Source organism: Pseudopipra pipra, chromosome 15, assembly GCF_036250125.1.
Source record: "Pseudopipra pipra isolate bDixPip1 chromosome 15, bDixPip1.hap1, whole genome shotgun sequence".
Lineage (NCBI taxonomy): Eukaryota > Metazoa > Chordata > Aves > Passeriformes > Pipridae > Pseudopipra > Pseudopipra pipra.
In genome coordinates, this window is record NC_087563.1 from 2,620,029 (window position 1) to 2,733,018 (window position 112,990).

Here is a 112,990-nt window from a genome sequence, read left to right on the forward strand (position 1 = left end):
TTACACTGGGGATTGTGCCAACCCTGGAGCAGGACCCTGCCCTTGTTGACCTTCAGGAGGTTTGCAGGGCCCTCTCCTCCAGCTCTGCAGGTCCCTCTGGATGTGACCAGGCACAGTCCCACCATCTGAGGTCACTGGTGATGACATAAAACAGGGAAGGTCCCAGTGTGGACCCCTGAGGGACCCACGTTACTGGTTTCCATTTGGACCTTGAACCACTGCCTGTAACTCTCTGGATCCACCATCCAGCCAATTCCTTACCCATCTAGTGAGATCAGCTACACAAGACAGTGATTCCAGAGCTCCACTAGGCCAGATCCAGAGAGTATTTAGCTCCTGGCACATGGATATGGAGACACAATTAACAGACAGTGGGATTTTATTCACCCAGCTGGGGGTCAGGGCCCTGGGCACCTTGTGTGGACCCAAATCAAAGCTTCTCTTGAGACTGAAACTTTGGGGTTTCCTGACAGCGCCGCAGAACAGTCACAAAATTCCTATTCCTGGTTCTCTGCCCCCTCCAGGTGCTCACAGATGCATTTACAACATCCCTATGTGCTCCTTGCATGCCCTCAGATTCCCAGGGTGCTGTGGCATTCTCTTGCTCATGGATATCTTTCTGCAGGGATTGCTGGCACAAGTGTCTCCTCTAGCCAGTACCTCCTTCCCTTTTCCATGTCCATCCCAGTGCCTCCAGCTCTGTCACCCCTCTCTGGTGAGGCAGAGGCCTTTGGAATTCTGAGGCTGTAGCTCCTCTGTTCCTGTTGTGCCAACATGGGCTGAGAAGCAGCAGCAAACAGGGACAGAAACTTCTCTCTTCCTCTGTTGCTCAGGAATATCCTGGGACAAAATGCAGAAATCTGCCCACAAACCAGGGAGCTGGTAAATCAAAAAGTTTTTGCTGAAGAGAAGGAGTAAGGGGAGCTCACCAGGGTCCTTCCAGGACAGTTCACATTCAAGGCTCCTTTGGAAGTCTCAGGTTCATCCTCCTGCTCCAAGTAAGGCTAATCCAAAAGTTAGGGATTGCTCAGGGCATTTTGGAGGATTTTCAATGACAGGAATTTCCCTGGCCCTCTTGATGTAACTGTGGTCCCTTCTCTGGTGTTTAACCACCCTGGTGAAATATTCTCCTTAAGTAAGTCAGGATTCCCCTGGTTGGAGCTGGTGGCTGTTATCCCTTCACCTGCTCTTGCTTCCTCATTTCTCCTGGAGTGGTGTTGAACACACACTAACAGCATCAGAGGGCTTTGACAGGGCTCTGGGAGGGGTGCTGGTGAGAAAATGAACATTCCCTTGTTTGGAGGCCTGTTTGGAGAACTTTCTCCCTAGATCTTGTGTTTCATCTCTGCAGGACACGTGGGGTACCCACCCCCTGTGTCATGCCCTGGGAGAGGGTTTTGAGCCTGTTCCCTGGAGTTCCTGGAAACTGGAGTCGCTCCTCACCTCACCTGTGCAGTCTGTAAGTACAGGTGGAGTGTTGGCTGGTCTGGGAGGTGCTTGTCCACTCCCCCTTTTATTCCCACCTGTGGATCAGAGCCTGGAGAGAAGAACCTCCCCCCTCATAAACTTTCTGTAGCCCAGCTGTGGTTTTTAGCAGCTGTTTTCACCTCACAACAGGTGATGGTGTTGCCTGTGTGTTTTGGACTGACCTTCCCTGACGTTTTAGGGCAAGCAGCACTTTTCCTGCCATTTCAGTGCCACCCCTGGGGCACCTGGCCTGGTCCAGCTGCAGCAGCCACCCTGGTCCGGGTGTTTTCCTGGGTGGAAGTGGCAATTTTAAGAGAGGCCATGTGCAAAAGTCAGTGGGAGCGAGGTCAGGCTGTGTCCCAGGGCTGGATCTTTGGGAGTGAGGAGCTGCTGCTGTCCCCATCACTACTGGCACCGTGGTGGCATCACCTGGTGACAGTCACCTGCCACCCCTCGCTTTTGGGGGAGCTGCAGGTGCCACGTGCCCCCAGCTCTGGGGTGCAGCTCCTGCCCATCCCAGGGTGCTGCCACTGCGAGGAGCACTTGGGGTGTCACTGGTGGGCTGCCCGCCGGCGTGTGGTGTTACTGGGAGGCACTGGGAGCCGGGCAGTGCCCACCACACTCCCCCATCACATTCACAGGGGGCACCAGCGCTGGGGACGGGTTTTATTTGCACTGTGAGCTTTGAGACGCCCCTGCTTGCGCCCCAAGTTAGGGCAAGGGGTTCCCTAAGGGGTTTTTCACTTTACGTGGGTGTCGGGGGAATTGTGGCGGTGGAAGCGGGGGGTTTTCCCCGGTGCCCCCCTCTCGGTGTGCGGGTGTCCGCAGGTCCCCGCAGTACCGATTCCATGCGCCAGGTGTGCGCAGTTGAGCCGCGCTGGCTCCGTTCCCAGGGATGAGCTCAGAGCATCGGGATTGGGAGCCGGGATCAGCTGCTCTCCTGACGCGCTGCTGACGCGGCTCCGCATCCTCCCCTGCATCCCCCGACCCCCCTCACGTCCCCCCTCCCCGTGACCTCCTTTTCCAAGACAAAGACGGGAAGTGCTGGCTGCGCACGCATCCTGCCCATCCAGCCCCCCCTCCCTCCATCCCCTGCTCTGAACCTGGAAAAAACAGCTCAGCTTCTATTTCAAGGAGCCTTTGTCCTCCCAAACAGCTTTCTTTGGGACATTTGTCTTTCTTTATTCTGCCTGTGACAAGAACATAATTGGGAGTGGGTCTCCATCTGCTGCTGGGGGGAAAAGGGGGGGCCCAGGGAGAAATCCCCTGTCCTGGCACACAAAGGCAGCACTTGCCCCCCTCAGCTGGCATCACCAGGCTTTTGGGTGCTTAGTTATCAGGCATTTTGAGAGCAGGAACAGGGATTAGCAGTGTTTTGTACTATTAAATGAAACAGGGATTAAATGAAACATTGTGCAAGCCCCTCTCTCTGTTGGGGGGCTCCCGGTGCATCTCTCCAGTGCCCCCCACTCTGCCCGGTGCTCTCAGCCCCTTCCTGAGGCTGGTGTAGTGCTCCCCTGCTCCTGTCCCCCCCAGACCTCCTTCCCTGCTGGAGTTGCAGCCCCAGCAGTGCCGGTGTACCCCGATCCCGGGCTCCCACAGACCCCGTTGCTCCTGCCCAGGCTGGGTCCACCCTGCTGTGTCACTGTGCTTTCCCAGCGCTCCCATGCTGAGTCACTCAGGGAGTGCTGGGAATACCCCCGGCTTCAGGAGCCCCAGAGCCATGTTTTGCAAGCTTTTCAGTCCCCATTGCTCACAGGATGAGGTGTCCTGGCACCTCAGCTTTTGATGCCCCTTTTTATGCAGCAACACTGCAAAAATACCCCCTCCTCAGGTGCCCCTGCCCTGCCAAGCTCCTGCTGTCCCAGTGCCACCCTCACTTGTCCCCTGCCATGCAGAGGGCTGTGCCCACAGTATTTATATCTATATAAATGACAGGAATACAGCTGAGCCTCTCTGGGTGTCCCATCCTGGGTGTTCCCTGCTCCATCCACACCCAGCCATCCTGCAATAGCAGGAGCAGCACCTCAGGGCTCCAGCTCTGGCTCAGCCTCGCCCTGATCCCACAAAAAGGGGTTCTTCTCTCCCAGGAAAAGCCCTCAGAGATATTTTTGCAGTTTGTTATATAACCAGTGAGACTTTCTGTGCAGTTTTGGGGATGTGAGTGCTAGTACCTCACACCTGGCACTGTGCTGGGCAACCCATTCCTGCCTGAATCCAACCCTTCATTTTACCTGCCATCATCTTTATGGGTGCTTTTTCTCTGTCTTTTCCTTTTCTAAAGCTCCTTGGTTTTTTTTTTTGTCATCCTCCTCAGTGTTTAAATTAACTCAAAAGTCTCAGGATCCTGGATCAGTTTGTGTTCCTCACCTCCCACCTGAGTGATGCCTTTTGGCCCTTTTTGAACTGATCTTGGGAAAACATTTTGCAATATTCACTTGGGAATTTTAGCCTCAGATTCATCTGCATTCGGATCCACACTGACAAACTCCTGGCTTAAAAGTTGGATACTCAGAGAGCAGGTTTGGCACGAACCCTTTTACCCCTAAACCCTTCCTAGGGACAAAAAATCTGGTCACCCCATTTCAGGTGGGAGCTGATTCTCCCCTCATATCAATCTTCAGCCCTTTCTCCCCTCCCACAAGAGGTAACACCAAATTTTGGGTGCTCATCCTGATGTGAAACTTAATGCAGATTAAATATAGTGGTGTTTCTCAAAGCTGGGAAAAATTACAAATGTGCAAGGCTGTGGCATCAGTTTTTAGGAGTTGTGTGTGTAACATATGCTGGTTTTAATATAAAATACTGTCCCTTTCCATTGGATTTTGAATGTAAAATTTGAGGAAAATACAAGCATAAAAGTGGAGGTAGATTCAACCAGGAGAGCTCAGGAGGTGACAAGGCTGCTGAAGCACTTTAAGCAAATAGAATTTTAGCCTCAGATCCAACTGGATTTGGCCCTACATGGACAAACTCCTGGCTTGAAAGTTGGATACTCAGGGAGCAGGTTTTGCATGTACCCTTCCAGCCCTAAACCTTTCCTAGGGACAATATCTGGTCACCTCATTCCGGGTGGGGGCTGGTTCTCCCCTCATGTCCATCTTCAGCCCTCTTTCCCATCCCAAAAAGTTTTGGATGCTCATCCTGATGGGCAACTTAATACAAATGAAATTTAATATTTTTTTCTCAAACCTGGAAAATTATACAAGTGTGCAGGGCTGTGGCATTAACTTTTGGGAGTTGTGTGTGTAAAATATGCTGGGTTTAATACAAAATACTGTCCTTTTCCTAAGGATTTTGAACATAACACAGCAAGGAAATTATAAGTAAAAAAGGGGGGGTAGATTCAACCAGGAGAGCTCAGGAGGTGACAAGGCTGCTGAAACTTTTTAAGCAAAAAGAATTTTAGCCTCAGATCCAGCTGGATTTGGCCCTACATGGACAAACTCCTGGCCCTAAAGTTGGATACTCAGGGGGAAGCTTAAAGGATTTCCCACGTACCTTTTCATCTCTAAACCTTTCCTAGGGACAATATCTGGCCACAGGTAGGGGCTGGTTCTCCCCTCGTGTCTATATTCAACCCTTTTTCCCATCCCACAAGAAATAACACAAAGTTTTGGATGCTCATCCTGATGGGCAACTTAATACAAATGAAATTTAATATTTTTTTCTCAAACCTGGAAAATTATACAAGTGTGCAGGGCTGTGGCATTAACTTTTAGGAGCTGTGTGTGTAAAATATGCTGGTTTTAATACAAAATACTGTCCTTTTCCTAAGGATTTTGAACATAACACAGCAAGGAAAATATAAGTAAAAATGAGGTGGCAGGGAGAGGCAACCAGGAGAGCTCAGGAGGTGAAAAGGCTGCTGAAGATTTTTAAACAAATATTTTGGCTATTAGAAGAATTTTAATGACCCAGAAAGGACTGGTTGGGGGTTCTTTTCCTGCCTGGAGCCTGTGGGGCTGGAGCAGGGCTGGGGAGCTGGTTTGCCCCCCCCAGGCTCATCCAACAGCAGAGGGTGCTCGTGCACTGCCGTGCAAATCCTTCTCCTCCCTCAGCCATCTTAGGAGGAATGTTTTCCATCCCTGCAGTCTCCATTTTATGGTTCTGACGCAGAAAATAAGCAGGTCAGCCCAGGGAGGAGGGAGGATGGGCTGGGGGGGGATGTGGGATGCGCTGAAGCAGAGCTTGGCGGTGGTTTCCTGGGAGCCAGGGCGGGATGTGGGGCTGGAGGGGCGAGGCAGTGAGGGACTGGTACCCAGGGGGATGCAGGGTGAGAGGATGGAGGGCAGGGATGCCAGGACTGGGGAGGGGGGGTGCAGAGAGAGGTGGCATTTCAGCTGCAATGCTGCTTGGAGCCCCCCTGGCAGCCCCCAGGGCTGGGGGGTGCCCCCCTCCTCCCTCCATCCCTCTCTCCATCCCTCCCTCCCTTCATCCCTCCCTTCCACAGGATGCTCCAGCTGCAACAGTGCTTTTTTTAACCCCCTCTCCACAGGAGGCTGAGCAGACCCCCCCAGACTGCCTGGAAGCAGGATGGAGCTCAGGTTTCAGCCCTTGTCCGGGTTCCCCAGCCGAGAGGGACTTTCCTGTTTTCATTGTTCGGGACGCTGAGATCTGTCCTTGTTCTTTCTTTCCTTCCTGCCCGTGCATGTCTGGGGGGGGGGGGGGGGAGGTTGTTGCCTCTGCTCTGTCACCAACAAATCCTGGCAACAGCACCTTTCCCAGCTGTGTGGAGAGTCCCAGGAGAGCTGCCAGCCTGTGGTATTGAGCAACTCTTGTCATCATCTCTATTTGGAGGAACTTTTTCTGTGTTATTCATCACTGCATCCTTCATGTTGTGCAGTGCTGTGGCGTGAGCAGGCGTTTCCCAATCCAGAATATGAAGCAAGCCAGTGATCCAAACTGCTGGAGGCTTCTTCCACTTCACTGAACCAACCAAAAAAAAGTGCTGGGGGCTCAGAGCTAGACTGAGGGATCTGTGGTGCCTTCCTGGTCCCTGCATCTCTGCAGGCTCTTGCTCTGCACGGCACATCTCTCCCTTCTGTGAGAGGTCTGTGAACTTCCATAGGGCTCCTGGGATTGTCTGTGGGTTTTCCAGGCTCAGGAGTGCAGTTCAAGGGCTTTGGGGGTTTTTTTTTTGTGGCATCTCAAAGCTGAGAACCAAACTGCAGGGCCCTCCCCCTTACAGGTACGTGCACAGAGATAGCAGCTGGTGTCAATGCAACCAACTTCACCCAGCTCCAGAACCTGCCTGAGGTGTGGATTAAATACTTTGAAATTTGGGCCAAGTCCATCAGCAAACCTGAACAAAAGGTTCCCTGGGAAAGCTGACTTGTTTCCAGCCCGTTTAGATGAGTCTGCACAGGCAGCTCATCCATCAGTGTCAGGGAGATGGGGGATGTCCTGCAGGACCGCTCCTTCTTACTCAGCTCTGTTCCCTCCACGTAGTGAGTCCTGGTTCCCCCTGTGTTTATCAAGTCCTAAGCCCGGTTTACTCCCAAATTCTCACATCCCTTTTGTTGCTTTCCTTAAAAACTGTGATTTTGCAGCTCAGTGGAGCTCTTTGATTTGTTTTTGCCTTTCCCAGAACCCCACACCAAGATGCTGCTCGGGAAGAAAACAAACGTCACGAGAGCCACTGTGGTTCCTGGGGGTAGTTCAGATGAGTATCTTTTCCTTTAAATATCCTAAGCTAAAGCTGCCTTTGTCTGTGATCCTGTGCATGCCTGCATATACGAAAATAGGTCAGTGACTCCGTGCTGGCCCCAGGCGCCAGCCCGGCTGCGGCAGAGGCACCACGGAGAAGCAGCACAGCCATAGGTCAGCTCTGAGGGAGGGATGCTCATCCTCCCTGCCCTGTTACTGGGCAGCTTCCTGCTCCAGGGAATGCTGATGGGCTGGGGGACAGTGCTGGGGGTGCAGCACCCCCGTGTTGAAGTGGGATTGCCCGGCACAGTTGGGGTTCTGAGCTTTTGTGGTCACCCTGGGATGGGCACAGACCCCCCCTGCTTATCCCAGCCCATGGAGAAGCAGTGAGTTTCTGGGCACTGAGCAGTGGGATGCCCCAGTCACCCCTCCCGTGGTGTGGAGCTGATGGAGTCACAGGAAGGGTGCAGAGCTTTTCCACGAGTGAGTCCCAGGAATGCTGGTGGGATTCCTGGAGAAGGGATGTCTGTGGCAGCCTGATTCCACTGCAACACAGAGGAGAGGGCATTAACAAGGGGTGGGGCAGTGTAGGGATTGTGATGTTGTTGGGTATCTTTCTGTCATCCTTCCAGCCCCAAACCTGCAAACAGATCTCCAGAAACACTTCCCCCTGTGCCACTCCATAAATCCTTTGGAGTTCAGTGGCTTGCACCGAGCTTTGATGTGTGGGTGGATATTGTGGAGATCATCTCTGCATTCATTTAAGGCAATAGATGTCTTTAATGAGGTTACCTTGCTAAAGACTTCTGTGGATGGAGCACTTCTGTGAGGGAAGGCTAAGAGAATTGGGATTGTTCAGCCTGGAGAAGAAAAGGCTCCAGGGAGACCTGAGAGCCCCTTCCAGGGCCTAAAGGGGCTCCAGGAGAGCTGGAGAGGGATTTTGGACAAGAGTCTGGAGGGACAGGACAAGGGGGAATGGCTTCCCACTGCCAGAGGGCAGGGTTAGATGGGATATTGGGAAGGAATCATTCCCTGTGAGGGTGGGGAGGCCCTGGCACAGGTTGCCCAGAGAAGCTGTGGCTGCCCCATCCCTGGAAGTGTCCAAGGCCAGGTTGGACAGGGCTTGGAGCAACCTGGGCTAGTGGGAGGTGTCCCTGCCCATGGCAGGGGTGGGACCAAGATGATCTTTAAGGTCCCTTCCACCCTAAGCCACTCTGGGATTTTGAGTGACTTTTCCTCTAAGCAGAGATCAGCATCTTCCCCTAGGAAAAACTTGCATTTATCATTGCTTTGTTCCTTGTGTGATTCCACCTCCATGCTCCCTGCAGAGTTTTCCCTGTCTGGTGTTGCACAAAAGGTGACCAGACAGGCTCACACACACCAGATTTATCCTCAGAACCTGGTGCCAGAGCTAAACATCAACTACAGCAGTAAAAGTTCCTTTCTGGGGTGTGGGGAGGGGGATTTAACAGGAGAAAAGAGAGAAAAGGGAAAGGGAAAACTCCCCAGTGGCCACCTGGGATGAGACCACAGGGGGAGTCTCCCCCAACAAGCACTTTCTCCAGTGCAGCAGGGACTCCCCCAGGCACTTTTCCTACTCCTTGAACCTTCCCATTGTCAATCCTGACGCTGGGGGTGTTGACTGGAGGCAGCTTTGATTAGGGGCAGATGCTAATTGCCCGTTAAGCTCAGCTCTGCCCAGCCCCGCTGATGTTTAGTGGATGTTTTAACGACCCTTGTCCCCTTTTGTTGTCCCGGGAGGGTCCTGGAGCGAGGTCACGGCAGGAAGAAAGGGCAGGAAAAGGGAGATCGGCATTCCCAGCAGTTGTAATTAACTCTTCTATTGTAATTGCTTCTAATTACCACACAGCACAACAGTGCTGGGCTCATTTAGGGAGATAAGGGAGAGGACTTAGGGGTCTGCAGGTTAGGCCACTGTGTGGGCTCAGGGTTAGTCTGGATTTGTCAGCTCTCACAAGGAAAAGGACGCTGGAAAACCTCTTCTCCCTGCTCTGTCTGCTCCACACCCTGTCTGACAGTAGGGACTTTTTTCCATAGTCTCCTTTTCTTCCTTATCCTGCTTCCTGGGAATGATTTTTAGCATCCTAATGACCAGCCAGCCATGGGTTTAAATTCTGTGTTTAATTTCTAGAGAAAACCCAAACATGCTACCAGTGTCTTTTACCTCCTTGGACAACAGTTATTCCCCTAGACCTGCTAAATTCCAGCTTTATTCCCTAAGGTTCTGGGTAAACTGCCCCCATTCCTGTATGGGAGGCAGCTTTGTCATCTCATTTTGATTTAGGGAGAATCTACATAAGGAAAGTTTGGACTTGATGGATCTTTAAGATCCAAACAATGTTTTTCTTTATATATATGTTCTAGAAAATCTGTGCTCCTTGTCCTTGTTCCCATTCATAAATGTGGTTGCTTGGCTTCACACCCCCATCCTGCTTTTTTTAAAGGCAGGAAAAAAAAAAGAAGAGTTAAGAACTCCCCATTTGTCTTCCCAAAATACCCTGAGCAGGTCTCAGTTGCCCTGGTTTTTTAAGGCAGGGAATTCTGGGTTGTCCATACAGGAGAAATCTGATGTTTGAAATGCATCTGGTAAAACTCCAGTGGAAAAAGTCATTTTCTCCGGACACGTTTAATTCCAAGTTAATAAAATTTTGGCTGTGCAATGTCAGTAGGAAAATCTCATCCCGATCTTTTTTTTTCCTTTCTTCAGTTCCAGAAGTCAGATCTAAATGCTCAGATCTAAAAGGCCTCCTGCAGCAGAACTGTTAAGTTTTCCCAGTCCTGTTTAGCCTTGCTGTGGGATAATGGGGAGGAAGGGAGTGAGGGAGGAATTGGGAGAGCAGCACCCCGTGTCTGAACTGTGAACCAGGGAGGATGAGCTCCCTAAAGCCACCACCTCAAATGAGAAACAGGGGAGTGGAAAATAAATCTGATGTTGTTCCTAACGCTGGAACCTTTACAAAGTTTGAAAATACAGGATGGATGGAATAGCTCAGGAATGCCTGTTCCTGTAATTTTTTTTTTCCTTTTATTGATCAGAGCACTATTTTTATATTTCAGATGCATTTGGGGCTTAGAGGACTCTCTCTGGAAGGGATGCTGACTCTGCCCTTGCTGATGATCCTTCTGGAAGCATCTCCTGCTCCCAGGTGTGTGTAACCTGAGATTCTCCTTCCTCCTCCTCAACTCCTGGATAACCTCATAAGCCCATTCCTGGCCCTGAAAACGTACACTTGGTCTGAGGGCTTCTAAAGAGGGCAGGGTTAGATGGAATATTGGGAAGGAATTCTTTCCTGTGAGGGTGGGGAGGCCCTGGCACAGGTTGCCCAGAGAAGCTGTGGCTGCCCCATCCCTGGAAGTGTCCAAGGCCAGGTTGGACAGGGCTTGGAGCAATGTGGGATAGTGGAAGGTGTCCCTGCCCATGGCAGGGGGTGGAACAAGTTGATCCTTAAGATCCCTTCCAATCCAAACCATTCTGTGATTCTTCTTCCTGCGAGCTGGCCCAAGGATGGCGTCTGAAGGCAAAACTGCTCTGAAGGCAGAACCTGTTCAGAAAATAGTTCTGGTTGCTGTAACAAATTGGGAAGCAGCATGAGAGCAGTTGTTTCTCAGTAACTGCCTGTTTTCTGCCATGTGGGAGCCCAAAAAGCAGAATGTCCTGCCCAATGAGCTGCTCCAGCCGTGCCTGTGCTGCTGCAGGACCCCGTGGCACAGCTGTGCTCAGTGATGCTCGTCTCAGGAAGCATCTCTTGATCTCTGCTCAGACACATTTCTCTGCCTCATCCTCCTGCTGATTTCTGTGCTTGTCACCCTGCTGGACTCTGCCTCAGGTCAGCAGGAGACAAGTCTTTGATAGCTCTGAAGCCTGGGGGTTTCAGGCATCATTTAATGCTTTCAGCCTCTGATCATACAAGTGAGGGCTGATGATGGCAGAGGGAAGATCTCTACCTGCCAGTGCCCAGTGCCTGCACACCCCCTGCACCTACTGCAGGCTCACAGAAGGGTTTGAGTTGGAAGAGAACTTTAAAGGCTTCTAGTCCAACCCCTTGCCATGGGCAGGGACACCTTCCACCAGCCCAGGTTGCTCCAAGCCCCGTCCAACCTGGCCTTGGACACTGCCAGGGATCCAGGGGCAACCACAGCTTCTCTGGGCAACCTGTGCCAGGGCCTCCCCACCTTCCCAGGGAGGAATTTCTCCCCAATATCCCATCTAACCCTGCCCTCTGGCAGTGTGGAGCCATTCCCCCTTGTCCTGTCCCTCCATCCCTTGTCCCCAGTCCCTCTCCAGCTCTCCTGGAGCCCTTTTAGGTCCTGGAAGGAGCTCTCAGGTCTCCCTGGAGCCTTCTCTTCTTCAGGTGAACCCCCCCAGCTCTCCACAGCAGAGGAGCTCCAGCCCTTGGAGGACCTCCATGGCATCCTCTGGACTCCCTCCAACAGCTCCACATCCTTCTGCTGCTGTGGGCCCCAGGACTGGATGCAGTGCTGTAGGTGGGTCCCAAACACCTGCTGCCTCTGTCACTAAAAATAATCCTCATTTTGTTGCTTGGCAGAGTGGCCTGAGTATGATCCTGTGTGTGAGCTCCATCTCCTTGGCTCAAAGCAGGTCCTAACGTGTGGGTGTCCTCAGGGGGATGGCTCTAGCCTGGAGAGTCTGGAGCAGAGATGCACAGAACTAGAGAATTCATCTCTCTGCAAGGTGAGTCTTTGTCTCTGGGCAGCTCAGGGAAGCAGTTGGTGCCCTCTAGGTTTTTTTCCCAGCACGTGGGTGGCAAGGAAGTACATCCAGAGGATTTCCAGCACCTGGAAATACCTGCTGACAAGGCTTTCAATACTTCTTGTGAGCTCTTTTTTCCTGACCAGAATTTTTCCTGAGCAGATTTTCTCATGTCCAGCTCCAAGACACACAGTCCTGGGCTCAGAAGTTATCCCAGAGATGGAGAGGTGTTTGCTGTGGCTCAGGAACAGGGGGTGTTTTGGATCTCAGCAGCTCTGAGCAAAGACAGTTTTGGCTCATTGCTGTGTCTGCAAAGCCTGAGGCTGCTTCCTAAAGATGCTTTATTTGTGTGGTTGCAGTGGAAGCCTTTTCCTTTTAAAGCTGTGGCTGTGCTGGACTGCAGAGGGAAAGAATTATTGATGAATCGAGCGGATGTGATGGCTGGGAGGAAGGATACCTATTGTTTTGACCTGTGGTAAAAGGCTGGAGGTGCTGAGTCAGTGTCCAGGGAGGAAGGAAAGCAGGAGGCAGGATATGGAGTGCAGATGCATCCGTCCCTGAGAGCATGAAAACTTGCTGAACAACTGACTGTGCCCCCCCTCAAGCTCTGCTCCAGTCTAATATTTATATTTATATTTATATTTATATTTATATTTATATTTATATTTATATTTATATTTATATTTATATTTATATTTATATTTATATTTATATTTATATTTATATTTATATTTATATTTATATATTTGTTGTTATTGTTAAATTTATATTATCCATCTATGTCTTACCTGGTCTAATATTGATATTCAGCTATAAACCCTCTTCTAACATACAGTAACCCCCCAGTATAACCCAGTGCCCTCCAGCTGCACTGGAGCTGGGCAGTCACTTCTCAGGGTCTTTTCACTGTTCAAGCTGCCAGTCCTGAAAGAGCTGGAAAAAATAAATCCAACGAAATCCACTTTTTTCCCCTCACTTTGGAGACTGTTAAAGCTTGGAGACCTTCCCTGGGGTGTGTGTCCCATACCAAAATAATGTAAAAAAAAGAGGGGGCAGAGTTTTTTTTCAGCTTTCATGTGTATTTATGCTGCAGAGCTCTCAGATCTGCCTGGAAAATGCACATGAGCATCTGTGTGATGAGCTTTGCCCTGGCTCTGAGCACACACACACCAGCCAGGGGCAGGAAGGACCATGTTTCCTGGCAGATCTGCTCCTGAGGGAGCACTGAGCTATTGCCTGAAGCAGTTAATTATGGTTTTGGGGGGTTATTTGCCTGGATCTCTGCAGGGGGGATGAGCCACACTCCCAGCAGTGAGGTCAAAGGGATTTTCAGTGGGTACAACTGGAGACAGTTGCAGGATAGAAACTGTTCCTGCTTAAAGCAAATATTTTAGGAATGTCCTTCTCTATTTTTATGTCTTTTTTTTTTTTTCAGTGTCTGCTGAGAACTTGAGGACAGGCTTAAACAGGACAAAAGGACAGATTTTTAATGTGCAGTGGAATATTCTGAACTTCCCAGCTGACACAGTTAAGATAAGAGTGACAAATCTGTGGGGGAAAATTGACAATATCCTTCTGCTTTTAGGAAAAAAAAATATTTCAAAGTGGATGTGAGCTGTGGCAGAAGGGATCCATGGGTCTCAGTAAAGTTTGGAGAGAGAGTAGAAGGGTCTGTTATGTGGGAAAAGACATTTCTGGTGTGGTACAGACCATAGAATCTTCCTCTGCAGCTGGGGGGGGATCTCAAAGTGCTGCAGAGATGCTGTTTGCCATCCACAGGGAATTCTGTCATTCTGAGCCTCTTTGACATCTTTGTGCAAATGGATCACTGCTCTGTTTAGTTGCCATCTAAAAATGAGTTGCCTGACTGCATTCCTGGAGTTTCTGGACTGCCTGGAGCCTGGTGGTTTGCTGGCAGTGCTGTGGCATTGCCAAGGGCTGCTCTGGGTGCCTGGGTGTTCCAGTGTTCTGGTGGACTTGGAGCAGTCAGGGCTGGACCACGGAATCTTGGAATCCCGGAATCACTGAGGCTGGAAAAGCCCTCCCAGCCCGTGGATTCCCCCTGTGCCCCATCCCCACCTTGTCCCCAGCCCAGAGCACTCAGTGCCACAGCCAGGCCTTCCTGGGACACCTCCAGGGGTGGGCACTCCAAACCTCCCTGGGCAGCCCCTGCCAGTGCCTGAACACCCTTTCCAGGCAGAAATTCCTCCTGATGTCCAACCTGACCCTCCCCTGGCACAGCTTGAGGCTGTTTCCCCTTGTCCACCCTTGACACTGGAGGTGTAAGTGTCCCCCAGGCACTGAGCAGGTTGGGCTGGGTCCATCTCAGCATCATGGTCTGCTGAAACCTCTGAGTGGGGAGGAACCATGGGTGGGGTGCAATGTTGCAGTCTGACGTTCCTCTGGGGTTTTCCACTTCATGTTTGGGTTATGGTCCTTGACTTCTGGGTTTTACAGCTTTAAGGATGCCAAGATACAGCGTGAGAAACTGCAAAGGATGTGCTCAAACCAGAGCATCTTTGCACAGTCCTGAAGCAAAAGCTTCCTGTTGGCTCCCCAGAAGGTGAGTTGGTAGCAACTACACAGAGTTTAACAACTTGAGAAAGAGGTTTCTGGTGAGTAAAATGACTTTTCCTCTCAACTCTGAAAAACTTTATTGCCCAGATCATAGAAAATCACAGAATGGTTTGGGTTGAAAGGGACTTCAAAAATCATCCAGTCCCACCCCCTGCCATGAGCAGGGACACCTTCCACCATCCCAGGTTTCTCCAAGCCCTGTCCAACCTGGCCTTGGACACTTCCAGGGATCCAGGGGCAGCCACAGCTTCTCTGGGCAACCTGTACCAGGGCCTCACCACCCTCACAGGGAGGAATTGCCTCCTAATACCACCTTCCAACCCCCCTGCAATGAACAGGGACATCTTCAACTACACCAGAGCCCCTTTGCTCAGCTCTGCCCTGCTCCTCACGCTCCCCCTTCCAAGGGAGGATTTTAACTACTTTTGTGTGTTTTTTCCCCCCTCCCTCCCCTCCTGCAGCCCCACAGCAGCTGTGTCTCCTGTGCTGCAGAAGCTGCCATGGAGAATCAGGAGCAGCATGAAACATGATCTGCTGTTTGAAGCTGGTGAGGGAGGAGGCAGAGGAGAAGCCCCAGGAGTGAGAGCAGCAGGGAACAGGCACAAACGCAGGTATGGGATGAAATGGGTGTTTGGGGCAGCAGAAGTTTTGGTCTGGATGCAAAGCCCTACAAGTAGCATGTGTAGAGAGCTACAGATGAAAGAAAAATGCTCTGGAGCTGGATTCCCAGGGATGGAAACTTGGGACAGCACAAGTGGTGTTGCAATTTACTGAGAACACGAGTCCTGAGAGCAGCAATTTGCAGGTTTGCCTGAGGAGTTTTACATGTGGCTGAGGGACACCTCACAGCACAGCCACCTTCAGCGATGTGCAAAGCCTGCTTGGGTACAGAGAACCTTCTTAAACCTGAGGGTCTTCCTGAGAGGCTTTTTGGCTGTATAAAATGCAGCAATTTGCATGACACACCAAAGCCTGTGCACCCATTCAGCCCTGTATTCCTGTGCTCCATCCCTTCCCCTGATTTCTTGGGAGGCTCAGTGGGTTGTTGGCACCAGAGCTCTTCTCCCCCTTCCCAAGCCATGGTGCTGTTCCAGACTCCTCTGTTCCAACCACATACGTTTCAGATTTCTTTGCAAATGTGTTTGAAAAGGGAGGAGGGGGGGAGGCCATAAATATTTTTATGAGCTTTCCCAGCTCTGGAGCCTGAACCTGGGAATACCTAAATGAGGGGAATGGCCTCTGTGGGATTGGCTCTGTGGGACAGCCTTGTGATGACTGTGCAGCCCCAGGTTCCTCATTCATCCCCCTGACTGTGCCCTCACCTCTGAGTCCATCCTGCATCAGCAGGTACTCCTGCACCAGAGCTGTGCTGCTTTTGGGGAGCAGAAGGACCTGATATCCCTCTTGCCCATGTTTTCATGTTGTCCACTTTCCTTCCCAGCTCCAGACATGCTCAGGGACATGGATGTAGAACAAACCCTGTCACTTTGTGATAGAACAGCCATTTCCTTCACCTTTTTGCAACTTTACCCATTAAATTAAAGATATTAATGAGTTTAAGTTTGGAAGCCTCCTGAGCCTGTAGCTACTACAGGCACAGACCTGCAACAAGAGACCAGTGACCCCTCCCAGCAGTTGTGGTTGGTCTGAATTCAACCTTCTGCTTGGTCCAGGAGGTTAATGTGACTCTGCATGTCCTGTGCTGTCCCCACAGCATGAGCCTTCTCCCTTTGCCTGCTCCCTGCTACCAGATGCATTCTTTGCTCCCAACATATGGACTCAATTACTGTCCCTCTCCCTTGATTTCCTGCCTCTCTGGGTTTCCTGAAATGCATCCCCTCCTCCTGGCAGCTCACACTCCCGCAGTGAGATGCTTTGCAAGCTCTCACATTCCTCCCTCCCTCCCTCCCTCCCTCCTGCTGCTCTGCTGCCTCTGACAAGGGGGTCCTGCTCCAGAGCACGCACAGATAAGGCTGCAGACCCCCACGTTGCTGTTCCTGAGCCCAGGAACCCCGAGGGCTTGGCTCTCCACAGCAAAATTAATGCCTGCCCAGTGTCTGGCAGGGCTGTGTCCCAGCTCCCCTGGACAGAGGTCCCCACCCTGCTCAGCATCCATCCTACATCACCCTGTAGCTCTCAGCCAACTGCTTTAGTTGCAAGACACAGGCTTCTTTTTTTTCCCATTCCCTTCTGAGGCTGGGGGCTTTCCAAGGCTCTGTGCTTTGAAAGGAGCATCAAACCACTCTGCATTTCCCCTGGGTGCTGGTTGGCATCTTTCCTGGGCATCTACCCCTGCAGAAAAGCCCTGTGCCCATGGCTTTGGCCTTTAAAAGCTTTGGAGGAGGGGACAGGGAGCCCTGTCTTCTCCATCAGGGGTTCTCTCAGGCCCTTCCTGCTGGGGGGGAGCCCCAGGCACTGCAGCATCGGGGGGCTGGAAACCCTAAGGAATCTGAGCTTTTTCAGGGGGCAGGAGGAGATGGAAATGGTTAAATCACACAAAGGAGCCAGTTAATGATTCCCATCCCCTTGCTGGCATGTTTCAGGATTTGGAAGGGGGTCTGGCCAGCAGCTGTGCCAGCATTTGTAGCTCAAAAAGAGCATTTTCTTTCTGTGTCAGCTTTCATCCGTGGCCCCTTTGGATTCCCCTGGATCCTGCAGATGCCAGAGCTTTTCCAGGGCTCCTGCTGCTGCAGGTCCCTGTGACTTTTCCCTCCCATACCCAGGGATGGAGTTAGATGGGGAGGGGGGTGAAGAAGGCACTGCTTCCTCCCTGCTTGTTTCCTGTCCTATCCTTCCCCAAGCAGAGGAGAGGCTTTTTCCCAGGACCCAAATGACTTGGCAGCGCTTGTGAATGGAAGGAACAGCTGAAAAGCTGCACTTCTGAACCCAGGATTGCAGGGGAGCAATTTGGGATTCATCTGAGCAGTCCCACAGTCAGGTTCAGCTGCAGGAGCCTCATTGTATGATAAGGTTTATATGTTGTATATGTGTGACTTTTATAGATATTATATATTGTGTAATAAGCTGTATTATAATAAGCCTGGACACGGTGTCCAGGTTCTCTCTCTAAGGTCACTGAGCCCCAGGACCAGTCACACAGGAATGGGTTGTCCCTGTGCTGTTGTCTGAGCTTCCCTCAAGGATGGTGCCTGTTCTCTCCTGGATTTCTTCCCCCCTGGAATTAGAACAGGCAGCCCAGGGAAGTGGTGGAGTCACCACCCCTGGGAGTGTTCACAGAGTGTGGATGTGGCACCTGAGAACATGTTTTAGTGGTGAACACGGTGGTGCTGGGTTGATGAGCTTAAAAGTCTTTTCAAACCTCAATGATTCTGTGATCACCTTAAATGTGGCACCTCCCCAGCTTCCTCCTCTCCTTCTCCTGATGCCTTTTTCTTATTGCAGGCAGTGGTGGAAGCAAGGAGAGGGAAAAGCCCAAATTTCTCAAATCAAATATAAAGGCTGTTTAAAAATCCTTGATTTTTAAATCAATCAGTAAAGCTGGAGAGGAGCGAATGAAGCATGGAGGTGAGGCAGGAACCCTAATTATCCTGGTCACAGCATCCTTCCTCAGCTTCCACACACCTTCTCTGGCTTGGGATGAGTTCAACCTAAAGTCCCCTTTGGGCCACTGGCCTGTCTCATCCTCAGAGACCCTTCACAGCCCCCCAGGCCCTCCACAAGCAGAGGGGTCGGTGTAAAACCCTCAAAAGCCCTACTAGATTGCAGTGGCTCACTGCTGTCACTCAAACCTACCCCCAAAACTTTGAGCCCCCCTCTGTGAGTGACTGTGGACTGGTTTGCTCCAAGAGGAGCATCCCTGCCAGCCAAGCCCATGGTGATGGGTGTTGTGTCCCTCCCAGGAGCCCCCCAAGGCTCTGGGGACTGGGGTGGGTGTACCCCTGCACCCTCAATCCTTGCAGCCTCCCTTCGCTAGCCCAACAGCCGGGTCTGGTAGCCAGGTTTCGTGCCCCACCCCAGCGTGCTGGGGCTGTCCCTGCTCCCCCGAGCCGTGTTTTTGGGGTGCCGTGGGGCCGGGCTGGGGGTGCCGGCAGGTGGCAGCCTGGGCAGGCAGCACGGGCAGCCTCTCGCAGATGTTTAATGGGATTTTAGAGCTCTGGGATTCATCGGGAGCTGTTGTCACGGAAACGGAGATCTGCGAGAGCCCGGGGGCTCGGCGTTAACCCCCTCGGTGCCGGGGAGGATCCACAGAGAGGGGAGCGATTGGTGCCAGGAGCTCCCAAACTCCGCCTGGCTTGGTAGGGGCAGCGGGAAGGTGCTGGTTTATTTGGGATTGGAGTTTTAATTGCCTCATAGAATCTGCCTCTGTGCTGTTGGAGCACAAGGCTGAGCCCCGGTGCTCCAAGGGGGATGCTCCATATCCTGCCTGGGTGTCCTGATTCTCTCGTTTTCAAGCTTGGGAGACTCCCACACGAACAAGAGGGGCCAGATGGGTGCAGGTCTCCCGGATTCCCAGCTTGTGGGAGGCAAATATCCTACTAATGCCTGATCCCAGCACATCCCATCCTACCCGGCACCTCCTCTGGGGTTGGGGCTGGACAGGAGGGGGCACCAGAGCTGCGCTGCCACCCGGGTGGTGGTGGCACATGTGTCACCCCCGCACGTGGCTCCCCCCGGGGGGACACCCCTGTTGCCGGGGAGGACGAGCAGCTGTGACCGGGATAATCTCCTTAGTGGCCTGAGCACCAGCACGGGAGTGAAAGGGAGATTAGAGGGCAGGGGGGCATTAGCAGCCCGGGATGCTCAGGGGAGAGGCACGAGGAGACAACTGGGCCAAGCAGAGAGGGAGAAGAGCCCGGGGGAGATCAGTGGAGCAGCCAGAGAGGCCTCCACGGGCAGCAAATAACCCAACAGCTGGGGGCTCTGAGGAAGTGAAAGGCTTTAGACAACGTGCCCAGAAACCCTTGTGGAGCTGTCCCCCCTCCTCCTCCCCAGGAGGAAGGCGTTGCCAGGCAGTCTGCATCCTAATTCAGTTCCTCCCATCCAGAGCGGGGGAGGTGGAAGCCTTCCCACCCCCCATCATACCCACAGGGCATGAAAACATTCCCTCAAAGCATATTTAGAGTGCAGACCCACTGGATCCTACCCTGTGGAGGACCAGGACATGGAATATTTATTGTCCTTTTCCATGATACAATCGAGAAAAGATGCTGTTTTCTGGAGCAGAGCAGGGTGTGAGGCTGTTACAAAGTCCAGATACTGGGCTTTGTTCCCTGTTCCTGCCACATCAGTGTCACGGGGTCCTGTGTTTTCCTTGCTGGTGGGTAACAGGGCTGGAATGGTGGATATCTTACAGGAAGCTTTGCAGTCCTGCAGCGTGTCCTGCCAGAGCAGGGGAGCATGGCAGGGTAGTGCTGCTCACCGAGCTGTGCCTCCTCTCTGCTGCTTCCCACAGGGAGCTCCAGGGCTGGGAAGGGGTGGAAAAAACAGTACCTACTATTACTCTTTGCTGTTTGTTCCTTCCTCTCAGCTGTCAAGGAAACCATGGCACGGTCCACATACCCAGCTGGTATTGCTGTGGTTGCTGACGTGGACTGTCCTTTTAATCCATATCCAAAATAGCTTCTCCACCCCTCCATTTGTGCTGGCTCACAGAGCAACTTCCACCGTGCCATGGTCTGTTCTCCTGCCCAGGGATGTGGTTCAGAATGGCAAACTTCTTCTTAGAACCATAAAATCACAAAGTAGTTTGGAGTAAAAGGGACCTTTAAAGGTCATCTTGTTCCACCCCCTGCCATGGGCAGGGACACCTTCCACCAGCCCAGGTTGCTCCAAACCCTGTCCAACCTGGCCTTGGACACTTCCAGGGATCCAGGGGCAGCCACAGCTTCTCTGGGCAACCCGTGCCAGGGCCTCCCCACACACCCTCAGAGCCAAGAATTTCTTCCCTATATCTAGTCTGAATCTCCCCTCTTAGTTTAAAACCATTCCCCCTTGTCCTGTTACTACAGGTCCTACTAAAAAGTCTTCCAGGCTAAGGAAGCAGAATCCCAGTGTGAAGAGATGTTAAAGCAGCTCTTGTGCTGCTGAAAGTGGTCCCTGCATGGGAGATTCTGAGTAGAGGGATTGTGATGTGCTCAGGGTGGAAAAGAAAGCAGAAAAAAGCAGAACCCAAAGTGGGAGTGAGGAAAGGCGGTGCCAGATCTGTGCCACACAAGTGACCACAAGCGGGTGACCAGGGCAGAAGAGGAGGGGAGGAAGATTTCTGAGCCAAGTATTTGGAAAAAGAAAACCAGAGTAGAGATGTAGAAGAGGTGAAGGTACAACTTTTCTCTCTCCCATACAGGAGGAGGGATGGGAGAAGCATGGAGAGAAATCTCCAGCTGATTTCACACAGCCTTCAGTGGCACTGGGGTGTTTGGTCATCTTTTACTTGCAGAAAAAGGCAGGGATTTAAAGTAACACTGGGGGGCTGGAGCTTGTCCAGAGAAGGGAACAGAGCTTGGGAAGGGTCTGGAGTGCAAGTCTGATGAGAAGCAGCTGAGGGAGCTGGGGGGGCTCAGCCTGCAGAAAAGGAGGCTCAGGGGGGACCTTTTCACTCTCTACAGCTCCCTGACAGGAGGGGGGGGCTGGGGGGGGATCAGGCTCTGCTCCCAGAGAACAAGGGACAGGACAAGAGGAAACGGCTGCAAGTTGTGCCAGGGCAGGCTCAGGTTGGATATTAGGGAAATTTCTGTACTGAAAGGGTAGTTAAGCTCTGGCACAGGAGTCACCATCCCTGGAAGTGTTAAAAAGTCATGTGGGTGTGGCACCTGGGGACATGGTTTAGTGGTGGCCTTGGCAGTGCTGGGTTAATGGTTGGACTCGATGATCTCAGAGGGTTTTTCCAACCTAAACAATTCTGTGACTGTAACAGGCTGTTCTGCCTTTTGGCCTCAGCAGGGTCCAAGGCTAGTCCCTGGCTACCACAGCCTTGCTGCACCCTCACCAGCCTGGGCTCTGTGTGGCAGACGTGTCTTGGTGCTGTGACATCCGGGGTGTCCGTGTCCCCCTCCGGTGTCGGGCTGGGTGTCCGTGAGCAGCACCAGCCCAAACCCTGTGTGTATGAGCCTGGCTCCTGTACAGCACCTCCTCTGTTGGTGACAGCGTGCCCTGTGCCCCATTGACATCTCCCCCACTTGGTTTCACCCTCCAGCCCTTTCCCAGAGGAGCTCTGTGTGCTCTGACCACGGGAAGCTCTCCTGCTGTAATCCAAACCCTGGGGGGACACTCACTCCCGTCAGAGCCATCCCAGACCCAACTTCCCTTGGAAGAGGAGGAGGATTTCCCCTTCCACACCTGCAAAAACAAGGGGCCCTGACTCACTGCCTACAGGGTGCAAGGGCCACGAGGGCTCCACTTACACCTTGCTCATGGAGGTAGGAGTTGGGGCAGGGGGTACCAGGCACTCTGCCCATCCCTGTGGGATTTCCCTCCCCTGCCCTGTGGGTTTCCCCCTTTTTTGCTCCATTCAGAAGGTGATTTCAGTGCAGTGCACTGTGGTCCTGTCATGGTTGAACCCTGGCGAGCAGCTAAACACCACCAGCTGCTCCATGACTGAACACCTGCCTGCCGAGGGGAAGTGACAAATGAATTCCTTGTTTGCTTTGTTTGCATGCTCAGCTGTTGCTTCACCTATTAAACCACCTTTATCTCAACCCTCCCCCTTCCAGTTCTGCCCCCATCCCTCTGTGAGGACTGAGGGGCTGTGTGGGGCAGAGCTGCCCCCCGGGATTAACCCACACCAGGTCCCAAACCCATAGTGGTTTGCTGCATGTGTTTGCAGAGGATCCTGCAGGACCCAGTTCTTCCCTGAGTCCTCCTCCCCATGAACCTCCTGTGTGATGTTCTGTGGTCTCCAGGAGCTCTCCCGGTGGGATGTATTGTCTTCCTCCATCCCCAGTTGTCAGGACATTTCTCCATCCCCTGTCACGGCTCCCGAGGAAATCGAGAGCTCAGCCTGTGAGCCCTGCCAGCTCTGATCTCTGATTCCCATCCTGCCCAGGCAGCTGAGTCTATTCAGCCACGAGCAGCTCCGTCCCTAGACTGTGAAGGAACGGGAAAAGCCGCCGGGCTTCTCCTTAAAGGAGCCGTTGTCGGGAAATGAGGTCAGGGAAAGGGGAATGCTGAGCAGCTCATTGAGGGACCACGGCAGGGCACTCGCACAATAGCTCAGTGTCCTCCCCCGGTCCGGCTCAGCTCTTGTCCCACCCTCAGAGCTTCAGCCGGATCATTCGGAGCTGGTTTGTGGTTGGAGTGACTCAACCAGTGTCCTTTTGTGTCACCTCGATGTCACAGCTTTGCCATTTGCTCCCCGGCACACGGGGAAGTGAAGGCAGGAAATCAATCCCAAATCCATCACCGCTGGCCCGGGCAGCCACAGGAGAGAGCCAGGCCTGGGCTGGAGGGGGGACTTTCTGGTGCACAGAGCAGACACATCCCCCTTGTCCCAGTGCTCAGGCTGTTCCCTGGATGTGGGAGAGGAGATGATGATGCTCATCTCTAACCCAGGTTAGAGGTGGAGCCAGCTTTCATCTTTGCCGGTGGGCAAAACCACACTGGGACAAAAATCCACGTATTGTGGGTAAAAGGCAGCAATTTACAAATCTTCCTGAAATATTTTGTCAGTCCTGTACAAAGGCACTGAAATCTCAAAGCAGATCTGCTGGGGATGACCAAAAATAGCATCTTTGGGCAGGGGGTTCCAGCCCAACAATCCCTTGGTCAAGGCATAAATACTCTTTGCCCAAAATGCTATTAATGATCAATAATTTTGGTGTTTTCCTGTCCTCCTGCTGCAGCTGGCATATTGATAAAGCCCACCTGGATTTCCAAAGGGGTCTCTTGCAATCTCCTAAAGAAGCTGAGCTCCCGTGGGAGGAGAGGGAGGTTTCTACGTGGCTGCAACCCGGTATTTAACTGGCTAAAAAGCAGGAAACAAAACACAACAGGAAGGCTGAGAATAGTAGGAATATTTCTGACAGTATTTCAGTAGGAAAAAACAAATGTGACTGTGAAGGGATGCAGAAGGTCCTCACCTGGATGCTTGGTGGCTTATAGGGCCACAAAGATGCTCTAAGGGCTGGAGCCCCTCTGCTCTGGAGCCAGGCTGGGAGAGCTGGGGGTGTTCACCTGGAGAAGAGAAGATCCCAGGGAGACCTGAGAGCCCCTTCCAGGGCCTAAAGGGATTTGAGGAGAGCTGGAGAGAGACTTGGAGGGACAGGACAAGGGGAATGGCTCCACACTGCCAGAGGGCAGGGTTAGATGGGATATTGGGAAGGAATTGTTCCCTGTGAGGATGGGGAGGCCCTGGCACAGGTTGCCCAGAGAAGCTGTGGCTGCCCCTGGATCCCTGGGAGTGTCCAAGGCCAGGTTGGACGGGGCTTGGAGCAACCTGGGCTAGTGGGAGGTGTCCCTGCCCATGGCAGGGGGTGGAACTGGAAGGTTTTTAAGGTCCCTTCCAACCCAAACCATTCTGTGATTTTATGATCTTGAAGGGTTTGTTCTGCCCTCTCTGCTTTTCCCTTTTAATTCTGTGAACACAGGGATGCTCCAAGCTGAGCATTTCCACTTGGAGCAGAGCATGGGGTGTGTGGGGTGTCAGTGCAATGTCAGCCAATTGCTCTGCAGCAGTTTAAACCCCAAATTTCCTCTGAGATCTAGAAATCCCTGGGAAAGGAAGAAGAGAAAAAAGAAACCACAGCAGTGGCTTTCTTTTTGTTTGAAACACATTGAGCTGCCTGCAGCTCTGGTTCCCCTGCCTGAGGAGGGACCTCGTGAGCTAAATCAGCTGCAGGCTTAACTCAGAAAAGGGATGTGGAGGATTCACATGAAAAGATAAACTGGAGATGTTTTCCCCCATTGTAAGAGCTTGAATGGAGCTGGGAGGGGCAGCCTTAAATGCCAAGCTGTCATTTCACAGCCCTCCCTTTCACAGGATGTTGCTTATGGTTTACCCAGGTTAAAAAAAGCCACGGAATACATTCATGGAATAAAAAGGTGGGAGGATGTGAGAAAATTCACTGGTGAGAAAGATGAGAGAGTGTCGGTGGGGGCGTGAGGGAGCAATTAGGAGCTGCACGGAGCGGAGGGGAAGGGAGGGAGGGAGGGAAGGAGGGAGGAAGCAGTCTGCCGGGTTCATGCTGTGTTGGGAAGGGGCTTGGCGGGGGGGGCTGGGGGGAGAGACGGGCTATGGGAGGAGGATGACTCTGCCCAGAGGAGCAAGAAGCTGCTGCTGCAATTTGGGGCTCAGGAGAGGAATAGGGAGTGTGGGAGAGCCTGGGTGCAGAGCAGGCCCTGAGGGGAGAAGAGGCTGCTGGATCAAGAGGAGGGTTTGCAGAGGGAGGAGGACAAGCAGTGCATTGAGTACAGGCTCCCGCTTCCTTTCAGCCCTGTCTAGCTTTGCTACAGCCCAGCTGGCAGCTGGGGGGACACCCCCACCCCCTCCTTCCTGCTGCAGCCCCGAGGGGATCCGTGCACAAAGCCTGGCAGCTCTGAATGCTCCCTGTGTTGTCTGCGCTCACCAAATGCTTCATCTCTGCTCAGTGCCAGACCCCCGAGGGGCTGTGACACAGCAGCAGCACCCACGCAGGGCCCACATACTGAGGTCCAGCTCCAAAAAAATGCCCACCCTGAGCAAGGGACATCTTGCCAGCAGACCTGGAAGGGGAGGGGAGATGGTGGGTGTCCAGGTTTGGAGGCTGTCGGTCCCTTCCCAGCCGGGCTGTGTGTGTGAGCTGTGTGTGTCAGACCCGCTGTGCACAGGGAACAAGTGCTGTCTGAGCCATCCCCTCTGCACAGCCCACGTTTCTCTTGCTTTGCTGGTTTTTGGGGGAGAGGACAGACCCATATGTGACATCTCCTGCCCACTGTGCCACAACTCCATGTGGGGCTGCAGCTGGGAGCAGGACCCCAAGGAGGGGTGAGGGGGAGTTTCAGGGGTGGAGGGTAAGAGAGGGGTGCTGGGTTTGTGGTCGTTATTTAGCAGAGTCTCCAAAAAGCTCTTAAATCCTGTACCTTGTCTCTGCACAATTTCGTGTGCCTGCCTTTGGTATTTCAGGAGCTGGGGATGACAGCACGGAAGGTTTGCAGCCCCGAAACAGTTAATCCATCACTCCTGCAGCGCCTGGGCAGTAACTGGGATGCTGCTTCATATTCCTGAGCCGCTCCCCTCCCTTCTGCCGTCTCCTCCCAGCCGTAAAAATACATCTTCCGAGGCACTGCAGGCAGGAGCGGGGCCGTCCCGGTGCTGGCCCCGTGGCCGTGCCAGGGCTCAGCCCCCACGCTCACCCCGTGCCCTCGTCCCCCGGGTGTCCCGGTGCCGGTTGTCGCCCGGCGCTGCTCTGATTCGGGGTTAGCGCCTGGAGCGCGGCGTCGTGAGCTGGATGAGCTCAGGCTTTAAGCCGCGAAGGCTTCTTAAGGGTAGACACTGTCCGTGTCTCGTTACTGGGGCACCAGCACCGGGAGGCTTAAATGGATAAGGCTGAAGTGTGGAGCATGGGGGGGGCTCGAGGGCGGGGGGCTGGGGGCTGTAATCACTGCCAGCACAGCCCTGTGAGAGCCTGGGGGCAGCATCCTCCATCACAGTGCCTGTCCTCTCCCGTGGGATGCACGGGGGAGGCATGGGAGGCACAACCTGACCTCTGGAGTCCCATTTGGGTCACAGTGTTGCCCATCAGGTGCTACTGTCAGAACTGCACCTTGTCTCTTGGGTTGGGGTGAAAGCAGGTGGATGCCTGATCCCTTAATGGGATGCATTTTGCAGCCTTGATCCCGTGGTGAGAATGTCTCAGCCCCCCCAGTGTCCTGAGCTCCCGTGGCTCCTCCAGCCCAGTCGGCTGCGGCCCCTGAGGAAGGTGGTCTGTGCCAGAGCTGGCCTGGAGGAGCTTCAACCCCTGTTCTCAACATTCCCTTCTTTTCAGAACCAAGCAAGACCAGCAAAGCCAGCAGGGTGACAAGAGATGGAGGAGCATCCCTGTGGAGACCATCAGCTGCTCAAGCTGGACATTCCTCCTGGACAAAGGCAGAACGCTGCTCGACCTGTGAGAGATTTCAGTAAGTAAAATACAGTTTCACTCTGGGATCTGTGCATGATATAGAGGATAATTTATCTTCCTTCTTCCTCCTGGGACTGCTAGTGGCAGTTTTTACATCATTTTAGCTCTCCTGACCCATCTTTGGTCCGTCCCTGTAGACAGTTGAAGGGTCAAGGGCTTCAGCCAAGGGAAGGAACATCATCTGTGGTTCTCATGGTGGAGCAGATTGGGCAGAAAGGCAGGGACAGAACAGCCCCACCTACACATAGCTCAGTGCTGGGGTGACAGTCAGGGACCCCAGGTCTGGTCTTGCAGGGTGCTGGATCCTGGTGGAGTTTGCAGTGGGAACAGCTCTGCCCCCAGCTTGTGGCTTCCAAGTGCTGAATTGTTTTCTTGTTCTAATTTAACACATTCATAACACTGAAGTAATAGAGTGATCCATAAGAGCCCAGCATCATCTGGGACTGACACACAGCCTGGCTGTCACACATCCCTGAGGGAGGAGACAGGCTGATCCCAGCCCAGGTAAGAGCTGGGGTGTCAGGAAGGGGGAGAAGGAAATAGGGTGGCTGGGAACGCTCTGTGAGAGAAGGCAGGTTGGCACCTTCCAGTCTGGGAGAGCCACCCAGGGAGGGCTGAGCCAGCACAGGTGTTGCAGCAGGGTCTGGGGGGCATTGCTGGGGTCACCCAGCACAGGGCTCTTCCCTATGGGAACCTGTGTGTGCCAGGGCACTGCTGGGAGCACTGCTCCCTCCTGGAGTCCCACTTCGCAGCTTTTAGTTTTAATGCACTTTTCACAGAATCTCAGAATGGTTTGGGTGGGAAAGGACCTTAAAAACCACCTCTTCCCAACCCTCTGCCATGGGCAGGGACACCTTCCACTAAACCAGGTTGCTCAGAGCCGTTACATTCAATAACAATACTTGTTCAATAGTAATAATAATTCCATTTCTCATAGCATTTTGGGTGTTCCCGGGGTTTGTTATCACACCCCGGGGCTGGAAGCACTAACAGAAAGCCGAGTGAGCTGAGCAGAGCGTGCCCCCTGTGCCAGGTCAGCCCAGCAGCCCCTCCCGGCACGTGGCACGGCCACCACTCCCCCCCCGGCAGCGGCTGCGCCCGGGGAGGCTCTTTGTGCTGGGCACGGTGCCTGCTCCCTGCTCCAGAGGCACCTCGTGGCTGTTATCCCGCTCCATCCCAGGTGCTGGGCTGTGCAAACCCAGCGGAGCGTGAACCCTGGGGAAGAACCGCAGAGGAGCCCTTGGGATGAGGTGGGTGCTGCCTGTGCACAGGAGCTTCGTGCTGGACAGAGAAAAGGGGGAGAAATGCTGCTCTGACAGGGGAGGAGTGTTGAAGTGTTGCTGTTTCAGCCTCACAGTCCAGGGACTGCCCACCCTCCAACGCGGGTGAGCTGTGGTTCTGTTGCTGCAGCAAGTGTGGGATGGAGCCCTAGACACAAGGCTTGACCCCTTCCCACCCCCCGGGAAAGAATGAGGGAGTCAACAAGGGCAGGCAGGATAATTAAAGCATCAGTCTCTGCTCTCCCAGGGCCTGGGGCATCAGAGGGCTCCCTGTGGGGCTGTGCCACCCTCATTTCGGGGTGCTGGAGGGCTCTGCCAGGCTGATCAGGGCAGGCAGGAGCTGCCAAATGTCCGGAAATCTGCAAATTGAGGGAGAAACTGGGATACGTGAGCTGCATCTGGGCCAGCCTGGAGCCTTGTCTGGGAGCTCTGTATTTTCTTGTACCAGTTCCTTTCATCTAAAGCCTTTTTTCATGGCTTTGCAGCTGTGGGAAAGGGGTGCTCTTGGAGCGCTGTTTGAGAGCTTGTGTGTACAAAAGATGGAGAAATAAACACGATTTTTGGTACAAAAATGTGATTTTTGCCTCCATATGATAACTTTGCTGGTGCAGAGGTGAACCTGGAGCCTTGTGGCACTGAACTGCAGGGATCTCATCTGGGCTGGAGCAGCTGCCTGTGGTGCTACCCCACATCTCAGGAGAAGGCTGGAAATCCTGTTCCCTGCACCAAAAATCCACCTTGGAACACCTGGTGTGGTGTCTGAGGGTCCAGATATAAAGTGGGCTCTGGTGGATGGGGGTGTCCCCCCTGCCCAAATGTCACCCAATTGCCAGGCAGGTGGGAAAGGGGGAGTACAGGAGCTGCCCTCACTGCCCAAATACTTGCCATGAGGGATATCCCCCAGGGATAAACCAACAAGGAGAGCCCTGGTCACACTGCTTGAGCTTTCTTGTCCCCAGAAGTGTACCTGCCTGTGTGGCAGCTCTGTGACAGCTGTGTCCCTCCTGGGGCCCCACAGAGGGTTCTCCTTTGCTGTCACAGAAGCAGCACCAGCCCAGCCGCCGGCTGAGCTTAGAGGTCACACCAGCCAGAACTGGGCCAGGCTGCAGCTCCCTGCTGCTCTGCTGGGATGAAGGACACCTTCTCCCAGATGGCCACTTTGGAGGGACAAATGTTCATCCACGTGGCCCTGGCTTGGTGGCACAGGAGGAGCTTGTCCTTGGGACTGGTCCTGTGTGGGAGGCTGGAGCCAAGGGGGAAAGGCTGCGTCCTTGGTGCACGGACAGCTGAGCCTGGGCTGTGTTCCTGCTCCTGGGGACAAGTGCACATTGCAGAGGCTGTTTTGGTACCAAAGTCCTGCTGGCATCTCATGGTAGGTACCCCAAGGTGTGTCCAAACCCCATCAGTGGCCATCCCTGTCCCCCTTCTGCTGAGGCAGCGCTGCCTTTACCCCCTGCCCGTGGTGGGGAGCAGCCCCTGCTCCTGTCCCTGCCTCCACAGTGGGGGTAGCACATCAGCAAGAGAGGTCCTGATGTCCCTTGGAGCTGTTCCAGCCCCTCCTCATCATCCTCAGTCAACTTCTGTGCCTTCCCCATCCCCCCACAGGCAGTCTGGGGGGGTATGGCCACCAGCCAGGCCTGTGTCCCAAAATGTCCCTGCCTCTTCCCCACTCCCCTTTTCTCTTTGAGGTGTCCCCCAGCAGGTGTGGGGTGGGGCCAGCCAAGCAGCACTGGCTCCATGGGGCTTTTGGGAGCAGGTCCCCACCACCATGGACACACAGGGGACTGCTGGGATAATTTAAAAACGAGGGCAGAGACCTGATTATTGCCCTAGTTTGTGTCAAGTCTCAGTTTGGGTTTTTTTAGCAGCCTTTTGATGAGCTTGTCAATGACAAGCTGCTAATTGGGGAGTGGGAGGCCCGTGCTGTCCTGTGAAAACAGGGGGAAAAAAGAGCCAGGATAAAATAATTGTTTAAACACTGGCACTGGGCCTGGCCAGAGGGACCCGGAGGATGGAGAGAGGCCAGGCTGGGGTGGCCTCAGAGGGGCCGTGGGGCTGGTGCTCACTGAGGGGGTGGGGACACCCCAAATCTCTGCAGGGGTTGCTAGAGACCCCCTGAGCTTCAGCAGGGGGATGTGTCCCATCGCCCTGGGGTGCTGAGCAGTGGGGGAGGACACTTGGGTTCTAACAACATGAAGCACCCACCAACCACCGTGTGGAGCTCCGGGCTCCACATTTTCTTATTCCACCCTCCCCAGTGTATTTATTGATTTACAAATTCCCTACACGCACTGCTGGGCAAGGAGTACATTGCAGAGCACAAACTAAAACACAAATTATAAAAGGAAGGGGTAGACACGGGAAAAAAACAGTATTTTTAAAGTATTTTTGAAGGTTTTAGCAGTACAAAACCCGTTTTGTTCCTGCACCCCAGTGGACTATTTCATGCACCCCTCTGTGGGGACCACGGGGTTGGAGGGAGACAGCCCGGCCCCCTCCCTACCTGGCACCCATGAGCCCCTTCCCCATTCCCCCTCTTTGCCCCCACCGGATGCTGCCCTGCACAAAGGAGCCTTGTCTGCCTCTTCCTCTCCTCTCCCCCCATCTGGCCGCTCTCCCTCCCTGGCGCCCGTCCCGTCTCTCTCTGCAGAGCAAAGACCCTCCTTCTCATTCATCTCTGGGGGGGTCCAAGCCCCCACGTTGCCCTTGCAGCTCGCAGGGACCCCCCTGGCTGTGCCCTGCTCTGGGGGTGATGGGGAGGGTGGCAGGGTCCCCACCCCCGACCTGGCACCCACCCACATCCTGGGGACCGCTCGTGCAGCTGCCACTGGAGGGAGCGGTGGGCACTGCTCCCCAAAGCCCTCCGCTGTCACAGGGGTGTCCTTGCCCTCTGGCACCACTCGGCTTCACTGGCTGCCTTTCCGGGCTGTGTCACTTGGGGTTCACCGGGGAGGGCTCCCCTCAAATCCCGAATCAAATCCTGATGTGTCATGAACCGTGTGGGAGAGGAGGGGAGTTCCCCCGGCTGTGTCTCTGCTCCCCAGCGATTTCCAAACCTTGGCCAGCGGGATGGGCACTGTGACATCCACACTCCTGTCCCCCGCGAGGGGAAACATGCCCCAGCACAGCGATTCCATTCCTTTTCCTTCTTCCAAATGCTCTGGCAAAGCTCTGGGTAGTGTTCACATGGAGAGGGGGTCCAAAATCGCCTCCCTAAACTGGGCATGGCCACTTTTGGCACGTGCTGAAGGGACAAGGACTGGGCAGGCAGAGCTGGGCATGGGCAGCCCCTGAGCACTGCCCAGGGAACATTTTGGCCACGAGTGGCTTTTCTTGGCTTTTTTTTTTTTTTTTTTTTTTTTTGGCTGGGGTTTTTCCTAAGCTCTGCCTCTGCCCCAGCTCCCTGGGACTAATGAGGGCTGAGGGCATCCCTTTTGGGAATTAGCCCTGCCTGGCTCTGTGCTTCCAGGGACTCCCCAGGGATGGGTTTGGGGAGGCCAGCACTGGGTTCTGGGGGACAGAGGCAGTGTCAGACACAGAGACCAAGCCATGGGCTGGCTCTGCCACCAGCAGCTCGGTGACAGTGACCGTGGCAAGTCCCACCCACAGCACCACAGGGGCTACAAAAAGTTCCAGGAGGGCAGGAGAGCACCGGGGTGGACACACAGCAGTGTCCCCTTGGAGCTGAGCCCCTCCAGCCACACCGTGTCCCAACAGCACTGCCTGTGGAGTGTCTGCCTGGTTTGACTTCACCCCTCCTGGCATCGCTCTCCTTCCCTGCCCTCTCCCAGCTCCATGACTTCAGGTCCTGGCTGGCTCCCCGGCACTGATCTCCTCCGGCACCCTGCCACCAGCACGGCTGGGAGGAGGGCTGTGCCCTGCGGGAAGGACAGACAGACAGACAGAGTGTTCTCCCAGCAGCTCCTGCCGCCGCACAGCAGAGGCCACTGCGAGGTCACACAGGCTGCGAAAGGGCAAAATCCCACCACATCCTATTTTGTCCGGTCTCCCACAGCCTGGAGAGCGCTGAGGGCCGGTCCTGCTCCTCCACGGGATGGATGAGGTCTTGGCAGCCCCCGAGTCCGGACGGGGCCGGCCAAGGGCAGGCAGTGCCCGCCCTCCGCCCTCTCCTTCACCGCGGTCACGAGGTTTCAGTCAGCAAAAAGCAGATTTTATTCCGTCTACGCACACGCTTTATTATGATTATAAATAATAATAAATCAAAGCGTCAGGAAGTGGATTTATCGAGCAGGAAGGGATGTGGAGCATGGTGAGACACCTCTCTCTCTGACCCAGGAATGTGAGGTGTGAGAGGAGCCAGCTGCGTCAGGGGAAAATAAAATCCCGGGGGATGTGATGGGGGGGCTGGAGGAGAGCAGGGCAGAGGGGCTGTGGGAACTTTCCCACAAACATCCCAGCTACAGACACCCACTCTCCTTGCCTGGCTTTTTGCACCCGCTGCCCCAGTGAGTCCCTTTAGGACCTTTTGTATCCCAAGTACTGAGATTTCCAATTGCTTTTTGACTGCATCTGCTGCCCTCCCTTCTGAGGCGTTTATAGGAGGACAAGCCCCCCACTGTCACTGGCTCCCAGGATTTTCTTCTGCTTGGGGCAGGCTCCAACTCCCAGTGTCTGTGTCGAACCTCCTGGCTGCCTTTGGGGACCCCAAAGGAACGGGTGAGAGAGACTTATATGAAAATTCAGCTTTTTTGGTGATTTTCCCCATTTTGTGCTTTGCTGGCTGAAGTCATGGCTGGAGGAGCTGCCTGATGGGACTCATCCCGTGACCACAGCCTGCTGCAGGATGTGGCCAAGTGACAGGTCAGCTCAGCTCAGCTCACAGATCCAATGGGAAACTGGGTTGGCTCAGTTCCTTTTTTTTTTTTCCTGTTGTTGTTTTGGTTTGATTTTCAAGGTCAATTGGTCCCAAAAAATGACTGCTGTGAACAAGGGCCCTACAAGCTGGTGACACGGGGCCATCACTGCCTTTGGCATCTGGATGCTCCAGCCCTGCCAGGAGCAGGAGGTGAGCTGGGGACAATCCCCAGTGGAAGGACAAGGGGCATCTCCACCACTGTGGGACCTGTTCCTGGACCAGCAAGAGCTTCCAGCTCTGCTGCCTGTGGAGCAGCCTGGGGTTCCCTTGGTCCCATGCCATGGTTGTCACCTGAGAGGGTGACAAGGGACAGCAGGGAGGGGGAGAAAAGGTGCTGAGCTGATCCCAGAGTGGGGGAAAGAAGGAGATGGAGGAGGGGGAGAAGCAGGAGGGCAATGGGATGGAGGACACGAGCCCCTTCTGGCTGTTGAGGCTTGTTCAGAGTATTCTAGGATGGATATCCTTGCCCAGATACAAGGTCCCCCTCTGCTTGGTGACTGGGCCACCTCAGAGTTTGCTGGTACACCCACCCACCCACCCACATACACACACACATACACACACACACCCCCCAGGCACGCCTGGTCTGAGGGAGATACAGCCCCTCACACCCCACACCAGGGGCTGTAACCATGGCCCCACACCAGTTAAGAGAGTCCCTCAGTCCTTCCAATGGCTGGAGGTGAAAGACCCCCCCCCCCACTTCCCACTCATTCCCATCCCGCATCCATGACCGTCCCCTCCTTTCCAAGGCCCGGGGGCGATGCCTCTAATGCCCTGATGGTGTCTCAGCCCCAGCAGCTGCCGGGGGCTCCGTTTTGCCACCCTATTTGCATCCTTTTCATCAGGGCTGTGATCGGGGCTGTGTTTCTGCCGGCCTCCCTTGTCTCGGCACCTCAGCTCGGCAACTCCTCCCTCTGCTCGCTGGGCTGGAATGAGCGTGTTCCTGCTGCCGCGCGTCCCCGTTAATTAGCACGGCTGACCGGCTTTCCTTCATCAGCGCTAATTGGCCAGGTCTGTGGCTGTGCCTTTCCCTTCCCGGCTCTCGCACTGCCCTTGGGTGATTTTAGTGCGAGAGAGAAAGGAAACGGAACTCAGCGTGCCTCCTCTGCACACATCCTTCCACCACACCCGCAGCTGGGGACACGGGCACACCGTGGGGCTCAGGGCACTGGTGAGGCTGCCACTCCTCAAACCACAGCTCTGCAAAGCCTCTGTTCCCCACCAGTGGTGACCATCCTCTCCTCCCTTACCCACAGCCCCCACCACCAGGCTCTAGGTGCCCAGTGGCATCACCAGCAAAGAGGGCAGCGATGCCCAGTGCCCTGGGACGGGCAGGTAGTGGGGACAGCCCGCAGGTGGCACCTGGAAGTGCTCAGCCCTGCTCCCCATCAGCTGCGGGTCACTGTGATTGATCCCCACCATCACCCTCCTGGAGCTGCCCCTACTGTGCTCCAGGTGATCCTGTGTGGAAGGGACAGCAGCTCCTGGGCTGGGGGCAGAGGGCACGATGTCACGGGGGCCCCACAGCACCAGGTCTGTGCCCTGTCGCCACCCTGCCCCCCGTGGCCTCCCCTGTGGTCTGGGACCACCTACCCCAAAGGAGGATGCTCTGGTTGGAACCCCCTCCCACGGGGGTGCACACGTGTGTGTGACCAGGACTGTCCCCATGTGCACGGGGAGGAGAGGAGGGCTGGGTCTGAGGGGTGCAAGGGAATCTGGGGAGGGGGGTGTCCATCTGAGAGGTGCACGGGGATTTCCGGGGGTCTCCGTGGAAGTGCAGCAGGATGGGGGGAGTGGGGTCTCTGTGGGGTGCAGGGGGATTTGGGGAATGTCTGTCAGTCAGCAAGGGAGGTTCGGGGGACGCTCTCTGTATGTGAGGGCAGGCTCGGGGATTGCTGGGGGGCAGCGGGTGGAGGCCACAGAGCTGCACCTGGATGGAGACATGGGTAGGGAGGGATGGCAGTACAGGAAGGGGGAGCTGTTCCCTGCTCAGCTGGAGCCTCCTGTGCTCTGCTGACAGCAGGGACCAGCCCCAGCCGCCTCCCGCCCCCATCCCCGGCTCGGTCTGTCTGTCTCTCGGGGCTGCTCTGCCCCCGCCTCCTCCACCCTCCCCCTCACATCTGGCCAGCAGCAGCTTATTTTTCCCTCCACAGTTACGACACCCAGAGCCACGGGATGTTTTTCTTCAGCGTGTGTTGGACCCCCCACAGGGAGAGGGTGGGGGGGATCTCCTTGGCCGGGGAGCTCTGGTCACAACTCCTGACCCTCCTCCCATCCACCCTCCCCAAGAACAGAGAGGGGAGCCCGGGCTCCACGAACAGGGAATCATCCCGGGCTTGGGGAAGGGAGAGTGGATCTCTGCTGGTGATGGGGAAGGTGATGGGATGGATCCCCACTGGGTTTGGAGAGGCGTGATCAGATCCCCCCAGGACTGGGGAACAGTGATCAGATCCCTGCCAGTGATGGAGAGGGGCAGTTGGATCCCCTTGGGTGTGGGGAAGGGGCTGTAGCTATGGACACCACCATCTCCTCAGTCATGACCCACAGCCATGTCACCCTCCACTCAAAGGCCTGGAGGACCAGAGGATGGGGGTGCCCCAAAAGCAGCCCTAGGGGACATAAGATTTGGGGTGCCCCAAGACCATCCCCACTGCTGGAGCCAGGCTGGGGTTGATCCCTCCCACCCCCACCAGAAGCAGCAGAAATGGGATGGACAGGCCCCATCCGTGCCTCCCTCCTCCCACTGGAATAAACACCACTTATTCAGAAGAAACCATTTTATTATTTTTTTTTCCCAAAGAAAAAAAGCAATATAAATATTAGAGTATAAAACTTGCGTGTAACACATCGACATTGGTCTATATGGGTATAAGAAGGATATAAGCATATATATAATATATAAGTATAATTCAATATTAGACACATTGAAAGGGCAAATGTGTTTTCATTTCACGTACACTCGGAGCACAGACCACATGGAAAGAAGATACAGAGAAAATTGAAAATACTGATGTCCACAAGTTAGTTACTGCAATTAAAAATAACACGCCACTAAATACACAACACTCACTACGCTACCTCAGATTGCAGATTAAAAAGAAAATATAAAGACTACGATTCAGCTACAGCATTTCTAGAGGGAAGGGGGGGCAGGTGGCAGCTGCAGGGGACAGGGTGGGAACCGCTCCCAGTGCAGCCAGAGCTGGAGGTGGCTGGATCCGGATGAGACACGGAGGATGCTCCTGCTGCCCTGGGTTTGGGGAGGGGGCTGGGGTAGGGTGAGCCTGGCTGAGAGGGCTGGATCTGCTCGGGTGAGTTACGTGTTAGTGATTAAAAAAGGAAAAAAACAACACACACCCCCTGGGAAACTCGGTGCGGCCCCTTCCTGGCCACCCCACAGCCCCTCTCCTCACTCTGGCTACACAAAGCCCCCCTCTGCCTCCCTGGAGGGCTCAGAGCTGCTTTGCTATGGGAAGCTGGCCTGGTGCAAGGATGATGGGCGTGTGGAGAAACTTTATTCCTCATCCTTTGATTCTCTCCATGGGGTGGAAAGCCCAAAGCCAGCGGGAGCATCACTTATTCCAGGCTGGCCCTACACGGTCCCATTTGACACTCCCTCAGTTATTGCCCCCAGTTTTGCAGCATCACCCCCTGCTTTTGGGTCCCTTCTCTGAATCTGGTCCCCAAACGCCACCAAAACAACCATCACTTACTCAATCACCAACTCTGCACCAAAGCCATGCACGGGCAGCTCTGCGGATCCCGCCCCTTCGGGCGAGACCCCCCGAAACAACCGCCTTATAAAAAACTGCCTTATTACCCCAAATTACCTTCTGGGGCCCAAACAAGAAGCAAGGAGTTTCCCCACCCCGCCTGACCCACCCCACCCCCTCCCACCCCTTCCCCCCGAGGCAGCCCCGGCGCGGGGGCTCGGGCGGCTGCCGGCGCGTTCACACCACGCTGCGTGGGCATGCGAGGACTCCTCCGGGTCCGTGTGGAGCTACTGCGCTAGTGCAGGTGGGAGGTGAGGGACGTGCATGCAGACACTGTGCAGAGACGGGAAGCGTCGTCCCCGGGTGTCCCCTGGGGCGGGGGACCCGGCCGGGCACCCGCCCGGCCGCAGGGGAGCGAGGCTCTCTTAGCCTTAATTCCATAAGAACATCGACTGTACATATAAATATTTACTGCAAAGAAGGTTTGAGATGTGTCTGCTCTTCGGAGACCCCTAGAACCGCCGGGGCAGCTGCCGCACACCTCGGCAACGCTCCTTATCCAATTCCCTGCCTCTCAGACATCGGGAGGGCTTTTTACTTTCTCATATTTCAGGCCATTAGTGGTTACACTTTAAAAAAAACCCCAAATAAACAAAAAAAATGTTTAGGATGCAGCTTTGCCATATTCCCTTTGATTCATGCAATATAAACACTTGGTTTTTTTTTTTTTTCTGGGTGACAGGTAAGCAGGAACTGAAGCACTCCCTACCAACTTCCAAATTCCAAAATCCATCACTATCATTATCTGGGGCAGGGCGGGGGGGGTGAATTTTATGAATGGAAAATTTGAGAGCGAAGAACTGGAGCGTGGGCTCTAAGCTAAGAACTTCCTTTTCCATTCCAAACAAAAAAATGATTGAAGGGCTACATAAATTAAAAGATCCACGTTAAAATTATTTACATTGGGCAAAGCCGAGCACAAAGCCTCGGACTACCTGGGAGCAAATCGGATCCAAAGACGTGGCAAAAGACCTTCCGCCCTTGCATATTCTAACACCCGAGGGATCGTATAAAACATTATTCACAGGGCACTTGTTTGTGTTCGGTTGAGCTTCCAGATTGGTTTCCATCACGAGGTCTAAGAGCAGCGAGTCCCTGCTCCCAGACCTGATGATGACGAGATACATTCGCAGCATTTCCTACTTTTGCATCACAAAAAAAAAAATAATAAAAAAAAAAATAAAAAATTCACATTCGTCCTCCGGCCTGGGCTGTGGGGTTTTTTTTGGGGGGGAGTGCTGGAGCCGGCTGCCCTGTAGCTCTAAGGTCTCCTTCTTCTTCTTCTTTTCTACTTCTTCTCCTTCTTCCCGGATTTCTTCTTGTTGCCCGCGGCGGGGGCGGCGTTCTTGGCGTCGCGCTTGCCGGCGGCGTTGGTGAGGGTGGCGTTACTGCCCGGGATGTAAACGTTCTGCCGGTAGTCGGGGACGTGCTGCAGGGTGAACTGGGGGCCGTAGCGGGCGCTCAGCCCCATCGTGCCATTCCCGCCGCCCAGGGTCGAGTTGCCATCAGCAGCTTCTGTGGGGAACGCCAGAGGGAGGGGGCAAAGAGGAGGGCACGTTGTTAAAGCCGGTCGGAGCCCACCCCGAGCCCCGGCAGCCCCCCCGGGGCATCAAAGTGCCAAACCCACACCTGGGTGCCTCCAACCATCGCACCGTGCGTGCCGGGGAGCGCGGCACAGACACCCCCCGCCCCCCCGAAAGCGCCCAGGCATGTTGTGCAGCCGCAATCGGTGGTAATGCATTAAGGGAAATCCGATATTTATTTATTTTTCCGCCGCGTTTAAAGCCCTGCCCCCGGTGTTTCTCCGGCCAGGTTTATTCAGGGAGCAGGGCGCGGGAGAGGAGAAAGACAATCTCTCCCCTGCAATACCGCCCAATGGCTCTAGGAAGCCGAGCACGAAGGAGATCCGTGCCAGAGAGCGGCTGATGGTCCAGGTCTGGGGGCAGGGGGAGGGGAAGGCAGGTTCGTTCCTGTCGCTATGCAAAGCTCCAGCACGGAGAGAGAGAAAGCAGGAGCGGGGAGGGGCTCAGGGCCCCCCCGGGATGCCGGGGCTCTGCTGGATGGTGGAGGCCAGATGGAGGTGGGGGATGCGTGAGGCAGGGGCAGAAACGAGCAGGGGGGGATGGTAAAGCTCAAGTGATGCTGTTGCCATGAGCTGCTGCATGATCTGCTCCGGTGCAGCTGCCTGTGCATGGCTCGGGGGGGGATCCTTGCACAGCCCTGCTCAGAAATGATTTGCTAAAACCCAGTCTCTGTATCAGAGGTTCCCATCTCAGCCCTTAAGTGCCTCATGCTCATGGCTAAGGACAGGCTCTCCTGGGAGGCTGGAGAGACCCAGCAAGGCCACCCAAAGAGCCCAAGGCAGAGCCCAGGGGTGCTGCTCCCCCCTTTAACAGGCAGAGACACTGCAGGAATAAAGAAAAACAACGAGCAGAGGTGGTGGGCTGGTCCCCTCGTGTTTCTCCTCACTCCAGATCAGCTCTGTGCACGTCTCTGTGTTGCTTTTGCTTTTCCCTAAGCAGATGGGGGTGACTAAGCCAAGCAGAAAGCTGGACAAAAAGCTGGCCCACATCCCACCAGCCCCCTGAAACATGGCTGTGTACACATTCCCTCGCAGGGGTCAGAAGTATGAAGCAACTGCAGTTTGAAAAGTTACAGCTGCTCTGCTGGAGCAGGAGGAGGGAAAAACACAGCGAGGCCAAAAACAGGCACAGTGTTGTGCACTGGGGTGGGGGGAGGTGGTGCACAAACACAGGGACCCAGCGTGGGGAAATGCCATTTCCCTTTCCCCTGGGGAAGAATTCACTGCAGGAGGATTTTTCCAGAGTCCCCATTAAATGGGTTCCAGACCCAGCAGGCCTTTGAAGACCTTGGGCTGGGGAGATGCATGTCTATAAGCAGGAGCTTAATTCATTAACAACCAACTCAACTCCACACCCACTGGGTGTTACAAATGATCCCCATGGGATGAGAGGACTGAGATGTGCAGGGATTATCTCACAGGTGCACTACAGACTCCAGCCATGATGAAAATTGCTTTTTCTGGACTGTCCCAGCTGGAAACAGCCCAGTTAGAGGCTTGGTGGACTTGGAAACTTTCTCCTCCCCGGGTATTGCTGCCCTGTGGCCATCCCAGATGACCAGGGCTCTGAGCAGGGAGGGGCTGGGGGCTGCCAGCACCATTCAAGTCCTCATGAATTGATTTGCAGTCTCAGCACAGCTTTCACCAGGCAGAAAAAGCCACTGGTGAAATTCCCAGCCTGGCCGTGGGTCCCGGGTAAGGGAGAAGGGCTGTTTCTAGGTAACACTGACATTAAGGCTGAAAAGAGGAGAGAACAGGAACAATAGAGGGTTATAAATGGGCACCGAGGTGCTCTTGCCAAGCAAGGCACTTCAGCTCTTGTTGCTGGAAAGGTCATGCTCAGCCTTCACCAGCAGCCAGACATTGTCCCAAACGGTCCTGAGGAGGAAAACAAGAATTTGGGCTTCAGCAAAAATAACCAGCTCAGGGCTCCATCCCCCAGAGGCAGCCCTGGAGCACGTGCTGCTGCAGCTGCTGGTGGGGCTCTCAGGAGACCCCAATTTAGTGTGTCTGCCCTGCCTGAGGGGGAGAAGGATCTCCTCGGGCTGCCTTTCCATCTGCTCTCCCACCATCTCATGGCACCTCTATAAATTCCCCCTGGAAGCCAGAGTATTTTAAGGACAGGATGTCTGCCCTTTAGTGTCTGGTGTCCTGGAGCATCTGTGCTCCTTGGCATGTCTTAGCAGCTGCTTCTGCCCATTCAGATGGCTAAAAGCACTGGCTTTTCATGTCATTCCCAGCTGCAAGGGAGGAAAATCCAAAGGAAGGATGCCCAGGAAGGGAGACAGAAACCCTACAGGAAGGTCACAGCCCTGTGGGGAAATCAGCTCCCCAGGTACTCTGACTTGGGAGGGTGATTTAACCATTTAATCCTTGGAGGAGATGGATCACACAGGCTTGGGATGGCAGGGCCAGCTCTGCCTCTTGCTGAAGTGAAGGATAACACCTGGTACAGGGTACAGATGCATCCAGGGCATCACTTGTGTCACTGTGTCCCACCTGCCACGACAGAGCTCTAACAGAGAGCTCAGTAAGAGATAAGGATCATTTAAATAGCCAGGAAACATCAGCCAAGGATGGGCAGCACAAAGTTTAATGGGCAATTAGTGCTGCCCCTAAACAAAGCCTGCTCCAATCAACACCATTGCCTTAAAGAGAGAGCAGAAAGAGGGGACAGAGAGCAGGGCTGACATGAAAACACTGTGCTAGTGGAAAAAACTTGTGCTGTGTCCCCATCCATCCATCCAGCACAGAAAGGAACGAGAAAGGGCAAGAAGAGGATGGATAAGGAAAAGCCATTATCTAGAGGATGGATCTGATTTACATCAACCCCCTGGGATGACTGAAGCCGTGGGAGAGGTCAGGGCTGTTTGAGACTCGTGGACTGGGGGAGATTTGCTGAAATGGGGCTCCGGGGGCTCCGTAGAAGCCAGTGCTTAACTTGGAAGGGAACCCCTCAGCTCTGATCCTGAGGACTGCTGGAGCAGCATTTAGAAAAAAACAGCTTTATTTGCCAGCAAGGAAACCGGATCTGGAGGCCCTGGGTGATGATAACCACGTGCAACCCCCAAAGGCTGTTTTTCCATGGTCTTTTTTTCAGAGCAAAGACACATTTTCACGTTGTTTCTTTCCCTTGAGTGTAAACAACTCCCTCGCCTCAGACCTTGGTCCCCTTCCCCAGCCAGGGCAGCTGTCTCCAGGCTGCCTGGTGTCTGAGGAGCAGCAAAGTTCAGCTGCAGCAGCTTTCCAAGAAAGCAACTCCAAAGCCATCCCTCAGATTCCTTCCCTCCCAACAGCTCAAAGGAAACATCCTAAGCATTTTGCACGGGGTTTTAATGGCTGTGCTGTTGCTTCTATTTTTAAATCAAGGGGGGAAAGACTTGGAGGTATTTATAAATAAAGGCTGTATGAAAACCAGCCTCTTTATCTGTGGTGCTGCATGGAGTGATAATTGTACTTGTTTTATTCAAAGCCATGGAGACTGTGGGTGTGTGGGAACACCCTCCCTGCCCACCACTTCCACACAGCCATAAACCAGAACAAACCGACCCAAAATGACCCCAAACCACCCCCCTGTGACTACAACTGCAAAGAGGCAGCAGCAGCCAGTGGGGAAAACCTCTGTGAGTTCATGGCTCAGCAGAGGAACCCAGGGGCTCCTCTGGACACAAGGTTTGTTGGGAATACTGACTCAGGCATTTACTGTTTCCCTGGCCCTGCCACATGCAGAACATCCAGCCTTTCTACCTCCTCACCTCACAGCAAGTTGCAACACAGCAGTTTCATTTAGCGTGACCTTCTGGAACCAGGTAGTTTATAAAAGATCACCTCAAGACTGGCTCTCTCGTGTAACAAAACCACATCATGAGCCAGGTGACATTCTGCCCACTACATGGGAAATAAAGTTTGAGTGGAAGAGGTGTCTCTGTCTACAGCAATCTGCCTGAATCTGACCCCCTTCTTTGCAGTGCTTTCCCACCAGCTTTGGGATCTGTTGAAGAAGGACTCTTGAAGCCAGACAAACCAATCCCACCAGCATTTTATCTACCAGCATGAACCCGAGATGCCCCTGCAAGAGCAAGTGTCGTGGTTTTCCCACCCGTGATGGACACCAACCGTTTGCTGAAGCCAGGATCATGGCTTGGAGCACCTCCGTGTCAAACTGGTTGTTGGGCCAGGCTCCAGCTTCCTCTCCATTCTGGGAGCTTTGGGAAAAGAAAACAAACAGCAAGTTACTGCAGTTCAGTCTGGAGGAGAGGGTTTGTCCACTGCATGCTTCAAACCCTTCTATTAAATAAAACTCAGGAGTCAAGAGCCTTTCAGAGGTGTCCATCCCTCACTGGGCTTTTGAAGAATAACCACAAAAAGCACTTGGGGACTCAGTGATGCTTCCAGCAACACCCACCTAACTCCTGCTGACTTCAGAGGCTACAGCCAGCACCTCCTCACCTCAAAATCCCACCAACACAGAATCAGAGAATCACAGAATGGGTTGGGTTGGAAGTGAACTAGAAGATCATCTAGTTCTGACACCCCTGCCAAGGGATATTATGTAATCCCTTCCCAAAAATATACTGCAATATCATAAAAATTGCTGTCCTAAATCCCCAGAGGTGTATGCACCCTTGTACAACCAGATCCTCTGTTCCTCTTGCAGGCCATGGGAGTGGATGCACCTTTCAGGCTACAGCTCCATTCTGCAGCTTCGTTTGTAAGACAGAGGGTGAGAAAAACCCGTGGCATGGTGGGCTTTGGGATCATCATGGAGCCAGCTGCCCAGCACCACAGAAGGTGCTCTGAACAGAGTCCAAGATCAGCTGCCAGCTCTGCAGAGCTGGCACCAAACAGTGCTGGGGAGGCTGGAGCAACAGGGAGAGGAGAGAAGGGAAGTGGGCACCTGCCTTGTTTCCCTGGGACTGGCTGATGGGGGTGCTGAGCATCACAGATCCGCCTGGGAAAACTCAGGGGATGCTGTCAGGCTTTGGCTAAGGAGGTTTTGTGACTGAGGTTACAATCAGCAGTCTGTGTGCAGTCTAACAAGCCCTGCTTTCATCTTTGCCAGGTGTCAGCTGTGCTCAGCCACTGCTCACTGGTCAGGGTTGAGCTCACAGGGCCCCTCCAGAGCCTCCACGCTTCCTAAACATCTCACCAGCTTCCTGGGTCCCCCTCTGCTCTGTCCCTGAGTGACCTCATCGCTCACAGCACCTCTCCCTCCTCTCCCAGCTCAGTGCTCTGATCACCTACAGCTCTTGCCACCTACTGGGATGCCAAGATTTGCCCCTTGGCTGTGTGCTGGCTCCCTTGGAATGAGGGCTGCTGTGCTCTTGCAGCTGGGAGCTCTCCTGAAGTGAGATGGGGGGCACTGGAAAGCCCATTTCCCAGGAAAGAGTTCAAACCACCAGGCTACAGGGCATGGAAGTGGCCTCCTCCACTGCTGTAGTCCCAGCCTTTATGCCCAGGAGCTGCCAGACCCTGAAGCACTGCTCAGACCCAATGCCCTGCTCAGACCCCAAAACCCTACTCAGGCCCTCAATTCCTGCTCAGACATGCTCAAGAAGCTGACACCCCCAGCTCTGGGATCTCCTGCCTGAGTGCTCAGCACCCCACATGTTGCAAATGCCAGCACGGGCAGTGTTGGTGCCAACTCAGTGCCATGTGCTGGGCAGCAGATGGGCTCCTCACTGCCATGCTGAGCACCCCACTGCCCGAGTGCCCCTGCTGCCTGTGCCTGCTGCAGCCCTCACACACAGAACAGGCTCAATATGGACACTTTGGAATTGGGATGCACCCACAGGCACATTCTTGGAGGTTGTGTCTGCCACAGTGACCTTGCAGTGTGGGCAGCTCCGTGCCCAGCTGCATCAAAGCTCTGCAAGGAGAGAAGCCTTGAATGCACACAAGCTTTCCCTGCCCCTGTGAAATTCTTCCCTTTGAGGGTGGTGAGGCCCTGGCACAGATTTCACAGAGAAGCTGTGGCTGCCCCATCCCTGGAAGTGTCCTAGGCCAGGTTGGACGGGGCTTAGAGCAAGCTGGGCTAGTGGAAGGTGTCCCTGCCCCTGGCAGGGGGATTGGAGGAGATGATCTTTAAGATCCCTTCCAACCCAAAGCATTCTGGGATTCTATAATATATGTTCAAACCCCCTTTGAAACACAATATCCGACTGTAAGGATGGGGGGGGGCTGTCACAGGTACTCTGTGGAAAATCTGGTCTTCAGCAACTTGTCCAAAGACATGCAGGACCTGTGCCAGGACCACACACCACCTTCTGTATCCCCTGGGGATCCATCCCCAGCCGCTGTGCTCACACCCGTCCATCTCCAGAGGATGCAAATAACCACTAATGTAGCAGAAGCTGCCCCGGCACGACCCTGCCAGCAGCATCACTCCTGAAATACCTGCTGTCTGCCGCATCCCAGGGCGTCCTGAGCACTATTTATATCCCTCCTGAGTGCCGTGTGTGGTGGCACAGTTTCAAGGAGGCCAGAAATGAGGCGTGCCTGCCTCCCAGATCGATCCCAGCGCCTGCGTGCCGGGGGTGCTGAGGCTCCTCGGCTGTGGGTCCCTCTGCCCTGCCCTCAGTGTCCTGCCAGTGCCATGCAGGCAGTGAGGACAAGGTGGGGACAGCCCTGGGGCTGCAGTGACCTGTTAATGTCACAAACGGGGCTGGGAATAGAGCCCTGGGCGAGATCCAATGAAGGGCTTAGGAACCTGCACTCCGTGGCAAAGCACAACTCATTCAGCCACAAGTCAACCCCAGCAGCTCCTGGCCCCCCTCCCCCGTTGGAAGCCGAAGTTCCCAGGCTTTTCAGGGCTGCAGGAAAGCTGTCCAGAAACTACCCTGAGCCTCCTAGGTGCTGGTCCTGGCTCTGGGAGCTTCCCCAGTATGATGGTGGCACCCAGGGATGAGGGAAGAGAAAGCAAAAGGAAGTGCCAAATACATTTTGGGATTTTTGTGACTGTAACATTCCGGTGGTTTGAACTCTGTTTTGAAATTAGAGGCCCAAGTTCAACTCTCTCTTTGATGTGGCATCACATTTTCCACCTCCCAAAAGACTTCTCTCCCCTCCCACCCCTCCTTCAGGCACCAGGCTCCCCTGGACAGAAGTTCTTCCTGCCTCCTGCCAAAGCCACGCTCTGTGCCCTACGACAGTGGGAATGCACGGGGGGAAAGGCTCACTCTGTGCTCAGGGCATTCACCTGCACCAGGACCCCAGACCTCATTAAGCTCCCTCACCAGCTGGTCCTCACTCCCCCACCACAACAGCCTTGGCCCCAGGGCTGTATGCAGGCACAGACAGGAGAGCTGGCACCACTGAGCACCACACTTGGGCAGGGCTGGGTTGGAAAGGCAGGGATGAAGGGGGGTGGTTGGTCCCTGCAGCCTGAGAGGGGCTCAGGGACACGGCCCAACCCCTCCAGTGCACAGCACAGGGGGAGCAGCAGCACCAAGAAATGTGTGAATTTTGCTCAAGGTGTTCTGAGCTCTTGGGTTAGAGTTGTGTGCCCCAGGGAGGGGTGGCTGTGCATCACCAGCCAGCTCAGGTCACCTCCAGAGGATGGGCAGCATTTCAGACCTGCTGTGAACTTCTGTGATGAGCTTGTCTGGTCCCTGTGTTATGTCAATACCCCACTGTGAGGCGGACAGACAAAGCCCTACATCCCCTTACTGTCCTGTGGGATCACAAAATCAGACTGGAGAGGGACATGAATCATAGAATCCTACGATGATTTGGGTTGGAAGGGACCTTAAGGATCATCTAGTGCTCCCAGCTCTCACACTTCCAAGCTGAAGGAGCTCTCTCAGCCTCTCCCCCCCTTCCTTGGGCTCCAGTGCTCGGATCAGTTTGGTGGCTCCCACATGGCCCTGTTTTTGTTGCAGTGGGGAGCCCAAAGCTATGCCCAAAAGTGGGCACAGTGCTCCAGGTGTGGACCTGTGAGTGCCAAATTGAAGGCAACCATCTCTTTTCTTGACCTGCTGGCTACAACCTTACCAGTAAACCCAGCCAGTCTCCATCACAGCAAGGGTGCACTGGTGACTCATGTTCAAGCTGACAGCCCCCACATCCTTTTCTGCAACCTTCCTGCACCCAGTGCTCCCAAATTCAGCACAAAGAGCCCCAAAGCTGTGTGCCTGCTCCCCATGACGCCACGCAGAAAAGCTATTTTAGAAATGCCTTAGAGTTGCAAAAAAATGGTATTGAGCTCATTTCTCTAAGCAGGAAATTCAAGTGCCTCAATTACTTGCAGTGCAATCATCCAGAATTCAGAGGCACAGAAAAAAAAAATACAAGGGCTGTAATCTAAAAACACCCAAAAATAACTTCTCACAGTGGAAAAGGCACACAGCTGATGGCCAGACCTGGCTGTTTTCCATGACTATAGGATGGGGTTGTGAGTCACAGCTGTGAATCACTGATTCAACAGAAGGCAGCCTGCCCTGCCCTGCTTCCCTTTCCTGGGGTGGGCAGACCCCAGAACCCCCCCTTCTCACACTGCTCCCCACTCAGCTGCAGCCTTGGATGCTGCTGCAGGGAGCCTGCCCGGAATGGGAGGGCTGATTCCTATGGAAATGACTCCAAGGACTCGCTGTTTTTAATACAAATGCCATTGACTCAATAGGGTGTTTTTTTTTCTAAAAACCCATCCCCCATGGGATAGATTTTTTTTTCTCTGTTCAGTTCTACTCCACACTTCAAAGCTCAGAAAAGAGCTGGCTTTCATTTTCGGGAACGCTTCCAGCATAGCCAGAGCTGGAGAGGAGGAATCAAATCCATATTTGAGACAAACCCAGGGGTGCAGCATCTTAAGGGGCTCAGGGGCTCTGGTGGAGACAGAGCTGTGTCAGCAGAGGCAGGTACAGCCCAGGCACAACCTGCACATGCCTTCAATAAACGTGGCTACATGGAAATCAGGGAACACCGAGACAAAAGGCTTATGTGGAGGCCCTGACACAGCCCCACTGCATCCATCCTGCATCCCAACACCGCCCCATTACTGAGGGCTCTCACAAGCACCCCCCTGATGGGTGCACCTGGGTGATTTGCTGATCATCTATTTTGCAGCACCCTCAGCCATCAGGTCCCTTTTTATCTTCCACTTCCAGCAGGGAATTATTCCACTTTGGGCACGGAATTATTCATTTCCTTGCAGGGTTGCCATGGAGCTCGTCACTATGGCAGCCAAAGGCCTTGCAAACATTTATTTGCACAACCGCCCCATGGATTCCTGAAAAATTGTTTTCCTTGCTCTGCAGCTGGTAACACGAGCCAGTAGCAGTGCCACAACAAACTGGAAAAGTTTATTCATGCCAGAGCAGTGCTGTAAGAGCCCCAAGGGACGCAGAGGGCAGCTCAGTGCCCTGCAGACCAGACCCTGGCACTCTGAGACGTCTGGCAGGGCTGTGGGCAGTGCTCGGGCTGGGGATTTTCCCGGGACACCCTCAGCATCCTCCCTTCTCTCTTATTTGGGGCTGTCTGGCTCCTATGGCAGTGGCTCTCCAGCCAGCCCCTCCCAAACCCCACGAGAAGCTGCTCCCAGGCTTCCCCACTCCAGGGAGGAGTGACTGGGATTTACTTCTCCTCCCAGTCTCTCCCCTTTTCACTCCCATTTGCACCCCAGCTCCGGATGCTGCTCCCACCCTCCCATCACCTCCCCCAGACATCCTGCCCTCCCCTTCTCATCCACTTCCCAGAGCCAGAGGTACATTCAAGCCCACTCCTCCAGCCCCATTCCCAGGCAGTACCTGCTCCCCCCAGGCTGCCCCCCTGTCAGAGCCCCCCTGCACTGCTCTTTCCTCTCTCCCAGCTTCCTCCAAGCTGTCCCCATCCCCCCCTGCTGCCTCCCACACACAGCTCCAGCCGGAGGCAGCAGCAGCAGTAAAATCTCAGCCTGCATGTTCCCAGGCTGGCCAAGTGACAAGTGAGAGGGAACAGAGCCGGCCCTGCTGGTGCTGAGCCTGAGCTGCACTCAAGGCATGTGGGGACACAGCCCCTGGCTGGGGACACAGCCCCGGCGAGCATCCCTCTGTCCTGCTTCCCATGGCAGCATCCCCCAGCCCACCACCCTCCCCCAGCCTCTGAAAAAAACGGAGTCAGCTCCAAAATTGCCCCAGTTTCCCGTCCTTTCCCCTTCCCTGACAGAGGATGCTGCCAGCCCTTCCCCCACGCTCCCCCGGCTCCACACATTCCCATCCACTTCTGTAATGCAATTACAGGGGCTGGAGAGAGCCTGGAGGAGGCCCAGCTTTAAGATCGTGACTTTGCAAAGATGGGACTGAAAACGTTAGTGGGGAAGTGTGTGTGTGTGTGGGGGGGAATATTTCCAGCCTCCTAAAGCACGGCAGAGTCTTTACTTCCAGCCAGTGGAGCTGCTGGGATGTACCTGCTCTGCTGGATGGAGGCAGAACAAAAGCCCACAATGTCTCTAAAAGGAGGACCAAGGCAGGGTCCCCCCTCCTGGGGACCCTCGTGAAGGAGATGGAGCTGAGATCAGTCATTATTTCCCCTGGGCCATCCTACAGCCACCAGTGTCCCAAACCCGCCAGGAAGGATATTTTGAGAGATTCTTTGGAAAGGTTGTTGTGCCTGTTTGTTGGATCCATCGGCTCTGCAGCCAGCCATGGCACGTGCTCAGCTGTGCAGGAAGCAGATGGAGGGAGAAAAATTAAACTAATACATGTAGCACCTGTTAAATTACCTAAAATAGCATTTCTATGCATAAAACCCCGATGATGAAACTCCTGATATTCTGAGGGCTCTCCAGAATGAGAAATGCATCCCAATTGCTTGGATATTTCCCTTTCTCCATAAAAGATTTTACAGCTTTTGCCCCACTTGGCAGGATCTGGATGGCTCAGACTTCAATGGCCATGACAAATGTAGATAAAGGGATTATGGGCCCAGGATGGTCAATGAGGGACAGAAACAAAGGGAAGAAAACACTCAGCTGAAAAGGGCTACGTGATGTAGAAAGAAGCCCAAATACCGAATCTGCTGAGATTTGGGCTGTTAATAGACAAAAGGGTGGAGCCTGCAAGCAGGAGTGCTCACAGGTGGTATGGGGGACCAGCTCTGGGGTCTCTTGAATGTGGAAGGGGAGGTGGGGTTGGGACCAGGACATATCACCACAAAACCTTTAGCTTCCAGTCCCAGGATCAGCTCAGCTCCGTAGGAAGAGGGGGAAGGAGAGCAGTTATCCAGAGACAAGTCCTGCTCCCAGCATCAAAACAGCTCCTGCCTGTCCCAGCACCCCAAATCCACTCCAACACTGCACCACGAGGCTGCAGCCCCTGCTCAGACCAAAGCCAGGCTCTGAGCAGCCTCACAGTCCTTTAAAGCAGCGTTTTCTCTGCAGTGTTTGACAGGAAACCCCAGTCACAAAATCACAAAATTGTTTAGGCTGGAAAAGTCCTCTAAGATTGAGTTCAACCATTAACCCAGCACTGCCAAGGCCACCACTAAACCTTGTCCCCAGATGCCACATCCACGTAGCTTTTAAATCCCTCCAGGGATGGTGACTCACCACTGCCCTGGGCAGCTGTGCCAGTGCCTGACCACCCTTTCAGGGAAGAAACTTTCCCTAATATCCAACCTAAACCCTCCCTGGTGCAACTTGAGGCCGTTTCTTCTTGTCCTGTTGCTTGTTACCTGCAAGAAGAGACCAACCCCCACCTGGCTGCACTCTCCTGTCAGAGAGTTTTAAAGAATTATAAGGTCTCCCCTGGGCCTCCTTTTCTCCAGGCTGAGCACCTCCAGCTCCCTCAGCTGCTCCTGATGCTCTAGACCCATCCCCAGCTCTGTTCCCTTCTCTGGACATGCTCCAGCCCCTCAAAACAATGACCCTCTGAGTGGTCTTCAACCTTTCCTGTTTCAGGACCCACCAGGGCAACACCAAACTTTACAGATACAACCATCTGGCTGTTGTTTCTGTGGCTCCCTCCGAGCTGTTTGCTGAGCAAGTCACACAAACAGGCTGGGGGCTGCATCATCAGGCATGAACAACCACTTCAAACACTCCCCAAAAAGGCAAGTTCTCTCTCCCAGGCTCCCCAGGAGCTGGTGATTTGAGCTCCACAACCCCAGAGGCTTTGGCAGGGGGGAAAACCCTCCCTTCAGAGCCGAGCTCCTTCACTGGCACAACTCCTCCTGCACTCAGAGATCCACAGCCCCACAAAGCACAGCAGCTCTCAGTCTAGGAGAGCACTGTCAGTTTGATTATGGCTGTTCCCCCACATGACCTCACAGGGATCTCCAGAGGCTGCTGTGATTTTTCAGGCTGCAGAGCTCCACTCACACCTTCCCAAGGCCTTGGGGTGGCAGTTTAGAGCAGCCCCACACTCCACATGCTGCAGGAGCTGTGGAGGAGTCACTAAACACTCAACACTAAACAGGCAGGCAAAAACAACCCAGTCAGAAGAAGCAGGAATTTCAGCCCAAAGACCTTTCTAATTCACCAGCAAAACATGTGGAACCACACCAGGCAAAGCAAACACCACTGCTGGCTTCAACCCTTGGGTGCATTTGGGATGGAAACCTGAGGATTATAATTAATTCCTAAACTTCCCACAGTGGCCATTCTCTCTGCTGCTCCTCTTGCCCCCCCAATGAGAAGCTGCAGCTTGTCCAGCACCTCTGCCTGGCATATGCCCTGGCATGTTTCCACGTGTTTTCCATGAATGAGCAGAAGGTAAAGGTTCAGCAGAAGGTAAAGGGTTCAGTGTTTACCTGGACAGCCCCACTGGTGGCCCTGTGCATGTGCTTTGGAGTAAACATTTCGCTTGCTGCTGGCTCCACTAGAACACAACACAAACTCACAGCTTAAATTCCTAGAGGTTTACAACACCCACAGACATCCCTGTGGCTCCTGGGTTAGCAAGTGTTTATTTTTAGGAAGGATGTGGGTAAAGCCTGAAGTTGTGGCCAGTTGTCTCTGTGCTGGGTATCCACCCCCGTGCTGTGTAAGCCCACGAACATCCCTGTCTCCCTCTGTCTCATCCTCTGGTTCCAGTTGCTGCCTGCTCTGTGATGTCCCACCCAGACATGTAGGACATCCTGAGCACCCCAAAACCACACCACAATCCCCCCCTTGGTGTTACTTGCTTTGAGCCCCAAGAATGCTCCTGAGAGCTTCTTGGGATGCCTTTACTCCCCTCCCTGTCTCCCAGCACACACAGGCAGGCTGTGGTTAGTCCTGCAAGACCAACTCCTGGAGTTCTTGCATGAAAACAAAATAAAGAATGAAAAAAAAATCCCTCTTTTCCTTCCCAGCTCTCCTGTGGGCACTGCTGCAGCATCTCCACTATCAGCCCCAAACCCCTTGGGCGTGGGGGGAAATGATGGATGGGGTCAGACAAAGCAGCTGAGATGCTGCTTAATGAGCAAGTGAAGTGAACATCACTATTGGCTGTGTTCAGCCTGGGAGGGGAAGCCTGGCCAGCAACAGCTTTGGGAAGCATTAACAAAGGGAGATTCAGGATTGGAGAAGATAAAGTAGAAGGGGGTGTGAAATGGCACTCTGTATCTGCTTTACATGCTTTGCTCCTCCCTCCCCTGGGCTTGCTAGGGATATTCACACAGCTTCCCACCTCCTGTGAGTCCCTTGCCACAGTCTCTGGGTGTCTTCTGCCCGGGGTCTCCTTCCAGCCTGTCCATACAGCCCAGAATCGTCCTCACTCCTCCCACAAGATGCCCAGGACATACCGGCTCTTCCCACCCTCCTGTGCCCACCTGTGACCGACACAGAGCCCTCCCCGCTCCTCCAGGAAGGAAATCCTGACTTCAGCCAGGTGTTTTCCTGAACAAACCATCACACAGAGATCAAAACAAAGAGCAGCTGGGGTCAGGCAAGCACCATGAATGTGCAAGGCACAAAAAAAACAAACCAAAGCAACAAGATGGGTCCCTCGTACCAGTCCCTGTGTTCTCCCCCCATACACGATCCCCCTCCTCGCAGGGAAACCCCACACTGATGACCCCACAGGGATATCCTGCCACGATGCTGGACTGTACATTTACTCCTCATTGGACAATTCATTGTTGTAATCTCCACTTCAGCCACTGATCTGATTTGTCTGGGAGTGGCATCTGCTGCTCGGAATCAGCCTGGACTCATTTGCATTTGCCCAGCGACAGCACGGGTGCTTTGTTTTCTTAGGAAACAAACCACAAACATCATTACATTAGTCTATCCTCCTGTTTTTCCCAAACAAGATTAACTCAGAATTGCTTTGCTCAGGTCTGCCTCCCCACCACATTTTCAGAGCAGACTGTCTGAGCTCCTATTTCCTGAGCATGTGCACCAGAGCTCCTCTCCCGCGTTTCAGAACAAAGAGCAGATTCCCTTTGTTGTCCCGTAGCAACAACGTTCCAGATCAAGAGCCAGTCCCTGTCTTACTGAGCTTTCCCTGTTCTGCCTGGTTCCAGGTGCTCAGAGACATGTGGGATTTGTTTTGATGGGCAGGGCTGTGCTAAGACAGGATTGTTTCTTCTCCAGCTCCCATGGAGACAGCAAGGGAGAAATCCCAACATGGGTTTAAGCTTGCTTTCTGGCTTAGGGTCAGTGCTGGACTCCCTCTGGGATCCATCCAAACCACTGGCCTAAGCTGCTGTGTTTGTATTGCTGTTTAATTTGGGTCAAATAGAGTTAAGAGCACATCACACTTTTTTTCCTTTCAGCTAAGAGGTGGGCTGTGTTCCCCAAGCTCCCAGCAGAGCCCTGCAGTTCAGAGAGCTCATGGTGCTTCAGAGGTTCACCTGTCAGCAGGAGAAGCAGTTGTACAGGATTTAACAGAGAGCAACAGGCTCAGGCAGCTGCCCTTGCCCCCTCTTTAATAACTGTACTACCAACCAGAGCCTGGGGAATTCACACACCAGGCATCAAAACGCAGGGAAGAGCACGGGAAGAGCACAAAGGGGAGTGGGCTGCTTTCCAGGATTTGCCTGTTTGATCACTAGAGAGATGTCAGGGCTGGACACTGAACATATGGGAGCACTTTCTATTTCTATCCTTTAGTACTGTCCCACAGGTTTAGACTAAAAACATCCCCTTGATTTGACTTATAACAGGATGAAAGGAACCGGGGAAAAAACATCAGCAAGAGCTGTTTCGCTGCAGATGGGGACACAGGCAAGTGGGAAAACCAGCAGGGATTCAAATCCACTGAGTTTTTTCAGTTTTTCAGCACCAGCCTGTGCCTGGGCAAAGTCTCTGTCCAAACCCAGGGGTCTAGCCTGTGCTATGGGATCCCCTGCCACAACAGGCACTGACAGGGGACTCTGAGCTCTAGGGGAAGGTGTCCCTGCCCACGGCAGAGTGAAGAATGACATGAGTTTTAAGGTCCCTTTCCAACCCAAATAATTCTGTGATTCTAAGAGCAGCTGTTTCAGGGACTATCATGGGCACCCAGGGGTAACATCATGGCTCATGCACCAGAACTAACATGCCATGAGAGTTCAGCTCCCCACAAACAGTCTGAGGCTGTCTCTCCTCCTGTCCCCTCTCTTCCCACTCCACATGCTGCTGCTCCCCCTTAGGAAGGGGATGGAGCTTGTAAAGAGCTCCAGGCAGAGGCTGGGAGCTGGGGTGAGTGTCACTGTCCCACGACCTGAGGAAAGGCCCCTGTCACTGAGCTGAGGAAGTCTGGACTGCATCAGCTCTGTGCCTGGAAGAGCCCCGGCAGGATGCTGGAAGAGGGAGCAGGAGAGCTTGCTCTGGTGGGGCTCATTTACTGCCTTCTCCTAACAAAACTATTACAGCAGCCGTGGTGCACTTCTGCATTAACAGGGCTTTGTTAATTGTCATCTGAACTGGAGCGGAAATGGTTAGAGAGATTTTCCTTGATTAAAATGTTGTCACTGATGGGGAATTCAACAGACCTCTGAGAAAACTCTTCCAGCCATAGCTTTGTTTTAAAGTCCATGGCTGGTTTCTAGCACGAGCACTTTATCTAATTACATCAAACCCTCACTCCATTTTAGCTTTATCAGCTAGAAGAGCCTAATAGCAAAGTTTAATCACTTCAACAAGTTGGCTACAGCAATCTCTTAATTTTCTGATAAGCCAAATTATTGAGCCAGACCCAGGGAAAGGCTCAGACAGAACCAGCCACTGCAGATGTTTAACTGCAAGCTCTGACACCAAAATCCAGGACCCAACACTTCCAGGACACTATTTAAACCTCCATGGGAGCTGCCCAAGTGGCCACCAGGAATGACAAAGCACAGAGACACACTCCCTGACCCAGTCAGACAAGGAAGCACATCATCCAAATTTACTCCCAAGGGTATAATCTTTGGGTATGCCCCAAAAGGTATAACCTTTTCACATATAAATTATCCTGGAGCCACCTCCTCACGCACAATAACCTCTGGCTGGGGTATTCATGGAGGAAGGTGGGCTCCCAGTTCAAGTTCTTCCTTATCCTCATGGTACTGAAGGGAGTTCACCCTCTGAAGAGGAGCCCTGGCCCTGCTTATGAACCAGGAGGGAGGATGGGAGAGGCAAAGAACATTTGGTTGTCAGTGGCCTCTCACTGTGGCCCAAGACAAGCAAACTGTTGGGCCAGAGGCAAGACAGGAATGCTCACTTGGGAGGCAGGTCTCTGCTCTGCTGCTGGGGCTTCTCATCCTTTCTGACCTCACACACACCTCACAGAGAGGTGGTGGAATCTCCCTCCCTGGAGATATTCCAGAACTGTCAGGACACAATCCTGTGCCATGTGTTCTAGGATGACCCTGCCTGAGCAGGGAGGCTGGGCCAGGTGACCCCCTGTGGCCCCTTCCAACCTGACCCATTCTGTGATTCTGGGAATGCACTTCAGCAGCACAGAGCTCAAGGCTCCAGGACTGGTAAGGGGAGTGATTTCCAGGGATTTGCAGTGGCCTCTGTGCAAGGAGAGGAATTAAGAATTTGGACTCAGAATCTAGTTACATGCTCAAAATCTGCTTTAGAGAAGAGGCCTTTCTCTGTGAAACATATTTTCTAGTCCTTTAACCATCTCACAACTTCACCTGGAGTTTCCTCCAGTTCCTGACTGTCCTCCTTGAGGTGTAGACACCAAACCCAGACACACCATTGCCAACAACAGCTGTCACACCCCACCACACACAGCTGACACAGGAGCAGCTCCATTTCTGACTCTATCATCCACAGGGGACACCCATTCTCAGAGATGCCAGTCAGGGACTTTCCATCACTGGAAGTGGCACACACAAAGGAAAGAAACCTTCACCCCACACAAAAATGGAGAAAGAGGCACTTACCCACTTGTTCCAGGTCTCTGGGTCTGAGAGAAGCGCCAGTCTGTGTTGGGCTGAGCTTGCTGCAGAGAAAAATAAGAGTTTTAATACCTCCATTCTTTCCTTTGAAAAATGAAAGCGAGCTGATCCTGGATTATTTCAGTCTGGAATATCAGCATGTTCCTTCCAAGTGAAGCAAATCAATTAGAACAAAGAGAAAGCTCCCCCCTCCCTCTTTCTTGAGTATTTCTGAACCAGCATGAATACTGAAAAGCATGACAAAAACTGTTCAGAGAATGATCTTCCAAAGCAGCTCAGGAAACCAGGCTGTGAAAGAAATGAAGCATGAAATAAACTGATAAGGGCATCAATTCAGCAGGAGCAGTGGTACCACAGTAATGAGCTTGGAGGAGGAAGGGGGGGTGTGGGGGTGGCAGAGTTAATTGATACCGAGGAAGATGCTTTTAATGCTCTAAGGTAAAATGGCAACAGACCTTCCTAATCTCTCCTCTTTCTTGTCCTTAAAAAAGCCTGCCTGAGATCTTATTTTCATACATTGTATTTGAATGACTTTTCCTAGATGCTGTGGCCTTGGAGCACGACAATATTTTTCTGTCCACAGAGAAAAGAATGAACTTCCGACAGCAAGAGGAAAAAGCATTATTTGTTTAGGAGACACAATAACCTTCAGACACAACAGCACACTTTGTAACCTCATTAAGAAGCCCCCGTATCACTTTCTGCCCATGTTATTTTACCACCAGACAATGAACATTCTGTAAATAAGGAAGGACATGGAGTATGCCTGCTTATTCCTGTTTGAATTACGCCTTTGTGGAAAACACTAAATAGCAGAGCTGTTTTCTGTCTGGAAAACACACACTTCCGAAAATCATAATGAACTCTTAATTAAATAATTAAATAATAATAATTGAATCTTGATTAACTCCAGAGTGATGACATACTACCTGGAAAGGACAACACTTCTCTCAGTTATTTTAGGAATGAGCCGTTCACAGTCCACACAATGGAACATCAGTTTTATGGGATTATTCTGCTTGTACATGCAATTACTAAGGCAAAGTGAAGACAGGGCAGAGCTGACCTAGATTTTTTATTTAGTAGATGTGCTTTTATTAATTTCTCTGCAGCTTTGATGATCCTCATGAAAGAAGATATTAGAATAAATTACTCCCCTGAAATAGATGCCCCAGTGGTCCCCAAGCCACATGCAAATGAAGCTGTTTAAATACTTGCCCTCCAGATTTCAGATACACATTTTTGCACACGCTGACACACAATCCTGCACCAAAGAAGCCCTTCCCAATCTATATTTTGAGTTCCTGTTGTAATTACCATTTTCAAATTTAGGGCAGGCATTTGTGACACAAAATTGCGTTACTTTTTATACCCCCAAGTTATAAAAGCTACAGCTAAACACAGTCACCTACATCTATATTTAGGCATCTGAGTACAAGTAGCTCAAGTTTTCAAAGCTTGCCGCTGCCTCAGCCTCTGCAAGCCCAAGGGCACATAAGGTTACCAGGATCTTTGTGAATAATGCCACTACTGACATTTCAGTAGTTCAGTGCTGAGTAGTGAATTCAGCCCCTTGCTCAAGCTGAAAAATGATCCCTTGCTGGGGCACAGTCAGTAATTAATAACACTTGGAGGTTAAGAAATGAGAAATTTCTACAGTGCATCTCTAAAACTGAGCAAAAGAAACACTGACAGACTTTTCTTCCACGTAACATCTCCCCTGTCATGGTTTGTATGCCGTGCAGAACAAAGGGGTTAAATGGAATCAAGAAGTTAATCCCCCCCCAAAACCATGTCCCTGACCACGCTAAGAATCACTTCAAAAAGAAATGAGTACGAACGGGGCCAAGAGGAAACTCTCCACTGCCACAAACACGCTGTCTTTGATTCTACAGTGCTGCTCAGCCCCGTCCCCCAGCTCCACCCAGCCCAGCCAAAACTTTCACCTGCCACCTCCCAGGAGGTGACGGTGACACACATTCCCCGAGGCCACTTTCTTAGGGGGAAGGGCAGACAGAGAAGAGCCAGCTGGCCTGGATATTACAGACTGTTGCACTTAGCAGAGAGGACAGTAAGAAACACCCATCTCTTACCCCATCGCAGGGACTCGCTAAGGTGCTGGTCACCTGCTCATAGGCAGCCACGGTCTCCGCAGTGCTAGAATGGCTGAAAGGCTTTACAAAGAGGAAATCGCTCTGCTCGGACATGGGCGAGAAACAGGAGGTGTAGTTCTGTGCCTGGGAGGTCAAACCCGCTCCTCCCACGTCCAGGTACTTGATGAAGCCATCTGGCTTCATCTGCCCTCGGAAATGGGAGGCGGGCTTGCGGCCAGTCCCCCGGCAGCAACCCGCCAAGGTCCAGCTGGCACTGCCAGCTTTGAGACACCGGGCAGCCACCAGAGCAAACATCACGCAGGACACAAGGGAAATGGACACCAAGGAGATGATGAGGTAAAGCGTTAGGTTGGTATCCTTGGGAGAAGACTGTGGGAGGTCCAAGGACTTGGAGAAGTCCTGCACGCTGTTTTCCTCCGGAGAAATGACTATTACCACGGAGGCCGAGAGGGACGGTGTGCCATTGTCCCTCACTTCGACCACCAGCCTGTGGGAATCTTCTGACTCCCTGAGAGCCTGTGCAAGCCTTATCTCTCCAGAGCGGCGTTCCACTTGGAAAGGCAAAGCCTCAGCCGTCTCCTGCAGCTGGTAGGACAGCCAGGCATTATGGCCACTATCAGCATCAACTGCTACAACTTTGGTGACCAGATAGCCAGGCTCTGCCAAGGCCGGGATGGCCTGGTGGAAGGCAGAGCCCTTGGGAACAGAGGGATAGACAATGTTGGGAGCATTGTCGTTCTCATCCAGGACGAACACATGGACCACAGCAGTGCTACTCAGCACAGGAGACCCAGCATCCTTCACCTGCACAGGCACCTGGAACACCTTGTCCTGCTCGTAATCCAGAGCTCGCACGGTGTAGATGGTGCCGTTGTCCTGGTCTATTCGGAAGTAGGTTGAGACGGGTACATCCTGCATCCCATTATCCAGGATGGAGTAAGACAGCTTGGCATTGCTACCCTCATCAGGATCAGACGCTGACACTGAAAAGACAGACGTTCCAGGAAGGGAGTTTTCCTGAACGTGAGCTGTATCAAAAGGGCTGGAGAAATTCGGGGCGTTATCGTTCACGTCAGCAATGCGGAGGTAAAAGGTTTTTTGTGTGGCCCTCTGGGGGGACCCAGAATCCACAGCCCTCACTGTGATGTTGTATCCACTGGCCTTCTCCCGATCAAGGGGACCACTTGTGACCAGTGAGAAATGCTCTTTAAAAGATGACACCAGTTTAAACGGGAGCTCTTTTGCTATCTGCAGACGGACCTGCCCGTTGTCACCGGAGTCGCTGTCCTTCACACCGATGAGGGCAATCACAGTGCCTGGGGTTGCATCCTCCTGCACTGGGCTGGAGACAGAGGTCAGCACAATCTCTGGGCTGTTATCATTGATATCAATTAACTCCACTCGCAGGTGACAGTGGCCTTCCATGGCTGGGGATCCCTTGTCCCTGGCTCGAACCGCAATCTCATAAGCACTGGATTCCTCATAATCCAGCAGGGCTTTGGTTCTGATCTCCCCTGTCCGGGGATCTAAGGAGAACAGCTTGGTGAATTTACCAGGTGCGTTATTGCTGGTTTTGAATGAATATTCCACATCCCCGTTGGGACCTTCATCCAGGTCGGTGACATTCAACTTGGTGACCAGAGTGCCCACTGGCACATTCTCCTCCAGATGTACCTTGGATACGGGTGGGTCACAGACAGGAGGGTTGTCATTTGCATCCAGGATATGGATGGTAACCTTGGCAGTGCCAGATTTCACTGGATTCCCTCCATCCAGGGCTGTCAGTGTTAGATGATGAACAGGCACTTTCTCTCTATCCAGTGCTTTTTCAAGTACAATCTCAGGCATTTTAACACCATCCCCTCTCACATTGATGCTCAGGGCAAAATGCTTGCTGGGGCTGAGCTCATAGGTGGAGATGGAGTTGGAGCCCATATCTGGGTCTTCTGCTACCTCCAAGGGGAGCCGAGTCCCAGGGTTGGCCACCTCAGTGATCTCCAGCACCACCTCCGGCTTGGGGAACTGGGGCGCGTTGTCGTTCACGTCGAGGACGTCCACCTCAACACGGTGGAGCTGGAGGGGATTCTCCATGACGAGTTGGAGGTGCAGGGAGCACGTGGGGCTCTGCCCACACAGTGCCTCCCGGTCCAGCCTGCTGTCGAGGAGCAGCACGCCTGCCGCCAGGTCCACCTGGAAGTGCCGCTGCCCACCCTCGCTCACCAGGCGCAGGTTGCGGGCGGCCAGGCTCCGCACCTCCACCCCTAGGTCCTTGGCCAGGTCGCCCACAGAGAAGCCCGGCTCTCGATCCTCGGGCACGGAGTAGTGGAGCTGGGCGCAGCTGGGAGCCGCCAAGCAGGAGAGAGCTGCGAGCAGCAGCGGGAGCTGCCATGGCAAACTCCGTCCCGCGAGCATCCCGTGCCGGGTGTGCGGACGGAGCCGCGCGGAGCGGAGCGGCGGCGGCTCCGCGCAGCCTCCCCCGCCTCCCCGCCCCCGCTGCCGGCCCCGGCCGCCGGAACCCCCGCGCCCCGGGGGGGTCCGAGCGGGCTGTGCAGGGAGGAAGCCGCCGCCGGAGCCGCCGGAGCCGGACAGGGAAGGATGGAGGGGGAGGGGAGGTGGGCGAGCGCAGCCCGGCCGGATGAACCGCTTCTCGGTACGCAAAGACACACAAAGTCGGCGAGCGGAGGGGATGGACCGAGTGACAGTTTTACGTCTCTCCACAGCCCCCTCCTCCTCCTCCTCCTCCTTTTTCTCTCCCTCCTCCTCCCCTTCTCCTTCTCACCGCCTTCCCCAAAATACGCACGGCGTAGCCCCCCCCTTCCCCCGCCGCCGCCACTCCGCCCCCGCAGCGCCGGGAGGGCGCCGGGGACTCCCGGCAGCGGGAACCCCGCTCCGCCCTGCCCGGCTGCTGGCAGAGGGCACCGGCCGCACCCCCTGCCCAAAGCCGGCTGGGGTCCCGCATCCCGAGCCGGCTCGGTGCCGAGCCCCGCACACACTGAGGCTGCGGTCAGGCTGGAGAACACACTCCCAATCTCACCTCGCTGTACAGGGGAGGAGGATCCGCGGAGGGTTTCACAAACATGAACTCGCTGATATCCGAGACCGGCGAGAAGCAGGAGCGGTAACGCGGGGCGGGGGGAGCTGTTGCTGTCACCTGCACGCCCATCACGGTGTCCCCTTGCTTAGGCTCATAGTGCAAGTGCCCAAAAATGTGGCTGGGAGGGGGCTGAAGCGTGTTCACGCTCTCCACGCAGCAGCCCTGGCTGGCAGGTGCAGAGCCCCGCCGGAGGCACCGTACGCCCAGCACTGCCAGTCCCACCAGTGAGACGGTGGAGATGAGCACTAGGGATACAATCAGGTAAAGCGTGATAGTGGGCAATCCCCCACCGTCAGCAGCCCGACCCTCGGAGCCCTGCAGGGCCTCTGGACCCTTCTCCTCCACCAGCACCACCAGTGTGACGGCTGTGGAGAGTGGGGGCTCCCCGGCGTCCCGGACCACCACCAGCAGTTCGTGCGCAGAGGCGTCCGTGTCCTGCAGAGCCCGCGTGAGCCGGACCTCCCCGGAGCGCAGGGCCACGCTGAAAAGCCCCAGGTCTGTGGCTTCCACGAGGTGGTAGGATAGCCAGGCATTGCGCCCCGAGTCCGCATCTATTGCCACCACCTTGGTGATGAGAGCAGGAGGGGCGATGGAGGGGGAAATTCGGAACTGAGCAGCAGAGTCCTCCCCAGCCCTGGGGAAATGCACCTGTGGGGCATTGTCGTTCTGGTCCACTATAAAAACATGAACCAGCGTCCTGTTCCTCAGGGCCGGGGAGCCACCATCAGAGACCTCCACGTGGAACTGGAGATAGGTGGTTTGCTCATAGTCAAAAGGGAGCTTGGCAGTGACCTGCCCACTCGTGGGATGTATGGAGAGGTAGCGAGTAGGATCCAGGCCTGGATCTGTCCCACCAGCTCGCAGGATAGAGTAGGAGAGGCGGGAATTCTGCTCGGAGTCAGGGTCAGCAGCAGAGACCGTAACCAGCACGCTGCCCACTGGGTTGTTTTCTGCCACCAGCACTTCATAGGATGCTTGCTCAAACTGGGGAGCGTTGTCGTTGACATCTGTCAGGGTGATTGGCAAGATGGTGTGGCGGGAGAGTGGGGGATTGCCCAGGTCCGAGGCAGAGACGGTGACATTGTAGTAGGCAACATGTTCCCGGTCCAAACGGGTGCTGGTTAGCAGCGAGTACTGGTGCTCGTAGTCCTTGCGCAGCTGGAAGGGAAGATCCGGAGACACGTGGCACAGGACCTTGCCCTGCTCCCCAGAGTCCCTGTCCCTGACGTGTATCACAGCCACCACTGTGCCCGGCAGGGCGTCCTCACTCAGGGAGCTGGAGAAGGAGGTAAGAATGACCTCGGGTGCGTTGTCATTCACATCAGTGACTTCCACCACCACACTGCAGTGCTCCTCCATCGTGGGCGACCCCATGTCCTTGGCCTCCACTTCGATCTCGTACACCGTCGCCTCCTCGAAGTCCAGGTTGCCCTGGACACGAATCTCCCCAGTTTGCTCATCGATGGCGAAGATCTGGCGTAAGGCAGCCGAGTTGTGGCTGCTGAGGGAGTAGCGGATGTCTCCGTTGGGTCCTTCATCCACATCAGTGGCATTTAACTTCACCACGAGGGTGCCCAGCGGCGAGTTCTCCACCAAGCGGGCTCCATAGGATGGTCTGTCAAAGACAGGGTGGTTGTCATTGGCATCCAGGACCTGAATAGTGATGCGTATCTTGCTGGACTGTGGGGGAGAGCCCCCGTCTTCAGCAGTCAGGACCAAGTGATGGAAAGCTCTGAATTCCCGATCCAGGGCCCGCTCCAACACCAGCTCAGGGAACTTCCCACCATCAGTGCGCGCCTTCACGTTGAGGTTGAAGTTGTCATTGGCACTCAGGTGATAGGTCTGCAAGGTGTTGGTGCCCACGTCAGGGTCCTGGGCAGGCTGGATGGGGAAGCGGGCACCCAGAGACGCCAGCTCGTAGATGCGCAGGGAAACCTCCTCACTGGGGAACTCCGGGGGGTTGTCATTGATATCCAGGATCTCCACCTCAATGCGGTAAAACTCCACTGGGTTCTCGATGGCAAGTTTCAAGTGGAGGAAGCAGCGTGGGTTCTGCCCGCAGAGCTGCTCCCGGTCTATCCGCTCGCTGACCATTATAACACCGGTGTTCACGTTGACAGAGAAGTACTGGGAATCCGAATCTGACAGTACCTGCAGATTAGCTGCTGCCAGCTTCGCCACATCGGTGCCCAGGTCCTTCCCGATATTGCCCACAAAGGCACCCCGGGTGAGCTCCTCCGGGATGCTGTACCGGATCTGAGCGGAGGAGCTGTGCAAGAACAAACAGAAGGAGAAGACACGCGGCAGCCCCAGGGACCGGCGCGCCTGCCCTGCCCTCGGCATCCTTGCCGGGTGGCCGGCCGGGCAGCGATGCCCTCCGCGCCGGGGGCCGCGCTCAGCGCTCGCCGCTCCCATTCATTGTTTGGGGCGGACGCGGCTCGGCGGGGCGGGGGCGCGCCGGGGCCCGGCGCAGCCGCGCCGCCATTGGCTGCGGGCGCCGCGCCGCCCTCCAATGGGCGCGCCGCTCTGCCCGGACAGCAACACGGCGGCCAATCACGGCCCGCGGGCCGTTGCCGCGAGCCGCGAACCCGCGCGGCGGCTCCGCGCGCTCGGCGGGGCCGCGACCCCGCGGCCGCTCACCTGGGCGCGCTCCCGCGGCCGCTCACCTGGGCGCGCTCCCGCGGCGCGCCGCCGGCCGGCAGGACCGCCCAGGGGCCGCTCACCTGGGCGCGCTCCCGCAGCGTACCGCGGGCCGGCAGGACAGACCCGGGGCCGCTCACCTGGGCGCGCTCCCGCAGCGTGCCGCCGGCCGGCAGGAGAGCCCCGCGCTCCCTCGGCAAGGTCGCGGAGGGTGGGCAAGGCCGCAGGAAGGTGAAGTCGCTCCCCTCGGAGCCCTGGGAGAAGCAGGTGCTGTAGCACTGGGACTGGGTGTCGGTGGGTCGCAGCGTGACCTCCATGTACTTGAGGGTGCCGTCGGAGCTGAGCTGGAGCTTGGGGCTGGAGTGCTTGAAGAAGTCCCGGGAGGGCGACTCGCTGAGCCAGCAGCAGCAGTAGGGTGAGACGGCAGCGCGGCCCCTGCGCCGGAGGCACCTGGCGGCCAGGACGGTGACAGTGGCCAGTGCCACCGTGCTAACGGCTGCCAGCGCGATGATCAGGTAGAGGGTCAGGTCCGGCTTCTCCTTGGCACCAGCCAGGAAGTCCCGAGGCTTGTAGCTCTCCTCCAGGGCTGCCTCCTCCAGGGCCACAGTGATGGTGGCAGTGGTGGAGAGCGGTGGGTCGCCGTTGTCCGTCACCTGGACAACGAGCTGCTGCACTGCCATGTCGGTGTCCTGGAAGGGACGTGCCGTCCGCACCTCCCCGGTGTGCAGAGACATGTGGAACAAGGAGGGGTCGGTGGACTGTGGCAACAGCCGGTACGAGAGCCAGGCATTGTACCCGGCATCTGCATCCACTGCTGTCACCTTGGTGACCAGGGAGCCCGGTGGGGCAGACAGCGGGACCCTCTGGGGTGCCGAGACATCGCTGTCCCTGGCAGGGTGCAGGATGGTGGGGGGGTGGTCATTCTGGTCCAGCACAAAGATGTAGACAGTAACATTGGCATGGAGTGGGGGGGACCCCGAGTCCCGCACGGCCACAGAGACCGGCAGAACCTGCAGCTGCTCAAAGTCAAAGGTGCTCTGAGCGTAGAGGTTGCCATTGTCAGGGTTGATGTGGACAAAGGAAGAGATGGGGGAACCCTGCACTTGGCCACTCACTATGGAGTAAACAAGCCGGGAATTATCCCCGTCGTCAGGGTCTGAGGCAGAGACAGTGCACAGCAGGGAGCCAGGCGGGTTGTTCTCCTCGAGAAAGGCATCGTAGGAGGGCTGCAAGAAGCGTGGGGGGTTGTCATTCACATCAGATATATTGAGGAGCAGTGTGAGTGTTGTGGTGAGGGCAGTAGACCCACCATCCCGGGCGATCAGCACCACTCGGTACTGTGAGGTGGACTCTCGGTCCAGGCTCTCCCGGGTGACCAGGGAGAAGTGGTTCTGAAGGGACCTGATGGCAAAAGGCACATCAGGGGAGATCTGCAAGCTCACATCCCCATTGGCCCCTGAGTCTCGGTCCCGGACATTGAAGAGCCCCACGACAGTCTCTGGTGGGGTGTCTTCTGGCACCGGATTCAGCAGGGAGGTGAGCAGCACCTCTGGGGGGTTGTCATTGGCATCCTCCACTTGCACCTGCAGAACACAATTGCCCTCCATCTCTGGGACCCCTCCATCATGGGCTCGCACATAGATCTCATAGAAAGGTGATTCCTCAAAGTCCAGGGCCCCACTCACCCGGACCTCACCACTGTGGGGATCCAGGGAGAAGAGCCTCCGCACCGAGTCGGAGGTGTGAACCCCGAAGGAGTACTGTGTCTCCCCATTGGGACCCTCGTCGGGGTCAGACGCGTTGATCCGGAGGAGCAGGGCCCCCACAGGTGTGTTTTCTGGGACTCGCACCTTGTACGTGGTGCGGTCACAGGTGGGAGCGTTGTCATTGACATCCAGGACCAGGACTGTTATCTGTGCCGTGCCCGAGCGGGCTGGGCTTCCCCCGTCCATGGCCGTCAGCACCAGCTGCAGTTCTGGCTGCTCCTCCCGGTCCAGGGCACGCTCCAGCACCAGCTCCGGGAAGAGTTTGCCATCCGGCTGCTGCTTGACGTCCAGGGAGAAGTGGGAGTTCGGGCTCAGCCTGTAGGAGCTCACAGCATTAGTGCCCACATCGGGGTCCTGAGCACTCTCCAGGGGGAAGCGCGCGGCCACCGTGGCAGACTCGGCGATGCGCAGGGTGCGCTGGGCGGTGGGGAAGCTCGGGGAGTTGTCGTTCACATCCAGGATCTCCACTTCCAGGCGGAAGAGCTGCAGGGGGTTCTCCGTCAGCACCTGCACCGACAGCACGCAGCTGGCAGCTGCTCCGCACAGACGCTCCCGGTCCAGCCGCTGGCTCACCACCAGCGTGCCGCTGTCCAGGCGCACGGCGAAGTGGCGAGAGCTCTCCTCGGAGCCCAGGCGCAGCCTGCGACCCGGCAGCTCCTCCACCTTCAAGCCCAGGTCCCGGGCCATGTTCCCCACCACAGTTCCCACCTCTGACTCCTCAACCACCGCGTAGTGGATCTGCCCGGAGACCCGGCCCCAGCCGCAGAGCAAAAACAAACTCAGTACTTGCCATTTCCAGGCGGGTCGCTGGAGGCTGACACTCTCCATGTCCGTGCGCGTCTGGCCCGGGACACGGCAGGCACTGAGGAACTGCGATAAAATCCCTGGGTCTCTCTTCCACGGCTTGGAAAACAGCTCCGGGGCTCCGGCAGGCTGCGGCTCCGGCTGTCAGCCTCCGAGCAGAGGGGGTGGGCTGGGGGAGGGGAACTGAATCACAGCCCCAGCGCGGAGGTGGGAGGGAGGGGGGTTGGGGGGAGAAGCAGATTTCCCCCCCTCGCTTCAGATCAGCACCCAATTGGCCGAGAGCTCCGTCCCCTCTCAGCCAGCAGTGGCTCTGGAGGTGAGGGAAGCAGGGGCCTGAGCCGGCAACAGCGGGGCTGCCACCCCCGGCCTCCCCTCTGCCAGCCTGACTCACTTGCTCCGACAGCTCGCTTTGCGTTCACAGGGAAACTGCACGTCCTGGCAGCCTGGAAGCTAGGTACAAACCCTCCCTGTGTGCTCCCCCTTCCACAATGGGGGCTTCACATCGTGCCCACACACAAAGGGCAGCTGTCAGGAACGCACGCCAAAGGACTTTTCATGCCTGATGAAAAGGTGCTTGTTAGAGCCCTGAGGTGCCAAGGGCTCTTCTCCCACCCCTCTTCTCCCCCCCAGCTAATGCTTTGGGCTGCTGCCTGCACCCCATCATTGCCTCTCTGAGTGAGGCATCACTGGCACCAGTACCACCACCAACCAGCCAGGAGACTTTGCACTGAAACAGGGATGCCCACCCCTGCCAGCCCACCTGAGGGAGTGGGAGGCTGAAGGTGGGAAGGCAAAGACAGGTGAGCCATTCAATGCCAGAGTACAACTGCTCCCAAAGCACACCTGACTGGAACCCCTTCCTCACCCTGGGACGAGGAAGAGATAAGTCTTCACAGTACCCAAATCACTGCAAATAGATAGAGACAACAAGGCCACTAGAACACCACTGAATCACAACACCAGGTCAGGATGTCAGACTGGGAAGGAGGCCCAAGCCTCCCACCTGGCAGACACACATACTGACATTCTGCAGCAGACACGGCTTTGCAGCCCTGCAATCTGAGGACACAAGCAGAGGTCTCGGCCTCCCCAGAGGGGAGCAAACTGTAATTGCCTCCTCTCCCTGTCACTGAGGATGATGGCAAGCTGCAGGGTGTTAACTCAGCTCACATCCCTGCAGAAGCCTTGTGCAGTCATAGAATCATAGAATGGCCTGGGTTGGAAGGGACCTGAAAGACCATCTAATTACAACCCCCTGCCATGGGCAGGGACACATTCCACTAGACCAGCTTGCTCGGAGCTCTGTCTAACCTGGCCTTAAATACTTCCAGGGATGGGGCAGCCACAGCTTCTCTTTACAATCTCTCCCAGGGCCTCACCACCCTCCCAGTAAAGAATTTATTCCTAATGTCTAATCTAAAGATTCTCTCTCAGCTTAAAACCATTCCCTCATGTCCTGTCACTACATGCTCTTGTAAAAAGTCTCTCTCCACCTTTCTGTCCCTGGTGCATCCACCTTTCTGCCCCTGGTGCACTGAAGGCCACCCTGCCCTCTCTTGGGTGCATACAGACCCTGGGGGCTGGGGTCTGCAGTGGTGTGGCAGGCAGGGGTCCTGCCTGGGACCCTGCCTGCCCCCACCACCTGGGCACCAAAGGGACCTGAGGGAACAGGTGAGAGAGGCTGAGGGGACCGGTGCCTGGGACAGTGGACGGTGACAGGGACACCATCCTTCTGGCAAGGACAGACACGGTGGAGGTGCTGCTTCCGAGGGTCCTCCCTCCCCTCTGCAGCAGTTCCCTGCCTATTCCAAGAGCCGTGAGGCGGGACCACCCTGCTGCCAGTCAGGGAGAGACACAGCGAGGACTGGTGAGAACACTGCGCGGGTCCCACCTACTGCCCGCTCCGGAGGAGGGGAGAAGGCTTCCTTAAAGAGCCAGTGCAGCAAAACGCTGCATTGGCTCTTTAAGATTCCACAGGGATCTACAGAGACCAATAAAGGTATATAGAGACCAATACCTGTTTGGAGGTACTTATTTTCGGGGTGTGTCTGGCAGTGCCACCGGCAAGAAGCTGTCACAGTAGCCTTGACTCTGGAATGTGCCCTGACCCCATCCCAGGCAGGGCCCCAGACAGCACAGCGGGGTGACAGACAATGCTGCTGGCAATACAGGGTGCTGTGCCCCTGGTAGTGGGTTTGGTGCTGCTGTGGTGCCTCAGCAGAAGCCCCCTGTGAAGCCCACATGGTCTGGGAGAATCCACCCAGTGTCCCAAGATGGCTCAATCACCAAGGAGCTGGAGCAAGGGCTTCACACGGGGGATTCTGCTGTTGCTTGAGTCTGTCAAAGCCTGGGATAGGGACAGTGACAAGGCAGAAAGGGTATGGGGTGTCTAGGAAGGGTATGGGTGTCTAGTATGGACAAGGAAATGTTCCCCATTCCAGAGGGCCAGAGCTTTCCCTGTGGAAGGGCTCCAACCCAGACAACCCAGGGATCACTGGAGATCCTGCAAAGTGGGATCCCTCATGGCAGGACACACTGCCTGCTACAGACAGGGCCAACACCCTCCCCTCTGCATCAGTTTTGGGGGCTGGCTGTGTCCTGCAAAGCAAGGAGGTGTAAAGCCTTTGCAGGCTTGACACGGGCTGTTGTCACTACAAAGACTGAAAATCCAGGGCTCGGTGCCAGCCCAGCTGATTTCTCACTGCCAGTGCCTTTCCAGTGTAGTACTGGGGAGTAGGAGGGAGTCATGGCTAGGGCTCAGGCTTCCTGCCTGCCTGGTATCACCTCCTTCCACCCCACTCTCAAACAATTTGCTGCCCCCATCCCCAGAGGCATCTTGCCAGGACCCTTTGGTCGAGGGGACATCCTTGTCCCCAACCTGAGCACAGCCTGCACAGTGCAGAGGAACACTTGCTCCTGCAGCTGCTGCAGCCATTCCCACCTGCCAGAAACCAGAAGTGCTGAGTCTGAGCAGTGACGCAAGCAGGGGGGAAAAAAAAAAAAGGGAAAAAAAAGGCATAAAATAATTCTGAGAGGTTTCTGCCTCCGTCTGTGATTTGGCCACACTGAGCAGGCGGCACACGCAGCCTCACACCCGTGCACAGCTTCCGCTGCACCTCACTTCCTTCTGCTCTGAGGAACCGGTCGCTCTCACTCACAGCCTCCCAGGAAGGACAAATCACCAGCACCAGCCACCTTGGAAACCCACCAGATCCACCCCCATCCACTGGATCCACTACCTGGCCTCATCTCTGAGGATTGAAGCACTCCTGTAATTGAAAGCTTTCCAATTAAGCTGCACAATTCCCATCGGGGAAGAAGCACAGGAGCTGCCTGCCATGCGCAAACGCCTTCCTGCCTGCAGTTTGCTCAGTCAGGACATCAGACATCACCCAGAGATAGCATATTACAAACCATGCAGAGCTTATAATAAGGTTTTTGAACAACATCTGAGTGGAGGACTCCCCATCCTGCTCAGAGCCACAGTCCAGCTCAGTGGAGCCCTGCAAACAACTGGGACAATCTTCAGTCCCACACCTCCACCCTGAAGGAAACACCATCACAGAGCTTCCATGGAAACAAAACCAGAAGCATCAGGAGTCAAACATGAGGAGCAGCACAGATGGGAGGGATGCTCTGTGGCCACGGTCTGTCACACAGAGGAACCAGCATCATCCTTCAGCTTTGTGTGCTACACTGTGGGTAGTGACACCCTGGTCCCCCACTGGCAGCTGGTGGCTCCCAGCCCCATTTGCAGCACCACCTCTTCAGTCCCCACCAGGGCACAGAGACTGTGTTCCCACCCACTGCAAGTGCTCCCCTCAGCTCTCCTATTGCAAATGAAAGGAAATACCATCAGCAACAAACTTTGTGCCAAGGATTTACAAGTGGTTGCAAGCTGACCTCAGGCTCCACCGGTTACTCACGCAAGGCATACCCAAAACTGCATCCAAAAGACACGTTTGCCAACCTGAGCAAACTGACTCACTTGATCCTGCTCAGCACAGTGCAAATGTCACTGACACTCAGGACAGCTCATGTGACTCCAAAGAAGACCTGTTCAGCCATAGCTGACCACTCTGTACAGGCACGGCGCGACTGGACATCCCTCCCAACCCCAACACGCCACCAAACACGTATGGCACAAATGAACTGTGGCTCTGCCCAGCACTGGGACATGCCAAGGAAGGAGCTACATTACCTCGGCAGGTGCGGGGAGCCGGCTGGCAGTGCCCACGATCTGGTGGTACAGCCCTGGCTCACCATTCCTTATGGTGCTCTGACGGCTCCCCAGGGGGCTGGAGGTGAAGGGCTTTTTACACAGGAGATCACTCTGGCGAGAGTCCGTGGTGAGATAGACCTGGTGGTAGAAGTTGGGTGGCGTGAAGCCACCCCGCACAGCATCGATGTGGTGGAAGGGCCCTGGTGTCCTGTATGTGGTACTCCTGGAGCTGTTGAACAGCTCCTTTGACTGCCTCCACTTGTAGCACTTGAAGATGCCCACAGACAACATGGTGATGAAGAAGGCTGCTGAGACCAGAATCACAGCCAGGATGAGATAGAAAGTCACATGTTTCCTGGGGTCATTGGCAGGTGCCACATCAGCGAGGTCAGTGAGCACCTCCTTGACCATTTCGGCCACAGAGATGGAGACGGTGGCAGTGGTGGACAGCACGGGCTCCCCGTGGTCTTTCAGCAGGATGACTAACGTGTGCTGAGGAGGGTCATCCTCGCGGAGCTGGCGGGCCGTGAAGATGTCCCCATTGTGCAGCCCAACTGAGAAGAGGCTGGGGTCAGTGGCCTGCAACAGGGTATAGGAGATCCAGGCATTGTACCCTGCATCTGCATCCACCGCCACCACCTTGGTGACCATGTGCCCGGCAGGAGTGCCGGGTGCCACCACATCGGGATAGGTGGCAGAGCTGTTGGGGTGGGGGTACAGCACGGTTGGGGCATTGTCATTGACGTCAGTGACAAACACACTGACCGAGACATTAGTGGCCAGAGGTGGAAAGCCACCGTCCTGGACCTGTACCATCATGCTGAACTCCATCTGGTCCTCGTAGTCCAGGGAGGTGAGCAGGTAGAGGGTGCCGTTCTCCCGGTTGATGGAGAAGAGGTGGCCCACAGTGGAGTCACCCTGCAAAAGGCTGTAGGAGAGGTGGGCATTGCGCCCAAGGTCTGGATCTGTGGCGCTCACATTAAGGATGGGAATGCCAGGCATATTGTTCTCCAGAACATACACATCGTAGGAGTCCTGGGAAGACTTGGGCGCGTTGTCATTGACATCTGACACCTGCACCAGGATGTGTTTTACTGCTGACAAGGGTGGCGAGCCCGAGTCCCTGGCTGTGATAGTGATGTTATACTCCGATGCCTTTTCCCGGTCCAGAGCTCCTTCTGTTTTCAGTGTGTAGTAATTTTTGAGTGAGGAACTGAGCATGAACGGGATCCCAGGGGAGATGAAGCAGTTCACCTGGCCGTTGTCATGGGAGTCCGAGTCTGTTACACTCAGCAGAGCTACGACTGTCCCTGGAGCTGCATCTTCAGGCACAGGGCTGTACACAGAAGTCACTGTCACCTCTGGAGCATTGTCATTCACATCCACAACTTCCACCAGCACTTTGCAATGAGCCACACCAGGAACGACTCCCTTGTCTTTAGCCTGTAAGTAAATCTCATACAGCTTTGCTTCCTCATAGTCCAGCTGTCCCTTGACCCTCAACTCCCCTGTGGCCGAGTCCAGAGCAAAGAGTTCCCGTACCTTGGCGGGGGTGTGGCTGCTGAAGGAATAGACGATGTCTCCATTGGGCCCATCATCCAGATCATATGCACTGATCCTGGCGACCAGGGTTCCGCTGGGCGTGTTCTCCCTCACACTTGCCTTGTAAGTGGACTGGTTGAAGACCGGGGCATTATCATTGGCATCTACAACGTCAATGTGGATCTGCACATGGGCCGACCGTGGTGGGCTGCCTCCATCCAGCGCAGTCAAGACCAAATTCAGCTCCTTCTGCTCCTCCCTGTCCAGCTCCTTCTCTAGCACCAGTTCCGCGTACTTGCTGCCATCCACCCTCGTCTGCACGTCGAGCGCAAAGTTCGGGTTGGCGCTCAGCTGGTAGGTCTGCAAAGAGTTAATTCCCACATCGGGGTCTTGCGCGCTCTCTAGCGGGAAGCGCGCTCCTGCCGCCACAGACTCACTGATTTCCAGCCTCGCCTGGCTGCTGGGAAAAACCGGGTCGTTGTCATTGATGTCCTGGATCTCTACGGTGCCGCTGTACAGCTCCAGCGGGTTTTCCACCACGATCTCAAAGCTGAGGGAACAGGGAGAGAGCGCGCCACAGAGCTCCTCCCGGTCTATCCGCTCGCTCACCAGCAGCGCCCCGCTCGTCAGATCCACCCCGAAGTACTTCTTGTTGCCGCCGGACACCACCCGCAGTCGGCGTCCCGGCAGCCGCCCGAGGTCCAGCGCCAGGTCGGCTACCACATTCCCCACCGCGGAGCCCCTCCGCGCCTCCTCGGGAATCGCATAGCGAATCGCGGCGGAAACCCAGTCGGAAACGCCGAACAAAAGCAAGAGGCTCAGTACCTGCCCCGTCGTCACCCCGCGGCTCCTTACAGCAACGCCGTTCATCGCACAGGACGGCCGCGCTCTCCGCTTCGCCCCCCCGCCCCGGCTACAGATCCTCAGCTCTCCCCGTCATGCCGCTGCCCAGCGGCCCCGGGAAGCGGCGGCGGCGGCGGGGAGCCGGGCATTGCTCGGCGGGCTCGGCGGTGACTCACTCCCAGAGTCTCTCTGAGACCGTCTGCGCCTCATCCCGGCTCCGAGCGGGGCCGGGCCGCCAGTTCCCCCCCGCTCCATCATTGGCCGACAGCGGCACACAGAGTCCCGTCCAATAACTGCACAGAGCGCAGGGCTCCAAAGCCCCTCCGCGGGGCCGCCGCCGCCGCCGAGCCCCGCCGGAGGGAGAGCGGCGACCCCGGCCCGAGGACAGCGGGGCTGGAGCCGGCAGAACCTGAAGGGAGAGCACAGCCCTGACAGAACCCCCGCTATAAGGACAGGCGGGCTGGGAGAGCGCTGGCAGGGGCAGGGTTGATCGGGCACGGGGACTGCGTGTGCGGGCAGGAAGGTGTAAGAGTCGGCGGAGAGGATGACGCCAAAAAGGGCGATACGGAGACGTGGGGTCTTTGGTGTGTGTTTGTGTCCCGAGAACACCTCGTTAGAATGAGGCAGAGGGAGTAAGAAGGGGAGGTGGAGCAGGCGGGAGGAGAAGTAGGGAGGGTCGTCCGGGGTACGCAGGGTGCCGAGGGGGAGCCAGTACCGGCACCAGCTTCCAGTGTCCCTCAGGACCTTCAGGATACCGGTCATCCCACCCAAGTGCTTGGTTAGCCCCTTCCTGACATCCCACGGAGTCGCGACGTGGCGGCTCAGTGTGTCACCAAAGCAGCGTCGCCGGCACAGAGACGACACTGATTTCGTGCTGCCGAGTTACGAGCAGCTCCTCCGGCTGCAGCACAGAGTCACGCCGCGGGGAGGCTCCCGCCGCAGGATTCCAAGGAGCACCGCCCCTCCTGCGGGATCCCCACCGCCACCACTATCCCAGCAGGCATCTTTCCCGACAAACTGTAGAAATCTCGGTTTAATACGCCCTCCTGCGCTCGTCACCTCCCAGCTCGCTCCCTGGTACCCTTCTTCACCAGCCAGACTCAGGGAAATCACGGTCTGCGACGTGCAGGCTCACCGGGGCCGGGAATGGATCCCGTTCCCGTGCAGCAAAGCCCAGCAGGTCACGGCACCGTGTAGACCACGGCACCGGCAGTTCCTGGGCGAAAATCAGCCATTTCCTGAGCTGCCTGCCTGCCTTTGGGGTTGTTGCTGTCATCAACAACCCGTGATATTCCGGGTTTTCCGACTTCTCGCGCACCCCTACTGATAAAAAGACCCCAATTTCGGCCCTCGTTGTCCGACACTCGCACAACTGCTCAGCTGTCACGGTGTAATGGGAAGGGGACGAGGAAGTCTGATAAGGGAGCGCCAGGAGCCCTGTCAAAACCCGGCTGAGACACAGCATCCAGGTGTGTCTTCCCACAGCCGAGGCTGCTAAAGAAGGGACAGCGATGTCCGTGAAATAAACCGAACTTGAAATCACCTCCCACGTGTTCATTCCCTTCTTTTAAAGCCCTGCGGAAGCGGTTGGGAAACGTTGTGGCTGGTTATTTGTTACCCCGCTACTTGTAATGGCTCAGCTCGTTGTGTAGGGGCTGCAAATTACCCGCACCAACGTGGGAGACGCGACATTCGCCAGAGCGAGAATGACCTCGACTCTGTCGCGTGTCCTCGCCCCGCACAATTCTAATAACTACCGTGAGCACACGGGATCCACCCAGAGATTAAATATTTCTGCGCTTATATGAAGACTCAGTAATATCAAATAAGTCGGCGCAGTCCGTCTTCTCTACATGCTCAGCTATTTCCTTTTCTACTTATTAATCATTGCCAAAAGATAAACCTTATCAGCGCTATTTATCATTCTTATCACTAGCCCGCAGAATGTGAGAGAAGTGTAACGTTCACACCGATAAAATCCAATGTTAGTCATCCAACGTCCCCAGAGCACTTCTTTTCTCATAGGCAACCAAATCCGAATTATCTTTCTTTCTCACACATAATCTAAACCAAAGAAAATCCCCTGTGCTCTTCTAGACAAATCTTTAAACAGCCTCCAGCGACTTATTTTCTCTGAGAGAAGCTCTGAATCCTTTTTCCAATCACTGCCCATTTCGTGTCTTTCCTAAACTCGGTTTACTGAACAATTTCTCTAACGTGGGGACCGCCGTTCTCAAGTAATTTCCCTCCATACGAGTGCACACACCCGTATGCAGAGTACCTTGTTCGTTTAATCCCGGCAGTAGCGGGACGCCCAAACAACCGAGAGATGAGTACAGCGAAGAGGTCTCGGGAAAGGCATGGAAGGCTGAACATTTCCACCTACCACATTTCGATTAATCTGGAGCCCTTACATCTCCTCCACCTTGATGGGAAGCTCAAATATTGCAGATGACGCTTCAAAGTGCCTGAAAGCACCGTTTGCAGGAAGAGGAGTAGAAACCTAGGACAGCTAAGGGGAAAGACGCTTTCCACAGCACCAGGAATTCCTTCAAGGACGGGTTCAAGCCAAGTCCCAGCCTAAGACACTTACTCTGGCATTATTCGAACAGAGCTTGAAAGGAAGGCAGAGAACTACGGAATTACTCCCTCACTGAGTGAACGCGTCGATATAGACACACATCATTATCACATGAAAGCACTTAAATGTGGCAGAGGCAATTAGTGTAGTCGCTAGATCAAGGTGAAAGGGTTGTCTCAGCTTCGGACCCCACGACACTTTTGTCCCCACTCCATCCCATGTCCATCCCACCACTACGATTGGGTGAAACTCGTGCCTGTCTGTTCTCTCCAGGACAGAGAAGTACTGATAACACTGCAAAAATGGAGGCAATATCGTCAATTCGCAGATAAAATTGGGCAGTTCAAAAGGATCAGTCGATGTCACACACCCCCCCCCATTCACACCCCAACTTCCCTGAGCTATTGAGCAGTGCGCCGGGAAGCGACTATGAGCGCTGCCGGTGGCCCACTAATTCCTGACAGCAGAAGCCAGAAAAAACAATCACAGAATGACAGAGTCAGTTAGGTTGGAAAACATCTCTGAGATCATGGAGTCAACCTATGACCTGACACCACCTTCTCAACTAGACCATGGCACTCAGTGCCACATCCAGTCTTTTCTTAAACACCTCCAGGGACGGTGAATCCACCACCTCCCTCGGGAGCTCATTCTAATGCCCAGTCACTATTTCTGTGTAGAACTTCTTCCTAATGTCCAATCTAAACCTCCCCTGCCGCAGCTTAAGATTGTGCACTCTTGTCCTACTGCTGGTTGACTGGAAGAAGAGACCAACCCCCACCTAGCTACAACCTCCTTTCAGGTAGTTGTAGAGAGCGATAAGGTCTCCCCTGAACCTCCTCCTCTCCAGGCTAAACAACCCCACCTCCCTCAGCCTCTCCCCATAGGACCTGTGCTCCAGACCCTAAGAAGGTTCACACAAGCCCACAGAGGAAAAACCTTAAGTCAGAAGCTCACCTGGTCCGAGCTCCCGGGGCTAGGAGGGTCCTTCCCGGGCTGAGTGCCTGAGCCAGGTTCACAGGTGAGGAGACGAGCAGACAGTGCTGCAGTCCCTGATCTCAAAAATGTGAAGTCTTTCTGCCCCGACTCGGAGGCTAAACACACTTCGTAGGAGTAGGGCAAGGGGAGCGTGCTGCTGCAGTAGTTGTACGGTGCTTTTGAGCCAAGGCTGGAATACAGTTCCTTATCAGAAGTCAAAAAAATGGGAGGGCTCCTCGACCGTCGGCATTTAAAGAAAAATGCAAAAAAGACCGTGCAAACGAATAACAAGGACACGACAGAGAGCGACACTAAAAGAATGAGGTTTAGATCAGACGTCAACTCGGACACATCGTCTCTGTCACCCAGCTCCGGCAGCGCCTCCTGCAAGCTCTCGGCCAGCACCACGTGCAGCGTGGCCGTGGCCGACAGCGCCGGCTCGCCGTGGTCCTTCACCACGGCCACCAGGCGCTGCTTGGCCGCGTCCCTCTCCGACACGGCCCGCGCCGTGCGCACCTCGCCGCTCTGCAGCCCCACGCGGAACAGCGCCGGCTCCGACGCCTGCACCAGCTCGTACGACAGCCACGCGTTGCGCCCCGCGTCCGCGTCCACCGCCACCACCTTGCCCACCAGGTACCCGGACGACGCCGAACGCGGCACCACCTCGAAAGCCGAACCCACCGAGCCCGGGGATGATCCCGACGCCGCCGGCGGGGGCGGGTAGAGCACCCGCGGCGCGTTGTCGTTCTGGTCGAGCACGAAGACGCGCACCGTGGCCGTCGAGCTGCGCGCCGGCGACCCGCCGTCCTGCGCCCGCACGGCCACCGAGAACTCGCGGCACTGCTCGTAGTCCAACGAGCGCTGCGCGTACACCGCGCCGCTCCGCGCCTCCACCGACACCAGCGGCGCCGCGCCCGCCGCGCCCGCGCTGCCGCCCGACAGCCAGTAGCTCACGCGCCCGTTCGCGCCCGCGTCCAAGTCCCGAGCCACAACGCGCAACACCAGCAAGCCCACCGCGTTGTTCTCCCGCACGTACGCGCTGTACGACGCCTCCTCGAACACCGGCGCGTTGTCGTTCACGTCCGACACCTCCAGCAACAGCTCCCTGCTGCTCCACAGCGCCGGCCTGCCCCGGTCCCGGGCCACCACCGTCACGCGGTGCTCGGACGCCTGCTCGCGGTCCAGCGCGCTCGCCGTCACCACCTTGAACGAGCCGCCCGACGACGCCACGATCGACAGCGGCGCCTCTCCCGACAGCTCGCACGACACCTCACCGTTCTCGCCGGAGTCCGGGTCGTTCACGTTCAGCAGGGCCACCACGGTGCCGACCGGAGCGTCCTCGGGCACGGGGCTCGACAGCGACAGGATCGTGATCTCTGGTGCGTTGTCGTTCACGTCCAGCACCTCCACCTCCACCTTGCAGTGCGCCACCAAACCCCCACCGTCCTTTGCCTCCACCAACAGCGTGTACCTTCGCGTGTCCTCGAAGTCCAGCCCCTCCTTCAGTATGATTGTCCCGCTCTTAGCGTCCATCATGAACTTTTGGAGCACCTTGGCCGGCATTTTCCCGAAGCTGTAGGTGATGTGGGCATAAGTTCCGTCGTCGGCATCAGAGGCGGAGACGTTCAGCACTGTCGAGCCCGGAGGCGCGTTCTCGCGTAGGGTCGCGTGGTACTTGTCCTGCGCGAACACGGGTGGGTTGTCGTTCGCGTCGGTGACGTTGATCCAGAGCTGGGCGGTGCCGCTCCGGGGCGGGTCACCGCCATCCAGCGCAGTCAGCACCAATCGCAGATTATTCTCCCTTTCTCTGTCCAGTGCACGGCGCAGCACCAGCTCTGCGAACTTGTTACCGTCCTGACTCTCCTTCACCTCCACCGCAAAGTACCCGTTGGTCTCCAGCTCGTAGCCCTGCAGGGAGTTGCTGCCCACGTCCGGGTCCTCGGCCACGCCCACGGCAAATCGGGCGCCGGGAGAAGTGAACTCGTTGATCTCCAGCTGGAATTTGTCCTGCAGGAAGCGTGGGGCGTTGTCGTTAACATCTTGAATGGCCACCTCGACATGAAAAACGTTGAGCGGGTTGTGCACCAGCGCCTCGAAGCTGACGGAGCAGGACAACGACTCGCCGCACAGCTCCTCCCGGTCCAGCCTCTCGCTCACGTACAGGTTCCCGTTCTCCTCGCTCACCGTGAAGTATTTCAGCTGCTTTTTGCCGGCAGACGCCACCCGCAGCTTGCGCGCCGGCAGCTCGTCGGCGCTGAGCCCCAGGTCCCGGGCCAGCGGCCCCACCAGCGAGCCTCTGGGCAGCTCCTCGGGGATGGAGTAGCGGAGCCGCTCCGCCGCCGCCCGCCAGCACAGCCACAGCAGCACAGCGCCCAGCCCCAGCGCTCGCCCGCCGCCCGGCCCGCCGCTCGCCCTCCGCCCGCCCGACATCGCCCACGGCGCTCGCTCGCCGAGCTCGCAAGGCTCCTGCCGCTGCCCCGCCTCCCTCGCAGCCGCTCTGCGCAGCCCCAGCAGCGCCCGACAAAGCAAACCCGGCCCGCCGCCGCCTCCAACTCGCACGCCTCTGCTGCCCGCGCCGCCTCTCGCCTCTGCTGCCCGTGCCGCTGCCGCTCTGGCCCGCACTGCCCGCCCGAGCCAGCAGCCTGCGGGGACAGCACGCACAGGCGGCGGCGGCGGCGGCTCCAGCAACGCTCGGCGGCGGCCCAACAGCGGCACCCGGAGGCGCCGACACAACACTGCAGCCGCCTCACGGCCGCGCCCGAGGGGGTCTCGCCCGGAGCCGCACCGCAAGCACCTCCCGGGAGTCGCCACCATCGGTTACCGAGAAGCGCGATTTTTTGTTCAGTTTGACGAATCTTCTCATACCGATGGAAAATGGGACCGAGTAACTTTTTTCGGAAGTGAAAATGCAGAGTCTAGCTGGGAAACCTGTTACCGGGCAGTGGAGGATCACACAGACTTCGTAGCAGGGAGGACAGGTGAGTACAGGTAATTAGAAGCAGGTCCACTGTACTGCAAATGCCTTTCAGACTCCAATCCCTTCTATTATTCTGTGGGCTGTCTTTACCCAGCTCTTTTAATTCCTTTCTCCCATCTCTGTGAATCAACATCTACAAAATTCTTCAAAAGAGAAGCCTTTGTAGAAGGGAAGCACCAGAACCATCATTTTCTTTCAGGAGATTCTCGTTTGTATTGGTTTTATTTTATATCTCTCTCAGAGTGACTGAGACTGGGGAAAAACGGCAAGCCTTATTCTCTCGAACAGCATTATCAGTACATGCTCCCACCATTACGAATCAAGGGGATTACCACAATTTACTGCTCTAGAATTGGTTAAAATGACCTGTTAAAACATTTCTTCATAAAGGTTTTTCAGTAAATGGAGTAAGTAAGATCTAGACATGGATGGACAGCAAAAAGGTATCCATGCACCCAGGATATGCACTGGTGGCCCAGGCATACATAACTTGTCAGCTACCTTTCCCAGGACAGAAACTTGGAGGAAAAAAGACGACAAAAAAAAGTCACATGAAGGAATTTCAGAAGGGCAAAACTAGAAAAGGCAGATTACCCGCAGCACAAACGCACTGATGCATCAATAAAACACTCCCTGCGTGGGATGCTCTGAAAACAAACGATAAAACCCTCTTGAGAGCACCATCTATGAAAAAGCACTTGATCCTCCTCGGTGCCTGTTTGCACTGACACCATCTCTCAGCTACAGTCAAAGCAAATAATGGAATACGAGACTCCACGCAAATCAACAGCTCTTGATTCATGACTGTGGACAGAGCAGGGCACGTTATGACCAGCTGAATCATTTCAAGCACTACACAGACCAGGAGTTGGGAAACTACGGGTACAGCAGGTTTTCCTAACACTGCTATTGCTCAAGATTACTCTATTGCTCCATGGATTACCACGGGGCTCATTCACAGCGTTCTGGGGATAACTCAGTTCCCCGTTATGCCGCCTTTGCCACTGCCTCGAAAGTAACCAAGATACAGACTACAGGACTCAGTTTCTCTTTCAAAAGATTATTATATTATAGCAGTTATTAGCAAAAGATCACTCGGCCACAACGTCGCTGTAAGAACAAGCTCTTCCTCCCAATAAGAAGTAGCCACACTCTACTTCAGCTGGAGAGACACAAACGAGAGGAACGCCTGCCCATACTGAGAAGGTATTTCTGCAGAGTCTCGCAGTTCCTCAGCATTTGTTGCATTGCATTACTTAGACACCACTTTCGTGCATTTCAAATAATTAACATTAGATGAAAACTCTGTATGGTAAGACAGTAGTGATAAATAAAGCAAAGAAAGACAGGCATTTAAAAAAACTTCAGCTAAGCCGTTCATGGAGACAATACCCGTGTATGTCTAAGAGTTCAATCGTGTGAATAATGCTGTGAGCAAGAAATGAACATTTTATGGGCATTAGGCACATGAGAACGTACTGTCACTACAACCTGAGCTACAGCACTACCTATAACTACATCTCTCTAAACCTGTAACCACATCTCTCTGAAAAAGATACAACACTGAAGAGTAAAAGCAGACGAAAAGTGCCCACGGGACAGTAACAATCCCTCGGAAATTAAAGTCTGTTTGTCAGAAGGAGATTCTTGTGCACAAGATCATTCTCACAAAATCCTTCCAGGTGCAGTAAGACTCTGGATGTGCTCACCGACTGGTAAGGAGCACAAAAGGAGAAAACCACTAACGCCATTAAGAATGTTTGCTGCTCTCTCATATGCAGTTTGCATTGATTTTAAACACTTGGAATCTAAAGACTGAGCGCTGCTACACGAGGGAGAACGACACCAAACGAGATTTAAGGCGACATAAAGAGCTTAAGTGAAAAACCCCTCACAGCAAGTGTACCTTGACATTTCTCGCAGTGCCCCGCCGTCTGTTACACACCTCAGCAGAAACCACGACAATACACTCTACTTTCTTGCACGTCACCCTTAGTGTGAAGGCCTAAAAAGAGTCTTATAGTCACTAAGCGGAACATTCCATCTGGAAAAATTTAGTTCCTGGACTCCACCTTTGGAAGAGCACAGCGATGGCTCACCATCAAGCTGACGAACCAGTACTTTGGTGTATTTTCGAATTAACACGTGTATTTTGGAATTAACACTTAGCAACAAGAATTTTCACCCCTCTTCCACCGTCTCTTCTCCATCCTGAGCGTGGAGCTCACTTATGACCCAACCAAAGAAATTCCCGCAACTGATCTCGCAAGAACGCCTGGGAATGGTCTCCTGGTTGAGGGAGTGAGTGGTTCCCAATGTGGAAATCACACAGTGCATTCTGCTACACAGAACTGACGCTGCTGTCACTACTGGTCGAGGAAGAGGCTGTATGAGGAACTTTCACACAGGAGAAATGTAAAAGACCGAACCCCAAGCAGGCAAAGGTGGCTCCAGGTTCATTTCCAACAATGGCTTACATTCATCCTAAATATTATTGGAAGAAAAGGATTTGGAACAAATACAAAGACAGACTTGAGAAAAGTGCCGCTGTTTAAAAGCCATACTACTGTGTAGTTCATACTCTATTTTCAACGATAATAAATAATAAGCAATATAAGATCAGGTGGGACTACACCCACCAGCAGATAATCATGCAAAGGAAAAACAAAACAAAACGAAACAAACAAAGAAACCCCCAAACAAACAAAAAACGGCAAAGAAAAAAAAAACAAAACAAAAAAAGTAAGATGGCGTGAAAAAGGTGAAAATATTATCCCCATATGGAAATTTATACAACGGAACACGAATGTTCCCTTTCTCAACCTACTCAAGCACATGTGCTATCGGGAACACACCGAACACTGCTAACAACGCAAAAATGCGTTTCCTTACAACGCAACACAGCACTTCAACAGAGCTAATATTGATAGGAAAACTGGAATTAAGAATGTTATGGACAAAAAGAGATACAATCGAGCACCTGATAAAAACAGTAGAACCCGAAGACTGAAGCTCCAACAAGAACAGCTTCATTTCTCCTGCGATACCCACCAAACATAAGAATGAAATCCGACCCCATGTCCCCCTCACCGCAGCGAGAGGCATCAGCCCACAGCGCCTCAATGAACGGTGCTTTGCCTTATTTGTTAGCAAATTTCCCTACGCAGGACACAGGCCACTGTAGGAAAAGGACAGAGGAGCAGCAGAAGGAAGCGTCGTAACGAGTTCTGCATGAGGAACTCACCGGGGGAGGGGCGGAATCGGCGGAGCGGGCACCGGCAGGTTCCTCGTCTCCGAGCAGCGGCGCGGGCTCGTCGGGCGGCGGCCGGGCCGGCAGGGTGTCGCAGCAGCTGGCGGCCGAGAAGCGGAGGTGGCTCTTGCGCGAGTCGGCCGTGAGAGACACGTCGTGCGAGTAGGAGTGCAGGAAGGCGCGCACGCCGTCGATGCCCACGAAGTGCGTGGCCGGCACGCCGCGCAAGGCGCCGCTGCCCGCCGCCAGCAGCTGCTGCTGCGAGCGCCGCCAGCGCCGCAGGCGCAGCGCCAGCAGCAGCAGCAGGAAGGCGACGAACAGGCACGACACGGCGGCCACGGCCAGCACCAGCCAGCGCGTCAGGCTGCCGCCCGCCTCGCCCGCCCCCGCCTCCGCCTCCGCCCGCGCCGCGCTGCCCAGCTCGGCCAGCAGCTCGGCCACGCTCTCGGCCAGCACCACGCTCAGCGTGGCCGTGGCCGACAGCGCCGGCCGCCCGTGGTCCTTCACCAGCACCACCAGGCTCTGGCGCGCCGCGTCGCGGGCCAGTGGCGAGCGCGCCGTGCGCACCTCGCCGCTGTGCAGCCCCACGCGGAACAGCCCCGGCTCCGTCGCCTTGGCCAGCTCGTACGACAGCCACGCGTTCTGACCCGCGTCCGCGTCCACCGCCACCACCTTGGCCACCAGCGCGCCGGCCTCGCTCGACCGCGCCGCCAGCTCCACGCCCGACCACACCGAGCCCGACAAAGCCCCCGCCGCCGGCGGGTACAGCACCTGCGGCGCGTTGTCGTTCTCGTCCACGATCACCAGCCGCACCGACACGTTGCTGCTCAGCGCCGGCGAGCCGCCGTCCTCCGCCCAAACCCACAGCCCCACCTCGCGCACCTCCTCGTAATCGAACGAGCGCAGCGCGTACAGCGCGCCCGTCTCCGCCTGCACCGACACGTACGACGACAGCGGCGAGCCCCGCACACCACCCTCCCCCAGCCGGTACCGCACGCGCGCGTTCTCCCCCCAGTCCGAGTCCGTCGCCCGCACCCGCAGCACCAGCAAGCCCGCCACGTTGTTCTCCGACAGACGAGCGCTGTAGCGCTCCTGCAAGAACACCGGCGCGTTGTCGTTCACGTCCAGCACCCGCACACACAGCACCCTGCTGCTCTGCAGCGACGGACGACCGCCGTCGGCCGCCCGCACCGTCACGTTGTACTCCGACTCCTGCTCCCGGTCCAGCTCTCTCGCTGTCACCACACGGTAGTAGCCCTCCAAGGACTTCTCCAGCCGGAAAGCGTGGCTTCCGTCGAGCGAGCAGCGCACCTCGCCGTTGGCCCCCGAGTCCTCGTCCAGCACGTGGAGCAGGGCCACCACCGTCCCCGTCGGGGCGTCCTCAGAGATCTCCTTTAGCGCCGATCTCACCGAAATTTCGGGCGCATTATCGTTTATGTCTGTCACGGTGATCGCAACTTTTGTCGTGTCGAAAAGCCCTCCTCCGTCGCGTGCCTGCACCTCCAATTCGTAGTTGGCACCTTCCTCGAAATCCAGGCTCCTCAATAGACTGATTGCTCCGTCCTCAGAGTCCAGATGAAAAATAGCCAGGTCCGTCTCTTTCTTCATCGAGTATTTCACGTGCCCGTTCAGACCCTCGTCGGGGTCGGTGGCCGTGACGGTGACGAGGACGGAGCCCACGGGCACGTCCTCCGGCACACGCACCGTGTACTCCGCCTGGCTGAACACGGGCGCGTTGTCGTTCGCGTCCAGCACCGTCACGCGGATCCGCGCCGTGCCCGTCCGGGCCGGCTCGCCGCCGTCGCTCGCCCTCAGCACCAGCTCGTGAAACGCCGCCTCCTCCCGGTCCAGCGCCTTCGCCAGCACCAGCTCGGGACGCTGATCCCCGCCGGGGCCCGTCTGCACGGCCAGCGAGAAGTGCTCGTCGCCGCTCAGCTCGTAGCTCTGCAGGGAATTCTGTCCCGAATCCGGATCGTGAGCTCTGGGAAGTGTAAACCGCGACCCGGGGGCTGTCATTTCACTTATCTTCTCCTCCACCTCAGTGTCCTTGAAGCTCGGGACGTTGTCATTAATGTCCGTGATTTCCACTTCGATTCCGTAAACCTTCATTTCCGCCTCCACTATCAGCTCACAGCGCAGCACACATTGCTCCACCAGCCGGCACAGCTGCTCTCTGTCGATCCTCTCGGCCGTCACTAAATGTCCCGTCTTCCCGTGCAGAGCAAAGTACTGCGTCCTACCGACAGAGACAACGCGGACGCCGCGGTCTGGGAGCGCCGGCATCTGCAGCCCCAGGTCCTTGGCCACGTCGCCCACGAACGAGCCCTTGGGCATCTCCTCGGGCACCGAGTAGCGCAGCTGCCCCCACGCCGCTTCCCAGGCCGCCAGCAGGACGCCCCAGAGCAGCACTCGCTGCCGCCGGCCCCAGCGCCTCCCCGCCGCGCACATCGCCGCCGCCGCACCGCCGGCACCGCAACACCGCCGGCAGATCCCCGCCGCCGGCCGCAGATCCGGCTCCCGCTCCGGCTTGCTGCTCTCAGCTGCTGCCGCCCGCCGCTCCGCCTCGCTCCTCGCTCTCAGCTCCGCACTGCGGGGAAGATCGGAAACAGACCGCTTCCCGATCCAGGAATCCAGCGATCCAGCGATCGAGCCGGGCCGCAGCGGGCGGGGCTGCAGCGCTCCGACCTTCCTCTCGCTCCTCTCGGTCAACAGCGGCGCCCGCAGCCTCCTCCCGGCACTGCACGCACCGAGCGCCAGCGAGCGGTGCCCGCCTTGCCTCGCCCATGGGCAGCTCGCGGAGACGGAACAGTCTCCACGAACACCTCGCTTTTTGTCCAGCCGACCTACGGTTTAATCCTGCATTTTATGACGACCAGGCAGAAGCAAAGCGTTATGTTACTTCCGCATGGGAAAATGTTTTTATCGTGGTGATATAACATGCATAAACCCCTCTATTAATATGCACAAGCAGAAACTCGGCCACCAATTGCAAAGGTTTGTACCACCCGTGCTTGAAGGACGTTTTCCTCAGTCTTTCAGAGATCAAAACAGTGTTTTGGAGTAAGGAAACTGCTCAGGAACAGTCGCGCTGGTCACCGAATCCAGCGGTATAGTGACGGTCCCTGCTACTTTGCACGAGAACATCGGAGACAACTCTGAATAAGCCTCCATTACTCTCCATCCTCCATCCACGACCTCGAAATTTTCGTTAAAACCTTATTTAGTACAGGCTTTATAGTGCAGGGGAATTAGTGCTCCAGTGCAGAGCTTTTTGAGATCGTCAATTAACCCGACTCAGCAGTGTAAGCATTTCTGGAGAGGCCTTCCCTCAAAAGATGGGAGCATGCACACAGAGGTGTAACTTTCATATTCATACAGCCATATGCAACTTTGCTTTGTGAGTCTAACACCGAAACAACACCAGCCAAAGGGGGTCTTGTCCACCTATTACAAGGTCCAAACACACAGCTTGGAGAAAAAACTATCGGGAAGGTTAAATCTCCAACCAAGCCCGTCATATACATCTCATTCTGAAAAAATTAAGATCCGCCCTCTCTAATTATTCCACGCATTCATTGAAAACACAGACCAGCATTAATAGCCCGAGGAGAGGAAAAAAAAAAACCAAACTCCAAGAGCCCCTTGCCGCCAGCAAGAGTTACGAAAGATTCAGAAAGAGGGTGTACGGGCTTACAGACCTGTGGTGCGTCGGGATCGGCGGGCGGCACTCCCGGGACGGCGCTGCTGCTCGGACTCGGCTTCTCGCAGGGCTCCCCGGCCACAAGCTCCTCCGCGGGCACGATGGGCAGCGGCGGCGGCGGCCAAGCGGCCTCGGGGGTGGCGCGGGGCGGCGCCGCCACGCACAGGTTGTAGGAGTAGGGCAAGGTGCCCTCGCAGAAGTCGGCCGGGAAGGCGGCGCCGGCCAGCGACAAGCGCTGCGCGCCCAGGCAGCGCAGCACGGCGGGCGGCCCGGCCCGCCGCAGCCGCGCCAGCACGGCCAGCGCCACGCTCAGCACCAACAGCGCCGACAGCAGCGCCAGCGCCAGCACCAGGTAGAACTGCAGCTCGCCCGCCGCCTCGGCGCCCGCCGCCCGCTCGCTCAGCTCCGGCAGCGCCTCCTGCAAGCTCTCGGCCAGCACCACGTGCAGCGTGGCCGTGGCCGACAGCGCCGGCTCGCCGTGGTCCTTCACCACGGCCACCAGGCGCTGCTTGGCCGGGTCCCTCTCCGACACGGCCCGCGCCGTGCGCACCTCGCCGCTCTGCAGCCCCACGCGGAACAGCGCCGGCTCCGACGCCTGCACCAGCTCGTACGACAGCCACGCGTTGCGCCCCGCGTCCGCGTCCACCGCCACCACCTTGCCCACCAGGTACCCGGACGACGCCGAACGCGGCACCACCTCGAAAGCCGAACCCACCGAGCCCGGGGCCGATCCCGACGCCGCCGGCGGGGGCGGGTAGAGCACCCGCGGCGCGTTGTCGTTCTGGTCGAGCACGAAGACGCGCACCGTGGCCGTCGAGCTGCGCGCCGGCGACCCGCCGTCCTGCGCCCGCACGGCCACCGAGAACTCGCGGCACTGCTCGTAGTCCAACGAGCGCTGCGCGTACACCGCGCCGCTCCGCGCCTCCACCGACACCAGCGGCGCCGCGCCCGCCGCGCCCGCGCTGCCGCCCGACAGCCAGTAGCTCACGCGCCCGTTCGCGCCCGCGTCCAAGTCCCGAGCCACAACGCGCAACACCAGCAAGCCCACCGCGTTGTTCTCCCGCACGTACGCGCTGTACGACGCCTCCTCGAACACCGGCGCGTTGTCGTTCACGTCCGACACCTCCAGCAACAGCTCCCTGCTGCTCCACAGCGCCGGCCTGCCCCGGTCCCGGGCCACCACCGTCACGCGGTGCTCGGACGCCTGCTCGCGGTCCAGCGCGCTCGCCGTCACCACCTTGTATGAGCCGCCCGACGACGCCACGATCGACAGCGGCGCCTCTCCCGACAGCTCGCACGACACCTCACCGTTCTCGCCGGAGTCCCGGTCCCGCACTTTCAGCAGGGCCACCACGGTGCCGGCTGGCGCGTCCTCTGGCACGGGGCTCGACAGTGACAGAATGGTGATCTCGGGCGCGTTGTCATTTTCATCTGTGACGTCTATCTGCACTTGACAATGACCGGTCAGACCACCACCGTCCCTCGCCTCAAGGGTGAAGCTGTATTTACTTTTCTCCTCGAAATCAAGGGGACCCACAGTCTTGATCTCGCCGCTCTCGCTGTCGACAGCAAACAACTCACGGATCCCGCCTGGGACGTTGCTGAAGGAGTAGGAGACCCGCCCATTGGACCCCGCGTCCGCATCCGTGGCCCGCACCTGCATCGCCAGCGACCCCACCGGCTGATTCTCTCCCACTCGCGCCTCGTAGACACTTTTACTGAACACGGGCGGGTTGTCGTTGGCGTCAGACACGTTCACACGAACCTGAACAGTCCCGGACATTGCAGGGTCCCCGCCATCCACTGCCGTCAGCACAAGTTCGAAGGAGCTCTGCTTCTCCCGATCCAACGCTTGCTCCAGCACTAATTCAGGCTGCTTCATTCCACCCGTGTTTTCTTTCAAGGCTAGACTGAAGGACGGATTGCTGCTGAGCTCATACGTCAGCAGCGAGTTGCTGCCCGCGTCCGCATCTTGGGCCATCTCCAGAGGAAAACGAGCACCTGGAAGTGACCATTCACCTATCTCGAGGTCCAAAACAGCCTTGCTAAAGGCTGGGGAGTTGTCATTCACATCCTGGATGGTCACGTCGACGTGGAAAACATTGAGCGGGTTGTGCACCAGCGCCTCGAAGCTGACCGAGCAGGACAACGACTCGCCGCACAGCTCCTCCCGGTCCAGCCTCTCGCTCACGTACAGGTTCCCGTTCCCCTCGCTCACCGTGAAGTATTGCTTGTCCGCGCTGAGCCGCAGCTTGCGCGCCGGCAGCTCGTCGGCGCTGAGCCCCAGGTCCCGGGCCAGCGGCCCCACCAGCGAGCCTCTGGGCAGCTCCTCGGCCATGGAGTAGCGGAGCCGCTCCGCCGCCGCCCGCCAGCACAGCCACAGCAGCACAGCGCCCAGCCCCAGCGCTCGCCCGCCGCCCGGCCCGCCGCTCGCCCTCCGCCCGCCCGACATCGCCCACGGCGCTCGCTCGCCGAGCTCGCAAGGCTCCTGCCGCTGCCCCGCCTCCCTCGCAGCCGCTCTGCGCAGCCCCAGCAGCGCCCGACAAAGCAAACCCGGCCCGCCGCCGCCTCCAACTCGCACGCCTCTGCTGCCCGCGCCGCCTCTCGCCTCTGCTGCCCGTGCCGCTGCCGCTCTGGCCCGCACTGCCCGCCCGAGCCAGCAGCCTGCGGGGACAGCACGCACAGGCGGCGGCGGCGGCGGCTCCAGCAACGCTCGGCGGCGGCCCAACAGCGGCACCCGGAGGCGCCGACACAACACTGCAGCCGCCTCACGGCCGCGCTCGGCGGGGACCAACTTTGGGCCGGGCTGGGGCTGCAACGGCCCTGGGGTCTCTCCCTCTTAAGCACTTGTTTAATTCGACTCCAAAAGAATTTGCAGCTCCGATTCTCTATTGAATGCTTTTGAGTCTCGCTGAATAGTCACAAGCAAAGATTCGTGGCACAGCAATACTTAAGGGAATTCCACAGCTCTTAATGAAATCATTGTACAACTATAAGATCAAGAAACTATATTAGGTATTGAAGACTTTAAGAGCTTTTTTGCACTCCGTCAGTTATTTGGAATTCTTGCATTCCTTCCACGGGGCCAATTACCGTGAAAAATAGATCAGCAATTGTTATATCTCTGTGCTAATATAGCAGAATAACACCCATTGTTTTGTGTCCCATTCATCAAAATTCCTTCTTTTGGGCCTCCATGTTTGAGAACACAACAATAGGAAAGTGCAAAGCCATTTCTGAGTCTTTCATAGAATCAAAGAAAAGATGTTCCACACAGGAATTTAACATGGCTCGTTATTGCTGCATGAATGTCACTGAAATTCAGGAAAATGAAAGCAGGATCACAGGTTACAGACCGCACAGGCCTTGACACCAGGCCTGTAATGTAACCACTGCCCAAACAAAACCACATGGACACACCTATTTTCTTGGTTCAAATCCAGTCTTTCAGCTTCCTCGCTCTACATTCTCTGTCTTTGGTGGCAACAAAGGAAACTGTTTTGCAACAAGTACACAAGAGGGTCACAGGGGATCTCAAACCAGAGACCCCAGCCACAGTCATTTCTTTGAACAACCTAAAAAACAAAATGCTTGGAACCACACGTGAGGGCCTCATCAAACTACTAGGACAAATAGAGCTTGACACATTTCTTCTATCCATTTCAAACTATTCCACTGGTTCTGTCTCTGGATAGACAGACTTCTTCCCTCTGTCATCACACAACAGGAAAGCAAATTTAGAAGACAGACACTGCTAACAGAAGAGTTGCATGCCCACCTTTCAGATCCCAAGGATCACAACACAGATGAAGGCACAGAGATTTTTCTGCTCAATGCATTATTTTGAACAGTTATGAAGTGTTATAAAGGGTATAAAACGCTGGCAGCTCATTCAGTGATCCAGTCATCAAAGTACCACTCAAAGGCAACATCCTCCTTCTCCAGCACAGAAATTTCTTGGAAGGTATGTGACTCTTGATGCAAAGTTTCCATCTGTGCTGACAACTGCCATTCACAGCAAACATCGTGAAGTGGAAAACCAAACTGGTGAACCCACAGCCTGCTCATTGGAACGTAAATGATGGAGCACCAAAACAAAAAGACACCTTCACACAATTTTCAGAGGCCATGAAGAAACCCTGGCAATCAGAAAGTGCTTCTCACACACAGCAATCCCAAGTCTCTCCTCAAACCCTTCACAAGTCACGGAATTATTACAGATCTTCAAAATTGGCAGAGAAACTCCACGAAAAGAAAAGTTCCTCAGACAGCTTCCCATTATCGTGGGTAATATTTGACTTCTGCACCTCTATATGTGACTACCAAGAGGATTTCTTCCAGTAACATTTTAAGAAAACACTTCTATTAAAAGGAAAAAAAGTAAGAATTTTACATCTGCAAAAAGGAATCAACATACCCTCTTCCAGATGATGCACTAACTGTAGGCACATAGTTCAGGTACTTAGTAGTAGGCAATGAATACAGAGTTGGCTCCTCCCAAAACTCCCTTTATTATGGCACTTGGCATAGGTACCTAATTGAACCATTCCTTAAAAATAATACAATAACCTGAAAACACACAGGAGGAACTTCCCAGGGCTCTCCATACAGCTGGAGTAAGATCTGTTAGGCCAAACTTACTGGGGAAAAAGAAAATCACATCCCATGATACTACAGCTGGGCACCGAACAGGGCAAAGAGCAAACCACAGCTCTTGTGTCCTTCAACAGACCTTCCCACACAGGTCACAGGACTCTTCTCTCCAGCCCTGCACAACTTGCACGCTGTTCTCTGACCCTCATCATTTGCAAGAATGTCTAATCAAAACTGCAGTTGGCCAGGCCAAATATCTTTAATATCCACCGTGACCAGGCCACCCACAGTTACCAGAAAGAGGAGTTGCATTTCTCTGCAAGGGTCAATAGCTTGTCATTTCAGATTAGCTCAACAGTAGTAGGTACACAAGAAGGGCATCTAGGTGGTAAAATGCCCACACAACACTCACCCAGGAGCTCACACCACAGCCCACAGCCACAGCTCCTCAATGTAATTTCTTTGTACAGTAAAAATAGGGAAAATGCCCAGAACCATGACTGTGGCCCTCATATAGTTACTAGGACAACCTGAACTACTACACTATTATTACATCTTTTGGACTTTTGAAATAAAACCACAGCAAACTTTTTCATCTGCCCTGTCTCTGCACAGACAGAATTTTTCACCCTGCCCAAAAGTTATGCCACAGGAAAGCAACCTTTGCAATCAGACACTGCAAAGTGTCTGAAAGAAAAACAGCACACACAACTTCTTCTTATCTGACAAGGATCACAGCACAGCTGCCCGTAAGAAATGTATGACTCCAAGTAAAGTAAACTACTCTCAAGTGCATAAGCCATGTGCAGCTGTGATAAGGGACCACTCATCACAGTATCAGCTCAAGTATCATTCTACTTCAGCACATGGGGAATTTGGAAGAGACCAGAGTCTCAAAATTTAAACTGACATTTACCTGAATGCTCAATAACTGCCATCCACAGGAAATACCTTGCAACAGGAAAGCAGACTGATGAACCCACAACTTAGTCGGATCCTGAGCAGTGGGATGTCAAAGATAAGACATCCGTAGATGCATTTTCAGAAGGTCATTGATAAACGCTGTGCATCAACAAAACACATGCCTTGTCTCTACCAGTACCTCCTCACACACAGCACCCCCAAGACCCTCCTCAAACTCTTCACAGCTCACATAATTTCACTCATCCCCACCATTTACAGCCAGACCCCACTCATAGGAAAGTTGCACAGACAACTTCTCTTTAACGTGGACAATATTTGATTTCACACCAAATGCATGTGACATGTAGCAGCATTTCTGCCAGTGACATCTTAAGGAAACACCTCTCTGAAAGTCCTTCTCTTTACAGCTGTAAAAACGAAAGGCGTGTGCGGGACAGTCAGACAAGGGTGACAGATCTGATCTCCCACGCATTATCTGATACAAAGGCCCACCTTCAGATCATGACAGCGAGCAAGGCAAGAAGGTAACCCCTGCAGAAAGGAAGGGATCACAACGTCCTCTTCTGGATTATGGCACTTATGGAAGGTACCTAATTCCGGTCTTAAGTAAGGAATGAATAGACAGGAGTGGGATCCCAAAGGTTACATTGTGGCACTTGTCATAAGTCCGTAATTAAGCTATTGGTGAAATTCATCACGACAGCCTGCACATACACAGGAAGAACCACCCCGTGCTCCCAAATCAGATTGATTACTATGTCGCCTCCACAAAAGTCTTTGAGAAGACTAAAGACACATTTTTGCCATTTTTCTTCACTGGGGACCACCATCGGACCACGGACTTGAGACAACTCTGCCATTTCCTCCACCATCCCTTTACATTACACACTTTCCCAAACAGCCACAACATTCGGGAGTTTCTTTCCTCTTCAGAGCAAGCAGACAGACATCACCAAGGGACTGCTAATTAACCGGCCTATTCCTCCACCAGGAGCACAAAGATAATGGCACGGACGAGTTACGAAACATTTCGTTGGTCTCTGCATTACCGTGGAGACACAGAAAGGCTGAGAAGAATAAAACAGATGTCGAGTGATGTTTCACACGGGGCCACTAAGTTCGGTTTCAAGAGAATCCCAACCTGCTCATGCACATGTGCTGTTAGAAAGACACCTGACCCTGCGAAAAACATAAATTCAATTTCCCAGTAATGCAGCACATCGGTGGAGAATACTTAACCCTGACAGGAATTCCACTTGTCGGGGGACAAAAGGAGAAAAGAAATGATGCTTTCGGAAAACCCTAAGCCTGGCAAAAAAGAACCTCCAGCCAAGAGCAGCCTCCCTTCTACTACTTCGCCCAACAACTCTGAGGTTGAGCACCGATCCCACGTCCCCTCACCGCAGCGAGAGGCACCAGCCCACAGCGTAGCAAAGAACGGTGCCTCTCCTTACTTGTCAGCAAATTTCCCTACGCAGGACACAGGCCACGGGGGAAAAAGGACAGAGGAACAGCAGAGGGAAGACCCGCAGACAGAGTTCGGCATGAGGAACTCACCGGGGGAGGGGCGGGGTCACTAGGTTGGGGCCCGGCAGGTTCCTCGACTCCGAGCAGCGGCGCGGGCTCGTCGGGCGGCGGCCGGGCCGGCAGGGTGTCGCAGCAGCTGGCGGCCGAGAAGCGGAGGTGGCTCTTGCGCGAGTCGGCCGTGAGAGACACGTCGTGCGAGTAGGAGTGCAGGAAGGCGCGCACGCCGTCGATGCCCACGAAGTGCGTGGCCGGCACGCCGCGCAAGGCGCCGCTGCCCGCCGCCAGCAGCTGCTGCTGCGAGCGCCGCCAGCGCCGCAGGCGCAGCGCCAGCAGCAGCAGCAGGAAGGCGACGAACAGGCACGACACGGCGGCCACGGCCAGCACCAGCCAGCGCGTCAGGCTGCCGCCCGCCTCGCCCGCCCCCGCCTCCGCCTCCGCCCGCGCCGCGCTGCCCAGCTCGGCCAGCAGCTCGGCCACGCTCTCGGCCAGCACCACGCTCAGCGTGGCCGTGGCCGACAGCGCCGGCCGCCCGTGGTCCTTCACCAGCACCACCAGGCTCTGGCGCGCCGCGTCGCGGGCCAGTGGCGAGCGCGCCGTGCGCACCTCGCCGCTGTGCAGCCCCACGCGGAACAGCCCCGGCTCCGTCGCCTTGGCCAGCTCGTACGACAGCCACGCGTTCTGACCCGCGTCCGCGTCCACCGCCACCACCTTGGCCACCAGCGCGCCGGCCTCGCTCGACCGCGCCGCCAGCTCCACGCCCGACCACACCGAGCCCGACAAAGCCCCCGCCGCCGGCGGGTACAGCACCTGCGGCGCGTTGTCGTTCTCGTCCACGATCACCAGCCGCACCGACACGTTGCTGCTCAGCGCCGGCGAGCCGCCGTCCTCCGCCCAAACCCACAGCCCCACCTCGCGCACCTCCTCGTAATCGAACGAGCGCAGCGCGTACAGCGCGCCCGTCTCCGCCTGCACCGACACGTACGACGACAGCGGCGAGCCCCGCACACCACCCTCCCCCAGCCGGTACCGCACGCGCGCGTTCTCCCCCCAGTCCGAGTCCGTCGCCCGCACCCGCAGCACCAGCAAGCCCGCCACGTTGTTCTCCCACAGACGAGCGCTGTAGCGCTCCTGCGAGAACACCGGCGCGTTGTCGTTCACGTCCAGCACCCGCACACACAGCACCCTGCTGCTCTGCAGCGACGGACGACCGCTGTCGGCCGCCCGCACCGTCACGTTGTACTCCGACTCCTGCTCCCGGTCCAGCTCTCTCGCCGTCACCACGCGGTAGTAGTCCTCGAGGGACCTCTCCAGCCTGAACGGGAGGCTTCCGTCGAGCGAGCAGCGCACCTCGCCATTGGCCCCCGAGTCCTCGTCCAGCACGTGCAGCAGGGCCACCACTGTCCCCGTCGGAGCATCCTCAGAAATCTCACTCAACGCCGACCGCACGGAAATCTCGGGCGCATTATCGTTTATGTCTGTCACCATGATTGTAGCTTTTGTCGTGTCGAAAAGTGCTCCACCATCATGTGCCTGAACCTCCAGTTCATATGAATCGCCTTCTTCATAGTCAAGGCTCTGCACTAACGTGATCACTCCCGTCTCAGAGTCGAGATGGAAAATCTGCGAGGCTTTCTCTGTGATTTTCTTCAACGCGTATCTCACGTGCCCGTTCAGACCCTCGTCGGGGTCGGTGGCCGTGACGGTGACGAGGGTGGAGCCCACGGGCACGTCCTCCGGCACACGCACCGTGTACTCCGCCTGGCTGAACACGGGCGCGTTGTCGTTCGCGTCCAGCACCGTCACGCGGATCCGCGCCGTGCCCGTCCGGGCCGGCTCGCCGCCGTCGCTCGCCCTCAGCACCAGCTCGTGAAACGCCGCCTCCTCCCGGTCCAGCGCCTTCGCCAGCACCAGCTCGGGACGCTGATCCCCGCCGGGGCCCGTCTGCACGGCCAGCGAGAAGTGCTCGTCGCCGCTCAGCTCGTAGCTCTGCAGGGAATTCTGTCCCGAGTCCGGGTCGTGAGCCTCAGCCAGTGGGAACCGCGATCCCAGGACTGTCGTCTCGCTCATTCTCTGTTCGAGCTCAATTTCTTTGAAGGTCGGGGCGTTGTCGTTAATGTCCGTGATTTCCACTTGGATTCCGTAAACTTTCATTTCCCCCTCCACTATCAGCTCACAGCGCAGCACGCATTGCTCCACATTCTCGCACAGCTGCTCCCTGTCGATCCTCTCAGCCGTCACTAAATGTCCCGTCTTCCCGTTCAAAGCAAAATACTGCGTCCTACCGACAGAGACAACACGGACGCCGCTGTCTCGGAGCGCCGGCATCTGCAGCCCCAGGTCCTTGGCCACGTCGCCCACGAACGAGCCCTTGGGCATCTCCTCGGGCACCGAGTAGCGCAGCTGCCCCCACGCCGCCTCCCAGGCCGCCAGCAGGACGCCCCAGAGCAGCACTCGCTGCCGCCGGCCCCAGCGCCTCCCCGCCGCGCACATCGCCGCCGCCGCACCGCCGGCACCGCAACACCGCCGGCAGATCCCGGCCACCGACCGCCGATCCGGCTCCTGCTCCTACTCCGGGACGCCTCTTCTGGCTCCTCCCTCTCGGTTTAGCAGGGCTCCGCACTGCGGGGAAGATCGCAGACCGCAATCCCGCCACCGATCCAGGAATCCAGCGATCCAGCGATCGAGCCGGGCCGCAGCGGGCGGGGCTGCAGCGCTCCGACCTTCCTCTCGTTCCTCTCGGTCAACAGCGGCGCCCGCAGCCTCCTCCCGGCACTGCACGCACCGAGCGCCAACGAGACGTGCCCACCCTGCCTTGAGCACGGGAAGCTCAAAAAGACGGGCACCATGGAGAGACATCGGTCCCGTGCAGCGCAAACCTCCTGCCTCGGCCTTTCTGCGGGAGATCTCTGCTTTGATCGTCTAAGCGATCACGATCCAGAGAAAGGCAGAGGCATCCTCTGCACTTGGTGTTTCTACTGCACGGGCAACTAATTATTTACTAATGACAATATATATAAATGAAATATTTTTTCTTATTTTAACTTCTCGATTACCGTTAGTCTTATCCTATTTGTTCAAAAGCAGGCTTTGAGATACATACCCCCAACATCCCGGATAGCCAGAGATATAAGGCTCATGCACACAAGTGGGACGGGAGCAATGGCATGCTTCTTAAAGTCACAGAGCTAATTGCTGCATGATTGAATTATCAATAGAAATAAAGATGCAGCTAATAATCTTAAAGGAAATTTGAAGGGCTTCAGAAGTTTCATCTCCCATCTAGGACAAAGTTAATGTTTCCTTAAATGATACACATCCACATTTAATCAAGTCATTTTACAGCCACAAGAAAGAGATTTCTTTTTCTCAGAAATCAATGTGTAAAGAATTGAAGTTTGTTAAGAAAGTATTCATCTAATTCTATCCTGTTCACGTTGGTACATGTTAGAAAAAAAAAAATAAAAAGATAAAACAGTAGAAGAAAAGTACAGCTAAGGACTGGAAACTCTGCTGACCGCGGAGACATATGTAAGTGGGCTTGATTCAAGTGGAAAATCTGTCGTTTGACCAACCTCCCTTACATTCGATTCTTGGATATTTTCATATCTCAGTTATCTACCCTTGTAAACAGTCAGAATTCTACAAAATTGCTGTTCCACATAAAACAGAGTTCTTCATAAACCCCAAACCCTTTAGGTAAAGAGGATGGGGAAAAGACAACTCTATGAAACAGAAAATACTTTACACTTTCACCTAGGTATGAAACAAAAATCATGAAGAGTAAACCAGAGAGAACTTACAGCCAGAAAGGAAAAAGGAAGCCAAGGCGTCCCACTACTGCATCCCCCAAAATAACGGGCGACATTCCCTTCCTTCTTTAGGGATAGACAACATATCTTTCCAACCATGGTTCCTTTGGAAGTCCAATACGTAACCCCCTCCCCCCTAGATATTTACGAACGGGTTTGTGTACAGCTATAAACCACTACCAAGTACACTCTGTCTGGAAAAAGCAGTGACGAAGGCAATAGCTCCCACACCAAGTGTCAGTGCTTATTCTTCCCGACTCCATTATGCAGAATCAGAGGATCTCCTTCTGTGGAGTGAAAACCCTCATTCGCTGTTCTGAACGAATAGGAATTTATAGAGTATAGCGTTGAACACATAACGTCTCAGCTGAACTTGAACACAGCTGTGACTAGCGAATAACCAAATCCTCTCCATGGAAGAGGCATAGCCTGCCCGTTCCTTAATTCAGTCATTCACACAGACACAGACTTGCACCTCACAACCATTCAACCCGCGGAAACACAGGGGAACACTGCTAGAAGCTCAAAGGAAAGTTGTAGTAAAAATTCTCAGGTGTAACTGAAGCTCTTATGAAGAAAAAACAAAATTCCGCCGCAACACGGCGACAAGGGGACTCTCTGCGTGGAGACCAGGCAAAGAAAGCGGGAGGGAAAGGACATATCGGAAAGCCTCAAAACAGAAGGAGTACGTGGATCTACAGACCTGCGGTGAGATAGGGTCGGCGGGCGGATCTCCCAGGACGGCGCTGCTGCTCGGGCTCGGCTTCTCGCGGGGCTCCCCGGCCACAAGCTCCTCCGCGGGCACGATGGGCAGCGGCGGCGGCGGCCAAGCGGCCTCGGGGTTGGCGCGGGGCGGCGCCGCCACGCACAGGTTGTAGGAGTAGGGCAAGGTGCCCTCGCAGAAGTCGGCCGGGAAGGCGGCGCCGGCCAGCGACAAGCGCTGCGCGCCCAGGCAGCGCAGCACGGCGGGCGGCCCGGCCCGCCGCAGCCGCGCCAGCACGGCCAGCGCCACGCTCAGCACCAACAGCGCCGACAGCAGCGCCAGCGCCAGCACCAGGTAGAACTGCAGCTCGCCCGCCGCCTCGGCGCCCGCCGCCCGCTCGCTCAGCTCCGGCAGCGCCTCCTGCAAGCTCTCGGCCAGCACCACGTGCAGCGTGGCCGTGGCCGACAGCGCCGGCTCGCCGTGGTCCTTCACCACGGCCACCAGGCGCTGCTTGGCCGCGTCCCTCTCCGACACGGCCCGCGCCGTGCGCACCTCGCCGCTCTGCAGCCCCACGCGGAACAGCGCCGGCTCCGACGCCTGCACCAGCTCGTACGACAGCCACGCGTTGCGCCCCGCGTCCGCGTCCACCGCCACCACCTTGCCCACCAGGTACCCGGACGACGCCGAACGCGGCACCACCTCGAAAGCCGAACCCACCGAGCCCAGGGCCGATGATCCCGACGCCGCCGGCGGGGGCGGGTAGAGCACCCGCGGCGCGTTGTCGTTCTGGTCGAGCACGAAGACGCGCACCGTGGCCGTCGAGCTGCGCGCCGGCGACCCGCCGTCCTGCGCCCGCACGGCCACCGAGAACTCGCGGCACTGCTCGTAGTCCAACGAGCGCTGCGCGTACACCGCGCCGCTCCGCGCCTCCACCGACACCAGCGGCGCCGCGCCCGCCGCGCCCGCGCTGCCGCCCGACAGCCAGTAGCTCACGCGCCCGTTCGCGCCCGCGTCCAAGTCCCGAGCCACAACGCGCAACACCAGCAAGCCCACCGCGTTGTTCTCCCGCACGTACGCGCTGTACGACGCCTCCTCGAACACCGGCGCGTTGTCGTTCACGTCCGACACCTCCAGCACCAGCTCCCTGCTGCTCCACAGCGCCGGGCTGCCCCGGTCCCGGGCCACCACCGTCACGCGGTGCTCGGACGCCTGCTCGCGGTCCAGCGCGCTCGCCGTCACCACCTTGAACGAGCCGCCCGACGACGCCACGATCGACAGCGGCGCCTCTCCCGACAGCTCGCACGACACCTCACCGTTCTCGCCGGAGTCCTGATCCCGAATTTTCAGCAGAGCCACCACGGTGCCGACCGGAGCGTCCTCGGGCACGGGGCTCGACAGCGACAGGATCTCGATGTCGGGCGCATTGTCATTCACGTCAAGCACCTCCACCTCCACCTTGCAGTGCGCCACCAGACCGCCACCGTCCTTTGCCTCCACGTCCAGGATGAAGGTCCTCATGTCCTCGAAATCCAGACCCTCCCGCAGCGTGATCGACCCAGTGTCTGCATCGACCACGAATGTCCGAAGCACCTTATCCGGCATTTCCCCGAATCTGTAAGTGATGTGGGCGTTGGTGCCGGCGTCGGCATCTGAGGCTGACACTTTCAATACCTCCGAACCTGGCAGCGTGTCCTCGCGAAGGCTTGTCTGGTATCGGTCCTGCGAGAACACGGGCGGGTTGTCATTGGCGTCCGTCACGTTGACACGAACCTGGACAGTCCCGGACCTCATGGGGTCCCCGCCATCAACCGCTGTCAGCACCAGCTCAAAGAAGCTCTGCTTCTCCCGGTCCAGCGCTCGCTCCAGCACTAATTCCGGCTTGCTTCCGTCCTGAGTGTCCTTCATGGCTAAAGAGAAGGACGGGTTGCTGCTGAGCTCGTAACTCAGCAGAGAGTTGCTACCCACGTCTGCATCTCGGGCCATCTCCAGAGGAAAACGAGTGCCGGGAGGGATCCATTCATCAATCTCAAGTTCCAAAACAGCCTTCCTGAAGGTAGGAGAGTTGTCATTCACATCCTCAATGGCCACCTCGACATGAAAAACGTTGAGCGGGTTGTGCACCAGCGCCTCGAAGCTGACCGAGCAGGACAACGACTCGCCGCACAGCTCCTCCCGGTCCAGCCTCTCGCTCACGTACAGGTTCCCGTTCCCCTCGCTCACCGTGAAGTATTGCTTGTCCGCGCTGAGCCGCAGCTTGCGCGTCGGCAGCTCGTCGGCGCTGAGCCCCAGGTCCCGGGCCAGCGGCCCCACCAGCGAGCCTCTGGGCAGCTCCTCGGGGATGGAGTAGCGGAGCCGCTCCGCCGCCGCCCGCCAGCACAGCCACAGCAGCACAGCGCCCAGCCCCAGCGCTCGCCCGCCGCCCGGCCCGCCGCTCGCCCTCCGCCCGCCCGACATCGCCCACAGCGCTCGCTCGCCGAGCTCGCAAGGCTCCTGCCGCTGCCCCGCCTCCCTCGCAGCCGCTCTGCGCAGCCCCAGCAGCGCCCGACAAAGCAAACCCGGCCCGCCGCCGCCTCCAACTCGCACGCCTCTGCTGCCCGCGCCGCCTCTCGCCTCTGCTGCCCGTGCCGCTGCCGCTCTGGCCCGCACTGCCCGCCCGAGCCAGCAGCCTGCGGGGACAGCACGCACAGGCGGCGGCGGCGGCGGCTCCAGCAACGCTCGGCGGCGGCCCAACAGCGGCACCCGGAGGCGCCGACACAACACTGCAGCCGCCTCACGGCCGCGCCCGAGGGGACCAACTTTGGGCCGGGCTGGGGCTGCAACGGCGATGGTGTCTCTCCTCGATTCCCATCAGCAATCAAAGCAGGACCTGCTTAATGTGCTTTCTAAGGCCTTTGGAACTGAGATGCGCTGTCAGGTGCTTTTAGGTCATTATCGCAGTGAATAGTCAGAAGCAAATATTCATAAATATTCATAGCAGAGTGATAAAGGAAGGAACTCAGCTGCTCTTAATAAAACCAGGCCCAACTATAGGACCAATAAACGATAATATAGGGAAGACTTCAAGACCAGTTTTGAACTGTATGTGATATCTTGAATTCTGCTGAATTCATTACCTGGGATGAATTAACCTGGCTGAATGGATCAGCCTAAAGCAATGGAAGCCATCTCTATGCTAAGGGAGCAGATTTAAGAGTTACTCTTTTGTTTGTGATTCTTGAAACATCCTTCTTTTAATCTCCATACTTGAGGGGCTGACAAGAGGAAAGTGCAAAGCCACACCAAGTCCTTCATAGATTCAAACAATGGTTTTGGTTGGAAGGGTTCTTTCAAGGTCATTGAAAGCATGCATTGCTCTAGCTGGTGTCTCACAAAAAGAGCTTAGAGGGGGTGAACCAGCCCATCACACTGTTTGCCTTATTACCTCTTATACTGTGCAAAATACAACCTTCTTTCTGAGCAGCACATGTCTTTTGTCAAATCATGTCCCATTTTACCACCCACCAGTAACCCCAAGTACTTCTCTGCAAAGCTGTTCCCAATGTCCAGCTCCCTACTGAAACTGCAGATTGCCCTGACCCAGGTGCAGGACCTTTCCCTTGGCCTTGTTGAACTTCAGGATGTTTTCACAGGCCCACTCCTCCAACCTATCAAGCTCTCTCTAGTTGGCATCTCTGCCCTCTCAGGAATCAACTCAGCTTGGTGTCAGCTGCACATTTGCTGAGGGTGTGCTCAATCCCATTGTCTATGAAGATACTAAACAGTACTGCTCCCAGGAAGGACCCTTGAGGGACAAGTTGCAGGTTTGCACTTGGACATTCAGCTGTTGTCTAGAACTGCTTCAAGGTGACTATCCAGCCAGTTCCTCATCCATTTAACAGTCTCCAGATGAGTGTCCAGCATGTTCTGGGCAACTGTGGGAGAGACACTCTGCACATATTCTCCCACTGGCCTCTGGCCTTGGCTTCACTGGGTGACCACTCTGCCCTTGGAGGATTGCAGTAGAGGTGGTTTTGCACTGTTACACTACAGACAAGTGTGCCTGGGTGAGCACATCTGCCTGTGAAAGCTTTCCCTTCACAGCTGTAAACATCACAGGTATGTAGAGGAACTGCACCTGCACTGGGACAGCTGGAAGAGAAGTGCCCTTCCACATAAGAGCAGACAGCCTGAGGTTGAGCTCATGACACCAAGAAAGGCAAGAGTTGGGAACAAACAGAAAGGAACAGATCAGGTGTAACAATATTTCATAGGCCTCACTTACTGTGCTGAAGCAGCTCAGATTACATGGTACCCCATCAGGTACATGCAGGTACCTGTGACACATGATAAGAAAAGTAATGGCCATGTCTGTCTACAACCTCACACACAGAGCTCTCCTGTCTTCTCTTTGCTGCTACACAACTGGCAGCTTTGCTTGTGACCCTCTCACCGTTGGCAAAATTTACCATGAGATGATAATGCACTACAAGAACACCAAGAAAGGAGGGACATTTGCCTGCTCACCACCATTCTGAGAAGAAATGGAAGGATTCTAAAGCCTGAAAATTACAAACCACCAAAATAAAAGAGGAGTGGTCATCCAACAGAGAACAACTCATCAAAGGAATGACTAAGAGTGAATCTTCTGCCTTCTTTTACCACAAACACTGTTCCACACACTTACAGCTTCTGCTAAGGTCTTCTTTACAACTATTTGTCCTGACAGTAACAAAACTCACAGACACCTTCACATCTCTAGCCTTTCACACCTGCTGTAGCATGAACAAGAGGCACAAACACACCATGCATTGCTGAATGAAGCAATGGTGATAAATACAAGGAAACCTTCTGACATGTCAAACTTAGAAACAAAATCCAAAACTGTAAATCAGAGAACCAAGGCAGTAACGCATCAGAATACAAGGGGTGATCAGAGAATCTCACTGGGAAATCTTCTGGGTCTTCACTGGAATTCATCTCTGCAAGCACTTGGAAGTCACTGAGATCTCAACTTGCAAGTGCAGCCCTAACATCTTACACCAGACTACCTAGTTATGGGATTCATTTTAAGAAAGAGTCATCAGCTCTCAGCAATTCTACTTTGTGGCCTGCTCACCTCCCACAAATATCAAGCACTTCATCATGAGCAACTTTCTCAAGATTAACCTTCAGAGAAATTACAACACATTCCCTTTTTGCTTTCTCTTCATATTCCTCACACACAAAATTCTGCCCGAGGTGGCTGAAGGAAGCATTTGTTGCCAAACCACAGACACAGTTTCAAAGGCAGAAGCACTGACCAGAAATGGGTAAAAAGACCACGACCTTGCAGGAAACCAAGTCCTGAAAGAAAGTCTGATTGCAACTATGAAGAAACTCTACAGCACTCTGCTCTGCAGAGATACCAATGGATAATCAAATTTTCACATATGAATTATCATGTGTTCTACACATCCATCATGGTTCTCTAATGCACAGTTTTCCAGAAAATGCTCAATTGCTGGAGTACTGTCACTGCCTTGCAGAACAGGGATACCAGGATCATATAAAACATGGCACAGACCTTGGTAGCAGGCATGAAATCAAACCATTGACCAGTAAAACCCACACTGACCCAACCATTTTCCTCATTCAAGTTCAGCCTCTCCATTTCCTGGCTCTGCATTCACAGCCTTGGGTTGCACCGTGGACAATACCCAACTTCTGACTACATGGCAGCCCCAGGGAAAAGAGCATTTCATTCAGTCCCATGTTAGAGAAACAGATATTCATCAAAGTGTTTGTCTTAGTCGAGGTCCACCCACAGGATATGGAGAAGAACTTCTCTCCCACCCTGACAATCACAAGATATCTTTTGGTGTTTCACACTGAATCACAGAATCAAAGGTTGGGAGAGACCTTCAAGATCATGGAGATCCAACCCTCAGCCCAGCACTACCATAATCACCCCTAAACCATATGCCCAAGTGCCACATCCAAAGATCTCTCCAACACTTCCAGAGAGAGTGACTCCATCACCTCCCTGGTCAAGTTATTTCAGTACCTGATGACTCTTTCAGAGAAACAAACAAACAAAGAAAATCAAATGTCTAATATGGATCTCCCATGGTGCAGCTTAAGACCATTTTCTGTTCTTCTTTCCCTTAAGACACGGAAGGAAACCAACCTCCACCTCAGTACAACCATTTTTCAAGTAGTTTGGTTGGAAGGGTTCTTTCAAGGTCATTCAATCCCCAGCTCTACCATGGGCAGGAACACTTTCCACTGGACTAAAACACTCAAAACCTCATCCAACCTCATCAAAACCTCACCCAACCAGAGAAATGAGGTGCTCCCTGAGCTTCCTCTTCTCCATACTAAATAACTCCTGTTAGTTCAGGGGAACCGAGATATCTGAGCTGCTCCTCAGAAGCCTCAACAGCTTTGGTTTGTTCACAGCATTGCCAGGCACAAGGAGGACCAGCTTTACTCCTTGACACAAAGCAAACAAACAAATAAACCACAACAAGAATGAAAAACCACCAGAAGTGTCTGAACCACAGATTCACATTTCAGATTGTGTCAGCTCTGGTAGGAACACAAAGGAAACTGGTTGGTAGGAAGCACACAGGAGGCTCACACAGGAGATCACAGCATAGACCCCAGACACACTCATGTCTTTGGCAGTGGGAAAACAAACAAGTTTGGAATCACAGCTGTGGCCTCATCCAACAACTGGATCAAACTGGACCTTTATACCTTTCTTTTAGCCACTTCACACTGTGCCAGAGTGAACTGCACCAGCCTTTTCTCTGGGCAAACAGAACTCTTTTCCCCATCCAAAAACCACACCACAGGAAAGTTAAATCTGCAGACACACACCAGTACAAGAAAAGTTGCACACACAACTTCTTAGATCCCAAGCATCACTAAAAGATTATTCTGCTCATTCCAATAATTTGAATAACTTTAAAATGTTATACAGATCAAAAGCAATCAGCAGCTCAGTTAAAAACCCAGTCATCAAATATCAGCTCAGAGGGAACAACACACATGGGCTCTTTGAAAGCTCTACCACTCATACTGTAAGATGTGCTCAACCCAAAACTTGGCCATTTGAGTCCAAACCGTGCAATATCAAAAATAAGACCCTTTCTGACTTATTTTCATAAGGTATAGTTTCAACTCTGGGAATCAGCAAAACACAGGCCATGTCTCCACCAGCACCTCCTCACACACAACACACCCAACCCTCTCCTCAAACTCTTCACAGCTCACATGGTTATCAGATCTCCAAGACTGACAGAAAGACCTCCCCAAAAAGGAAATATTTCTCAGACAATGTCTCCTTACTGTGGATATTATTTGACTTCTCACCCTTGGTGTGTGACAGGCAAGAGCATTTCTTACAGTGACAGTTGAAAGAAACATGTCTTGAAAGCCTTTCTCTTTCCAGCTGTAAACAGGAAAGGCAACAAATGTAACAGGCAGGCAAATAGGACAGATCTGATTTTACACACTGTATCAGAGATTAAGGCCCATCTTGAGATCCTCAAAACAGAAAGGCAGATAGTTAACTCCTGCAGAAATTAAGACCACAACACTCTTTTAGATTATGTAACTAAGAGTAGGAGACTAATTCAGTTGTTTATGAGGAACTGAACACACAGATTGCTCTTCCCAAAGCTTCCACATGACCTTTCTCATAATTACATAATTAAGTTTTGCACTTACACAATTATGACAACATAAAAACACAAACAAACCCCCCCCCAGGGCTCTCCATGCATCAGGAATACGTCTTCCTGCCAAACAATTTGGGAAGGAAATCCCCACATTGCAAGGTACTACAGGTGGGTAATGAACCCAAAACCAAGAAAAGCATTCCCTTGTGTCCTTCAACAGACCCTCCTGCGCTCGCAGGACTCAAATCCTCAACCCATCACATTATCCAGGATGCTCTTTGAACCATCTAATTTACAAGCACATGGCACATAAGGCCCAGTTTATCAGACCATTTCTCTTCAATCCACCCACTTCACATAGATATCTTTACACTTCTGCATAAAGATACATTTGTCTGCTCACTGATCTTCTGTGAAGAAACCTCAAAGTTCTAAAAGGAAAAGAGGAGCAGTGCTCCAGTGAATGTATGCAGACATTCACAGTGGGTCAGTGAAGGTCTGCATAGGGGCAATCACCCTCTCCTTACATCTCCCCCTGCACCTTGAGTCTCTGCCCGCACACCCACACAAGGCTCTTGCCATGACATGTCTTTTATAGCCAAGGCACATCTAGCCCCATTTCACATGGCTCAACCTCAAAAGACAAGAAATCAGCAAAACACCCCTGCCATTTCCTCCTGTATTTCCTCTTCCACATGCAGTACCCACAACTCCTTTTAACCAGTCACAGCTTTCAACCCAATCCTTCATCTTCATAACAGGCAGACAGACATGATCAAGGGACCAGTTGTTGCCCATCCCATTTCCATACCAGAAACACAGAGAGCAAAGTATGGATCAATGCAAAGACATTTCCTATTGACCTCCATTATGTATTATTGAGACACATGAAGGCTACAAGACTACAAATTCTGAGCAGCAGAGTTACATACGGTAAAGTCAATATTGCAGTCCAGAGCACCTCACCCAAATCAAGGGCATGTGCCGTTGGGAAAACACCTGAACGTGCAAATAACACAAACTACAATTTGCTAGTAAGGCAATACATCTATACAGAAGACCAAGGACTGAAAGGAACACGGGTGTTACACGTCAGGGCCCAGAAAGGATTTGGCGCATGCTGAAAGCACAAAGCATCACTGAAACTTCCAGCCACCATTAGACTCACTACACCCGCCTCCCCAGCAACCTGGAGCACCGAGCAAGGACCCAACGTCCACCTCCCACCAGCCAACAGAGTGTCAATGCAGGAACCTCTGCCAGGTTTGTCAGCAAACTTCCGTACACAGAGAACAAAGTACGGCGGGGAAAGAGCAGCAGAGCCGAAGGAGAAGCTTCGCAGAAACAGTTTGGCCAGAGGAACTCACCGGGAGAGGGGCGGGGTCCGCCTGCTGGGCACCGGCAGGTTCCTCGTCTCCGAGCAGCGGCGCGGGCTCGTCGGGCGGCGGCCGGGCCGGCAGGGTGTCGCAGCAGCTGGCGGCCGAGAAGCGGAGGTGGCTCTTGCGCGAGTCGGCCGTGAGAGACACGTCGTGCGAGTAGGAGTGCAGGAAGGCGCGCACGCCGTCGATGCCCACGAAGTGCGTGGCCGGCACGCCGCGCAAGGCGCCGCTGCCCGCCGCCAGCAGCTGCTGCTGCGAGCGCCGCCAGCGCCGCAGGCGCAGCGCCAGCAGCAGCAGCAGGAAGGCGACGAACAGGCACGACACGGCGGCCACGGCCAGCACCAGCCAGCGCGTCAGGCTGCCGCCCGCCTCGCCCGCCCCCGCCTCCGCCTCCGCCCGCGCCGCGCTGCCCAGCTCGGCCAGCAGCTCGGCCACGCTCTCGGCCAGCACCACGCTCAGCGTGGCCGTGGCCGACAGCGCCGGCCGCCCGTGGTCCTTCACCAGCACCACCAGGCTCTGGCGCGCCGCGTCGCGGGCCAGTGGCGAGCGCGCCGTGCGCACCTCGCCGCTGTGCAGCCCCACGCGGAACAGCCCCGGCTCCGTCGCCTTGGCCAGCTCGTACGACAGCCACGCGTTCTGACCCGCGTCCGCGTCCACCGCCACCACCTTGGCCACCAGCGCGCCGGCCTCGCTCGACCGCGCCGCCAGCTCCACGCCCGACCACACCGAGCCCGACAAAGCCCCCGCCGGCGGCGGGTACAGCACCTGCGGCGCGTTGTCGTTCTCGTCCACGATCACCAGCCGCACCGACACGTTGCTGCTCAGCGCCGGCGAGCCGCCGTCCTCCGCCCAAACCCACAGCCCCACCTCGCGCACCTCCTCGTAATCGAACGAGCGCAGCGCGTACAGCGCGCCCGTCTCCGCCTGCACCGACACGTACGACGACAGCGGCGAGCCCCGCACACCACCCTCCCCCAGCCGGTACCGCACGCGCGCGTTCTCCCCCCAGTCCGAGTCCGTCGCCCGCACCCGCAGCACCAGCAAGCCCGCCACGTTGTTCTCCGGCAGACGAGCGCTGTAGCGCTCCTGCGAGAACACCGGCGCGTTGTCGTTCACGTCCAGCACCCGCACACACAGCACCCTGCTGCTCTGCAGCGACGGACGACCGCCGTCGGCCGCCCGCACCGTCACGTTGTACTCCGACTCCTGCTCCCGGTCCAGCTCTCTCGCCGTCACCACGCGGTAGTAGCTGCCCTGTGTGCTCTCCAGCCGGAACGGAAGGCTCCCGTCGAGGGAGCAGCGCACCTCGCCGTTGGCTCCCGAGTCCTGGTCCTGCACGTGCAGCAGGGCCACCACTGTCCCCGAAGGGGCATCCTCAGAAATCTCACTCAGCGCCGATCTCACAGAAATTTCGGGCGCATTGTCGTTTATGTCTGTCACAGTGACCGCGACTTTTGTTGTATCAAAAAGACCACCCCCATCACGTGCCTGCAGCTCCAGTTCGTAGTAGTCGCCTTCCTCAAAGTCCAGGCTCTGCACGAGCGTGATCGCTCCTGTCTCAGAGTCCAGATGGAAAATATCCGATGCCATGTCCGTCGCTTTCTTCACCGAATATTTCACGTGCCCATTCAAGCCCTCGTCGGGGTCGGTGGCCATGACAGTGACGAGGACGGAGCCCACAGGCACGTCCTCCGGCACACGCACCGTGTACTCCGCCTGGCTGAACACGGGCGCGTTGTCGTTCACGTCCAGCACCGTCACGCGGATCCGCGCCGTGCCCGTCCGGGCCGGCTCGCCGCCGTCGCTCGCCCTCAGCACCAGCTCGTGAAACGCCGCCTCCTCCCGGTCCAGCGCCTTCGCCAGCACCAGCTCGGGACGCTGATCCCCGCCGGGGCCCGTCTGCACGGCCAGCGAGAAGTGCTCGTCGCCACTCAGCTCGTAGCTCTGCAGGGAATTCTGTCCAGAGTCCGGATCGTGAGCGTCTGGGAGGGGAAACCGCGATGCCGGGGCTGTCATCTCGCTTATCCTCTCCTCCAGTTCGATTTCTTTGAAGCTGGGTGCGTTATCGTTAATGTCCGTGATTTCTACCTCGATTTCATAAACCTTCATTTGCCCCTCCACTATCAGCTCACAGCGCAGCACGCATTGCTCCACCAGCCGGCACAGCTGCTCTCTGTCGATCCTCTCGGCCGTCACTAAATGTCCCGTCTTCCCGTTCAAAGCAAAATACTGCCTCCTACCTCCGGTGACAACGCGGGCGCCACGGTCTGGGAGCGCCGGCATCTGCAGCCCCAGGTCTTTGGCCACGTCGCCCACGAACGAGCCCTTGGGCATCTCCTCGGGCACCGAGTAGCGCAGCTGCCCCCACGCCGCCTCCCAGGCCGCCAGCAGGACGCCCCACAGCAGCACTCGCTGCCACCGGCCCCAGCGCCTCCCCGCCGCGCACATCGCCGCCGCCGCACCGCCGGCACCGCAACACCGCCGGCAGATCCCCGCCGCCGATCGCCGATTCGGCTCCCGCTCCGGCTCCGACTTGCCACTCCCGGGCGGTGCCGACCGCCCCTCTGCCTCGCTATAGCACGGCTCCGCACCGCGGGAGAGATCGGAAACAGACCGCTTCCCGATCCAGGAATCCAGCGATCCAGCGATCCAGCGATCGAGCCGGGCCGCAGCGGGCGGGGCTGCAGCGCTCCGACCTTCCTCTCGCTCCTCTCGGTCAACAGCGGCGCCCGCAGCCTCCTCCCGGCACTGCACGCACCGAGCGCCAACGAGACATGCCCGCCCTGCCTTGAGCACGGGAAGCTCAAAAATACGGGACGTTCGTCACGAAAATGTCGGGTCCAGTACAGTGGAGACCTGGCGTTATGTTCTTTCTACCGCACGGGAAAATATTTATGAGATTGTGATAATCTATAGATACAAAGTTCTTTTAATATGGCGTGCAGAGTATTACGAATCTACTGTTCCATGATAGGAAAGCACAGTATCCCCCCTGCAACTGCAGAGCTTTTTGTGTCAGTCGTCCTCTAGTTTTTCCTCTCCGAGCGTCAACACTCGAACACATCCAGTCACGGTAGATTCCCAGGCCCGAGCAATTGCACAGAGCAGGGATGAAGATTCCTCTCCAAAAGCAGCCATTCTGAAGGGCTGCCCTTCCCTCTCTGCTTTTTTACTTTTCACTTGCACGTCCGAGGCTGCTCTGAATCAGCCTGCATTGCTCTCCTCCAAACAGTACTTCCCAATTTTTTCATTACATCCTAAATGTAACGCTCTGCTTTTGTATACAGCTTAGTGCTCCATAACTGATCACAGCCTTAGCGAGAGATGCTATCAAGCATTTCTTAGATCACATTTAATCTATTTCTAGAAATCAGCTGAGGAACGGTAAATAAACCACCAAATTCTGAATGAGAAATAATCGCAGAAACAGAAAAAAAGAAATAAAGCTCTGATAAAATAAACTGATCTCACTACAACTTGCCTTTTCTGTAGCCCACTTACAACAAAAAATGGGACGGCACAGGGTGGAAGGTAAGCATATTCCTTAGGGAAGAACAACTCCCACTTCCTCTAGCAAGTTTCCTTAACATTCCAAAATAGCAAACAAACAAGTCGCAGTGCATCTACACGGCAAAGAATGATCAGGAGGGAAAAATCTCATTACTGAGCGTCAATCACATTGCCAACTCCACCATGTGGAATTAGCAGATCACTTCCTAAGCTCTGAGTATCCACCTTCACCGTTATTAACCCATATTATTTCACACAACACAAGGTTTGCAGATAAACGTGAGCAATTGAAGAAAGAGGTGCTGTCGCTACGTTACTGCGCTGAGAGGAAAATTTGAAAAAAGCAGAACGCAGAAGCAGATCTTTACAAGTCCTCTACGGTTTTATGCAGCATAAGTTGAAAGACAACAACCTCCCAACTGAGCCGACATCTGCAAGAGCTCATGAGGCAGGAAGTGCCGGTTGGCAACGCCTGATGCCTAAAACGGGGCGGAGTTATTACTCGCGTCTGTGGAAACAGCGACCGGCACTAACTTGCACCAGAACAGACACAAACCCCTAGAGCCCACTGCCACCTGCATACCCTTAGGAAAACGTCACAAGGAGGGAGTGAAGGGGCTTACAGACCTGTGGTGCGTCGGGGTCGGCAGGCGGCTCTCCCGCGACGGCGCTGCTGCTCGGACTCGGCTTCTCGCAGGGCTCCCCGGCCACAGGCTCCTCCGCGGGCACGATGGGCAGCGGCGGCGGCGGCCAAGCGGCCTCGGGGTTGGCGCGGGGCGGCGCCGCCACGCACAGGTTGTAGGAGTAGGGCAAGGTGCCCTCGCAGAAGTCGGCCGGGAAGGCGGCGCCGGCCAGCGACAAGCGCTGCGCGCCCAGGCAGCGCAGCACGGCGGGCGGCCCGGCCCGCCGCAGCCGCGCCAGCACGGCCAGCGCCACGCTCAGCACCAACAGCGCCGACAGCAGCGCCAGCGCCAGCACCAGGTAGAACTGCAGCTCGCCCGCCGCCTCGGCGCCCGCCGCCCGCTCGCTCAGCTCCGGCAGCGCCTCCTGCAAGCTCTCGGCCAGCACCACGTGCAGCGTGGCCGTGGCCGACAGCGCCGGCTCGCCGTGGTCCTTCACCACGGCCACCAGGCGCTGCTTGGCCGCGTCCCTCTCCGACACGGCCCGCGCCGTGCGCACCTCGCCGCTCTGCAGCCCCACGCGGAACAGCGCCGGCTCCGACGCCTGCACCAGCTCGTACGACAGCCACGCGTTGCGCCCCGCGTCCGCGTCCACCGCCACCACCTTGCCCACCAGGTACCCGGACGACGCCGAACGCGGCACCACCTCGAAAGCCGAACCCACCGAGCCCGGGGATGATCCCGACGCCGCCGGCGGGGGCGGGTAGAGCACCCGCGGCGCGTTGTCGTTCTGGTCGAGCACGAAGACGCGCACCGTGGCCGTCGAGCTGCGCGCCGGCGACCCGCCGTCCTGCGCCCGCACGGCCACCGAGAACTCGCGGCACTGCTCGTAGTCCAACGAGCGCTGCGCGTACACCGCGCCGCTCCGCGCCTCCACCGACACCAGCGGCGCCGCGCCCGCCGCGCCCGCGCTGCCGCCCGACAGCCAGTAGCTCACGCGCCCGTTCGCGCCCGCGTCCAAGTCCCGAGCCACAACGCGCAACACCAGCAAGCCCACCGCGTTGTTCTCCCGCACGTACGCGCTGTACGACGCCTCCTCGAACACCGGCGCGTTGTCGTTCACGTCCGACACTTCCAGCACCAGCTCCCTGCTGCTCGATAGCGCCGGGCTGCCCCGGTCCCGGGCCACCACCGTCACGCGGTGCTCGGACGCCTGCTCGCGGTCCAGCGCGCTCGCCGTCACCACCTTGTATGAGCCGCCCGACGACGCCACGATCGACAGCGGCGCCTCTCCCGACAGCTCGCACGACACCTCACCGTTCTCGACGGAGTCCGGGTCATGGACGTTGAGCAGGGCCACCACAGTGCCGACTGGTGCGTCCTCAGGTACGGGGCTGGACAGTGACAGAATGGTGATCTCGGGTGCGTTGTCGTTCTCGTCCGTGATGTCTATCTGCACTTGGCAGTGTCCCATGAGCCCACCCCCGTCCCTCGCTTCCAGACCGAAGCTGTATTTATTCGTCTGCTCGAAATCGAGGGGCCCCGCAGTCTTGATCTCTCCACTCTCTTGGTCGACAGAGAAGAACTCGCGGATTCCGGCCGGGACGTTGACAAAGGAGTAGGAGACCCGCCCATTGGAGCCCGCGTCCGCATCCGTGGCCCGCACCTGCAGCACCAGCGACCCCGCCGGCAGATTCTCTGCCACTCGCGCCTCGTAAACTCTTTTGCTGAACACGGGCGGGTTGTCGTTGGCGTCCGTCACGTTGACACGAACCTGGACAGTCCCGGACCTCGCTGGGTCTCCGCCATCCACTGCCGTCAACACCAGCTCAATAGAGCTCTGCTTCTCCCGGTCCAACGCTCTCTCCAGCACTAATTCAGGCTGCTTTTTTCCACCCGGAATTTCCTCCACGGCCAGACTGAAGGACGGGTTGCTGCTGAGTTGATAAGTAATCAGGGAATTACTTCCCACGTCCGCATCTTGGGCCATCTCCAGAGGAAAACGAGCACTGGGAGAAATTAATTCACCGATCTCGATTTCCAGAGCATCCTTGCTGAAGACCGGGGAGTTGTCATTCACGTCCTCAATGGCCACCTCGACATGAAAAACGTTGAGCGGGTTGTGCACCAGCGCCTCGAAGCTGACCGAGCAGGACAACGACTCGCCGCACAGCTCCTCCCGGTCCAGCCTCTCGCTCACGTACAGGTTCCCGTTCTCCTCGCTCACCGTGAAGTATTTCAGCTGCTTTTTGCCGGCAGACGCCACCCGCAGCTTGCGCGCCGGCAGCTCGTCGGCGCTGAGCCCCAGGTCCCGGGCCAGCGGCCCCACCAGCGAGCCTCTGGGCAGCTCCTCGGGGATGGAGTAGCGGAGCCGCTCCGCCGCCGCCCGCCAGCACAGCCACAGCAGCACAGCGCCCAGCCCCAGCGCTCGCCCGCCGCCCGGCCCGCCGCTCGCCCTCCGCCCGCCCGACATCGCCCACGGCGCTCGCTCGCCGAGCTCGCAAG

The 112,990-nt window shown here is 55.5% G+C and overlaps 1 protein-coding gene and 2 long non-coding RNA genes across 11 annotated transcripts; 2 read left to right on the forward strand and 1 right to left on the reverse strand.

The window, feature by feature from the left end:
* The first annotated feature begins 5,504 nt into the window (after positions 1 to 5,504).
* Positions 5,505 to 13,415, forward strand: LOC135422394 (uncharacterized). 8 transcript variants are annotated; one of them, XR_010434459.1, is made up of 5 exons: positions 5,505 to 5,597; positions 5,966 to 6,520; positions 7,058 to 10,283; positions 11,685 to 11,830; positions 13,284 to 13,415. It is a non-coding gene; the product is annotated as an uncharacterized LOC135422394 (long non-coding RNA). The 8 variants fall into 8 exon arrangements; XR_010434461.1 differs by having other exon boundaries at positions 5,966 to 6,231; positions 6,314 to 10,283; XR_010434460.1 differs by having other exon boundaries at positions 5,507 to 5,597; positions 5,966 to 6,658; positions 10,195 to 10,283.
* Positions 13,416 to 14,307: 892 nt separating this feature from the next.
* LOC135422396 (uncharacterized) lies at positions 14,308 to 28,331 on the forward strand. 2 transcript variants are annotated; one of them, XR_010434466.1, is made up of 3 exons: positions 14,308 to 14,463; positions 14,887 to 15,036; positions 26,344 to 28,331. It is a non-coding gene; the product is annotated as an uncharacterized LOC135422396 (long non-coding RNA). The 2 variants fall into 2 exon arrangements; XR_010434467.1 differs by having other exon boundaries at positions 14,308 to 14,456.
* A 7,065-nt stretch (positions 28,332 to 35,396) lies between these two features.
* LOC135422809 (uncharacterized) lies at positions 35,397 to 100,108 on the reverse strand. The gene is given in 9 exon segments (XM_064672316.1): positions 35,397 to 37,925; positions 42,109 to 42,197; positions 55,252 to 55,310; positions 82,072 to 84,841; positions 84,843 to 84,933; positions 85,724 to 88,589; positions 92,852 to 95,386; positions 95,461 to 95,628; positions 97,334 to 100,108. Coding segments are annotated over 9 exon segments (11,259 nt in total). The 5' UTR covers positions 99,788 to 100,108; the 3' UTR covers positions 35,397 to 37,698.
* Positions 100,109 to 112,990: the final 12,882 nt, after the last annotated feature.